This window comes from Lucilia sericata, unplaced genomic scaffold, assembly GCF_015586225.1.
Source record: "Lucilia sericata isolate MDLA Ls3-8-SP2 unplaced genomic scaffold, ASM1558622v1 Contig001549F_arrow, whole genome shotgun sequence".
In the NCBI taxonomy this organism is placed as follows: domain Eukaryota; kingdom Metazoa; phylum Arthropoda; class Insecta; order Diptera; family Calliphoridae; genus Lucilia; species Lucilia sericata.
The window spans coordinates 1-110,736 of NW_023995473.1; the positions used below are offsets into that span (position 1 = coordinate 1).

General features: G+C 29.7%; 2 protein-coding genes and 15 non-coding genes across 19 annotated transcripts; 2 read left to right on the plus strand and 15 right to left on the minus strand.

Moving 5' to 3' along the window:
- The first annotated feature begins 27,713 nt into the window (after positions 1 to 27,713).
- Positions 27,714 to 48,667, plus strand: LOC119611854 (double-stranded RNA-specific editase Adar). Of its 3 annotated transcripts, none has more exons than XM_037967574.1 (8): positions 27,714 to 27,882; positions 32,777 to 32,959; positions 35,559 to 35,839; positions 38,860 to 39,010; positions 41,707 to 41,875; positions 42,987 to 43,086; positions 45,665 to 46,144; positions 46,290 to 48,667. In XM_037967574.1, the coding sequence occupies exons 2-8, from the start codon at positions 32,839 to 32,841 to the stop codon at positions 46,386 to 46,388; spliced, it is 1,401 nt and encodes a 466-aa protein (XP_037823502.1). In that variant the 5' UTR covers positions 27,714 to 27,882; positions 32,777 to 32,838; the 3' UTR covers positions 46,389 to 48,667. The 3 variants fall into 3 exon arrangements, with proteins under 3 accessions (XP_037823502.1, XP_037823501.1, XP_037823499.1); XM_037967573.1 differs by having other exon boundaries at positions 27,882 to 28,128; XM_037967571.1 differs by lacking the exon at positions 27,714 to 27,882 and adding an exon at positions 31,558 to 31,922.
- On the minus strand, positions 29,247 to 29,318 carry Trnae-uuc. The gene has a single exon. It is a non-coding gene; the product is annotated as a tRNA-Glu (tRNA).
- Positions 29,596 to 29,667, minus strand: Trnae-uuc. Its single transcript has one exon. It is a non-coding gene; the product is annotated as a tRNA-Glu (tRNA).
- Positions 30,225 to 30,296, minus strand: Trnae-uuc. The gene has a single exon. It is a non-coding gene; the product is annotated as a tRNA-Glu (tRNA).
- On the minus strand, positions 30,534 to 30,605 carry Trnae-uuc. The gene has a single exon. It is a non-coding gene; the product is annotated as a tRNA-Glu (tRNA).
- Trnae-uuc lies at positions 31,029 to 31,100 on the minus strand. Its single transcript has one exon. It is a non-coding gene; the product is annotated as a tRNA-Glu (tRNA).
- Positions 39,787 to 39,858, minus strand: Trnae-uuc. The gene has a single exon. It is a non-coding gene; the product is annotated as a tRNA-Glu (tRNA).
- Trnae-uuc lies at positions 40,067 to 40,138 on the minus strand. The gene has a single exon. It is a non-coding gene; the product is annotated as a tRNA-Glu (tRNA).
- Trnae-uuc lies at positions 40,442 to 40,513 on the minus strand. The gene has a single exon. It is a non-coding gene; the product is annotated as a tRNA-Glu (tRNA).
- Positions 40,778 to 40,849, minus strand: Trnae-uuc. The gene has a single exon. It is a non-coding gene; the product is annotated as a tRNA-Glu (tRNA).
- On the minus strand, positions 41,176 to 41,247 carry Trnae-uuc. Its single transcript has one exon. It is a non-coding gene; the product is annotated as a tRNA-Glu (tRNA).
- Positions 42,182 to 42,253, minus strand: Trnae-uuc. Its single transcript has one exon. It is a non-coding gene; the product is annotated as a tRNA-Glu (tRNA).
- On the minus strand, positions 43,886 to 43,957 carry Trnae-uuc. The gene has a single exon. It is a non-coding gene; the product is annotated as a tRNA-Glu (tRNA).
- Positions 44,342 to 44,413, minus strand: Trnae-uuc. The gene has a single exon. It is a non-coding gene; the product is annotated as a tRNA-Glu (tRNA).
- Trnae-uuc lies at positions 44,801 to 44,872 on the minus strand. Its single transcript has one exon. It is a non-coding gene; the product is annotated as a tRNA-Glu (tRNA).
- Positions 45,098 to 45,169, minus strand: Trnae-uuc. The gene has a single exon. It is a non-coding gene; the product is annotated as a tRNA-Glu (tRNA).
- Positions 48,668 to 55,532: 6,865 nt separating the features above from the next.
- On the plus strand, positions 55,533 to 56,284 carry LOC119611853 (mediator of RNA polymerase II transcription subunit 20). The gene is given in 3 exon segments (XM_037967570.1): positions 55,533 to 55,557; positions 55,662 to 56,079; positions 56,191 to 56,284. Coding segments are annotated over 3 exon segments (537 nt in total).
- The last annotated feature ends 54,452 nt before the right edge of the window (positions 56,285 to 110,736 follow it).

Below are 110,736 nucleotides of genomic sequence, written 5' to 3' on the forward strand. Positions count from 1 at the left end.
TTGGATTTTTGATTATGATGTTTTCCATATCGATGATAGATAATGATGGTAATAATAAAATATCATAAATAATAAATTGATTGTTTGCTGTTTATTTGTTATGTTACTCTTGACTAAGTTACGAATAATAATCATGGAAAATCAACAATCAATCTGTAGAAAAATATTAGAAACTATTTGGATGTAATAAAGAAACGCTATTAAACAAAGTGCATTAGTTAAAGGTACAGTCAAAAAAGTTATTTAACCCAAAAACCAAATTATGCTTTTTTAAGTATAATTGATCTGCGTTTAATCCGATTCAGAATTTCTGTTGCACCTTAGTTTTTGTTATGACATGTACAAATCCAATCTGGCGAATTTTAAATGAAGTTACACCTTCTGTTATATCTTCTACCTTCTGCGAGATATCCTAACCTATACTTTGGAACAGATATGTAACTGTTTAGAACTTCTGGAAGAGGAAGGAAGAATATACATATAACACTGGTTAAATCTGCATTTGAAAGTTGACCGATTGAACTTCACAAGAGAAACAAAGCGGCGGCGGGAGGGGAGAAAGGGCAACGAGGAGGGAAGGGGCGCAGCGGGAGGGACACGACAGCGCGAAAACGGAAAAGGGAAGAAAAGGGGACAAGGAAGCGGAAAAGGAGCGAGCGAGCTAGCGAGCGAGCGAGCGAGCGAGCGAGCGAGCGAGCGAGCGAGCGAGCGAGCGAGCGAGCGAGCGAGCGAGCGAGCGAGCGAGCGAGCGAGCGAGCGAGCGAGAGAGCGAGCGAGCGAGCGAGCGAGCGAGCGAGCGAGCGAGCGAGCGAGCGAGCGAGCGAGCGAGGGAGAGCGAGCGAGCGAGCGAGCGAGCGAGCATCGAGAGCGAGCGAGCGCGAGCGAGGCTAGCGAGATCTATCGAGCGATCTATCGAGCGATCGAGAGCGAGCGACCGATCTACTATCATCTATCTAGCTATCTATCTATCTATCTATCTATCTCTATCTATCTATCTATCTATCTATCTATCTATCTATTATCTATCTGTCTGTCTATAAACTGCTAAACTTTTGGAATATTTCGTATAAAGAACTGTTTAGGACCAGTAAGGCGTTCTGTTCTCAGCTAGTTTATTGCAGAAGGAATAGGTTAATATGATGTCTGTAATACCCTTCTTCATCCTTCATTATTTCAATAAGACTTACAATTATTTACTTGACTGTATGTGGAAAAGTTTTTGTTTGAAAAAATTTACTAATAAACAAACAATAAACGTATCCTTACCTCACCACCCCATTGCTATTTATTTTTCTAACAAATAAAAAACCACAAACAAAAATTTGTTGTTAGATACAAAAATATTTTACTAGTACATAGTTAGTAAAATTATTATAAAGTTATTCAAATGGCAAAGAAAAAAAAAAATAAACAAATGAACAATTTAGTAACGTCAAAAGAAAAACATAAAAAATTGGTTCAAATATCTATAAAACAAGTTGGTAAGTCTAACTAACCCTTAACAGTAAAAAACAAACTTTAACCTCCTTATTCCCTTTATTTAAAATAATAAAAAAAACTTAGTTATGAAATTGTGACAGGTATTATTAGAATAAAATTTACTTTAGTCTGACAATGAAATGAGCATGAAAATCGTTTGCTTTTTTTGCTCTTCTAGTTTTGGGGGGAGCAAAATATAAAAAAATTAAAATAAAAAATAATAATCAAGGATATTAACTTGCCATTGTCACGCTATACATATTATATAAATAAATTTAGTATGAAAACAAAATGATACAAAGTAAATGTTTATTTTTTTGAAATTTAGGGGGAAATCTTTTTCCAATTTCTGGCAAATACTGGGAAATTATATTTTACATTTGATCATAAATCTCTTAATTTAAGTCACGTAATTGGAAATAAAAGTCTTAAGAGCTTTACTTGAAATGTTAGAACTTTTGTTATAATATCATAAAAATAGCTTAGTTTTTCGAATAATACTGTACTTAGTTTTTATAAAATTATTTTACATACTAACATTCTATTAAGCAAATAATTTATTTAAAAAAGTACTGCAGTATCATGGACACACTTGAATCCCACTAAAGTTTTTTTTTGGTCATTTAACTCTTAAAAAACTCAAAAAAAAAAAACTACCAACAAAATAATAAAGAAAGGAAATAAAAGAAAACTGAAATAAATATAAAATAACTATGTACTAGAAATAAAAAATCACAACAGGAAACGGAAACTGTTTATAACAATTCAAAGCTCTATTGGCAAAAGAAACAAGTGAATATAAAAATTAATAGAACAGACGAAACAAAGCAGCAGGGGAGAAAGTTTAAAACGAAACTTATTTGACGTCGTTAAATCGAGAGGTGTTATTAGTTTAGTTCTGTTAAGTTTCCTTATACATTATTTGTTTCTGGTTACTTTTTTCCCCCTTTTTGGGTTAGATATTTTTGCTCTATTATTAGTAATACCACCATCATCGTCATCATCATCTTCAGCCACAGCGGGAATTTAATTTTTTTCTGCTGTCACTGTTTGGTACCGGCAAAAAAAAAATACCAGAAAAACTTGTCAATTTTCTTTAGAAAGGAGATTATGTTGGAATAATGAATTTATCAGGGAAAATATAACAAATCAATAACCATAATGTTATTTGAAATAGGAAACTAAATAAAATATTAATTGAATATGAAAGTATTTTCGAGAAAAAATGTATTTTCTTAAAATAAAAAAATATTTTCCTTAATTAATGGTTTCTTTTCTTCTTGTTTTGCAGGTATGTTTGAAAATTTTGTTAAAGAAACATTTTATTTGTTTTAAATGTAATGGTAAGTTTTCCCAACTTTAGAACTGATTTCATTCTCTGCTAGATCCATAACAAGCCCGAGAACTTGGACAAAGAAGTTTATCTCAAATTACTCATGAACATTTTACGATAACTATTGAAATACTGCAATATGTTGGAATAAGTATTCTTAATTTATTTTATGATAAAAAATGTAAAATCATTAAAAATTTACAAATTACTATAAAAAGTAATTTACAATACAATTATGTTCTAAATTGTCTCCTTCAGGACTGATTCAGGAAAAGCGTTATGAACACCACACTATAGACTAGACTATAGACTAAACTATAGATTAGACTATAGACTAGACTATAGACTAGACTATAGACTAGACTATAGACTAGACTATAGACTAGACTATAGACTAGACTATAGACTAGACTATAGACTACACTATAGACTAGACTATAGACTAAACTATAGACTAGACTATAGACTAGACTATAGACTAGACTATAGACTAGACTATAGACTAGACTATAGACTAGACTATAGACTAGACTATAGACTAGACTATAGACTAGACTATAGACTAGACTATAGACTAGACTATAGACTAGACTATAGACTAGACTATAGACTAGACTATAGACTAGACTAGACTATAGACTAGACTAGACTATAGACTAGACTAGACTAGACTATAGACTAGACTATAGACTAGACTATAGACTAGACTATAGACTAGACTATAGACTAGACTATAGACTAGACTATAGACTAGACTATAGACTAGACTATAGACTAGACTATAGACTAGACTATAGACTAGACTATAGACTAGACTATAGACTAGACTATAGACTAGACTATAGACTAGACTATAGACTAGACTATAGACTAGACTATAGACTAGACTATAGACTAGACTATAGACTAGACTATAGACTAGACTATAGACTAGACTATAGACTAGACTATAGACTAGACTATAGTCTAGTCTAGTCTATAGTCTAGACTAGACTATAGACTAGACTATAGACTAGACTATAGACTAGACTATAGACTAGACTATAGACTAGACTATAGACTAGACTATAGACTAGACTATAGACTAGACTATAGACTAGACTATAGACTAGACTATAGACTAGACTATAGACTAGACTATAGACTAGACTATAGACTAGACTATAGACTAGACTATAGACTAGACTATAGACTAGACTATAGACTAGACTATAGACTAGACTATAGACTAGACTATAGACTAGACTATAGACTAGACTATAGACTAGACTATAGACTAGACTATAGACTAGACTATAGACTAGACTATAGACTAGACTATAGACTAGACTATAGACTAGACTATAGACTAGACTATAGACTAGACTATAGACTAGACTATAGACTAGACTATAGACTAGACTATAGACTAGACTATAGACTAGACTATAGACTAGACTGTAGACTAGACTATAGACTAGACTATAGACTAGACTAGACTATAGACTAGACTATAGACTAGACTATAGACTAGACTATAGACTAGACTATAGACTAGACTATAGACTAGACTATAGACTAGACTATAGACTAGACTATAGACTAGACTATAGACTAGACTATAGACTAGACTATAGACTAGACTATAGACTAGACTATAGACTAGACTATAGACTAGACTATAGACTAGACTATAGACTAGACTATAGACTAGACTATAGACTAGACTTTAGACTAGACTATAGACTAGACTATAGACTAGACTAAAGACTAGACTATAGACTAGACTATAGACTAGACTATAGACTAGACTATAGACTAGACTATAGACTAGACTATAGACTAGACTATAGACTAGACTATAGACTAGACTATAGACTAGACTATAGACTAGACTATAGACTAGACTTTAGACTAGACTATAGACTAGACTATAGACTAGACTAAAGACTAGACTATAGACTAGACTATAGACTAGACTATAGACTAGACTAGACTACAGACTAGACTAGACTATAGACTAGACTATAGACTAGACTATAGACTAGACTATAGACTAGACTATAGACTAGACTAGACTATAGACTAGACTAGACTAGACTAGACTAGACTAGACTAGACTAGACTAGACTATAGACTATAGACTAGACTATAGACTAGACTAGACTATAGACTAGACTAGACTATAGACTAGACTAGACTATAGACTAGACTAGACTATAGACTAGACTATAGACTAGACTATAGACTAGACTATAGACTAGACTATAGACTAGACTATAGACTAGACTATAGACTAGACTATAGACTAGACTAGACTATAGACTAGACTATAGACTAGACTATAGACTAGACTATAGACTAGACTATAGACTAGACTATAGACTAGACTATAGACTAGACTATAGACTAGACTATAGACTAGACTATAGACTAGACTATAGACTAGACTATAGACTAGACTATAGACTAGACTATAGACTAGACTATAGACTAGACTATAGACTAGACTATAGACTAGACTATAGACTAGACTATAGACTAGACTATAGACTAGACTATAGACTAGACTATAGACTAGACTATAGACCATTGACTGGACTATAGAATAGACTATATGCTAGATTATAGACAATACTATCGATAAGAGTATATACTGGACTATAGACTATAATATAACCAGACTACAGACTATACTATATAGTAGATTGTGAAAATTTTATTAAATATATCTTTATTTGAAATACAAAATAATGTTTACGACTCTCAACAACACACATCCTATTAGCATTTTTAAACACTTTAAACTGTCAATAAAAATGTTGAAAATTTTTAACAAAAAAACCCTTATTTATAAGGAAGTTTAAAACAAAATCGTAAATTTTGAACATTAGCCTTAGACTTTAAAGAGAGTAAAAGAAACCAAAGCCATAAAGAATATTAAATTGCCACAATAAGGCTTCCTGCCATTTTTATGCTAAAACATACATTAACCACCATTAAAAAATACAAATGGCTAATTTTACATTCTTGCTCAGTAAAGCTACAAAAAAATAATTTATATGCAGGTCTCATAGACTCTTCAAAAAAAATCTTTAAATATAAAATAAGAAACACGATGGTGGTGACAAGCTAAAAAGTAAGAAAGTGAAAAATATATATTGCCTTGGGGTACAAAATCAACACACACACATGTTTTTCCACTTCAAATGTAAAACATTTGTGGGTTTTTGTCAAGATGTTAAAAAAACATTATATAAAATAATAATTTTATTTTATGACAATGATTGTTAACAATTTATCAAGAGAGATTCGATGGCGCAAAAAGAAAAACAATGACATAAATATACATTTATAATAAAGGAGTGAAAAACAATTGAAAATGTTATTTTAATGGTTTTTTTTTTTTTTTGTAATAAAATCATACTAAAAAAATATTGGCTTGAAAATTGCATTTCAATGTCCTGTCTTTATTTTTTTTTATTATATGAACAACCAGTTATACATATAATACATAATGGCTGCGTGCTTGTACTAGAGCGGTATGATTTATATTAATTTGCCAATAGGATACTGAAGCGTATGATTTATGTTAAATATCACAAAAAAAAAATTATATACATAACTCATACGTTTTATGTGTCAGTCATTATTTATTTAATTTCACCATGTAATACAATTAATTTTGTAGATAAAACATTGTCAAGTATTGTAAATAATTTCAATTTAAATTTTGTTCAAATATGAAGAAAAATTTTATCATATTTGAATTATTTATTCTTCGTGAGAAGGGTATACAGATTTAATTTTGTAATACTATACTATGGTCTAGACTATATTTAGATTAAACTATAGACTAGGCTAAGAACTACACTATAGACTATATTAGATTAAAGGCTATACTAGACTATAGACTAGACTATTGACTAGACTATAGACTAGACTATAGACTAGACTATAGACTAGATTATAGACTAGATTATAGACTAGACTGTAGACTAGACTATAGGCTAGACTATAGGCTAGACTATAGACTAGACTATAGGCTAGACTATAGACTAGACTATAGACTAGACTATAGACTAGACTATAGACTAGACTATAGACTAGACTATAGACTAGACTATAGACTAGACTATAGACTAGACTATAGACTAGACTAGACTATAGACTAGACTATAGACTAGACTATAGACTAGACTATAGACTAGACTATAGACTAGACTATAGACTAGACTATAGACTAGACTATAGACTAGACTATAGACTAGACTATAGACTAGACTATAGACTAGACTAGACTATAGACTAGACTAGACTATAGACTATACTATAGACTAGACTATAGACTAGACTATAGACTAGACTATAGACTAGACTATAGACTAGACTATAGACTAGACTATAGACTAGACTATAGACTAGACTATAGACTAGACTATAGACTAGACTATAGACTAGACTATAGACTAGACTATAGACTAGACTATAGACTAGACTAGACTATAGACTAGACTATAGACTAGACTATAGACTAGACTATAGACTAGACTATAGACTAGACTATAGACTAGACTATAGACTAGACTATAGACTAGACTATAGACTAGACTATAGACTAGACTATAGACTAGACTATAGACTAGACTATAGACTAGACTATAGACTAGACTATAGACTAGACTATAGACTAGACTATAGACTAGACTTATAGACTAGACTAGAGACTAGACTATAGGACTAGACTATAGACTAGACTATAGACTAGACTATAGACTAGACTATAGACTAGACTATAGACTAGACTATAGACTACTAGACTATAGACTAGACTATGACTAGACTATAGACTAGACTTACTAGACTAGACTATAGACTAGACTATAGACTAGACTATAGACTAGACTATAGACTAGACTGTAGACTAGACTATGACTAGACTAGACTAGCCTATAGACTAGACTGTACTACACTATAGACTAGACTATAGACTAGACTAGTAGACTAGACTGTTAGACTAGACTATAGCTAGACTATAGACTAGACTGTAGAACTTAGACTGTAGACTAGACTGTAGACTAGACTGTAGACTAGACTGATAGACTAGACTATAGACTAGACTATAGACTAGACTATAGACTAGACTATAGACTAGACTATAGACTAGACTATAGACTAGACTAGACTATAGACTAGACTATAGGCTAGACTATAGACTAGACTATAGACTAGACTATAGACTAGACTATAGTATAAAGCTATTTTCTTTTGTTAAAGTAATATTAATATCCTGCCACCAAAACATCTTTTCGTGAAATTGTAAGATAGAAACTTTCGAATATAATCTCTCGATATACTCAGTGAATTTCATTTGTTTTTAATAAAAAGTATAAATTTACCTTAGCTTCATAATACAAGTTAAATTATATATATATATATATTTTTTTTTTTTTTTAACAAGCCCACCAAATCCCAGATTATAATCTTGACTTTAACATCTAATTTTAAGTTATACCCAGAACAACCTTTCCTACTGTCAGTCAATTCGTATATAAAGTTGTATTTTTTACTCTCAACTACAAACAAAGTTAGCTAAAAACCTTAGAGAAAATTAGATGTGTGTCTAACAGAGTGATGTTAGTATCCGTAGCTGCTACTGCTGTCCATTTTGTGGCTTATAAACATAATCCCCTCATGCTAAATGGAACACACAATAATAATACTAAAGAGGCAAAACACATGTATACACATTACAGTGGCTGTTTGTGAATTGTAATGAAAATACATACTAGAGTGAATATGTATGATTATGTACCTGATATAGACCACAACACATTACTTGGTATTATAAAAAAAAATACCAAAAAATAGGAAAAATAAGAGAAAGGCAATGAACATCTAAAATCTAAAGTTTGGTCAGTTTTACAAAAAAGGTTGTAGTGGAAAAAAGGGCAAGGGTATAGAATGAGAGTAAATGTAATAATAGTTGTTTGCTGCTAAAGACCTCAAAACCATAGTGCAGATAAAGGTAGCTGTAAAGGAAAATAAAAATCACAAACGGAAATAGCATCCTTTGTATACATTCTAAGGTAATAGCCTGGTTTCAGCCTGTAAATCCCGGTTTGAGTAATACTATGCTATTTTTCAAACATTTTACCATGAAATGAAAATTTTCTACAAGTTTGCTAGTCTCACTATAATTTCAAATATTGTGGACTTAGGTTTTTTAGTGTCCTTTTCGAGGCTTGTTGTAACAGCCCCTCCAATCGGCACTTTCCCAATTTTGAATATGACTGCTTTAGAGGCGAAGTAAGCTCTACCTTTATTCTTGGCAAGACTAGCCATATATTTCTGGTCGATACCTATTACAAATAAAGTTCCCTCAGGTTCTTCTTTCCTGTAAAAGACGTCTCATTTTTCCACGGCCAGCTCAGCATTTTGACCACCAAGAATTTCCAGTATACGTTCATTAGGCAGTTTACTGCCCCATCCTTTTATGTAAACAGTGGACTTTAATAGCACCGGAAGATAGCTCTTCTTTGCCAGTCCCAGCTTAGCGCCGTCCCAGGGAGGAGGGATACTTTCTACTAAGTTCTTTAGGGTGCTAACACATTGGTGTGATGCCAACATCACCAACATCTCGCGCATGCTGAACTCTCAGCTCACGCTCTCTATTGGTTGCTTGCCCTTTGAAGTGATTGCGTGGTCCACTACCTTATTGTTGACCAGTTCTTCTATTATACTCTATTGGTCTATTGGAATTTTGCCTGTCGGATTACCGGAATCGTAAACTGCATAGCAGAGATCGTCCCAGTGTCTTCATCTGGCAATTTTGGCGTAAGATGACGGCTTTTTTTCCTTTGCCACTGTCTAGCCACTCTTTCCTCGCTTCGAGGTTTATTTCGCTGACGTGATCGTCTTCGGAATATCTATCTTGGCGTTGTCACCCTTACTAGCGGGATTCTGACTTGAGGTTTCTTTGAGTGAAGTATGGCTTGGCTTCGACTGTGTATTAGAAGACGGGGAGCTCTTTTTCTTCTTAGGTTTATTCTCAGTTGTCAACTCTTCGAGAGACCTGATCCTCTTTGCCTCAGATCTCGTGATTTGCCATAATGGTGTTTTTATTATCATCTGAGGATTCAGAGTCAGAGTCCTCATCTATATTTAAAGGCTGAGGTAGCTTAGAGCTCTCTCCGAGTACATCTCTCACTTTCACCCCTATGTTTTGCCAATGGCATGCTGTATACTTAACGCATTGTCTCCCCCGAGGGAGTTTTCCAGTTCATTCACGAAAAATTCACAATAATCTATAAATTCCCAAAAAAAACTCACGATAAATCTAAATTCTTCATATGAGTTTGATTAGTTCTTATCTCGTATGTTTTGAAAATGTTTGGTTATAAATTGCAAAATTTAAATATTTACAAATTTTTATAAATTCACGATAAACAAAATATTCTCGAATAATTATAAATTCACGATAAATAGAATTTTCTCGGAATTTTCGTGAATACTTTTTTTTATATTGTTGAAATTTTTACAAAAATATGCTATTGCGATTAACGATCTTTATATTCCCGAAAAAATGACGATAAGTCGAAAATTCTTTAATTATTTTTGATTCTGGAATAATTTTCTTATAAATTCCTATAAATTCTTAATTCTTGTAAAATGAACTTTCACGATAAATTTTATATATAAATTTTACAAACAAATTAAAGATTTTATATAAAAAAAAAAAATATTTTAAATTTGGTTTTGTTTAGGAGTTAGAGTTTTGCTCTAACTTTGCTGGAAAATCACAAAAATTCACTATTTACATTCCAGTAAATTTACTTTTATAAGCAAAATCTCGAAAAATTTACAAAAAATATTTTGTTTGACATTATTTCCAGGAAAAACTCATTTATTCATTTTTAACTAAGTATTTATTTAACAAAAAAAGATACTAAATAAAAGTAATGTTTTAAAATAAATTCTCTGAATTTTAATTTGAGCAAAACCTTACAACCTTTTAATCATTTTAAAAATATAAATTATATTTATCAAAAAAATATTTATTTTATTTTTATCATATGGAAAAACTCTCGTTTTATATAACACATTTCCCAAAAAGGATATGTTTACAATGTCTTTTTTTAAAACAAACCCATTCTTTTTGATTTCCTGCTAAAAAGATTTAGAAAGAAATTAAAACTCAACCAAATATGTCAATGTTTCCCTTGAAACTGTAAAAATCACAATTTATATGCAAAATTAATTTTAGAAATTTATTTTCCATTTCTTTGCTGTTGTTTATAATCTCGTTTTTTTTCGTATAATTAGAATTATGCAGCGCATTTTTTAATTATATTTTATAACCTTAATTACTGATGAGAAAAGAAAAATATATAAAAAGTATAAGCCCAACAGCAAGTTGCCAACAATACAACAAAAAAAATGAAAGGGGTGTATAAGTGGAAAGAGGTGAAGGATACTTAAGGATGATAATGAAACATGTGTTTGTTTACCAATACTAACAAACAATAAACTCAGACAAAAAGCAGAGTTATAAAAGAATCTTAAAATTAAAAACTTTTTGTTATAAGATATATTACTTTAGCTAATAAGAAAATTTATTAAAATTTTGTTTTATAATCTCATACTTTTAAACTACTGTCACCACTACCTTAACAAAGAATATGTATGAAATACATGCATACATATGAAATAACTGAACCAAAAAATATATAATATTAAAAAAAATGAGTACAATTTTGTGTTCGTACCTTAAAAACCTCATAATCATCAACATTATTATAATGATTATCATCAACATGTGGGAATATGAAAGGGAAAGAGAGATTGGTACATATAAGGATTTATTGATGTCAACATTTCCAAGTTGTATAAGAATAACAAGCAACAGCAGCAAATTGTAAACTAAGCGCCAGATTTAAACATCCATTTGTATTAGTGTATATAAAACTCAACACATGTGTTCATAAAAAAGGTGTTTTAATTCCGAAATATTTTAACAATTTGTTGGCAAAAACAAGGGTAAATATGACCCTATCCTTATATATTTAATAGAAGGGATTTACGTATACATTAAAGTAATTAATGCACAATTTCAATGTGATATTAGAGTTTATAAGAGAATTTTGACCTTCAAGTCATTTACTGAAGGGGCTCTGTATGGTGGCTAGGCTCAAATGAGGCCCGATCATTACGAAAATCAGCAGTATCATCTAGATTTCCATACAACTAAGTTTTGCCGATTTTTGTACAGATACTAGAACATTAACATAATTATGAGCTCAAATCCCCTTTTCGGGAGTAGGATTGATATCTCGTAGAAGAAAGTAGATAGAACAGAGATAATACCTTTTCTTAAAGTCGCTGACTGGATTTTCTAATAAATAAAAGTGTCTGTACTGTTATAATGTCTAAAATCTATGAATAGGGGCCTATATTTGATACTAAACATTTCCTTATAAGGAATATTTGTAGAAAATTTCAGCCACCTAGTTTGGACCCTATCGTACTCTCAAAATACAGAGAGACTGACTGACTGATATGTCTAGATTGTCTTAAAGTCTAATATGGACCCGGGAAATATATACTTTTGTAGGTCCAATATTTTAATGATTGAAAAAATCAACATTCCCCGCATTTTTTTCGATAATTGGTATAAAAAGAAGGAAATAAGGTATAGATTTGACGGATAGGATAGTAACTATATCAAATCCGAAGAAACACACCTAATCAACTATCGGGCAGAGATTCAAGCCGTCTCGGCTCAAATCGGCGGCAGCTGGTCGCCGCCCAAGTTTTGGCAAGCCGCGCCGTCGCCGACTAAAAACTTATGTTTTTTTGAAAAAATTGAACTGAGTTGTCACTTTTTTCAGACAAATTGAAAAGAGTTGCCACATAATTTATATATTATCGGGCCTGTTATGCGCTACTTTTCGTGGAAAAATGTTTGTTGGTTACAACAAAAACTTTCTATAGTATTCACTGAATGTATTATCGCCACATGTACAGAAACCCAGTTTCCTAGACCTAATTCCTAAGAATTTTCCATTCAGGGTTCATGAGGGATGTTATATCCGAAATAATAACACTCCCAAGATATTTGGATTCCACCGATTTTTCTCTCCACAAGTGTACATAAATAAATGATTTGATAATGTATACGTACGTGTTTTACATGTGTTCATTCTTACATTTATGTAATACTATATCGTTACCTGAAAACTCGAAGTCACTAAAAATTTTAAATTTCAAAATATAAAATTGCACCAACTTTGAGGAAGTCTAATTGTTGGGCTAACGGTAAACGGTTTCGAACGTCGAGAAGAATACTCTATACTGAGTTGTATCTTAGAATTTTATGAGTGTTTCATTATTGTAAAATTATATAAAATGTTAGAAACCTTTTTCGTTTAAGATAACGATATGTACTCTAGTAAATAAGAACATGACTTGAAGAAGCTTTTAGTGATGGTTGCAAAGTGTTAGTTTGTTAAATTAGTTTTAAAAGTGAAGCAACAAAAAAATGATATTCGGTAACCTGGTGCAGCAGTAATATACTTTTCATTGAGTACTACATACCATTTGCATTACATGGCAATATTTTTGTGATCACTTGAATCCGAATCCAATATAGACACACTTACTTCTTTATTACGCTATTAATCAACATTTATGCAAATAAATAATTCTCATTTAGTTAGGAATGTTTTCCTAAGTTAAAACTTTACCCTACTCAACAGATTTCTACAATTTCCATATCCAGATATTATAACACACCCAGATTAAGGTACTCCTAAAGTTAATTTCGATGCCAAATTTTACAAACAAACATACATACCTTTACCAGTCATGGTGAATGTTATATAAATTAAAATATTTTACAAGAAGCTCTACATTTCTATAAATATATACACTACTAATTAGAGACAAAAATAATTAGAATTAAAATCATCCCAGTCAGTTATATAAGTAGTAAATGTATCCCTATTTTTAGAAAAACAAATGTTTCTTCGAATTCTTTAGAAAATAAGTTCAACGATACGAAAAAATGGAACCCATTGATTACTTTATATATCCCAGGTAATGTAGCCTTAGTACTAAAGTAAATAAATTACCGAATAATCTTTGCAAACCACTTCTACTTTGGTTATAGTTTTCCTAAGCATTTCAAAGTTGTAGGTTTATTTTCCCGAACTGTTGGGTTATTTGAACACTTACACTCATTCTGAGAGAAAGTGAAAACCTTATTTGTATTTGCTTGAAAAGAAAAACTAAAATGTTTTTTATAAAAAAAAAGATGCACGTATGTATAATTTATAATTACATTTTGTCAAGAGTAAAAAGAAATAAAATTTACATTAAATTATGCATGAAAATTTTGTTAAAGTATACTTTGTGTCGATTATATAACAAGAGCAGATAAATTATTACATAATAGGTTTTTTAGATTTAAAATAAAATAAAAATATTATTTTTACATTTTATTAAATCATTAGTTACAACACGAATCGTAATGATAATTATTAAGGATTTACTAAGGCTTATTGCTAAAGAGTGTAAATGTTTTTATAATTTACTATAATATTCGATAATCTACTTTCCGTACGAAATTTTTCGAAAATTTACATTTTAGGAAATTTTTTGGAAAATTTACTCTTTGGGTATTTTACTTTAGGAAAAACTTGAAAAAATTACTCTCTTTACAAAATTTTTTCGAAAATTTACTCTCTTTAGGAAATTTTTACAAAAATTTACTGTCTTTAGGAAATTTTTACAAAAATTTACTCTCTTTAGGAAATTTTTCGAAAAATTTACTCTGTTTAGGAAATTTTTCAAAAAATTTACTCTATTTAGGAAATTTTTAAAAAAATTTACTCTTTTTAGTAAATTTTTTTCAAAAATTTACTCTCTTTAGGAAATTTTTTTCAAAAATTTACTCTCTTTAGGATATTTTTTTCAAAAAATTACTTTCTTTAGGAAATTTTTTTCAAAAATTTACTCTCTTTAGGAAATTTTTTTCAAAAATTTACTCTCTTTAGGAAATTTTTTTCAAAAATTTACTCTCTTTAGGAAATTTTTTTCAAAAATTTACTCTCTTTAGGAAATTTTTTCAAAAATTTACTCTCTTTAGGAAATTTTTCAAAAAATTTACTCTCTTTAGGAAATTTTTCAAAAAATTTACTCTCTTTAGGAAATTTTTCAAAAAATTTACTCTCTTTAGGAAATTTTTCAAAAAATTTACTCTCTTTAGGAAATTTTTCAAAAAATTTACTCTCTTTAGGAAATTTTTCAAAAAATTTACTCTCTTTAGGAAATTTTTCAAAAAATTTACTCTCTTTAGGAAATTTTTCAAAAAATTTACTCTCTTTAGGAAATTATTCAAAAATTTACTCTCTTTAAAGAATTTTTTACAAATAACTAGGAATTTTTCGAAAACTTACTTTAGGAAATTTTTTCAAAATTTACTCTTTTTAGAAAATTTTTCCAAAATTTACTTTGTTAGGAAATTTTCCTAGAAAATTTATTCTAAAAAATTGCAAATTTTCAAAAAATTTCTATCTTTTCATCATTCTCAGTTCTTTAAAGCAAATTATATAATTTGAACTAGTTTTTGTTTACTTTCTCAAATCCCCAAGAAAAATTGTTACTTTCCTACAACAACAATTGTTCAAAAAAAGCAATAAAACTTTGAAATCTACTTCATTTAAGTAAGTACAGCAAAAAAAATAAACCAAAAACAATGAAACTACTTTTATGGCAATAAATTACAAATCTTATATTTTATTTATTTATGGCATTATTGAAAGAAAATCTCTCTTTTATAAAAGAAAATACTTTCAACAAGAAAACAACTATTTTATTCAATTTTTCTTACTTATTTTTCCAAAAGCTGAAAAAGAAACAAATGTTACAACTACGACAGACTAAATAAAATAAAATATTTTATTTTATTATTTGCAGAAAAATAATAGAAAAAAATAAGAAAAAAAGTTTGCATCCTTATATAAAAGTGTCTTTACACACATTGCAAGGAAGTTTTCACACATGCAACACACTTGCATGTGTATGTGTAGAAGGAAATAAGTATGTAAAATACAACAAAATAACAGCATGAGATGTGTGACTTGCAGGAATTTAAGTTTGATATGTACTAGTGTGTGTGTATATGAGAATTTCTTCTACAATCCCCCAACTGTAGACAGTTTTACTGGTTATTTTACTACTATTACTCCTTCCTTATGGGAGTATTAAATCAAAGGGGAGAAATAGAGTGCAAGTGTGTATGAGAGCATTAACTCAATTCAAGTCTTGGCAATCACTTTTATAAACAACAATAACAACTATAAATTGAAATAATAAATACAATTATATTAAAAAAAAGAAATAACAACAAAACAAAGACTTGGCATTAATACTTTTTGCAAATGTTTATGAGTGTGAAAAACTTTATTTTTCTCTTAATTTATTTTATTTCATTAAACTTTTTTGCCACAATTTAATATTGTCAAATAAAAAAAATATCCATAGAAATAAATTTCGGCAGAAGTTTTTTTACAGATCATTAAATATTTAAAAATATTATAAAATACATTTTTAACAGAAGATTAAATTTGTTTGAAATCAGTTAAAAATAAATTGGAATTTACGGAAATCAAAATTGAAAAAATTCTGAAAATTATTAATTTCTTTCGAAAAATTTACTCTCTTAAGTAAATTTTTACAAAAAATTTACTCTCTTTAGTAAATTTTTACAAAAAATTTACTCTCTTTAGTAAATTTTTACAAAAAATTTACTCTCTTTAGTAAATTTTTACAAAAAATTTACTCTCTTTAGTAAATTTTTACAAAAAATTTACTCTCTTTAGTAAATTTTTACAAAAAAATTACTCTCTTTAGTCAATTTTTACAAAAATTTACTCTCTTTAGTAAATTTTTACAAAAAATTTACTCTCTTTAGTAAATTTCTACAAAAAATTTACTCTCTTTAGTAAATTTTTACAAAAAATTTACTCTCTTTAGTAAATTTTTACAAAAAATTTACTCTCTTTAGTAAATTTTTACAAAAAATTTACTCTCTTTAGTAAATTTTTACAAAAAATTTACTCTCTTTAGTAAATTTTTACAAAAAATTTACTCTCTTTAGTAAATTTTTACAAAAAATTTACTCTCTTTAGTAAATTTTTACAAAAAATTTACTCTCTTTAGTCAATTTTTACAAAAAATTTACTCTCTTTAGTCAATTTTTACAAAAAATTTACTCTCTTTAGTCAATTTTTACAAAAATTTACTCTCTTTAGTAAATTTTTACAAAAAATTTACTCTCTTTAGTAAATTTTTACAAAAAATTTACTCTCTTTAGTAAATTTTTACAAAAATTTACTCCCTTTAGTAAATTTTTACAAAAAATTTACTCTCTTTAGTAAATTTTTACAAAAAATTTACTCTCTTTAGTAAATTTTTACAAAAAATTTACTCTCTTTAGTAAATTTTTACAAAAAATTTACTCTCTTTAGTAAATTTTTACAAAAAATTTACTCTCTTTAGTAAATTTTTACAAAAAATTTACTCTCTTTAGTAAATTTTTACAAAAAATTTACTCTCTTTAGTAAATTTTTACAAAAAATTTACTCTCTTTAGTAAATTTTTTCAAAAAAATTTACTCTCTTTAGTAAATTTTTTCAAAAAAATTTACTCTCTTTAGTAAATTTTTTCAAAAAAATTTACTCTCTTTAGTAAATTTTTTCAAAAAAATTTACTCTCTTTAGTACATTTTTTTTTATGATGTTTTTTATTTCAAAATTTACTCTTATTAAAAAATTTTTGGAAAATTTTCTCTCTTTAGAAAATTTTTCGAAAAACTTTCACTTTTTAGTAAATTGTTCGAGAAATTCATTTTCTTTAGTAAATTTTTCGAGAAATTTACTACTTTTAGGAAAATTTGGAAGTTTTTCTGAAATTTTACTTTCTTTAGTAAGCCTGTCAAATTTTTCCGAAAATTCTCCCTTTGGGAATTTTTTTTTAATAATTGTACAAATTTTAACTCTTTATGAATTTTTCGAAAATTCAGTGTCTTTAGTAAATTTTTGGAAATTTCACTCTCTTTTTTTGAAAAAATATTATTTGTTTTTTTTTAAATCATTTTTTATCTGTCTTTTTTTAAATCACTCTTTTTTAATTTAAAAATTTAATAAAATTAAAAGATAAAACTGTTTTTTTCCATTTTTAAATAAACATAAAATTAGTGTCATGTGTTTTTTTATCAATAAAAAAAAACACAGCCACTCGAGTATTAAACACCAATACACATTGACGCTCTTTTACACAAAGATAGACACACACACAAAGGCAAACACAATCGCAGACCAACATACGAAAACAATCGAACACTTGTATGTTTACTGACAAATAGTAAACACTCATAGAGTGAGTACGAGAAGTGCCAAAAAGTATGCTACAATTTTAACTGAATATAGTCACTAAACCAACATCAACCACCATCAGCCAGTAGTAGCAAATAGTATTGATGGCCTAAAAATAAAACAACTGCCTGCCATCAGGCAAAATATGGCCACAAAGTATGCTGCAGAAAAATGTAAAAAGAAAAAACAAATGACTGTTGGTAGAAAATTTTGGTGGAATTGAATGTTTGTTTTTAAAACTATTTATTTGTAGAACTCAAGGAGGTCATAAAGGCATAGCCAACCAACAACAAGAAATCTATTGAATTTTATGTTTTTTATCTTCTAGCTTCCTGCTTTCTTTGGCAAGAAAAATACCTTTTTACCAGCAAAAGTATGTTCTCTTTAAAGTCTTTGGGGTTTTTATTTTCTTTTCTAGTAGCAATTCTTAAAACGAGTTTCTTGTAAAAATACTTGAAACAAGTTCTTTTTATGTAGCATACTCTAGGGCTCAACATTAACTAGTAGTTTAATATGATGTTTCCTTTGTAAGTTCTTAAGGTTTTCTTTTTCAACTATCGATAGAATTTTATGATAGGAAAGTAATTTGTTTAAATAGAAATAACTAGTGTAAACATTTTAATACAAACATGACTTTTTATTGAAAACTTCTTATTAAATTTCAATTTTATTATTACTTTAATGTAATAGAATTCATTTTATAAGCTTCATTAATTAAGTCACATAAAATGTTTTCAATATTCTGCAAAATATATCTAGAATAATACTTTTCCGCCATAAAGTACATATCATACGTTAATTTAGTGTTGCATATTTTAAGGATTTTAATATCGTTTATCCACTTTATAGTACTAATGATAAATACAATCTGCATTAAAAAACTACTTGAATATGTAATATATTTATTTTCACTGCATTATGTAATTTATTTATTTTTATATATTATTTTTTTAAGAATTAATTTAAAAAGCATATCTTTAGGGATATTAAAAATATGTATATGAATACAAAAAATGTTGCATACTTTTAGTAGGCTGTATGAACATACGAAAGACTTTAATTCCTTTACATTGTTTTACATAATTACACAATGTATTACAAAAACTAAAAGAGAAACTTGCGACAAAAACAAAAATTTAAAAAAAAAAAAACAGATTTAATAAAAGCACTAGATAAAGTTGGTTTTTATTTTTAATAAATAAAGTTTAAATGTATGCCAACATTTTAAAAATGTAAAATGTTAAACTTATGTATTTGATTAAATATTTAATTATAAAATTTAATTTAAAATATTTAAAAATGTTCTAGCTTATTTAACTTTTTTATGTAATTTTTCCTTATATGAATACTTTTCATATGCCATTAAATCCATTTGATATTTTTCTTTTAAGTGCTACCTTAGTAACCCTAGTTTTGAAAAGAAAAATGTAAACGTTTTATGCAGATTAGTCTTTTTTATAACCCTGGAAATAGAAACTGCAAACATTGTATAATGGTTTTTGTATGGTAAATACAATACACACCAAATATACAAAATACATTTCCGGTTTCGATTCCATTTTGTTGTTCCACTACATGAACATAAATTACTGTTTTAATAACCCAGCAAACATATTCATTCAATGTTTTAAAAATCAAGTTGTTTAACAAATAACAATTGTTATTATAACTCTCGTTTTATTTTTAAGCAAAATACATTAATTCAACTGTTTTCAATCTGTACCAGATTTTTGAGAAACACTTTGTTTTCCAATCATTTTGAAACTTGTATGTTTACTGGGATTTGTAACGAATGTAAATGTGTAATAACTAGAACATTATTGTTATATATTGGTAGCATACGTGCACAAAGAACAAACGTATATTTTATGTGATTTTTTTAAAATAAATTTTAACTATTTTTAGAAAATTAAATAGAAATTACTAAAATTTTTAGATATTAAGATCTATCTATCTATCTATCTATCTATCTATCTATCTATCTATCTATCTATCTATCTATCTATCTATCTATCTATCTATTTATCTATCTATCTATCTATCTATCTATCTATCTATCTATCTATCTATCTATCTATCTATCTATCTATCATCTATCTATCTATCTTCTATCTATCTATCTATCTATCTATCTATCTATCTATCTATTATCTATATATCTATCTATCTATCTATCTATCTATCTATCTATCTATCTATCTATCTATCTATCTACTATCTATCTATCTATCTATCTATCTATCTCTATATATCTATCTATCTATCTATCTATCTATCTATCTATCTATCTATCTATATATCTATCTATCTATCTATCTATCTATCTATCATCTATTATATATATATATATATATATATATATATATATATATATATATATATATATATATATATATATATATATATATATATATATATATATTAGAGTGGGTCGGTCTCTATGGACAAAAAAAAAGTTGTGTCAGTCACCCCCTAGGATTAAAGATATGTTAATAACATTTCCAAAAATATAAAAAATATTTTTTTGCCACGCCTAGAAATACCGCCCTTTTTGTTTTTTATATATAACGTCACCATTTTAAGTCCGATCGTAACATATGATACATCAATATTTATGGCTTGACTGTAGCTATATTTCACTCTTAAAAAATTTTTTAATTCGACGTCATATTCTATGCGTGACTTCTGATATCTCGGATCCTTCCCCAAAATCGAAAATTGTGGCTATACTGGAATAAAGTACATTGAATTATATGAACTATTAGCTTTTAAAATGCTCACTTTTATGCATAAACACCTATTTTATAGATATTTAAAAATGTTCAAGTATTTATCAAGCGTTCCCATAACAAACAATTAATTTGCCAGGAAAAACAGTCGAAATTTTTTTAATTATGTATGTACTATATATCAATACAGCAATATAGTGGTTTTGCTATGTCCGTCCGGCTGTCCATCCATTTAAATCTTGTAATCAAACTACAATCCCTCTTAAACATTTCCATTATGATGAAATTCTGCATATCTAACTCCTATATGAACATAAATCCATCCACCAAATTTTGATATGATCGGTCTATAATTGATCCTAGCTCCCATATATAGGCTCTTTCAGAAAATTTGTTTTTCATCAATAAATTGCTTAAAAAGTAATGGACAAATTTCAATATAAATGCTTTATTAAAAAATAAATAAATTTTTTAGATATACTCATAACTGGTATCATATGGTCGGCCATTCCCGACTAATATTTTTTTATTAGTTTTTATTTCAAGAACTTCTTTAAAAATATAAAACTATTTAAGAAAAGTTAATCTATCATTAAATTTATTACATTTTATAAAAATTAGTATAAACATTTTTGAAAATTGTTTAAAAAAGAAGCAAGAGACATGCAAGTAATTGTATGGTAAAAACAAGAAATATTTTTATAAAATAAAATGTTTAGTTTTTATGTACCTACGTGATTTTGTTATTAATTAATAAAATTAAATGCCAAATAAAATTATATTCCTTGTGTTAAGATAAGGGCAGAATGAAATTTGTGTATTGTAAATTAATTTGAAAAAGTAGTTTTCGACCATATCCCTAGCAAATTAATTGTTTGTAGTTAGAACTATACAGGTATTTTTAAATACCTGTAAAATAGGTGTTTATGCATAAAAGTGAGCATTTTAAAAGCTAATAGTTCAAATAATTCAATGTACTTTATTCCAGTATAGCCACAATTTTCGATTTTGGAGAAGGATCCGAGATATCGCAAGTCGCGCATAGAATTTGACGTCGAATTAAAAAATTTTCTAAGAGTGAAATATAGCTACAGTCAAGCCATAAATATTGATATATCATATGTTACGATCGGACTTAAAATGGCGACGTTATATATAAAAAACAAAAAGGGCGGTATTTCTAGGCGTGGCAAAAAAATATTTTTTATATTTTTGGAAATGTTATTCACATATCTTTAATCGTAGGGGGTGACTGACTCAACTTTTTTTTTCGACCCACACATATATACATATATATATATATATATATATACATATATATATATATATATATATATATACATATATATATATATATATATATATATATATATATATATATATATATATATATATATATATATATATATATATATATATATATATATATATATATATATACATTTATTTTTCTATCCACAAATGTAACAAACATTCCCATTTAACGTTTACGTTAAGTCAAACTATTACAACAACAACAACATACATACTACAAACACTAGATTCATTTGCAAACACATTTACACATAAATATTCACTCTCACCTACAAACACCCACAACAATTCCTTATGCTCTCGTATCCTACATATGAGAATGAAATACTATTCGTAACAGGAGTGAAAAGTACCGCGGCTTCTCCACCATATATTTAGTACTTTTTTCTAATTTATAAAATGTGATACATAATCCACATATGTAGTAGTCTAGTCTATAGTCTAGTCTATACTCTAGTCTATAGTCCAGTCTATAGTCTAGTCTATAGTCTAGTCTATAGTCTAGTCTATAGTCTAGTCTATAGTCTAGTCTATAGTCTAGTCTATAGTCTAGTCTATAGTCTAGTCTATAGTCTAGTCTATAGTCTAGTCTATAGTCTAGTCTATAGTCTAGTCTATAGTCTAGTCTATAGTCTAGTCTATAGTCTAGTCTATAGTCTAGTCTATAGTCTAGTCTATAGTCTAGTCTATAGTCTAGTCTATAGTCTAGTCTATAGTCTAGTCTATAGTCTAGTCTATAGTCTAGTCTATAGTCTAGTCTATAGTCTAGTCTATAGTCTAGTCTATAGTCTAGTCTAGTCTAGTCTATAGTCTAGTCTATAGTCTAGTCTATAGTCTAGTCTTTAGTCTAGTCTATAGTCTAGTCTTTAGTCTAGTCTATAGTCAAGTCTATAGTCAAGTCTATAGTCTAGTCTATAGTCTAGTCTATAGTCTAGTTTATAGTCTAGTCTATAGTCTAGTCTATTTATTCAATAGTCTAGTCTAGCGGAAAATTAATTTACTATTTTAAAACTTAAAAGGTACTCTTTTTCTTATAAGTAAGTTAGTACTATTCAAAAATTTGAATTTTCTGTGCCCGATTTCGGCAGTAAATTTTCGTCTATTATACGAAGTATATATTACTTTTTTGTTATTATTTCCATTTATAAAAATCTGTGCATAGAAATGCTTACACGAGTATGAGTGAGTGTTCCTGTAAATGTTTTATGATCTTGTGTATGAATATTGTAACAGTTTTGTTTGTTTCTAAAGAAGTCCTTTTCCAAATGTTTTCTCTTTTACTGCTGCTGTATTGCATTTAAAGTACATTTTGTGTGATTTTTTTATTACATTTTTTAAATCGCTTAATGCATCATCATCAAACATACAAATAACATTTTTATTTATTTGTAGATATTTTTTCTTCATGTTGCTGTTTGTTTTATTTTCATTTAAGCTGTTTGAGCTCTTATGTATTTCAAGTGTTTTGTAAGTGTGTTGAATATTTTATTGAATTTTTACTTGTAAATGTTTTTATTCAATATTTTTTCTAAATTTTTAAGGGGTTTTGTTGTGTATTATAAATATGTACATATTTTCTGTTTTTTTTGAGATAAAACTCTAGTTATGGCTATTTTCAAAGACGAAAATCTTCAATTTATGATGAATTTTTCTCCTTGAAGTTATTTTTAAATTTAAAACTATATATTTTTTTGGACTTGTGTGCATACTGGCATATCATACTGCTCTCTAAATGACCGCATTTACTTGTAGCTCTAGTATAAACTTAACATACTGTATGTGTTTGTTAACTTGTTAACTTTAAAAAAAATATATATACATATATGTATCTATCACTCACTGTCACTACCATCTACTGACAGTGTGAATTTTTTTTGGGTTTTTATACCCTACACCACTTTAGTGGGGAGGGTATATTGGGTTTGTGCTGATGTTTGTAACGCACAATAATATTGGTCCTATACCAATCGGCTTAGAATCATTTTCTGAGTCGATTATACTATCTATGTCCGTCCGTCTGTCATTGTAATCAAACTACATGTCGCAGTTTTGTTGATAATTCAATGAAATTTAATCTTCTATGGTACCGGAGACAAAGCCTATTGAAAATGGTTAACATCGGTCCATTATTTCACCTAGCCCCCATACAACTGAACCCGACGAATAGGGCTTTTAAATTCATAATTATATTAAATATACTCGTATCTGACTCTCATGATGATGACTCTAATGAATTTTATAATTATAGGGTCTCATTTGACTCATACAAAGCCCCCTTCAAAATTTGACTTAAATGTCCACAATTTTATTCAAGAATAAATGGCTTAAGAATATCTGAGGCAAGGTACAATTCAACTTCAATGCTTTATTATGAAAACTAAATCACATTCTATTTTTGTGACAGGTGTAGGGTATTATACGGTCGGCCTCGCCCGACTATAATTTCTTACTTGTTTTTTTATGGAAAAAAGCAAGCGTATACATTTCAAAGGGTTTAATTGCTACAAAGTGTATTTGTTAAATAAAAAGTTAATTGCAAAAATCCCTTGATCAATAGTAGCAGAATTTGCAAAAAAAAAAAAAAATCGAATTTTCTGCAGAATTTTTATTTTTTATCGTTTTTTATTATTAAAAATAAAATTATACGTTCTATATAACACTAGGTATTGTCTAAAATTATTTTCTTAATATTTTGGGTTAAAAAATCACCTCAATTTGTATTAAAATATTTAGGTGTTTGAAAATCATATTCCCAGTTAAATACTATATTACCTATTGGCCTCATAAATGCTGTTTTTAGATTTCATGTGATTGCAACAAAACATTGTTGACACTTAATGCTCCATTAACCTTGTTTAAAGGGTTTTTGAAACCAAAGCTTTAAACTCATTCACATTAATCAATTTTGATTTTAAAAGCATTTTGCTGCTATATCCACTTATGGACAATGTTCACTTTTCCTTCTTTCCCCAAAAACAGGACTACAAATTTATTTTCATTACAAGAATTTTAAGCAGGAAAAATAAAACAAATTTGTGAGCACTTTCGAAAAAGAAAACAAACAATAATTGTTGGTTTGTGTGGTCAGTCACACGAAATCTTTTTCAAAATTGTGTTTGTTTGTCATAAATTTAAAGCTTTGTGTTCTCTGTTTGTAGGATTAAAGTACCAAAATTGCGATAAAGAAAGCCAATGTTATCGTTATGACATCGAAATGTTGTATAAATTAACGAGGGATGTGTTTTAAGGTTTCAAGATACTATTAAGGATTTATACTGATTTCAATTTTTATTTAGGTCCCAGATAATCCACAGTTAGACTGTCGAAGCAGGAAAGTATAATGACCGCAATTATCCCCCCCTGCAGCCTGTTCTCGTTTACTTAATGATAATTATTGTTCTCTTATACACTTAGCACTAATGCTAAACATTTATGTAGGTATCGTAATTATTATTCGTAAATGCTTTAATCAGGCAACCGGCAATTTGCAATTTAATAGTTTTGCTGAAATCCGACGTAAAAGGTCTTAATCGAGTAATGTGTTTGTAATATAGAAACAAACACTTACATATTCTTTGGCACACATGTACGTATGTATATTGTGGCAAAAATGTATTTATGAGAATTGCTAATTTCTAAAACTACTAATTGCTTGTACGTACTAGTAAATCGGTATCAGTGCTAAAGTGGTTAATAGTATTTACAAATGAATTTATTATGTGTTGCAGACATAAATTTATGTAAAGATGTAGAGTTTTGTCGATAGTTTGGAAATATCAGAAGGAAATCAAGCAAAATATGTATGTATATGATCATTACAATATTTTAAGGTTTGAATGGTTCCGAAAATACTTCTTCAGATTTCGATAATAGACAAATATATATATAGATAGATAGATAGATAGATAGATAGATAGATAGATAGATAGATAGATAGATAGATAGATAGATAGATAGATAGATAGATAGATAGATAGATAGATAGATAGATAGATAGATAGATAGATAGATAGATAGATAGATAGATAGATAGATAGATAGATAGATAGATAGATAGATAGATAGATAGATAGATAATAGATAGATAGATAGATAGATAGATAGATAGATAGATAGATAGATAGATAGATAGATAGATAGATAGATAGATAGATAGATAGATAGATAGATAGATAGATAGATAGATAGATAGATAGATAGATAGATAGATAGATAGATAGATAGATAGATAGATAGATAGATAGATAGATAGATAGATAGATAGATAGATAGATAGATAGATAGATAGATAGATAGATAGATAGATAGATAGATAGATAGATAGATAGATAGATAGATAGATAGATAGATAGATAGATAGATAGATAGATAGATAGATAGATAGATAGATAGATAGATAGATAGATAGATAGATAGATAGATGATAGATAGATAGATAGATAGATAGATAGATAGATAGATAGATAGATAGATAGATAGATAGATAGATCGATAGAAAGATAGATAGATAGATAGATAGATAGATAGATAGATAGATAGATAGATAGATAGATAGATAGATAGATAGATAGATAGATAGATAGATAGATAGATAGATAGATAGATAGATAGATAGATAGATAGATAGATAGATAGATAGATAGATAGATAGATAGATAGATAGACAGATAGATAGATATATAGATAGATATATAGATAGATAGATAGATAGATAGATAGATAGATAGATAGATAGATAGATAGATAGATAGATAGATAGATAGATAGATAGATAGATAGATAGATAGATAGATAGATAGATAGATAGATAGATAGATAGATAGATAGATAGATAAATAAATAGATAGATAGATAGATAGATAGATAGATAGATAGATAGATAGATAGATAGATAGATAGATTTCTTAAAAGTAATGTAATAAAATAATTTTCCACTTCTCAATCAGCGTTGTTAACATACGACATACAACAATACAACACACTTCACCGGTTGTGAAAATATACATACATATATGTACATTATGGTGCTGAGGGTAAGTATATAAGAATTCGGCACAGACGAATACTTATTATATTTAATGTGTTTTGTACATTTACACTTGAATTATTTTATTACTTCTTTGTCTAGGCTTGATTTACCAATAATTAATGACATTTTGTGGTAAATAAATGGATTGGAATTGTTTTGATAATTTTATACAAATAAACAAATAAATATAAATATTATAAATTTTAATCTTAAGATTTTGTTCTGTGGTAGGTCTAAAAATCTTATGCTATTATATACAAAATAACAAAAATCTTAAGCATAATGATATAAACAAAGTTTTGAAATTTCACTACATCTTAGAACTTGAAATCAATTATTATTTTTAATCCCTCAGTTTACATATTATTCTAAACAATATTAATGCATTTCTTTGTATTTCTTAACACTTACAGGTTGATGGTCAGAAATACTTGGGACAGGGACGTAGTAAAAAAATTGCCCGCATAGAGGCTGCTGCTACTGCTCTACGCAGTTTTATACAATTCAAAGATGGTGCTGTTTTGACTCCGCTGAAACCGGCCTGTAATCTGGACTTTACCAGTGATGAACATTTGGATAATGGTACTTTAACAACAGTAACTTCTACTACCGAAACACAATCCAATACCACTACTCCTAGTTGCAATAATAATAATAAAAATATAAACCCTAACGTCACATCTACCCTAGATGTTGAGGCATTAACACAGAGTGAATTGGTTGAGCTTGTTGACAATTGGTTGAAGCATGTTAAACATGCCGCTAAACATAAAATCACCCAAAGCGAAGATTTAATGTTTCAGAAATTTGTATTGAGCATGAAGTCAAGCAAGTATTTGTTTTGTTCATTTTTTTTTTGTTTGTGTTTCTTTTTTATTACAGTAGTTTTCCGATTTAACGAACCCATATGTTGTCAGGCCTGTTCGTAAAATTGAAAAGTTCGTTATATGCAGTACTAACTAAAACGTGGGTTTTTGGTAGGAAAATAATTAAAAATAGGTACATAAAATATTTTTTAAATGTATTTTATAAAAATTAATTCTTTTTTTTTATAAAAATAGCACAAAACACAAAATTCCGAATCTTATATACCCACCTTCAAACCATATTTGTGTCGAATTTAATCGCTGTATTTTTAATTCAGTTATTTCTCGTTATTTCTCGAAGTTCATCGCTATACTCGTATTTTTAAGCGAGTAATGAGCGTTGAAGTAATTTTCTTAAGGGGCCTGATATGGAGGGTAAGGTCAATTATGGACCGATTCCCATAAAATTTGTTAGAGATTTCGGTTAGTATAGAACATGTTTGTATCGAATTTCATCGGCGTACTCGTATTGTTAAGCGAGTATTGAGCGTTAAAGTCATTATCTGAAGGAAGGACATAGCTACATCGAACTAAAATTTTAATAAGAACCCAGAATGTGTTACAGTTTTGGGTATAAAAGCACCGCTTAAAACAACGGTATAGTTTTTTGCTACAACTTAGGTTATTTGTTATTTTTGATAAATGTCATTTCATCTTCATTTAAATAATAATATTTTTATTAGTTCGTTAAACAGAGTACAAAAAACAAGTTTTGTTCGTTATTTAAGGTAGTCAATAGGAAAAATTAGCTTGTTCGTTAAATGCGATGTTCGTAGAATTGAATGGTCGTTAAATCGGAAAACTACTGTATTATTTTTTTTTAATTTATTTTTTTGTTTATTATATATCAATTGATAAGAGTATTTTTTTTATAAAGAAACCATTTATGGTTAACAATGAAAATATGTATGTACTAGGGAAAAGAATTAGTGATGTCACGGCATGGATTTTGGCATTCAGCAATTTTCTTTCTTAAATTTGAAAAAAATCTGCATTTGATGCCATATAATTTAGTTGAGACGATGTACACATCTAAATTTGGATTGAAAAATTCGATTGAAATTTGGAAAAAAAAAAATCTTCCCATACCGGGAATCGAACCCGGGCCTTCTGGGTGAAAGCCAGATATCCTAGCCACTAGACCATATGGGATATAGTAGCATAAGCGATCAAAACAGTAAAACTATTTCTATATAAAACAACTTTAATTGAGAATAATATACAAAGTTGCCAAATTTCGATTGCTATTTATTACTTAGAAGTCTCGAATATTATTTTTTCCAAATTTTATACAAGTTGTTCGGTTTAAAAAATTTTGAAAATTATCATATATATTTTTATATTCATAGCCAAAGTTTCTTTAAATATTTCCAAATTTTTAATTATAAATGTTTAAGAAATATATATTAAAATTAAGAAAAAAAAAAACTTCCCATACCGGGAATCGAACCCGGGCCTTCTGGGTGAAAGCCAGATATCCTAGCCACTAGACCATATGGGATATAGGAGAATCTATAGGAATAATTTCATAATTTTAAATATTTTGATTATCATTACATAACTTTTGTAAGACCAACTAATATCAAATAATATACTAACGATCTGCAGAGATCTTTTCCATACCATGTGAACACTACTATAGAATTTTAACAAATTTCCATCACAATTTTTATTTAAGTGATATTTTCCCATTTATTTCAATGAAATTCCGAAAATATAAAAAAAACTTCCTATACCGGGAATCGAACCCGGGCCTTCTGGGTGAAAGCCAGATATCCTAGCCACTAGACCATATGGGATATAGAAAATCTTTTAGTTAAAGTAGATCTTTTAAGTAAAAGTCCTTAGAATAAAAAGTTTACACTGTTGCCAAATTTCATATACTTCATCGCTTTTTTACGATATCCTTTTAAAATATCTCAATGATCAAAACTTTCTCAAGAAATTTTTTATTAAATGTTAATGAAGTTTGATTCTGATAACACTTTTGATGCTGATCCATAATTAATGTATATCATCTAGGGATTTATAATATTCAGTTAATAATTAAAAAAAATCTTCCCATACCGGGAATCGAACCCGGGCCTTCTGGGTGAAAGCCAGATATCCTAGCCACTAGACCATATGGGATATGAGTATGTGTCCTCATAATTTTGTTTAATTATAAAATACAACATTTAAGCAGAAATCTTAACATATGAAATCATACATTGTTGACAAATTTCACTTGTATTTTGCTGTCACGTTTAAAGAACATTAATATTTAATATTCTTCTCCTATTTTAGAAAACATAATGTATAATACAAATCTAACTTTATAGATTTAATTTTAATATTGAATACAATTGATTGAAGTTTAAAAAAATCTTCCCATACCGGGAATCGAACCCGGGCCTTCTGGGTGAAAGCCAGATATCCTAGCCACTAGACCATATGGGATATGGAAAACTATGAAAATCAAAATATTTGGATAATAATTTTGTGAAATTGTGGACCTGTTCGGAAATGCATTAATGCGCTGCATTTGATGCCCCCAGATATTAAGAAATAACATGAATGTATGATTCTGTCTATTCATAAAATGGACATCAGGTTATTTACAGCAGCACCCCAAACGAATCATCAGATATTCGTTTGGGATTTCTGAACCATATAACTTGTAACAGCAATCAAAGTTTAATTATACAGTTATGATTTACTTCAAAATTTCTCAACATAAAGGTTTCTAAGTTTAAAATATTTCTATTTGAAAGAGAACAGTACAAACGAATTGTATAAACTTACAATTTCATAACGATCACCATGTAACGGAAATTATTGAAATTTAAACTTTCTGCTATTCGGTAATTTAAAAAAAAATACTTCCCATACCGGGAATCGAACCCGGGCCTTCTGGGTGAAAGCCAGATATCCTAGCCACTAGACCATATGGGATATATGCTTACATAACAATATGATAAATCATTAAGAAAAACCTTTGACCTAAGAAGATCACTAAATGCATTAAGATGTTGGTTCATAAATTAAATTGTTATTAATAAAACATTTTGGAACATAATCTAATAAAAAATGCATAAAAACAAAAAAAATCTATCTGTGTGACCTTAAAATCAAAAATAAATCATATATTTATAACACTAGAAGTAATGCACACAAAGCTTTTTAAACTGATACTGGGGAATTATGTACTACATGTCGACAAAGTATTTTTTTGCTTTGTTTAAAATTATATAAAAAAGTTGCTCTACAACAAAGACCTGTTTACTACGATAATTCAATTTAGGGGCTTTCCCTTATAACCGTAGTAATACAATAACAAACTGAGAGATAATAAACTGATCTTTTATTTTTTACAAATGCACTTTCAGTCCGCTTTACACCATCGTCAAATAACGTTGTCATTTACCATGAAACCTTCTCTTAAAGGTGTCTGTGCCAAGTGTTTGTTTAACATTCGCAGATCATTTGTTACCTGTAACAATTGTCACCTGAAATTTCATACTATTTGTTGTGGCATTGAAGATGCTGGTGTTATCGATATTCTAGAACAAAAGAAAAATATTGTTTATAATTGTGAAAATTGTTTGGATCCCAAGCGAGATTTGTCTTATCAAGTTGAAATTTTAAAGCATGATATTCAAGAGTTAAAACTAATGATTCAGAAAGTTTTATGGGTTACAAGTTTGAAACAAGTTAAGGTTTTAAGTAAAAAGAATTTTAAACGGATAACGGCTAATTTGGCGGATATGTGTAATGGTAAGAGAAATCAACTGCAATAAACATTATATAGTGGAACTTGCATAATATTCGATCGGGCCGCATTATTTTTGGAATTTTAAGACATTCATACCATAGTAATCGGTTAAAATCTCTATATAAGAAGATTTAATCTATAAGCTTGTCTTATAATCAAACTACTACTCGTGATTTTTAGAATAATTTAGAATTTTGATAGACATACCGTTTCAAGCCCAACAGAGAATCCAAACGAGAGTGATAGAAATCGGTTCAGGGTCTCAACCGCCCCCTGCAAGAAAAAAAACAGAAAAATTTTGAAATTAGTTTAAATAAAAAATGTTTAAAAAGCTTTGAGACATTTTTTTTGTATGAATTTTTAATTTGTTATATTCTTAAAATCTAGTTTTTATTAAAAAAGGATTTCGACAGGTATTTATATTATAAAAACAACGTTTTTTAAAATGTGTTAAACTTTTTTATGCTTTTGAATTATTAATAACTTTTTTATTTTATTTTTTTTATTATTTTTAATATTTATTTAATTTCGAGTTTTATATATAAATTTTCTTATTTTACTTGTTTTAAATTTAATAATTTATTATTTTTAATATTATTTCCTTTTATTTTTTTATTCCCACAACCAATATGTACTCATGCTCAAAATTAAACAAATTTTTCCTTGTAAACTAATCCTCAATTCCTTGATTTTGGCATTGTTTTTCCTCAATTAACAGCAACCCTGGCAACAATCCAATCCAAATTCATTCATTCCCGCAAATAGCAAAGAAATATTCATATTGTTCTTGTTAATTTAAGTTTAATTAAGAACTTCACTAATTAGTTTTTTTTGTGTGTATGTGTGTTTCCCTTAGATTCCAATAAAAGTTCATTAAGTGTTGATGGTCAAAAGAAAGTACCGGACAAGGGACCTGTCATGTTGTTGTATGAACTATTCACTGATGTACATTTCGAATGCTCAACCATAGATGGAGCTCAGAATAATTGTCGTTTTAAGATGACAGTAACGGTCAATAATAGTAAATTTGATGGAACTGGTGAGTATTTTATCATCATTTTGTTAGAAATATTTTTTTTCCACGGAAGTCAAGTTTTCAGTCTCAAAAATGAAGAGAAAATCTTTTAAAACTCTTAAAATAATAGTCCAATTCACAGTCGGCGTCGTAGCATAACAGTTTTCTAAACAAAACAACTGTTCATAATCGGTGTTGTATGGTTGTATCGTAGTATTTCGTAATTATACCCTACACCACTATAGTAGGGATGTTTGTAACGCATAAAAATATTGGTCCTACATCCATCTTAAAGTATACCGATCGACTCAGAATCGCTTTCTGAGTCGAATGAGACATGTCCGTCCATCCGTCCGGCTGGCTGGTTGTCCATGTAAACCTTATGCTCAAGCTACAGGTCACATTTTCCAAGATATTTGGATAAAATTTGGAACATATGAGTTTTTCGGCACAGGGACAATGCCTATTGAAAATGGTTGAAATCGGTACATTATTTCACCTAGCCCCCATACAACCTGACTTTCCGATTTTGGGTTTTTAACACATAACTATGTCCAATATACTACTTTCACACCAAAAATTGGCACAACTAAGTTTTATATAACCATGCCAATTTTTATAAAGATCGGCCTTCGTTTCACCCTAGTCCCCATACAAACCCCCCTTAAAAAATATCTTAAACGTCCAAAAATTTACTTATAACCATTAGTATCGCGATGAAATTTAGCATAACTAACCTTTATATAAAATTACATACCTCTTTCCAATTTTTTGAGGATCGGCCCATATTTGACCCTAGCTCCCATATAAAGCTTCATTTAGAAATTTAGTTTTTCATCAATAAATTGCTTAAATACATCGAGATTAAGGTAAAATTTAACAAATTTTTTATGAAATATAAATAACTTTAAAAATTTGCCCATGGTGTAGGGTATCATATAGTCGGCCATGTCCGACTATACTTATTGATTTGTTTTTGTTGTAAAAATTTGTATTTCAAAATATTTTATGACTTACAATGATACGAAATCCATTGTGAATTGAACAAATATTAAAAATTACGACATACAACAATAGCATGCTACCACACCGATTGTGAGCTGGACAAATGTTTAGTTTATTATTACAAAAATTGATGAAAGTTGCAATTTTTCTTCAAATATACTAGACCACTATATATGTTTGTGTTGATGTTTAGATTTAATATCAAACTCTTTATAAAACCCTTAGAATATTGTAGTTTTTAAAAACTTTATGCAATACTTTTGAATTCCAATGTTTATTTTTGTGATCCAGCAATTTGTTTATTTTAATAAAAATTATTTGCTTTACTCTACTTCCACAATAAAGAAGTTTCAAATTACAATCATAGAAAATACTCACAAAATATACAATAAATAATAATTTAACCATTCAGTATTTAAATAAAACTCTAAACAATCGCACGTAATTTGTTGAAACGAACATGTCTGAAGATCAAAATATCGCTTCTGTTATACGTCTCTTTCTTAACTCCACGGAATTATTTGATCCTTACACCAATGATTTCCAACAGTATATACAACGTTTAAATCATTTATTCAATATTAATAATATAACTGAAGATGCCAAGAAAATCTCTTTTCTGATCAGTATGGCCAATACGAAATTCTATCAAATCTTAATGGATCTTTTAAAACCCCAAACGGAACTGGATTTTACATATGCCTCATTGGTGGAAAAATTGCAAAATCATTTCAAAGCTCACAACTATCGTCTTTATAAAGATATGGAATTTTTTCAATACAAACAAAAATCCTGTAAAAATTTGCAGTCATTTGGAGTATCTTTGAAATCTTTGGCTTTACAGTGTCAGTTTGATGATCGCATTTTATTAATACAATTTCTTAATGGTTTGCAAAATGCTGATATGCGAAAATATTTAATAGAAAATCATAATCTCCAAAGTTTTGATCAAGCATTTCAATTGGCTTTGCAAAAGGAAAAAAATGTTTTTCGTTGTTATTTCTGTGGCAAAGCCAATCATATGAAAAGAAATTGTAAGAAAAGACAATTTATTTGAATTTAAAAAAATAATGTAAAGAATTGCTCTTTTTTAAATAAAACGTTTTACTCAAATTTGAGTTGAAAAAAAAATGTTTTGATCTTGTTTTGCTTTTTCCAAAAGTTTTGTGCTAAAAGTTTTTAAAAATAAAAATTTAAGTTTTTAACTTCGTTTTAATGTTTTTTTATATAGAAACTTCGCAAATAGCAGCTTTAATATATAAATATAACAAAAGCTTACAACAGTTTAATTTCCAAAACATTTTAAGCTTAATTTGTTTGCTTATAACATTGTTTAATTAGAAGTTCTGGCTGTCAGCAAATCTTAAGCTTTGACGTTACAACTTTTTAAAACATTTAAACCCCCTTTAAAATGTAATGAATGCATTTTGAGTAATTAAAGATTTTAGAAAGCTTTCAAAGCTTTTGTTACAGAAATCGTAAAAGCTTTGTAAAATTAATGATCTGCAATATTTCTTTGTTTCAATGAGTATAAAACTTTGACTTTTTTAATGCAAAAATTTGTGTGTTTTAAAATATTTCTTCCAAAAATCTAAAATCTATTTCTCTTTCTTTCCAGGTCCCTCAAAAAAATTAGCCAAAAATGCTGCCGCTAAAGCAGCTCTTGCTTCGCTGTGCAATATCTCCTACAGCCCTATGATGCATCCACAGAAGAGTTTACCCTTGCCCATGGATGATAAGTCAGCTTCTATGGAACTACCACAAATACATGCCGATACCATAGGACGTTTGGTATTGGAGAAATTTATGGAAGTGATTAAGGGTCAGGAATCGTATTCGCGTCGTAAAGTTTTGGCCGGCATAGTAATGACAGAAAATATGAATTTCAATGAGGCTCAAGTAAGTTAAAGAGAATGAAAGAAAAAGTAATTAAAAACCAAAAAAAAAAAAAAAAAAAAATATCAGAATCCGTCGATAGTGGAACTAAGGAAATGCATTTGAACGGAAATATTTAGATATAAAAAGTATCGTGGCTTTAGTAGCGAATAACGCTTTGACTGTGAGGCTAAAAAAGCTTAGACTATATGTACATATATATTTGTTTATAGACTATTTTTTAACCATTGAAAGGCAAATGGGCTTTATTAAGTTTCTGATAACTCTTATGCCTGTTGAGACTAGACTATAGACTAGACCAATGTTGCCCAAAATCGCGATTCCCTATCACGCGAGATAGGGCAAGATATTTCTGCTGACGTTGCGTTGACTCACCTACACTATAAGCTTACTTGTGTATTTTCTTATTTGAGCATGTGTTAGTTGATTATCTCTCAACTTGCAAAACAAAATCAACTCAGTTGCTGATCAGCATTTGTCGAAGTAAGATCTGTATGCAACTTTTTTAAAATCCACACAGAAATACAACAACAAAATTTTGAGAAAGCCGAATTTATGTAGATGAATGAGAGAGCACAGCTGATAGTTTTTTATATATGAACTTTAATATACGCTGTCCGTCAAAATCCATAATATCAATTTGACAGTTAGAATATACTTTTTAGTTTGCAGTCATTTTATTAGTACAGTTTTATTTTAGGTTACATTTTGTTCTCTGCTGCTTTACCAATACAAATTAATGTGTAACAGTGTGTGTATGGGCAGCACTGGACTAGACTATAGACTAGACTATAGACTAGACTATAGACTAGACTATAGACTAGACTATAGACTAGACTAGACTATAGACTAGACTATAGACTAGACTATAGACTAGACTATAGACTAGACTATAGACTAGACTATAGACTAGACTATAGACTAGACTATAGACTAGACTATAGACTAGACTATAGACTAGACTATAGACTAGACTATAGACTAGACTATAGACTAGACTATAGACTAGACTATAGACTAGACTATAGACTAGACTATAGACTAGACTATAGACTAGACTATAGACTAGACTATAGACTAGACTATAGACTAGACTATAGACTAGACTATAGACTAGACTATAGACTAGACTATAGACTAGACTATAGACTAGACTATAGACTAGACTAGACTAGACTATAGACTAGACTATAGACTAGACTATAGACTAGACTATAGACTAGACTATAGACTAGACTATAGACTAGACTATAGACTAGACTATAGACTAGACTATAGACTAGACTATAGACTAGACTATAGACTAGACTATAGATTATACTATAGACTGGACTATAGACTAGACTAGACTATAGACTAGACTAGACTATAGACTAGACTATAGACTAGACTATAGACTAGACTAGGCTATAGACTAGACTAGACTATAGACTAGACTAGGCTATAGACTAGACTAGACTATAGACTAGACTATAGACTAGACTATAGACTGGACTATAGACTAGACTATAGAGTAGACTATAGACTAGACTATAGACTATACTATAGACTATACTATAGACTATACTATAGACTGGACTATAGACTGGACTATAGACTGGACTATAGACTGGACTATAGACTAGACTATAGACTAGACTATAGACTAGACTATAGACTAGACTATAGACTAGACTATAGACTAGACTATAGACTAGACTATAGACTAGACTATAGACTAGACTATAGACTAGACTATAGACTAGACTATAGACTAGACTATAGATTATACTATAGACTGGACTATAGACTAGACTGGACTATAGACTAGACTATAGACTAGACTATAGACTAGACTATAGACTAGACTATAGACTGGACTATAGACTAGACTATAGACTGGACTATAGACTAGACTATAGACTATACTATAGACTAGACTATACCATAGACTGGACTATAGACTAAACTATAGACTATACTCTAGACTAGACTATAGACTGGACTATAGACTAGACTATAGACTATACTATAGACTATACTATAGACTATACTATAGACTAGACTATAGACTGGACTATAGACTAGACTATAGACTAGACTATAGACTATACTATAGACTAGACTGTAGACTAGACTATAGACTAGACTGTAGACAATAGACTAGACTATAGACTAGACTGTAGACTAGACTATAGACTAGACTGTAGACTATAGACTAGACTATAGACTAGACTATAGACTAGACTATAGACTAGACTATAGACTAGACTATAGACTAGACTATAGACTAGACTATAGACTAGACTAGACTATAGACTAGACTATAGACTAGACTATAGACTAGACTATAGACTAGACTATAGACTAGACTATAGACTAGACTACACTATAGACTAGACTATAGACTAGACTATAGACCAGACTATAGACGAGACAATAGAATAGACTGTAGACTAGAATATAGACTAGACTATAGACTAAACTGTAGACTAGATTATAGACTATACTATAGTCTAGACTGAAGACTAGACTATAGAATAGGCCGTATCTCTTGTTCGATATAGATCTGCCATTGGATTCAATGAAACCTAAAATGATCTCAATGGATTAAATAGCATGTCCCTCCATCGACCGAGAAATTGGCATTAGCGCCAAGTTAGTTTGTTAACAAATCATTTTTTTTTTTTTTTTTTGGACCAATACTTGGGGAATGACCCCTACATATGTTGTGTATTGTGTTGTCACTTAGAAAATATCTTTTAAAAAATAACAAATAGATGTTTTAAAATATCTTTTAAAACATCTATTTGTTATTCAGGCAAAAGAATTTACATATTTTCTTTACATGATTTTTGCATTTTAATTAAACTCAACTTCAATATTCAAACTTTGAATATTCAGTATTTATAAATATATTATATATGGCCAGAAATCGGAGATACTGATAGTTTCTTCATATTATTTTAATTTGATTTAAAAATTTTTAGAAAATTTTCAATTTGTTACCCAAACATTTATTTAACTTTTATATACTTTTCTAGGTCATTTCCGTATCTACTGGTACTAAATGTGTCAGTGGTGAGCACATGAGCATTAATGGCACTGTCCTTAATGATTCACATGCTGAAATTGTATCACGTCGTTGTTTCATGAAATATTTGTATGCACAATTGGAACTACACTTTAATCAGGGTAAGTTAATCTTAATCTATGCAATAAAATTTATAGATAAAAATAAATTTAATAATTAATTAGCATATTGCAAGTGAAACAAAAAAAATCAACTTTAATAGTATTTTTAATTAATATAAATTTTCAAGAATTTGTTTTATGCTGCATGTTTTCCTATTTTTCCACAATTTAGTGTAAAATTTTTCTAACCCGAAAATCATTTTAGATTCATTTTCAAAAAAATCCCCAAACATTGTGTATGTAACTGAATATTTTGTTTTCAAATTGCTTGTGTGTATTTTATGATGTTAATGATTATTATTTTTTTAATTATTTATTGAAATTAGTTCATAATTGGTTAATGCTTTTGGTTTTTTATTATTTTTGAATTTTTATCTAAATGTTGTGATCATATTTTTCATCATTATCATTATAATTATTATTTCTTTATGTGTTTAACTATTCTTGTAAATAATTTTCTTTGGTGTGTCTGGTATATTATTTTGGCTTGAAAACTGGCTCTTATTTCTTCAAATCTTTCAGCTAATTTAAAATCACTATCGATTATTTCTTTATCTAACGAACTGCAAAGAAATTTGATTTAAGTATTGAACTTTTGTAAAAACTTTCAGTGGAATTACTCTCAAAACTGAACGATCTGCTTCATATGTAAAATCTTAACAGTTAGCCTTGGTCTGATCCCGTCCCCTATGGTGGGATGACATTTTTGTAAATTTCTTTTTGCTTGGAGAAGATTTTTATCTGAATTTGGTATAAACAAGTTTTAGAAAAAAATCTTCCCATACCGGGAATCGAACCCGGGCCTTCTGGGTGAAAGCCAGATATCCTAGCCACTAGACCATATGGGATATAGAAATCTATATGATCAATGACATTTAATAAAAGTAAAGCTACACTGTTGCCAAGTTTCACCTACATATATCCTTTTAAAAATTTAACTCAAATTCATTTTTATAAATATTTTGATCCAGGATATTCCATCAACTGATCTAAATAGCTTCTAATAAAAATAATATCTAAAATTCGATTCTTAAAGCAATGCCAACTAAAAAAACCTTCCCATACCGGGAATCGAACCCGGGCCTTCTGGGTGAAAGCCAGATATCCTAGCCACTAGACCATATGGGATATACAAATTCCTCGACTTCACAAACTTCAAAATAATAATTACGACTACGGAGTTGTAAGTAGTTGCCAAATTTCACTTCTATTTTTCATAAAATTCGAACAAGTTCTATTCAGACCAATATCCGAAACTAATTCAAACTTTTTTAATGTACATGACGATTTTTCGGTACTTGTTCAAAGTTCTCTAGAATACTATCTAATATCTGATTCTGACAACAAAGTCAAACAAATTCATGATATTTTATACAAATAGTGAGAATAATAAACAATTTGTATTCTTGAAATATGCATTTAAAAAAAAACTTCCCATACCGGGAATCGAACCCGGGCCTTCTGGGTGAAAGCCAGATATCCTAGCCACTAGACCATATGGGATATAAAATACTTGGAAGTATTTTTTCTATTGATTATTGAATATATATAGTATAAGATCAGATCCAAGGAGGGAAGATTCTCTTTTAAATCAAAAACTAGTTTTATTATCAATCGTTATAAAATGTTTTCGAATGCATGTTTTTATGTATTCATGTTTAAGCAGTATTCGTTATACCCAGCTTCGACTGTAGTTTTGATTTTACTTGTTTTTAATCCTAAGATTCTCAATTCTAACCAATTAACCTATTTAATTAATAAAAAACTTTCCCATACCGGGAATCGAACCCGGGCCTTCTGGGTGAAAGCCAGATATCCTAGCCACTAGACCATATGGGATATAGAAAATATTAAAGACACCTTTTCTTTTTGATTTTATTATATTTTATGTTTTTTATAAAAAAACCAAAGAAAAATGCATGATTGTTAGATGTGTGTTTCAAAAAAAAAAAAAAAAAAATATGTGAAAATAAAAAATTTATTTCAAAGTGATTATCAACATAAATTATTTCAGAATTTATTACACATTTTATAACAAAATTATATTTAATTATTGATGTGATTATTAAACTCAAAACATAATTTAAACAAAGTGAATTATAACAACAATACATGTGTTTTTAAAAGTGTTAAATGAAGGTAAACGCACAATAATAAAAAATAACTTCCCATACCGGGAATCGAACCCGGGCCTTCTGGGTGAAAGCCAGATATCCTAGCCACTAGACCATATGGGATATAAGCAAAACTGAGTGTATGATCAAAATTGCAGCATCTTTTTAAAAACCATCTTATATATTCTTTTAATATTTTGTTAACCAGCATCTTTTCATTTGTTCTTACTAAAATCCACTAGCTAAAAAAATATTGTTGCCCCAAAACTGTTTTTGAGTTTTTATAAAAATTAAAATTTTCATCTCAAGTACTTTCTTTTTTTCATTTTATTTAGTAGATTCTTCTTTTTTTATATAATGAAATTATATATTTATCAAAATTAACACGTACATATTATTAATTAATCAAATTACTTTAAAAAAAGTGAAAAACAATTATAATTAACACCCTCCTACAGATTTTTTTCGTTTGTTTTTGAAACATTCTCTTTACAAACTATTTTTTTAAAAAAAGAAATGTAACCGCCAGCAGAAAACCATGACATTAATAAAAACAAAAATTTATTTTATTTATTTTTATAGCAACAGCAAATCAGTCAATTTTCGTGAGGAACCAAGAAAATGCGCAATACCCGTACAAATTGAAAACCGGTGTACATTTTCATCTGTACATTAACACAGCGCCTTGTGGGGATGCTCGCATTTTTAGTCCCCACGAAAATGACTCGAGTGTTGATAAACACCCAAATAGGTAAAAAATTAATATCTTTGATATATTCTTTTTTTTATATAATAATTTTCCTTGTTTTTTTTATTAAATATATAAAAAAATCAATTTTTACATACATAAAAAAAGTAAATTTTGTCTTAAAAAAAATTTAAAAAGATAATTTACCAATAATTTCTTTTGTAGAACAAGTAGAGTAAAAAACAATAACAAAAAAAGAACAATTTTTGGAACTGAAATTTTCAAAAACCAAAGTATTTAAAAATGAATGAAAACATATGAGAAAAAGAAAATGTATAAGAAAGAAAACCAAAAAAAAAAAAAAGAAACTTCCCATACCGGGAATCGAACCCGGGCCTTCTGGGTGAAAGCCAGATATCCTAGCCACTAGACCATATGGGATATTGACAGTTTAATGGCTGAATTCAACCCGCTGTCTGCATACACACAAATAAAATTTATTTTTAAATACTTGAATTTTTGAAAATTCTCAAAAATTAATTTTAGTTTAATTAATTATTCCAATTAATTATTTTTGTTTGATAATAATTTCCAAAAGACAACAAACCCAATGTTTTTAAAGACAAAAACAAAATTTTAATTAAAAATTAACTTAAAAAACGTGTTTTCTCTTTTCTATCTCTCTCTCTTTTTATAATTTTGTTCTCTTTTTCTAATTTGTTTGTTGTTTTCTTAATAACAAACAACAACTATTTATATATTTTTTTCTTTTACGCGCTCTTTCTTCCAATATTTTTCTGCTACTTTGTCTATGTTTGAAAACATTGTGGTTGTAAATTCAATTTAATTCTTTCATTTATTTTATTTATTTTTATTGTTGTTGTCTTTATTTCGTTTTTATTGTAAAATCATTACAATTCCTTACTCTCTTTTACTCTACTACTACAACTACAAATTCATATTTTACTTATTGTTGCTGTAAAAATGTTTTTTCGTTTTTTTTTTTTTTTTGTTTTTTCTAACACAAAAAATTTTTTTTAACCCAATAATTTTTATATGTATTGACAAAAAAATCCAATTTGAACAAAAAAAAATTAAACAAATTCAAACTCTAAAACAAACACCACTACTACTTCACTCCTGCTACTCCAACTACCGTTATCGAAATATATAGAAAAGCCCGTGGTCAATTGCGTACAAAGATTGAGTCTGGTGAGGGCACTATACCCGTTAAGAGTAGTGATGGTATACAAACCTGGGATGGTGTTTTGGAGGTAAGTTTTTTTTAAACTTTTTCTATTTTATTTATTTAATAGTTTTAAGTATATTGTTTAACAATTTTCGGAAGTTCTGATAAATTTTGTTCTAATTTTTATTAAAAAAATTACTTCCCATACCGGGAATCGAACCCGGGCCTTCTGGGTGAAAGCCAGATTTCCTAGCCACTAGACTATATGGGATACCAATTTATATCTAGCCAGATTCTGACGACAAGAACATTAACCTTTTTACACCATTGTCTAATAAAATTGGAATAAATTTGATGACTAATGTTGTTCTTTACACAAACCAGTTCTAACATTTTCAACCACTGGGTGAATACCATGCGTCGACCTCTTGCCCAATCTGCCACAAAGCCGTGGCAGGAAGGGCAAAAGATACAAATTCGAAGACATGCTTCAGGATCGGAGATTATCTAAACTCCTAAATGCCTTTCTATGGGTCAGGCATCCGGTTGCAATGTAACTCCACACCGAGCTTACCACAGCCACCACGTTACTGCCCGAAGGTCCTCACCAACTACCAAGGCTGAAAACGATGATCCAGGGGCTCCTGGATGCCGTGGTACGAGATTATAGACTCCGGTTGGTCTTCGTACACAGACCGACTCCAGTTAGATCCAAGAAGACCCGGGACTGGTAACCCCCCATACGACACATTCACACAACAACATACACACACTTCGTCAGTCAACGTCGAATCTCCCCACCGGAAATTAGGTAGTCTAACTATCCCCAATAATATTGATATATTCGAAATTATCCAATCCAAATTTTTAATAATAAAAAAATCTTCCCATACCGGGAATCGAACCCGGGCCTTCTGGGTGAAAGCCAGATATCCTAGCCACTAGACCATATGGGATATAAAAAATTATTGACTTCTCAAACTTCAAAATAGTAATTTCGACTATGGAGTTGTAAGTAGTTGCCAAATTTCACTTCACATTTTCTTAAAATTCGACCAAGTTCTATTCAGACCAATATCCGAAACTAATTCAAACTTTTTGACGATTTTTCAATTGACAAATAAAGGATAAAACATTCTTACCAAAAAAAGCTTACACTGTTGGCAAATTGCACTTCCTAGTAAGTAATTGCATATTTAACGATATCATTTTCTTACAATCCTTTGTATATTGTAATTCGAATTAGAATTTCTGATATTCAATCCAAATACATGATTTTTAATCCCAAACTTTAACATAATAACTTTCTGTAGTTTAAAAACGACACTACCTAAAAAACCTTCCCATACCGGGAATCGAACCCGGGCCTTCTGGGTGAAAGCCAGATATCCTAGCCACTAGACCATATGGGATATATAAAAGGTTTGCGCTTAAAGATAATTTTATATAAACGGACATTGAATTCGAGAACTACATAATATATTAAAGAAAGTTTGCGATGTTGCCAAATTTCACTTTCTTCTATTTAACTGCTATTTTAACGATATCTTTTAATGATTTTGCAAAGTATGGCGCACATAAGTTTATAATTGGTCCTAACACCCATATAAGGTCCCCTCTAGAAAATAATATTAACGCTCTTTACGGCCTTAATAATATCAGTATAGCGATGAAATTCGACATAAACAAGTTTTGTAGAAACAATAATCTACCTATCTAATTTTATAAAGATATGAGACCCTTTTTCTAAAAATTTAAAAATTCCTAAAATTTAAATAGAAAACTTTATAAAAAAAAACTTCCCATACCGGGAATCGAACCCGGGCCTTCTGGGTGAAAGCCAGATATCCTAGCCACTAGACCATATGGGATATTGAAAACTCTCCAATTAAGAGTAGTTTTTTCGGGAAGCTGTATATAATATCACAACAGCAATGTTGCCAAATTTCACTTTTTTATCATAAAAGTAATTTAAATGTCATGAGGTAGCATTACTTGTCATCACCAAATAATTTAGAATGTTTTTAAGTAGAGATTATTTTTCAAATTTGAATAAATATAATTTGTATTTTTTAAAAGTAGTTGAAAAAAATATCTTCCCATACCGGGAATCGAACCCGGGCCTTCTGGGTGAAAGCCAGATATCCTAGCCACTAGACCATATGGGATACTTATGTAACTTGACTACAAATGTGTGTTAGAATCTCTCTAATCGAATTCTAAATTTAAAATCTTCAATTCTAGATATCAATTAATAATTTGTGTAAAATAATTTTGTGAATAATAAATCTGTTTTGAATAGATTGATAACTATGTATTTAAGAAGACGCATTAGCATTTTATCAACGTGTATAATTCCATTAATTTTAGATTTCTTGGAAGTCATTCAAAAGTTTACTTTTTAATAATTAAATGCAAGATAATAATGTCGAAAAGATTTCTTAGAATCAAAACCTCTTACAGTTTTTTTTTTTTTAGCTTAATAGCTTGTAACTAAAATTTATCAGAATTTAAACAGAAACTTGTTAAACAAATTAACAAATAACTAGCAAATTAAAAATATTAAAAATCTATCAAATCTATTTTACAAAAAAAATCCAAACGATTTATTTTATTAATAAAATTTCCTTTTTTTATACAAAAAAAAAAACCTAATTTATCAGGGTCATCGTCTACTCACCATGTCTTGTTCGGATAAAATAGCACGCTGGAATATAGTCGGCATCCAAGGATCTCTACTGTCCTCTATTATAGAACCAATCTATTTGCATTCCATAGTATTGGGCAGTCTTTTACATCCCGAGCATATGTATCGTGCTGTTTGCGGACGCATTGAAAAATCCATACAAGGTCTTCCACCACCCTATCATCTGAATAAGCCGCGCTTGGCCCAGCTCACCTCGTCGGAGCCGCGCAATCAGGCTAAGGCACCGAATTTCGGTATTAATTGGACAACCGGTGATACTGAGGTGGAAGTGGTGAATTCGTTGACCGGCAAAACGGTCAACAATCAAATATCGCGCATAACGAAACAAATGTTTTTCCGTAAATATGGAAGTCTGGTGAAGAATTTACCCGGCTTGCCGGAAAAGAAGATACAAACCGATTACGGGCAGACAAAGGCTAAAGTTAAAGATTATCAGGTGGAGATGAATTGGTTTTATTTATATATGATTTTCTTTTCTTTTTTTTCTTCTTATTTTTCAAAGCAAAAATAAATTGAAATATTTTTGTATTGAAGGTTTTTTTAATATTCTAGTTATTTATATACAATTTCTTAACTTTTAGATTGCCAAACGTGAACTATTTGCCGCTTTTAGACGTGAGGATTTGGGCAATTGGTTAAAGAAACCTCAAGAACAAGATGAATTTGCGCTTCCGGAATGACTGCTTAAATTTGAAGATTTAAACCAACAACAAGCAGCATTAAAATTAAATTTTGTTTTCCAATATCCAATACAATTGAAACTACAACATGAACAAGAGCAACAACAACAACAAGAAGATATACTAAAGCATACAATCAGGAACAGTAGCCCAGATGTTTTAATGTTAAAGATGATTTATTTCTTACAAATATTTCTTCTAATCATTAAAGTTATCTTATCAAAACAACAACAGCAACAACAAAAATATTTATTATTATTATTAAAAATTCAATTAGTATTTTGGATAATAACTTTATTATTATTACAATTACATTTAAACTTAAACTTAAAAAAAGTAAAACAAAATCAACAAAATTTAGTAGTAATTTTAACTATAAATTATTTATTACAATTACTACAACTGGCTTTTGTAGTTCAATATATAAATGCTAATAATTATTATAATACTAAAGAACAACCTCGTCCTTATCCTAAACCTAAACCAGGTCCAGGTCCTTTTCTTCAAACTCTAACAAATATTAAGGCAGTTGAATTTCTAATAAATGATGCTGTTAACAACAGATTCAACATCATTTTTCCACAAAAGACATTTTGCCTTGAACATTATATAATTATAAAGCATTTCATTATTTTGATTTTTTCAAAATTCTCTTTTACTCAACAACAGCAACAAAATATTATTATTATATTAATTAATATAAGAGAAATTTTTCTTGGCATTCAACAGAAAATTATAAAAAATTTCATAAAAACATTTTTAAAAGGTTCAAAAGGACCTTTGAAAAAATCTGCTGCTGCTGCCGCAAATTTAATGGCATTAAATAAATTGAGCTCTAGAATATTTCTAGAATAGAATGTAGCTAAGATGCTGGAACTAAGTAAAGCAAGTATTATGGCGTTTTAGTCCAAAAAAATAATAAAAAAAATCATAAAAAATACAAAAAAAACATAAATCAAACAATTCTAAAAAATAAATATAATAACAAATATTTAAAACATTATAAAAATACTACTTACACCTTTACATTAAACACATACACACACACACACTTACACTGTCAAATCTTAACATAATCATCTTTATATATAAACCATACATACAGAAAGTTTACTCTATATACATTTAAATAAATTAATAGACAGACATACATTACATACATACGTCTAGTTATACATAGAATAATTAAAAGTTTCAATTACAACTACATTACATATACATATAATAATTTATGTAATTTTTTTTATGTTTTTCTTTTTGTAATAATTTTATTTGTGTATTAATTTTTTTAAAATAAAACAAATCTCTACAACAATTTCAAATGTTTGATTAAAAAAATTAATCGAAAGATTAAAAAAAATTAATCGAATCGAATTTTTAAATTTTAAACATTTTTATTTATTAATTTTAAGTGATTTCCAAATGTATTTTCGAACAAAATAAAGGGAAAGGAAAATATCTTCGAATATAGCATACATTTTAGACTGATAATGATACGGGCTGATGCGGACAACATTATTTTAAGCTCGAAAAAGGATGTCCCATTTTCGAAAGTTTTAGTAAATCTATTTGTATTGTGAATATTGAACAAATATTTGATCTATGCACAAGTTTATTGAATTTCCTATGGGATAGTCTCTCGACTCTCTATGCGCTAGTCTCTTGACTAGTCTATGCGCTAGTAAATTGATTAATCTATGAGCTAGTCAATTGACTAATATAGGTACTCTCCTATGGACAAGTCTTTGGCCTAGTGTATTGACTTGTCTATAGACTAGTCTATCCGTGGACTAGTTTATGGGCTATCGACTAGTCTATTGACTAATCCATGGACTAGTCTACGCACTCGTCTATGGACTAGCATATTGTCTCGTCTACGGACTAGTCTATTAATTAATCTATGGTCTCGTTTATGGACTCATCTATGGACTAGTCTATTGAATCGTCTACGGATTAGTCTATTGACTCGTCTCAGACTAGTCTATTGACTCGTTTACGGACTAATCTTTGACTCGTCTATGGACTAGTTTAACGACTAAACTATGGACTAGTATATTGATAAGTCCATCGACTAGTTTATTGATCAATGCAGCAGACAAATCCATCGACTAGTCTATGGACTAGTCAGTAACTATTTTATGGACTAGTCATTGATTTGTATATAGTCTAGTCTATTGAGTAGCCTTTTGACTAGTCATATCCATGGACTAGTCTATGAACTAGTCTATTCACTCTATGAACTAGTTTAAAAACTAGTCTGCCGGACTAGGATAAGTCCATCGACTAGTCTATTGACTGATCAATTTAACAGACAAATCCATCGACTAGTCCATGGTCATTGAATAGTCTATTGACTAGACAAATCTATGGACTAGTCTATGAACTAGTCAATTGACTAATCTATGGACTCGTCTATGGTCTAGTCTATTTACTCTATGGACTAGTTTAAAAACTAGTCTAGCGGACTAAGATAAGTCCATCGACTAGTCTGTTGACTGATCAATTTAACAGACAAATCCATCTACTAGTCCATAGTCACTGAATAGTCTGTTGACTAGTCTATGGACTAGTCTATTGACTAGTCTATTGTCTAGGTTATTGACTAGTCTATTGTCTAGTCTATTGACTAGTCTATTGTCTAAACTATTGTCTAGGCTATTGACTAATCTATATTGACTTGTCTATTGTTTAGTCTATTGCCTTGCCTGTTGACTAGTATAGTGTCTCGTCTATTAACTATAATGTCTTTTAACTACTCTAAGGACTAGTCCATGGACAGGCCTTTTGGGCAAGTCTTTTGACTATACTATGGAGCAGACAAATCTACTGATTTATCTAGTCTATTGACTCATCTGTTCACTAGTCTATGAGACATTCTATGGACTAGTGTATTAACAAGTTCATGAGTTGGACTATTGACTTGTCGATTGACTATTCTATGCACTAGTCCATTGAAAAGCATTTGATTACTCATTGGACTATAATATATTGACTAGTCTACTGAATAGTGAACTCTAGGGAAAATTCCATTTAAATATTTTGCTAAATATTCCAATAAAATACAAAAAGATTTGATTCAAAAAAGTTTTAGATTTCCAAGTCCTTAATTTTTGAACTAAAATAAGAAAGTTTTTTTTCCCAATTTTACTTTTATCTCATGAAATTGTTGTAGAAGATTTTTCATTTATTTTTATGAAGAAACATTTTCATATTGAAAATAAACGTTTAGTCATATATATTTATAATTTATTTTTATTTTTTATATCTTTTTACTTTCTTTAATTTTTAGTAACCTTTAAATGTAAAATGTAATAATGTTCTAAAAACTGTGAAAAAAAAACTGAAATTTTAAATCTTTTCAGAACAGCTGTGTTTTTTTATGTTAAATTATTCTTTATTTTATTTTTTAATGTATTTTTGTCTTTAGTCATAAACAAAATTTTTTTGTTGTGTATTTAATTTGTAAGTTTTATATTTTATTTTGTTATTTAATAAAAAACATTAGTATGTGAATGAATAAAAAATCCTTTTGTTTTTGTATAATTTATAATGTGTTTTTGTTTTGATCGCCTTTAAATGTTTTAAATATTGGTTAAAAGTAAGAACATTTCACGCTGTGTTTCAACATTTTTTTCATAATAAATTTTGTTAGAAACTTTTGTAAGTCGTATATAGAACAATTTGAGTTTGCTAATCGGGGTTTGATTTTTTAATATGAAACTATAACATGCGAAGAATAAATCATGAAAAACTGTGGGATTATTGAGCAATTTTTTGAAAATTAGTTTAGTAAATTAGTGGAAAACTCAATCTGTAGGTGTATCATAAATCTAGAATCTCGGCTCTATTTCTGTTAGAAAGACAGTTAAAGCCTAGTCCAATCTCTGAATATCCAAATCATTCCGAAATCGGACTATGGACTAGTCTATTAACTAATCTATGATGAGGTTATTGATAAGTGTTTGTGCAAGTCCCTTTGCTGGCTAGAGTATTGAGTAGTCCATGCACTAATCTATTGGCTATTCTATGGACGATTAACTATTCTCTAAAGTAATCTATGTTCTAATTTATGTAGTAGTCTTCGTACTAGTTTCTGGAAAAATCTATACATTAATCTGTTGACTTATGTTTGGATTACTTATGAAAGTTTGAAATATGAAAAAGTAATTAATATGTATGTAGTGACCGTACTGCAATAGAATTCGATGTCAAAAACTACTGAAAAAAGTACAATAGTACCTAATTTTCCTTTCCTGATCTAGTAAACTCTCCATTCTTGATCTAGACTTGATCTATCATCTACTCTAATGTTATAAGATTCTACTAATTATATAATTTTACGGAACAATGTCCGGAAACCGAAGTTTTTGAATATCGTACTTTCATATTGCTCTGTATAAGGGTTTTTCCACCACACAAAAGGTCTAGGTGTATTTTAACATCAGCTGAAACTTTCCTATTAGTTTTCCTAATACATCGTCGGATATATCCCGAAATGGAAAAAGCGAATTCGAATCGAAATTAAATAATTACAATTAATTCAAAATTTTTTTTCGAAACTTGATTATTTTCTTGTGTTTTTATTATTTGGTTTTTGTTAGTGTTTTTTCTTATGTTTTAACAATCAAAATATAAACAAAACACTTAAATATTTATCACACAAAAAAGGCTTTAAAATGAAACATTTATTAACGAAATAATAGTAGACTTTATTTAAAACAATAAAAACAAACAAAAAAATAACTAAAAAATTAAAAGTATTAATTAGTAGCTTTTTAACAAAAATGTCTTCTCAAAATCAATAATTAATAGAAAAACCAGACCAAACTCACTCATACATGCATATGTACTTAAGAACACAAAAAAAAAAAGAAAATTACACAAAAACACACACCCACTCACAGCTCCCATAGAAAATTCAAAGAAAAACACTTTTTCCACACATTAACACAGGGACAGTTAGCTTAAGCTGCAGGTCTTAGATCGTTTAACAATAAAAATCGAAATAAAAAATTTTGCAAATTTTAAGACGTTCGTTTAAATTCAATTTATTTTAGATCTAAGACTTGGGCCTTTGGACAAAACCTTAACATCAATTATAATAAAAAAAGTTTATAACAAATTAACAAGAAAAAAATATATAAAAAAATTAAAAAAAAATAAATAAATTATAAATTTGATCTTATATAAAATACTGTGATACTAAATTTTACTAGTACTTCCAGCATAGCTGCATTTTATCCATTCTAAAATATTCTGAAAATGCTAAAAGAAAAATGAACAACAACAACAATACAAACAAATTAATTAATTAAAAATAAAGAAAACATAATTTAAAAAGAAACGTTATAATCAAGTTTAAACAACAAATACAATAGAATAGTTTAGTTATTAGAAATTTTTTGAAAAAAAAAAAAAAATATTTAAAAACAAAATACAACAATATTTAACAATACTTAATAATAAAACATATTATAATTTTGAAAACAAATAACAAAAACAAAATAATAATTAAAGGATTAATACAATACCACAAATAAAGTTTGGTTTCTTTTAGAATGAAAATAATTAAACAAAAGCAAGCAATATATAACTCTTTTTTTTGGAAAAAATATTAATTAAACATATTTATAAGTTAAAGAAATTAGAAATGAAAATTTAAAAAAATATATATAAAAAATATAAATTAAAAACAGAAGGGAATAGCTAAAAAGTTTCCAAGAAAAAAAAACACAAAATAATAATAAAAAACACAGTAACATTTCAATGAAAATAAAAAGAAATTAAAGCTTTGCAAATAAATTATAAATTCTAATAATATTTAAAACAAAAAGTACACTTACAAAAACAAAGCAGAAAAAAAAAACAAACACAGTCAATGAAATTACAACGTAAACTTAATAATCTATCAATAAAATATGTATGAACATTTTAAAGGAATCACCCAACTACAAGAAAATACACTCGCTCCCTTAATTACTTATAAAATCATAAAATCCTAGAAATTTTAATTCTTGTCTAGTTATTTCTGTCATTAGAATCTTATTAATTACACAGGCCGACAAAATTTGAAAAAAGTCGAAACTCTGAGATCAAGTTAAGCATTTGTAAAGGATTGAGCCGCGCTGAATTCGAACCAGGAGTTTTCTCAAATCCCAAATATGATGGAGAAAATCTAAGGTCAGATTCGTATTCATACTTTAGAAAGGCTATATTCGTATTCAATTGGGCTTAGTCTTTTAGTAAGGTATACTTTGGACTCTGGGTTAAACATTTGACGGCCTGTGTTATCTTTCGAATGGGAAAGGTTTTGAATTTGATTTTGTGCAAATTTCCACTACTTCTACAAATAACGTCTGTAGAAGTAATTTTAAACAAAAGAAATCAAATGATTTTAAAATAAAGTTTTTTTTTAGCAGATTCTTTATCTGTTGACCTTGGAATGATGGAGAATATTGAAATGAAGCCTCTATTTCATTTTAACTCCTAATAAGTTTATAGTTTTAAAAGGACTTTCAAATCATTCCTAATTAATATCTTTAAAACATTAACATCTGAAAAGTAAAATTTGAGACGAATATAAGGAGTGAGTCGGAAAAAAACTTATAGCGGCACTTCTTTCATTACACTCTTATACCACTACCTCCCTATTAGCCAGACAATGCAAGAGTGTTCTGTCTAGGTTGGGTTACTTGACCGACATTACTGTAGTATGTCTTCCAAGAGACCACTATGACAATGAACAATCAGACGAGCTAGCCAGGAATTGATCTGCTCTGGAGCAGTCCAATGCCGTCTTAGAAGAACTCCGTTGGGTTCTATCAAATGTTGTATCTTGGGGTTCTTTCTTCAAAAGGCCGAAAATAGGTGAATTAATCGGGACACATGGGTCAAGTTAATGAGGCCTTTTTTCAATGAGTAACGCACTAGGCAGCTTACATATATGCAGGATATATCAAGGCAGCGGGCAATAATAACTGGGTACTAGGCAGGTGTACAGGTTGCCTTGTTCTCCCCTTCAATGAATACTGTCGCAGTTCCAAGGACAGGGAAAAAGAATAAACGGTCTTCTATCTTTTCTGCGAATGCCCTGTTCTGGCCGCCTAGAGAAATATGTAATAGAATATCCAACCAGGATGAGACATCTGCGTCAAAACTTAATGACCACCTGAGATTTACCACTGATACAGACTCCCGATGCTGATGTATGTTCTATTACTATATAATTCTACATCCGATAAGTGGAATGGTCCTTTCTACTCTACATGACTGTTTACGAGCAGAAATTAATCAAACTTACCAGAACTTTGGCCTATGTAAAAAAGGTATTGGACTTTTGTAAAAAATAATTAAAGAAACAAAAAAAGTCTTCTCAAGACATGTCCAACATTAAGCTTCAGTGGACTACCTCGTCCAAAAATGCAATACAACTATAAAATCTTAAATGGGAGGATTTCACTATTTTAATGTTTAATTAAACTTTTATATATTTTTGACAATTTTACTATTAAACGGTTTAGGTATTATTTAACTCATTACGAATATAAGTTTAATTTCTGACACAGACATTATTCATTTAGATCTAAATTAGTCTAATGTATTTTAAAAACTTAAAAGTTTTCTCTGATTGAAAGTTTTGAAAAATGCATAAAAAAGTAAAAATGGTCCTTCGAGCCATACTTTAGCTTCCAACTAAACAGTTAAAAAAATACAACTTGCTTTTCAAATAAACTTTTCATAAAAAATATCAAATCTACTCAAATTTTAAGAAACAAATTAATAAAACAAATCAAACGCAAAAAATAAAAAGCAAAACCTTACTAAATACTTAATTTTCAGAACCCTCCCTCTCTAAAATTCTCTCTCTCTACAAACTCATCATTAATTAATTAATAAAACACTAATTATTATTAAACAAAAAGTTACAAAAACATAAAAAACAACAACAAAACAAATAATTAAAAGAAAAAAAAACTCTTGTAATACTCTAGAACTGTTGCTTATTTTAGATTTTTAATAAATTTCAAATATAATAAAAAAAGAAAGAAAAACAAAAATAAATAAAATTTAATTAATAAAATACAAATTATCTTAACGAATATTTATACTTAACAACCAAACCCCAGAAACAAATAAAGCAAATAAAAACAACAATATTAAACAATAACAATTTAAATCAATAATGAAAAATTTAATTTTTAATTAGACATTTTTGAAAATGATCAATAATAAAGTTTTGTTAAACTATAAACAATAAAAAAAGAAAAAGAAAAACAATTACAGCTCTAAATAATTAAATTAAATTCTATTCTGTATTGAAAAAAAAGAAAGCAAAAATGAAATTATATTTAAAAAAACAACTTTCTGAAATTTCTATTAACAATAACAATTTATAATCAACCAAAAACAAAACTTAAAACAAAAAGTTATTTATTATTATTCTCTCCTTCTCTCCCCCTTAATATAATGAATTATTTAAAAATTAAAAAAAAAAACAAACATTAAAAACAACAAATAATAATAAAGAAAAATCCAAGTAAATTTAGAATTTTAATTAAATGAAAAGAAACCGTTTAATAAAAATCATAATAAAACTCAAATCACTATAATTTTATTTAAACATTCTATAGTTTCCCAATTATACGATTTTTTGCATTTTTTTCATATGGGAGATGACTCGACAGCCATTTAAAGTTCAACAATTTATGTCCAAACGGTAATTTGAACTTTGATGTAACCTAGGGTTCTAAATTGTAGCTCTAATTGTTTCCCAGATATAAGAATTTTTATATTTAAATCATGTAGGAGGTAGAAGTGTTTCTAAGCCCCCATTTTTCCATAAATGGTCACATGGATGTTATCGTTTTTATCGTGCAAAATTGAAAATTTCTAGCTTTATTAGCCTCCCAGATAAACAAATTTTTGTATTCGCAACGCCACGCCCACTATTACTACTCTGCCAAATTATTACCCCTGGAAGATAAAGTTATTCTTGCAAAATTTGAAGATTCCATTTCAAATAGTTTCTCAGATATACCAATTTTAGCATTTAATTCATATGGGAGTTGCCACGCCCTCTATAGAAAGTCATGCCATTTGTTTGTCCTAAATATTCATCTTCAAACTAAAGTGGCTCTAGCCGTGATGGTATATCAGCGCTTTATTGAAGGTAAGTTTAATAATTATTTTACTTTATTTTTTCTTTAGTTCAATAAAAACAATAAATTTTTCTTCTCAATAATTTCAAATATAATGTAAATTATTGCTTTTAAGACAAAAATAGAACACACTATATCAAAAATGGAAAACAACTCCCTTTGGTGCTCGATAAACTTTAGGATTTGCTAATGTTTTAAATGCCTGCGCTGTATACGTCCACGAAACAAACGAAAATTGAAGCCCTTTTTGAATATGAGGATTTTTTTATAAAGTTGGGTTCAGTTACAATGATGGAAAATTTCAAGGGAATATTAATTGAAATAGAATATCGTCCTTGTCTGGTTTCGTTCTATTCTTGGGAAATGATACGTGAGGTGTTGCGAAGTTTTCTAGGAGTAACAGTACTCAAAGAATATCCCGCGTACTTTACAACTCAGCCTGTAGTCAATGCCATGGGTCAACAACATATTCACCCTAAACATAATGATATTTATGAGACCATCGATACCACAAATCAATAACCAAAACATTTGACCAACTATCGCGTTCCCACGACAATCAGTTCTTCACACCGGAACGACTCGGAGATCAACGAACAACGACCAAGGATTGTTAATCCAGCCACACCGGCTGCTACAACAACAACCAACTATCGCAAACTGAATGTTATGCCGCAATCACAGGTGGCTAATCAACAGGCAAATATGCCGCTTGATACCGGCATGAGAGTGGGTTAATTAGTATTTACTCAAAGTTTATACTTAGTGCTAATAAATTAAGTTAATTTAATAATAAAAATTTGAAATACCTATTTGGAAAAATGTTTTTTTTTTAATATTTATTAAACTTACCATTTATGCTGAAAACAGCCGGCAGCCTGTAGAAAAATAAGACGTAACTGGTATTAAAACACTCTGGAAACGTTTACATTCTTTCATCTAAAGTCTTTTCTTATTGTTTTAATGTTCCTGATTAACCGAAAAATTTACGAAACACAAACCGCACTTGTGTTTTAATTTTAAGACGCTTTTAAATTTGATCATGAAACTTTTAATTTATTGGTATTGGTTTATTCTATCATTATTTGCAAATTTATTATTTTACAGAGTAAACTATTTTACCATACCAATTTCACAATATGGCGGCATTACTTCTTAAAAGAGGAGACAGCAGGCAAATACATAGTTTCTTATAAAGTTATTGCAAGAAATTTTTCATATTTTTCTTTTATTTAAGAAATCATTTATTATTTGATCTTTTTTACTTATTGTATCAATTAATTGTTAATTTATTTAACTTATACTTGTCACTACATGTAATTAAAACTTGACAGAGATTTTTTGCCCTAATAGATACATAAAAAACTTATATGTTGCAACAGTTTTATTTAATTGATGTTTATTTACACATTTTCTGAAGTTTATAACTAATTTATTAACTTTTTATTTGTTTAAAAACACTTTATTCACTTTTGCTCTCCACCGCTTGCATATGTAAAAAGTTAATGAAGATGAACCGTTATAAGGCGCCATTATTTGCCAGATGCTTGTCAAATGTGATAGAATGCTACCAGATTAAATAAGCTGCGAAGTGATTGAAGGAAACTGCAATGTGGTAACATTAAGAAATACGATTTATATATAAAATTGGGGAAACTAGTTATTATTTTTTAACTTTTAACTTTTTATTTATATATTCAATATCATCACTATTCAGGAACCGATCGGGACAACATATATATCGTTTAAAAAGCTTTGAAATATCTTTACCACCCCATTTATTAACCCATTGAGAACCAATCCTACAAAAAGTATTTTTTATATACATACATAGTTTTTTAATAAAATTGTCGTTATTTCACAAATCCATCGATATAATAAATATTGAAAATATTATAGAAAAGATTTCAAGCTTTCATTTGATGTATGCATATAATATCTTAATAAATTGAGTTTTTATTTATATATAGTCTGGTATAAACTTTGTTCCCCTAAAAGAAAAACAACAACAATTAACTAATATCGAATAGAAAACATTAATTTTATATACTTTATCTTTATAAACTACAATATCATACCCATTTATTAAGATAAAAGTTTCTATATACACATCAAATGAAAGCTTGAAATCTTTTCTACAATTTTTTAATATTTATCGGTACTGTTACTTCGACGGATTTCTGAAATAACGGCACTATTATCGAAAAACTCTACTTAAAAAACTCTCCTTTGAAAAGGTATTCCAAAGCTCTTTCAAATGGTATATACATATATTGTCCGGATCGGATCATGAATAGAGAAGATATTGATAATAAATATAAAAACTTGAAATGTCTATAACACCAATCACAAATCATTAAATTAAAAGGTCTATAAGTGGTATTTTTTTTTCAAAATTGGAGAATTATATATATGAAGTGTATATATAAGCGGAAAACTATTGGCTGATAACTGATTTTTTTGAAAATTTTACAGTGTCTCCTATTTGTCTGGAAGGAACTAAATGTCGCGAGGTGCCATGCCCTCATACAAAATTATTATTAAGCTACAAATTTCTTCGTACAATTAAACAATTTTGTATACAAAACGTCTTTCTTAATGTTACCACACTGTAGTTTCCTTCAATCATTTCGCAGCTCGTTTAATCTGGTAGCATTCTACCACATTTGACAAGCATCTGGCAATTAATGGCGCGATATAACGGTTCATCTTCATTGAGTTTTTATATTTGCAAGCGATGGAGAGCAAAAGTGAAAAAAGTGTTTTTAAACAAATAATAAGTTAATAAATTAGTTATATACTTAAGAAAATATTTAAATAAACATTAATTAAATAAAAGCTATTGCAAAATATAAGTTTTGTATGTATTATAGCAAAAAATCACTCTGCCAGGTTTAATTACATATAGTGGAAAGTACATGTTAAATAAATCAACAATTAATTGCAATTTTAGTCAATAATAAGTGAAGAAGTTAAAATAATAAATTATTTCTTAAATAAAAGAAAAAAATAATAAAAATTTCTTTTAATAATTAAAAAAAAAATATTTGCCTGCCGTCTGCTCTTTTGCAAAGTAATGCCGCCATATTGTTAAAACTGTAAATAATGATAGAACAAACCGTCGTTAATAAAATAAAAAATTCGTGGTCAAATTTAAAGCGTCTTAAATAAAATTAAAACACAAGTGCGGTTTGTGTTTCGTAAATTTTTCGGGTAATCAGGAACATTAAAAAAATAAGAAAAAACTTTAGATTAAAGAATTTAAACGTCTCGCGAGTGTTTCAATCCCAGATATAACTTTTCAATAGCAGTTACGGGTTATTTTTCTACAGGCAGCCGGTCGTTTTATACATAAATGGTAAGTTTAATAAATATGTATTAAAAAACATTTTTCCAAATTGGTACTTTACATTTTTTTATTATTACAATGACTTAATTTATTAGCACTAAGTATAAACCGTTAGTAAAAACTAATTAACCCACCTGTTGATATGCTACCTGTGATTAAGTTATAACATTCTGCTTGCGATAGTTGGTAAAATGTTCTAGATATTGATTTAGGGTATCGATGGGCTCATATATGTATATCATTATGTTTACTATGAATTTGCTGTTGAACCCATGGCATTTGATCTGTATGAAACATGCACCGCCTTAAAGGCACCATGTTATGGGGTCGATATGTAGGTTTCACAATCCACTAGAAATTGACCAGTGTATACAGCCCCCAATGCGAGCAGTCTTTTGGTGAGATTATCTATGGCTTGGACACCAATTTTTCCTTTTGGTATTTGATAGGAATATAAAACAGTAACTTTCTATTTTCTTTTTTAAATAAAAGGTTTTAGAAATAACAAAAAGTTGGAGATATGACTTGTAAACAAATGCATAAAACAGCTGTGTTTTTAGTCTCCACATAGAGTTGTATTTGACAATAATTAAGAGAGTTACCAGATTTTTAGCTTTAGAAACAATAAGTTTTAAAAATTGTTAACGAATCGTATATAATATTCACGTTTCCACTGGGAAGTTTGAACAAATCTAGTTGATTTGGGCAACAACACTCACTACAGCCCCCTTGTGCTTCTTACACGCTGGTTGAAATTTTTAACATGGATCTACCGATCCATATGCAAACACTTTGCTTAAGCTAATCTATCTATCTGTAATTTCATTTTGGCAACTGACAACTCAACAGAGTTTCGATTGCTATCGATAATAGACCCATAAAGTTTATAGTAACAAAATATTATAATTATAATACTTTAAAGGTATAAAGTTATAGCAACTGTTAGTATACAGTCCACAATTGGAATGTGTTTTAGCGTATCCACACACCAGCTATAGCAAAAACTTAAACCATTCAGTATTATAGTAAAATAGAGTGTTACCATATGTTAATATTTTCTAAAAGTTTGCAGTTACAATACTCAAAAATGTTTCTTTTAAATTCGATTATAGCATCATCATTCGCATAGTATCATCTATAGCATAGTAGTCTGACACAAAATTCCAAATTCCTTTTAAGCCATTGCCATGTTAGAAGTTAATTGATAGAAATAAAATCGGAGTTTTAAACTTGAGTTAAAAATTTTGAAAATATACGAAACTAAGGTAAGAGATCTTATGTGGAATAAAAAATCCTATGTCTAGGAGCATACATTTTCTAAACTATCTAAAATTTTACATGTGAATTATGAAACTCGCTTTATAAAGCGCTAGTGGATACGATGTGTTCACAAAACAAACATTTTACCAAATTAAGAAGTTTAAGATGCACTGCTCTTAATATTGTAACTTATTCCCATTATTCTAAGTTATAAACCATCGAAGTAAATGACTTATGTCTTTGCTATTAACAGGACGTGTATACAAGTTTAATATGTTTTTTGTTCTTAATTTTTCGAACATTGAATCAAAATATAACAGTTATAACCAATGACTCTCAAACTTAAAAATATAACAAGTTACATGAGCGGTTATTTGAATCCTTTCAATAAAATAACATTGTGAAAATGAAAGTAGAGACTTATAGACTAAAATTTAGTTTTCAGTTTTTCCATATCGAATCAGGTTTCTTTATAAATGAACTTTTAAGTTTTCAAGGATATTGAAAAGTTAATATTGAAATTATATGATCATAATATGGGTATCAAATAAAATGTTAGAATCTTTGGCATAAATGCATATGTATTCAAAGTATTAGAAATTGGAAAATCAAAAATATTAGCAATTTCTAAAATCTCTCTTTACTGGAAATATTTTCCCAATAATACATCTATTCTTGATTATAAATGTCGATTTAAAGATAAAATTTTACACAAATGCATAGTGTTAGTTTAAACAGAAATCATAGGCATGGATATTTCTGCTAATTGGATCTCTCATAAGGGCAATTTTCGAACGTAACGTATAGATTTCCTTCGTACCTACACCACAATAGTGTGAAGGGTATTATGCGTTTGTGCTGATGTTGATAACTCCCAAAAATATTGGTCCGAAAAGTGTACCAGTCGGCTCAGAATCACTTTCTTAGTCGATTCAGTGTCCATCTATCCATCCGTCCGTTCGTCTGTTTGTGTGTCCATGTAAAGTTTGGGCGCACAATTTTAAAGATAATTTGGAAATGAAACGTACTCTTCATTTGGCCCAGGAACGAAGCTTAAATCCATCTAACAAAATTTATCCTTACTTGTTTAATAAGTAATTACAAAAATTGCATTTTATTTTTTAAAACTCTAAATAAACTCAAATGATGTAAAGAACAACAATGTAAATCTTTGCTTACTCATTACTATGGCTAGACAATTTGTTTAATCTTTTAAATATTTTAAATTGTCATTTTGTATCTTAATCAAGGCTAAAGCTTCAATTTCATGTTTGACTTAATATTTGCATTCGATGCTAAAAACCCCCAACAAAAATTTGCATTAAATTATCGAGACTACAAAAAAAAAAAAAAAAACAAAAGAAGAGAACAGAACAGAACAGACCCAAATCAGACTACCAATCATGCATAAACAGAGAAACGCTATTTGGTGTTAAACACCAACAATAATAACACTATCAGCAACAACACTAACAACAACATCAGCAGGACCAGCAACATTATCTTGATGACAAGTGTGAACATTCTCATAATCACTGACCAAATAATAAATAAACAGAGAAACAAAAGCCGGGAAGTTTTAAAATTCAAACACACATTAAAATTACAACAACACATACATACACTTACAACTACAAACACTGTAGACACACTCACGTACATATGAAAATGAATATATTTTAACGGAAAGCATAATTTACCATAATTTTCAAGAGAATTTAAATGAAAAAAAAAAAAAAAAAAAATGAAAATCCAAATAAATATTTGCAAAAAAACATACACTCTCACACAATGAAAGGTTGTTAAACTACTATGTAGTATATGTGTGTGTAAGTATGTAATGTTGCAAGGACCCCCTAAAGGACTGACACCCACCCACACAATATTGACTAAATTATATATAATGGCTCTCACGTACATTTTCGATTTAAAAAAATAAAACAACAACAACAAAATTAACAATGGTTATGTAGTGGTTCTCTGCATATTAAATACTCGTATATTTTTGTAAATTAAATCAATAAAATTAAAAACATTTTTTTTTAATTCGAAATTTAATATTTAAAAGGATTTACAAGTGATTACAAAACCAAGTGCTCAACAAAATGAGTTAATAAGTATGGCTTTAAATTTTTAAATAGTATTAATTTATGCTCAATTTTTGTTTTAAATAAATTAAATAACATTTAAAATGGAGATCTCGAAATAAAAAAGAATCAATCTCAATTTAGCTGATTAAAAATGTTTGAGATTTAAATTTTTAAATCTGTACAGAAACGTTCAACAATTCTCAATTATACCATTGAAATATAAGTGATCACAGATTTCGCTTGTTTTGGCCCTATCTCTTATAGTTTCCAAGAAAAATGTACTTTTATGTTTTCACTAAAAAAATCGATTTTTGGTGTGAAATATAAGTGATCACAGATTTCGCTTGTTTTGGCCCTATCTCTTATAGTTTCCAAGAAAAATGGACTTTTATGTTTTCACTAAAAAAATCGATTTTTGGTATGAAATATAAGTGATTACAGATTTCGCTTGTTTTAGTCCTGTCTCTTATAGTTTCCAAGAAAAATGGACTTTTATGTTTTCACTAAAAAAAATCGATTTTTGGTATGAAATATAAGTGATCACAGATTTCGCTTGTTTTGGCCCTATCTCTTATAGTTTCCAAGAAAAATAGACTTTTAGTTTTCACTAAAAAAATCGATTTTTGGTATCATATATAAGTGATCACAGATTTCGCATGTTTTGGCCCTATCTCTTATAGTTTCCAAGAAAAATGGACTTTTATGTTTTCACTAAAAAAAATCGATTTTTGGTATGAAATATAAGTGATCACAGATTTCGCTTGTTTTGGCCCTATCTCTTATAGTTTCCAAGAAAAATGGACTTTTATGTTTTCACTAAAAAAATCGAATTTTGGTATGAAATATAAGTGATCACAGATTTCGCTTGTTTTGGCCCTATCTCTTATAGTTTTCAAGAAAAATGGACTTTTATGTTTTCACTAAAAAAATCGATTTTTGGTTGAAATATAAGTGATCACAGATTTCGCTTGTTTTGGCCCTATCTCTTATAGTTTCCAAGAAAACTGGACCTCTATGTTTTCACTAAAAAAAATCGAATTTTGGTATGAAATATAAGTGATCACAGATTTCGCTTGTTTTGGCCCTATCTCTTATAGTTTTCAAGAAAAATGGCCTTTTATGTTTTCACTAAGAAAATCGAATTTTGGTATGAAATATAAGTGATCACAGATTTCGCTTGTTTTGGCCCTATCTCTTATAGTTTCCAAGAAAAATGGACTTTTATGTTTTCACTAAAAAAATCGAATTTTGGTATGAAATATAAGTGATCACAGATTTCGCTTGTTTTGGCCCTATCTCTTATAGTTTCCAAGAAAAATGGACTTTTATGTTTTCACTAAAAAAAATAGATTTTTGGTATGAAATATAAGTGATCACAGATTTCGCTTGTTTTGGCCCTATCTCTTATAGTTTCCAAGAAAAATGGACTTTTAAGTTTTTACACAAAAAATCAAATTTGGTAAGAAATATAAGTGATCACAGATTTCGCTTGTTTTGGCCCTATCTCTTATAGTTTCCAAGAAAAATGGACTTTTATGTTTTCACTAAAAAAATCGAATTTTTGTATGAAATATAAGTGATCACAGATTTCACTTGTTTTGACCCTATCTCTTATAGTTTTCAAGAAAAATGGACTTTTATGTTTTCACTAAAAAAATCGAATTTTGGTATGAATTATAAGTGATCACAGATTTCGCTTGTTTTGGCCCTATCTCTTATAGTTTCCAAGAAAAATGGACTTTTATGTTTTCACTAAAAAAATCGAATTTTGGTATGAAATATAAGTGATCACAGATTTCGCTTGTTTTGGCCCTATCTCTTATAGTTTTCAAGAAAAATGGCCTTTTATGTTTTCACTAAAAAAATCGAATTTTGGTATGAAATATAAGTGATCACAGATTTCGCTTGTTTTGGCCCTATCTGTTATAGTTTCCAAGAAAAATGGACTTTTATGTTTTCACTAAAAAAAATCGATTTTTGGTATGAAATATAAGTGATCACAGATTTCGTTTGTTTTGGCCCTATCTCTTATAGTTTCCAAGAAAAATGGACTTTTAAGTTTTTACACAAAAAACCAAATTTGGTAAGAAATATAAGTGATCATAGATTTCGCTTGTTTTGGCCCTATCTCTTATAGTTTCCAAGAAAAATGGCCTTTTATGTTTTCACTAAAAAAATCGAATTTTTGTATGAAATATAAGTGATCACAGATTTCGCTTGTTTTGGCCCTATCTCTTATAGTTTTCAAGAAAAATGGACTTTTATGTTTTCACTAAAAAAATCGAATTTTGGTATGAATTATAAGTGATCACAGATTTCGCTTGTTTTGGCCCTATCTCTTATAGTTTCCAAGAAAAATGGACTTTTATGTTTTCACTAAAAAAATCGAATTTTGGTATGAAATATAAGTGATCACAGATTTCGCTTGTTTTGGCCCTATCTCTTATAGTTTTCAAGAAAAATGGCCTTTTATGTTTTCACTAAAAAAATCGAATTTTGGTATGAAATATAAGTGATCACAGATTTCGCTCGTTTTGGCCCTATCTCTTATAGTTTCCAAGAAAAATGGACTTTTATGTTTTCACTAAAAAAAATCGATTTTTGGTATGAGTGATCACAGATTTCGCTTGTTTTGGCCCTATCTCTTATAGTTTCCAAGAAAAATGGACTTTTATGTTTTCACTCAAAAAATCAAATTTTGGTATGAAAATCAAGTGATCACAGATTTCGTTTGTTTTGGCCCTATCTCTTATAGTTTCCAAGAAAAATGGACTTTTATGTTTTCACAAAAAAAAATCGATTTTTGGTATGAAATATAAGTGATCACAGATTTCGCTTGTTTTGGCCCTATCTCTTATAGTTTCCAAGAAAAATGGACTTTTAAGTTTTTACACAAAAAATCAAATTTGGTAAGAAATATAAGTGATCACAGATTTCGCTTGTTTTGGCCCTATCTCTTATAGTTTCCAAGAAAAATGGACTTTTATGTTTTCACTAAAAAAAATCGATTTTTGGTATGAAATATAAGTGATCACAGATTTCGCTTGTTTTGGCCCTATCTCTTATAGTTTCCAAGAAAAATGGACTTTTATGTTTTCACTAAAAAAATCGAATTTTTGTATGAAATATAAGTGATCACAGATTTCGCTTATTTTGGCCCTATCTCTTATAGTTTCCAAGAAAAATGGACTTTTATGTTTTCACAAAAAAAAATCGATTTTTGGTATGAAATATAAGTGATCACAGATTTCGCTTGTTTTGGCCCTATCTCTTATAGTTTCCAAGAAAAATGGACTTTTATGTTTTCACTAAAAAAAATCGATTTTTGGTATGAAATATAAGTGATCACAGATTTCGCTTGTTTTGGCCCTATCTCTTATAGTTTCCAAGAAAAATGGACTTTTATGTTTTCACTAAAAAAATCGAATTTTTGTATGAAATATAAGTGATCACAGATTTCGCTTATTTTGGCCCTATCTCTTATAGTTTCCAAGAAAAATGGACTTTTATGTTTTCACTAAAAAAAATCGATTTTTGGTATGAAATATAAGTGATCACAGATTTCGCTTGTTTTGGCCCTATCTCTTATAGTTTCCAAGAAAAATGAACTTTTAAGTTTTTACACAAAAAATCAAATTTGGTAAGAAATATAAGTGATCACAGATTTCGCTTGTTTTGGCCCTATCTCTTATAGTTTCCAAGAAAAATAGACTTTTATGTTTTCACTAAAAAAATCGAATTTTGGTATGAAATATAAGTGATCACAGATTTCGCTTGTTTTGGCCCTATCTCTTATAGTTTCCAAGAAAAAAGACTTTTATGTTTTCACTAAAAAAATCGAATTTTTGTATGAAATATAAGTGATCACAGATTTCGCTTGTTTTGGCCCTATCTCTTATAGTTTCCAAGAAAAATGGACTTTTAAGTTTTCACTAAAAAAATCGAATTTTGGTATGAAATATAAGTGATCACAGATTTCGCTTGTTTTGGCCCTATCTCTTATAATTTTCAAGAAAAATGGACTTTTATGTTTTCACTAAAAAAATCGAATTTTGGTATGAAATATAAGTGATCACAGATTTTGCTTGTTTTGGCCCTATCTCTTATAGTTTCCAAGAAAAATGGACTTTTATGTTTTCACTAAAAAAATCGAATTTTGGTATGAAATATAAGTGATCACAGATTTCGCTTGTTTTGGCCCTATCTCTTATAATTTTCAAGAAAAATGGCCTTTTATGTTTTCACTAAAAAAATCGAATTTTGGTATGAAATATAAGTGATCACAGATTTCGCTTGTTTTGGCCCTATCTCTTATAATTTTCAAGAAAAATGGCCTTTTATGTTTTCACTAAAAAAATCGAATTTTGGTATGAAATATAAGTGATCACAGATTTCGCTTGTTTTGGCCCTATCTCTTATAGTTTCCAAGAAAAATGGACTTTTATGTTTTCACTAAAAAAATCGAATTTTGGTATGAAATATAAGTGATCACATATTTCGCTTGTTTTGGCCCTATCTCTTATAGTTTCCAAGAAAAATGGACTTTTATGTTTTCACTAAAAAAATCGAATTTTGGTATGAAATATAAGTGATCCCAGATTTTGCTTGTTTTGGCCCTATCTCTTATAGTTTCCAAGAAAAATGGACTTTTATGTTTTCACTAAAAAAAATCGATTTTTGGTATGAAATATAAGTGATCACAGATTTCGCTTGTTTTGGCCCTATCTCTTATAGTTTCCAAGAAAAATGGACTTTTATGTTTTCACAAAAAAAATCGATTTTTGGTATGAAATATAAGTGATCACAGATTTCGCTTGTTTTGGCCCTATCTCTTATAGTTTTCAAGAAAAATGGCCTTTTATGTTTTCACTCAAAAAATCGATTTTTGGTATGAAATATAAGTGATCACAGATTTCGCTTGTTTTGGCCCTATCTCTTATAGTTTCCAAGAAAAATGGACTTTTATGTTTTCACTAAAAAAAGTCGATTTTTGGTATGAAGTATAAGTGATCACAGATTTCGCTTGTTTTGGCCCTATCTCTTATAGTTTCCAAGAAAAATGGACTTTTATGTTTTCACTAAAAAAATAGATTTTTGGTATGAAATATAAGTGATCACAGATTTCGCTTGTTTTGGCCATATCTCTTATAGTTTCCAAGAAAAATGGACTTTTATGTTTTCAATTAAAAAAATCGATTTTTGGTATGAAATATAAGTGATCACAGATTTCGCTTGTTTTGGCCCTATCTCTTATAGTTTCCAAGAAAAATGGACTTTTATGTTTTTAATTAAAAAAATCGATTTTTGGTATGAAATATAAGTGATCACAGATTTCGCTTGTTTTGGCCCTATCTCTTATAGTTTCCAAGAAAAATGGACTTTTATGTTTTCACTAAAAAAAATCGATTTTTGGTATGAAATATAAGTGATCACAGATTTCGCTTGTTTTGGCCCTATCTCTTATAGTTTCCAAGAAAAATGGACTTTTATGTTTTCACAAAAAAATCGATTTTTGGTATGAAATATATGTAAGTGATCACAGATTTCGCTTGTTTTGGCCCTATCTCTTATAGTTTTCAAGAAAAATGGCCTTTTATGTTTTCACTCAAAAAATCGCTTGTTTTGGCCCTATCTCTTATAGTTTCCAAGAAAAATGGACTTTTATGTTTTCACTCAAAAAATCAAATTTGGTATGAAATATAAGTGATCACAGATTTCGCCTGTTTTGCCCATATCTCTTATAGTTTCCATGAAAAATGGACTTTTATGTTTTCACTAAAAAAAATCGAATTTTGGTATGAAATATAAGTGATCACAGATTTCGCTTGTTTTGCCCATATCTCTTATAGTTTCCAAGAAAAATGGACTTTTATGTTTTCACTCAAAAAATCAAATTTTGTATGAAAATCAAGTGATCACAGATTTCGCTTGTTTTGGCCCTATCTCTTATAGTTTCCAAGAAAAATGTACTTTTATGTTTTCACTCAAAAAATCGATTTTTGGTATGAAATATAAGTGATCACAGATTTCGCTTGTTTTGCCCATATCTCTTATAGTTTCCAAGAAAAATGGACTTTTATGTTTTCACTCAAAAAATCAAATTTTGTATGAAAATCAAGTGATCACAGATTTCGCTTGTTTTGGCCCTATCTCTTATAGTTTCCAAGAAAAATGGACTTTTATGTTTTCACAAAAAAAATAGATTTTTGGTATGAAATATAAGTGATCACAGATTTCGCTTGTTTTAGCATTATCTCTTATAGTTTCCAAGAAAAATGGACTTTTATGTTTTCACTCAAAAAATCAAATTTTGGTATGAAATATAAGTGATCACAGATTTCGCTTGTTTTGGCCCTATCTTTTATAGTTTTCAAGAAAATTGGACTTTTATGTTTTCACTAAAAAAATTGGTTTTTGGTATGAAATATAAGTGATCACAGATTTCGCTTGTTTTGGCCCTATCTCTTATAGTTTTCAAGAAAAATTTACTTTTATGTTTTCACTCAAAAAATCAAATTTTGTATGAAAATCAAGTGATCACAGATTTCGCTTGTTTTGGCCCTATCTCTTATAGTTTCCAAGAAAAATGGACTTTTATGTTTTCACAAAAAAAATAGATTTTTGGTATGAAATATAAGTGATCACAGATTTCGCTTGTTTTAGCATTATCTCTTATAGTTTCCAAGAAAAATGGACTTTTATGTTTTCACTAAAAAAATCGATTTTTGGTATGAAATGTAAGTGATCACAGATTTCGCTTGTTTTGGCCATATCTCTTATAGTTTCCAAGAAAATTGGACTTTTATGTTTTCACTAAAAAAATTGGTTTTTGGTATGAAATATAAGTGATCACAGATTTCGCTTGTTATGGCCCTATCTCTTATAGTTTTCAAGAAAAATTTACTTTTATGTTTTCACTAAAAAAATAGATTTTTGGTATGAAATATAAGTGATCACAGATTTTGCTTGTGTTGGCCCTATCTCTTATAATTTCTAAGAAAAATGGACTTTTATGTTTTCACTCAAAAAATCAAATTTTAGTATGAAAATCAAGTGATCACAGATTTCGCTTGTTTTGGCCCTATCTCTTATAGTTTCCAAGAAAAATGGACTTTTATGTTTTCACTCAAAAAATCAAATTTTGGTATGAAAATCAAGTGATCACAGATTTCGCTTGTTTTGGCCCTATCTCTTATAGTTTCCAAGAAAAATGGACTTTTATGTTTTCACTCAAAAAATCGATTTTTGGTATGGCCATATCTCTTATAGTCTTTTATATTTTCTTATAGTCTTTTATATTTTCACTCAAAAAATCGATTTTTAGTATGAAATATAAGTGATCACAGATTTCGCTTGTTTTGGCCATATCTCTTATAGTTTCCAAGAAAAATTGACTTTTATGTTTTCACTCAAAAAAAATCGATTTTTGGTATGAAATATAAGTGATCACAGATTTCGCTTTGGCCATATCTCTTATAGTTTCCAAGAAAAATGGACTTTTATGTTTTCACTAAAAAAATCGATTTTTGGTATGAAATGTAAGTGATCACAGATTTCGCTTGTTTTGGCCATATCTCTTATAGTTTCCAAGAAAAATGGGCTTTTATGTTTTCACTCAAAAAATCAAATTTTGGTATGAACTATAAGTGATCACAGATTTCGCTTGTTTTGGCCCAATCTCTTATAGTTTCCAAGAAAAATTGACTTATATGTTTTCACTCGAAAAATCGATTTTTAGTATGAAATATAGGTGATCACAGATTTCGCTTGTTTTGGCCCTATCTCTTATAGTTTCCAAGAAAAATGTGCTTTTACGTTTACACTAAAAAAATCGATTTTTGGTATGAAATATAAGTGATCACAGATTTCGCTTGTTTTAGCCATATCTCTTATAGTTTCCAAGAAAAATGGACTTTTATGTTTTCACTGGAAAAATCGATTTTTGCATGAAATATAAGTGATCACAGATTTCGCTTGTTTTGGCCATATCTCTTATAGTTTCCTAGCAAAATGGACTTTTATGTTTTCACTCAAAAAATCGGTTTTTGGTATGAAATATAAGTGATCACAGATATCGCTTGTTTTGGCCCTATCTTTTATAGCTTCCAAGAAAAATGGACTTTTATGTTTTCACAAAAAAATCGATTTTTGGTATGTAATATAAGTGATCACAGATTTCGCTTGTTTTGGCCCTATCTCTTATAGTTTCCAAGAAAACTGGACTTTTATCTTTTCACTCAAAAAATCGATTTTTAGTATGAAATATAAGTGATCACAAATTTCGTTTGTTTTGGCCATATCTCTTATAGTTTCCAAGAAAAATGGACTTTTAAGTTTTCGCTTTTAAGTTCTCACTCAAAAAGCGATTTTTGGTATGAAAATAAAGTGTTCACAGATTTCGTTTGTTTTAGAAACGGTATCATGTACATATGTATATGCAAATAAAATTTGTTATTGTTACTTCATAAAATTTAATTAATTTCCACTTACTTACCTATAAATACATTTAAATTTAGCAGCTGTCTATTTACATTACACATATAAAAATTAATTTCATCCATTAAATTTCATGAACTTTTTAAAATAAATATTCAAAAGTGTTCTTATTTCTTTAATTTATTTACGCTCTTAGCGCCTAGTTAATTTTAGAATTCATTTTCATTTTTTTTACCTAATTTCTATTTAGGTGTTGGTCCTTGCTGTTTTCAATTTTACACTTTATGTGTGCTGTCCATAGGACAGCCATCACTCACAGCGTCATCGTCATCATCATCATCCAACACCAGCGAACCATCATAAATAGACTAATGATTTTAAACAAAAGTAGCAGCAGGACAGCAATTTAATTTTTTATTTAATAAACTTAATTTGTTACGCATTCATGGATGTCCGGCCTCGTTTGTTGGCACCTTTTTTGTTTGGTACTCTTGTTATTGTTAATGTCGATGTTGCTGATGATGTTGTTGTATTATTTTGTGCTGTTAATACTGCTAAAATATTGCTGTTGCTCTTTTATGAGTGATGTTTGCTGTTGTAGGGCTTCTACTGTTGCTATTTCTTGTACCTTGTAATGCTTCAACGATTTCTGTTTTCAGATCCTTTTATTATAAACAATAACAAATAACCAAACCGGAAAATGTGTAACCCGGGAGTTTTAAAAGTTGTTAATGTATCGCTTTTTTTAAATTATTAGGTTAATAAAAATTTATTTTAAGCGACAGATAGGTACTTTTACTATTACAAAGAGATGTTGATTAGTTACTTTGTCTTTAAATTAATCTAGAATGTAATGTTTTTTATTAAAATCATCATCATCATATTAATAATTTAAAATGGTAACGTAAAGTTAGGACGTCCAGTTCAAACTGCTGGGTATATAAGCAATCACAAGTTACATACAATACAACCAGAAACATTTCATTAATCTTATTAATCTTGTTATTTAATATAAATAGCAAAAAATTACATGAAAATGACAACAATAGCACTTACAGCAGTAACAACAATACCAGAAGGGGAAAATTTTAACAATAATTTATTGAAAAAAAAAAAAACAAAACATACAATATTTTTTATTGATTGTTGTAATTGTCTTGATAAGGACACGAATTGTATTTTTTAAAAATAGGGTTTAACCACAAAACAAATATAAATTTACCAGGATTCTGAGAGTTTTTTGGAACTAGTATCCAAACGGAACAACGTTTGCAGTCCAAACTTTGGACCATAAGACAGGTAAGGCATTTATAGTCAAAGTATTATGACCTCTTTTGGAACGAATCAGTTGTATTCGCTACACAGAAAAATTAAATGGTAGTTTGAGGATATTTATAATTCTCATATAGTCTATAGTCTAGTCTATGGTTTGTCTCGTCTATAGTCTGTCTAGTTTATAGTCTGTCTAGTCTATAGTCTGTCTAGTCTATATTCTGTCTAGTCTATATTCTGTCTAGTCTATATTCTGTCTAGTCTATATTCTGTCTAGTCTATAGACTGTCTAGTCTATAGTCTAGTCTATAGTCTAGTCTATAGTCTAGTCTATAGTCTAGTATAGTCTAGTCTATAGTCTAGTCTATAGTCTAGTCTATAGTCTAGTCTATAGTCTAGTCTATAGTCTAGTCTATAGTCTAGTCTATAGTCTAGTCTATAGTCTAGTCTATAGTCTAGTCTATCAGTCTATAGTCTAGTCTATAGTCTAGTCTATAGTCTAGTCTATAGTCTAGTCTATAGTCTAGTCTATAGTCTAGTCTATAGTCTAGTCTATAGTCTAGTCTATAGTCTAGTCTATAGTCTAGTCTATAGTCTAGTCTATAGTCTAGTCTATAGTCTAGTCTATAGTCTAGTCTATAGTCTAGTCTATAGTCTAGTCTATAGTCTAGTCTATAGTATAGTCTATAGTCTAGTCTATAGTCTAGTCTATAGTCTAGTCTATAGTCTAGTCTATAGTCTAGTCTATAGTCTAGTCTAAGTCTAGTCTATAGTCTAGTCTATAGTCTAGTCTATAGTCTAGTCTATAGTCTAGTCTATAGTCTAGTCTATAGTCTAGTCTATAGTCTAGTCTATAGTCTAGTCTATAGTCGAGTCTATGTCTAGTCTATAGTCTAGTCCTTAGTCTAGTCTATAGTCTAGTCTATAGTCTAGTCTATAGTCTAGTCTATAGTCTAGTCTATAGTCTAGTCTAAGTCTAGTCTATATTCTAGTCCTTATATTCCTAGTCTATAGTCCTAGTCTATAGTCTAGTCTATATCTAGTCTATAGAGTCAGAGTCTATAGTCTAGTCTATAGTCTAAGTTCTAATTCTAGTCTATAGTCTAGTCCTATAGTCTAGTCTATAGTCTAGTCTATAGTCTAGCTATAGTCTAGCTATAGTCTAGTCTATAGTCTAGTCTATAGTCTAGTCTATAGTCTAGTCTATAGTCTAGTCTATAGTCTAGTCTAAGTCTAGTCTATAGTCTAGTCTATAGTCTAGTCTATAGTCTAGTCTATAGTCTAGTCTATAGTCTAGTCTATAGTCTAGTCTATAGTCTAGTCTATAGTCTAAGTCTAGAGTCTAGTCTATAGTCTAGTCTATAGTCTAGTCTATAGTCTAGTCTATAGTCTAGTCTAATGTCTAGTCTATAGTTCAGTCTATAGTCCTAAAGTCTATAAGTCTAGTCTATAGTCTAGTCTATAGTCTAGTCTATAGTCTAGTCTATAGTCTAGTCTATAGTCTAGTCTATAGTCTAGTCTATAGTCTAGTCTATAGTCTAGTCTATAGTCTAGTCTATAGTCTAGTCTATAGTCTAGTCTATAGTCTAGTCTATAGTCTAGTCTATAGTCTAGTCTATAGTCTAGTCTATAGTCTAGTCTATAGTCTAGTCTATAGTCTAGTCTATAGTCTAGTCTATAGTCTAGTCTATAGTCTAGTCTATAGTCTAGTCTATAGTCTAGTCTATAGTCTAGTCTATAGTCTAGTCTATAGTCTAGTCTAGTCTATAGTCTAGTCTATAGTCTAGTCTATAGTCTAGTCTATAGTCTAGTCTATAGTCTAGTCTATAGTCTAGTCTATAGTCTAGTCTATAGTCTAGTCTATAGTCTAGTCTATAGTCTAGTCTAGTCTAGTCTAGTCTATAGTCTAGTCTATAGTCTAGTCTATAGTCTAGTCTATAGTCTAGTCTATAGTCTAGTCTATAGTCTAGTCTATAGTCTAGTCTATAGTCTCTAGTCTACTAGTCTAGTCTATGTCTAGTTATAGTCTAGTCTCTAGTCTAGTCTATAGTCTAGTCTATAGTCTAGTCTATAGTCTCGTCTTATAGTCTAGTCTATAGTCTAGTCTATAGTCTAGTCTATAGTCTAGTCTATAGTCTAGTCTATAGTCTAGTCTATAGTCTAGTCTATAGTCTAGTCTATAGTTAGTCTATAGTCTAGTCTATATTTAGTCTAGTCTATAGTCTAGTATAGTCTAGTCTATAGTCTAGTCTATAGTCTAGTTCTATAGTCTAGTCTATAGTCTAGTCTATAGTTATAGTCTATAGTCTAGTCTATAGTCTAGTCTATGTCTAGTCTATAGTCTAGTCTATAGTCTAGTCTATAGTCTAGTCTATAGTCTAGTCTATAGTCTAGTCTATAGTCTAGTCTATAGTCTAGTCTATAGTCTAGTCTATAGTTAGTCTATAGTCTAGTCTATAGTCTAGTCTATAGTCTAGTCTATAGTCTAGTCTATAGTCTAGTCTATAGTCTAGCTCTATAGTCTAGTCTATAGTCTAGTCTATAGTCTAGTCTATAGTCTAGTCTATAGTCTAGTCTATAGTCTAGTCTATAGTCTAGTCTATAGTAGTCTAGTCTATAGTCTAGTCTAGTCTAGTCTATAGTCTAGTCTATAGTCTAGTCTATAGTCTAGTCTATAGTCTAGTCTATAGTCTAGGATATAGTCTAGTCTATAGTCTAGTCTATAGTCTAGTCTATAGTCTAGTCTATAGTCTAGTCTATAGTCTAGTCTATAGTCTAGTCTATAGTCTAGTCTATAGTCTAGTCTATAGTCTAGTCTATAGTCTAGTCTATAGTCTAGTCTATAGTCTAGTCTATAGTCTAGTCTATAGTTTAGTCTATAGTCTAGTCTATAGTCTAGTCTATAGTCTAGTCTATAGTCTAGTCTATAGTCTAGTCTATAGTCTAGTCTATAGTCTAGTCTATAGTCTAGTCTATAGTTTAGTCTATAGTCTAGTCTATAGTCTAGTCTATAGTCTAGTCTATAGTCTAGATAGTCTAGTCTATAGTCTAGTCTATAGTCTAGTCTATAGTCTAGTCTATAGTCTAGTCTATAGTCTAGTCTATAGTCTAGTCTATAGTCTAGTCTATAGTCTAGTCTATAGTCTAGTCTATAGTCTAGTTATAGTAGTCTAGTATAGTCTATAGTCTAGTCTATAGTCTAGTCTATAGTCTAGTCTATAGTCTAGTCTATAGTCTAGTCTATAGTCTAGTCTATAGTCTAGTCTATAGTCTAGTCTATAGTCTAGTCTATAGTCTAGTCTATAGTCTAGTCTATAGTCTAGTCTATAGTCTAGTCTATAGTCTAGTCTATAGTCTAGTCTATAGTCTAGTCTATAGTCTAGTCTATAGTCTAGTCTATAGTCTAGTCTATAGTCTAGTCTATAGTCTAGTCTATAGTCTAGTCTATAGTCTAGTCTATAGTCTAGTCTATAGTCTAGTCTATAGTCTAGTCTATAGTCTAGTCTATAGTCTAGTCTATAGTCTAGTCTATAGTCTAGTCTATAGTCTAGTCTATAGTCTAGTCTAGCAAAAATTAAGTTTAGTACTTAAAGCCAAAAAAAATTACTATTTTTAAAAAATTATCTTAACCAATTACAAATTTTACTAAAATTGTAAACTTAGGTTTTAAGCAATGAGTAGTTAATTTTAAATAAACTGCCAATATAAATCTTTCTGTGTATTCAAAAATGTTTAGCTCCATTTTGAATTTTCCAATAACCATTGCCACATTATTTTATTGTAAATGAATCCACATTGAATATCATTTGACATAATTTAAGCATAACTTTTTTAACTTTTCCGGTCCCAAATTGTTGGCAATTTTTTATGTTTTTTATATATATTTAATTTCGCAGTATTATTTAATTAAATCTTTAGCATTTATTTCACTTTATTTGTGCTGATTAAATGTATCCTCCATAAATTCAGCCAGTAGTCCATTAATTCAATCATTCAGGTGTGTGTGCGTGCTTTTGGGACTTTTATACATTTTGCCAGTTTCATTAATTTAAATTAATTTGAAAATATTTTTTTCTTTCCTTCATATTCATTAAAATGTTAATTTACCAGCGTATTGTTGTCATTTATGTCACCGTGTCATCGCATCTCATCGCATCACATTTCCGTACAGTTTGTGTTAATAAGTAATAATAGCAAAATGGCAACTAGTAAGTGAAAAGTGACATTAACGCCACGCATTCACACACACACACATAGTCCAATAGGACTCACACTCATACATATAAATGTAAATAAAATATTATTATTGGCCATTATTTATATTATGTATTCCTTTTGCAGTTGAGATTTTTTTAACTCTGTTACGGTTTAAGTGGCCAAATAAGTGTCACGTAGCCTGTGAATTAAAATCAAGTCAGCCAAGTCAACATGCCCCAAACCTAACCAAACCAAAGTCGTAGTATAGCAAACCAAACCAAGTCAAACCAGTCATGTTGAAATGATTTATTTGATGACACACAAATGACGTATCGCTTGTTTTACTTAAGTTCATTTCATCTTTTAGCAAGCAGCTGAGAAACAACAACATAAAATGTCAAAAAGATTTTTATTTTCCCACCCGTGCTATCCACTTTCTCCTCTCATCCCATGCCACCCAGCCAACGATTAAGAGGTTAATAAAATGCTATTTGTATTGGACAAATACCGCATGTCAAGCAATTGAAAGTGTGAGCCAAAGAAAAAGTGAGAACGAGTATGAGATTTCGTTGAAATAACATTAAGACATTGTTAAATTGATATTTATTTCAATTGAATTGATTTAAATTTATTGACTGTTTTTTCATTTGCTTTTCCTTGGCAGTCAAATCATTTTGTTCGTGACTATAATGCTACCAAAGAAAATTTAAGTATTTACTTATTATTCGCATTTTTTTCTAATGGAGCCTAAGACAATAAGTTTAAAAATTAAATTAATGAAATCATTTAAATTAAAAGCTCTATTAATGAAAACAATAAGAGATTTTCAAGAAGAAAATTTCAAATGAAATAAAAATTAATTGGAGGGTTCATTAGACTGTTGTAAGTGATTTAAGTGATGTTTATTTATAATGACTAAAACGTAATTGAAACGAAAGTTAAAAGAAATATTACCATTTAATCTGCAAAAAAAAAAAAAAAAAAAAACAGAAAAAAATCATAAGATTGAAAACTATTGTGCTTAATTTAAAACATTAGATCGAACGAATCCACGATCGGCTTCAGACTCTAAGTGTTTAACAATGTCCGTCTGCCGAATAAAACCTTTGTCTTAATTATCTCGTTTCTAAAAACCCAAGTTCACAAATTTGATGAAACTTTTAATTGATTCAATTAATTTTTTAATTGACTAGACTATAGACTAGACTATAGACTAGACTATAGACTAGACTATAGACTAGACTATAGACTAGACTATAGACTAGACTATAGACTAGACTATAGACTAGACTATAGACTAGACTATAGACTAGACTATAGACTAGACTATAGACTAGACTATAGACTAGACTATAGACTAGACTATAGACTAGACTATAGACTAGACTATAGACTAGACTATAGACTAGACTATAGACTAGACTAGACTAGACTAGACTAGACTATAGACTAGACTATAGACTAGACTATAGACTAGACTATAGACTAGACTATAGACTAGACTATAGACTAGACTATAGACTAGACTATAGACTAGACTATAGACTAGACTATAGACTAGACTATAGACTAGACTATAGACTAGACTATAGACTAGACTATAGACTAGACTATAGACTAGACTATGACTAGACTATAGACTAGACTATAGACTAGACTATAGACTAGACTATAGACTAGACTATAGACTAGACTATAGACTAGACTATAGACTAGACTATAGACTAGACTATAGACTAGACTATAGACTAGACTATAGACTAGACTATAGACTAGACTATAGACTAGACTATAGACTAGACTATAGACTAGACTATAGACTAGACTATATAGACTAGACTATAGACTAGACTATAGACTAGACTATAGACTAGACTATAGACTAGACTATAGACTAGACTATAGACTACTATAGACTAGACTATAGACTAGACTATAGACTATATACGAGACTATAGACTAGACTATAGACTAGACTATAGACTAGACTATAGACTAGACTATAGACTAGACATAGACTAGACATAGACTAGACTATAGACTAGACTATAGACTAGACTATAGACTAGACTATAGACTAGACTATAGACTAGACTTAGACTAGACTATAACTAGACTATAGACTAGACTATAGACTAGACTATAGACTAGACTATAGACTAGACTAATAGACTAGACTATAGACTAGACTATAGACTAGAACTATAGACTAGACTATAGACTAGACTATAGACTAGACTATAACTAGACTATAGACTAGACTATAGACTAGACTAATAGACTAACTATAGACTAGACTAAGCTACGAATTATAGACTAGACTATAGAACTAGACTATAGACTAGACTATAGACTAGACTATAGACTAGACTATAGACTAGACTGTAATTCAATAGAGGGATATGGATTTAACTTATTTGATCGTGATAATAACGTATTATATAACGTATAACAACGGTTGGAGTTGCTCACTTTAATCTATTTGATCAAATATTAGTATTTTCCTCTTACTTATTAATTATTATGTTCAAACGTTCTTCATTTACATATAACAGTAAATAACTAAGTTCATGTAAATTACAAAAATTAAAATGTCTTTGATGTCCATTTCTTTCATTGCCATCCACTCAAGAGAACTTCCTCCGCATCATTATTTAACACACTTTCTCAAAGTGTCGAATATTTAATGGATTGTTATATACAGTCTTTCGTGTCTTTTTTCCTACAAATATTTTTTAATTCTCCAGACTTTATGTATTTCTTCTATAAATTTTGGTTTTTCCATCTTTTTGGCATCCGAAACCACATGAATTTCCGCCCAAATACAAATACACCAAGCCAGACAAGTACTTTAAAAATACACAGCATTGAATTAACCCTGCAGTTCGAAGTGTGTGTCTTGAATTTCTGTTGAATAAAGGTGAAGTAAAGAAATATATTTGAAGTGATTGATGATTATCTCTAGATTACTTAGGAACACAAACTTGACTATTGACTACATGCTTCATTACTTCGCGACAATAAAGTGATTATAGATTACATGTCCTTGTAACAATGATTACAAATGAATATTACATTGACTCCCCGTAAAACTGTGGGAAAAGTACAAGTCTGAGCGGTAAATTGGAATGCATTCTCAGCATTTGTGTTGTTTTTGTTATTTCTTTTTAATCGAATAATACAAAAAAAAAAGACGAAAATTGGGAGAAATGGAAGATATAAAAACTCTTGCATTGGCACTATTGTTAAAACGACATGCAAAAGTGTCAATGGCGCAAACGATTAGTTTGTCTTGATTTTCTTCTTCTTTACATTCACTTGGAATAAAAAAAGGTAAAAAAATGTTCAATCGTTTCAACCTAATAAAAGAGGATTTGAAGAAGAAAGAAAAAATGCAAAAGATTAATGAATATTTGTGTAAAACTAAGAAATAGTAATAAATATTTGTAATGCAGTAAATGATTTAAGAAAGTCACTACCAAAAAAGAAATAATTTCCAAAGCTGACTACCGATAGTTATCTTAGTATTAAAGGAGATTTAGCTTTAATAAGAGTAAAAGATGAGCTAAAAACAAAATTGTAAATAAATTTGTTTTGTAACTCTAAGTGTATATAAATTTATGAACCTTTTATCAATTCTCTTAAACTGTAAAACCTAGTTTATATAAATTTAACTAATTGCTATTTTTTATACATAATTCCAATAGATTGGAATAAAATTTATTCATAAATTTACACTATTTGTTTAAATTTCGATTTTTAAACAAGAAAAGTTTTTTTTGTTTAATTTTTTTAAATTGAAACTGTTTTATATGTATAAACATTTTTTTGGCTTATGTAAAAATTATGTCTGAACACAATGCATTAATTTGGGTTTTTACAATTTCTATATATTTTTTTCTACTTTGAAATTTCTGTCACCAAAAGCTCAACAGTTTTGTTAGAGTTATCATATATTGCATTAAACAATATGACAACGCACAGTGGGTTGATTGCATAGAAATTATGATGATTATGTCTATAATGTCTCATCTATAGTCTTCTTAATACATAGTCTTGTCCCTAGTCTGGTCTCGGCTATAGTCTGGACAACATTCTAGTTTTCAGACTGGATATAATTTGGGCTATAATCTGGATGATAGCTTGGACTATAGTCTTGTCTATATATAGTCTGGACTATAGTTGCCTCTATTGTCTGGACTATAGTTTGGTTTATAGACACGCCTATAGTATGAATTATAGTTTCATCTATAGATTCGTCTATAGTCTGGACTATAGTATCGTCTACAGCTTGGACTATAGTATCGTTTACATATATGTATATCTTGTCTATATTCTCGTCATTGGTCTGAACTTCAATCTCTTTTATTGTCTGGCCTATAGTCTCATACATTGTCTGGTCTACAGTCTAGACTGAAGGCTCTCCAGTTGTTTGGATTATAGTATCGTATATAACTATAGTCTGGACTAAAGTCTGTTCTATAGTCTCGTCTATAGTCTGGACTATCTTATTGTCTACAGTCTGGACTATAATATTGTCTATAGTCTCGATATACATATGTATATCTTGTCAATATTCTCGTCTATCGTCTGATCTATGGTCTCGCCTATTACCTGGTCTGTAGTCTGAGCTATAGTCTAGATTAAATTCCCTTCAGTATTCTGGATTATAGTCTCGACTATTGTCTAGACTGAAGTATCAGCTATAATTTGGATTATATACTCTGAACTATTGTCTCGCCTAAAGCTTAGTATATTGTCTGAAATATAGTCTTGTCTTTAGACTGGCTGGACTCTATTCTCCTCTTGTCTATTGTTGTTTCTATAATCTGGAGTACTGTTATGTCTATTGCCTGGATTATAATCATTTTTATTGTCAGGTCTTGAAGTCGGAATAATAGTACGTTCTAGACTATAGTCTGGTCTATAGCGAGGAATAAGGTCTGATGTATAACCTGGACTATAGTATGTACTATAGTTAGCTTGAACTATAGCCTGGACTATAGACTCGTCTGTAGTGTAGTCTCGCCTAGTTAGTTAGTTAGTTTGAAAGGAAGATATATATACATCAAATCCGAAGAAATACACCTAGGCCTCTATCGGGCCTGCGCTCCTTAACCAGTGCCTCAGGTGGGAATCGAACCCACCACCTCCGGTCTACCAGACTAGAACACTAACCACTAACCTACCGGACGCCTAAGTCTACACTATAGCTTTCTCAATAGTCTGGACTATAACTTAGTCTAAAGTCTATACTATAGCTTAGTCTACAGTTTCTTCTATAACTACAACTATACTCATCGAACACAACATCATCAGCATTTTTTTGCCATTTTATATTTATTGTTAAAAACAAACATACATCTATCTATTCCTTATAACTGATATTAAAAAATGTTACTGATTGTGAGGTCAAGGCATCGATTTATAGCATTGTTGTTGTGTATATAAATGACCACTGTGCGACTATAAAAACACAAAGAGACGACATACTAAAAGCAGCCTATAACTTTTTTACATTCATTTATATATTTTATTTTTTCACGTTGACTTTTTTTTATGGAGCCCATGGTGGAAATTTTTTCTGCGAACAACAAACAAAAACTCATGCAACTGTCAATTTAGGTAGTTACTTTGAAATATCCCTGCAGTTCGGTGACTCTAGCAGAGTCACAAAGAGACATTAAGGTGTCAATTAACTACCCTCAAGATTACTTGTGGACTTTACATATGTGAATAACATATAAAGTTGAATCTTTAAAAATGCTATCTGAAAAGGAATACCTGGTCTATTTTAAAAATTGCCGAGTTGTATGTGTTTTTTTTTTATCAAATTTGCTGTTATTTTAGTATTTTAACAAAAGGTTTATAGACATGTTTTTTACTGCATCACAATATAACGAAACAAATGCCTTTAATGTCGAGTTGCATGCAGCAATACGGTTGTGTTGCCAAAAAACAGGGACATTTTTTATGGTCTTCCAATACAAACAACAACAACAACAACAACAACAACAACAACAACAAATAACTAACTAATATCAACCTTAATTTTAGTGGTAAAATTTAAGAATTTTTTTTAACGACACCTCTACAACACATGGCCTGGTTGTTATTTGGAAATGCGAGAGCAGACAGACAATGAAAGTATCGGATTGAACAAAAAAATGTTTTTTTTTATTACAGAGGCCATTTATTTCCTTTTTTCTCCTGTGCGTACTTACCTCTACTATTTCTAACATTTTTCTTTGATACAACCTTTTATCATTTTTCTATTTTTTACTTGTTAACAACCTATCAACCTCATTTTTATTTTGAAATTACATTCCAATGTCTCTTATTCCCCAATTACATACACCCACAAATACAAGCAAACAATCTGCTGCCTTCAGTTGTTTTTAAAATTACAAATGTACATTCTTTCTAGTGGGTCAACTTTAATACGGTATGGACTGAGTTTAGAAGAAGAATTATTGTTCATGTTAGTTGTGTTTATTTCAAGGAAAAGAATTTAATGAAGTTTTACTTCATACTAAACTTAGTATGAAATATAGTCGAAGTATTTTTGTTTCATGAGAAAGTTTTTTATGTATGATTCTTTAATAACGACTTCATAAACAGTTATTGAAACTGTTTGAAAACTTAAATCATGATTTTGAAATGGAAACTTTTAAGCATGTTAGTGATTTGCTGAGACTTAACTTAAATTTTTTTATATGATTATAGGGAAGAGTAGTTTGTTTTATTTTTCAAGCTGTAAGGTTAGTTTAAGAGAAGAGTATTAGACAGTTTACAGAGTTAGCTTGCGAAACCAAAATTGTTGGTCATAAGGATTCTTTACAAGGTAGTCACCTCTAGAATGTTTTCATACTTTCATAATCAAATATAATTGATCATGCTACAGCAATCATTTGAGCATGATTAAATTAACTATAATAATACTATGGTTACTGTAATCATAAAATCATCATACCGGTTATTGAAGCCATTCTACAGTTTGGACTTTAGTCTTGTCTATAGTTCGGACTACAGTATAGTCCACAGTTTGGTTTATATTCTAGTCTAAAGTCTGTACTATAGTCTATAATCTGAACTGCAGTCTAGTCCAGACTATAGACGAGACTATAATCCAGACTATATATTATACTATAGTCCAGACTATAGACTAGACTACAAACCAGACGATAGTCCAGACTACAGTTAAGACTATAGTCCGAATATAGCTTGTACTATAGTCTAACATATAGTCTATAGTCTTGTGTATATTCAGGCCCACAGTCCTTATATGCGAGACTCAGTCCAGACTATAGTCATATCTGGACTGATATAATCTAGTCTATAGTCTTAACGATAGTCTTGACTATCTTCTATATTCTGGATTAAAGTCTAGATAATATTCTAGATCGTATTCCACTCTGTACTCGGATCTATAATCTGGCCTATATAGTTTTGCGTATAATCTGGACTATTAGCAAGATTAGTTTTCAGATTATAGGCGGTGATACAGCCCAGATTAGAGACTATAAATTACATTATAGTCCAGACTGTAGACTAGACTACTGCCCAAACTATAGTCCAGACTACAGTTGAGACAGTTGACTGTACACGATACTATAGTCCAGATTACAGACAACTATTAAGACTAAAGACCTGACTATAGTTCAGACTATAGAAGATACTATAGTGCAGATTATAGTTCAGACTACGGTTGACACCATAGTAATGACTATAGACGATAATATGTCTATACTATACATTATATAGTTCAGACTATAGAAGATACTATAGTGTATATTATAGTCCAGACAATAGACGAGATTACATTCCAGACTGCAGATGAGACGGCTATAGTCCAGAACATATAAGAAGACTCTATTTTCTGGATTATGGTACAGTCGGGAATAGTCTTATCTATAGTTGCACTTTAGTACCGTCTTTAGTATGGACTGTAATTCCATCTACAGTCTCATTTATATTCTAAATTATATTCTTGTCTAAACTGTAATCTGTATTATAGTCTTATCTATAGACAGTAGGTAGTCAGTCTGGATTATAATATATAGTTTTGACTATATACTTTACTGTAATCGCGCTTTCTCTGTGGCTTTGTTTTTCACAATTTAAGATCCTTTGTAAAGTTTAATATCTGCTACAAAAATCTTTAGATAAAATTCTAAAGAATTTCCTCATATTGTCAAACCTGTCATGCTGATAAGGGTTGGTAAAAGATAAATTTAATAAACTAAAGGTACTATACCATTTTAAATTCAAAATATTTTTTAAACATAAAAAAGTACCGTACCATTGGTCAAAAAATACACTTAATGTTAATTTTGTTGTTAAAGCTCCCGTTCTGTTTGTTTATGTACCACTGAAAAACGTGCTGAAATAAACAAAAGAAACATTTTAATATAAAAATCACTAAAAATGCCATTTTACTCCTGTAAATAGAAGGTTATACAAAATGTAACATAAAAAAGTTGTACTAAACTTTGTTGCATATAAAATGTTTTTTTTTATTTCAAATTAAACACACATTTAGACGTTTTAAAACAATTAAAGCTAAAAAGTATAAATAAACAGCAAAACAAATAAAAAAAGTTAAATCCCATAAAAATTAGCTTTATAATACTTTTATTTCAATTTGGCTAACAATTGTTGTAATTTCCATTTAAGAATAACTTTTATATTTTATTTTAAATTGTTTAAATTCTCTGTTTGTTTGGTGTGTGGAACATTTTAATTAATTTTTAAGCCAAGAAAACAAGTATGATTCTGCCATGAACTTAAGGAAAATGGTCATAAAAAATGAAAGTGAATGTAGACGGTTTTGTAGTTTTTTATTTGTTTGTGCACAAAAAAATAAAAAATAAGAACAGGAAACAAGCAATTTTTACTACATTTTTACACTTGGCAAACAATTAACTAAAGGTTTTTGTCTTGTTAGAATATGCTCTTTTCACTTTGTTTTGTTTTGTTGTCTCGTGTTATCTTTTTTTACCTTTAGGAACAACATGTTGTGTTGTTTAGAGACTTTAATATTTAAGCAATAAGAAAGTATAGTCGATTAAGTTCGACTTTATAATACTCCATACTGCTATTTTTTGAAAAAGTGTCGAGTATTTTTTTAAATTGGAGTGATGATTCTAACTACGTTCAACTTCAGTTTTAGTTCAGTTCTAGTTTTATTTCAGTTCAGTTCTAGTTCAGTTCTAGTTCAGTTCTAGTTCAGTTCTAGTTCAGTTCTAGTTCAGTTCTAGTTAAGTTCTAGTTCAGTTCTAGTTCAGTTCTAGTTCAGTTCTAGTTCAGTTCTAGTTCAGTTCTAGTTCAGTTCTAGTTCAGTTCTAGTTCAGTTCTAGTTCAGTTCTAGTTCAGTCTAGTTCAGTTCTAGTTCAGTTCTAGTTCAGTTCTAGTTCAGTTCTAGTTCAGTTCTAGTTCAGTTCTAGTTCAGTTCTAGTTCAGTTCTAGTTCAGTTCTAGTTCAGTTCTAGTTCAGTTCTAGTTCAGTTCTAGTTCAGTTCTAGTTCAGTTCTAGTTCAGTTCTAGTTCAGTTCTAGTTCAGTTCTAGTTCAGTTCTAGTTCAGTTCTAGTTCAGTTCTAGTTCAGTTCTAGTTCAGTTCTAGTTCAGTTCTAGTTCAGTTCTAGTTCAGTTCTAGTTCAGTTCTAGTTCAGTTCTAGTTCAGTTCTAGTTCAGTTCTAGTTCAGTTCTAGTTCAGTTCTAGTTCAGTTCTAGTTCAGTTCTAGTTCAGTTCTAGTTCAGTTCTAGTTCAGTTCTAGTTCAGTTCTAGTTCAGTTCTAGTTCAGTTCTAGTTCAGTTCTAGTTCAGTTCTAGTTCAGTTCTAGTTCAGTTCTAGTTCAGTTCTAGTTCAGTTCTAGTTCAGTTCTAGTTCAGTTCTAGTTCAGTTCTAGTTCTAGTTCAGTTCTAGTTCAGTTCTAGTTCAGTTCTAGTTCAGTTCTAGTTCAGTTCTAGTTCAGTTCTAGTTCAGTTCTAGTTCAGTTCTAGTTCAGTTCTAGTTCAGTTCTAGTTCAGTTCTAGTTCAGTTCTAGTTCAGTTCTAGTTCAGTTCTAGTTCAGTTCTAGTTCAGTTCTAGTTCAGTTCTAGTTCAGTTCTAGTTCAGTTCTAGTTCAGTTCTAGTTCAGTTCTAGTTCAGTTCTAGTTCAGTTCTAGTTCAGTTCTAGTTCAGTTCTAGTTCAGTTCTAGTTCAGTTCTAGTTCAGTTCTAGTTCAGTTCTAGTTCAGTTCTAGTTCAGTTCTAGTTCAGTTCTAGTTCAGTTCTAGTTCAGTTCTAGTTCAGTTCTAGTTCAGTTCTAGTTCAGTTCTAGTTCAGTTCTAGTTCAGTTCTAGTTCAGTTCTAGTTCAGTTCTAGTTCAGTTCTAGTTCTAGTTCAGTTCTAGTTCAGTTCTAGTTCAGTTCTAGTTCTAGTTCAGTTCTAGTTCAGTTCTAGTTCAGTTCTAGTTCAGATCTAGTTCACCACTACTAGAGTACTAAATATATAGTACACACACTTTGGTTCAAAACTGCCAAGTTTCAGGTGAACAAAGACTAGAAAATTAATTTTAGAAACCAAAAAAAAAAAAATGGGAAAAAATAAAAATTAAAACAAAAAAAACCAACGAGTATAAACAAAACTCTGAGTGCAAGTAGAGATAAGCAGCATATTAAATAATGTTAAGTTTTTGTTTAGTCTTTAACCCGGATGTAAAATAAATAACATTTCTTTTTTAAAAAGAAACGGAAATAAGGAAAAAAGAAAATATGGCACTGTTTGTTTACTTCCTCGTGTGTTGGTACGAGGGTAATCTGAAAAATTAGTTAGATCAGTAGTAGATCAGTGAGTTTATTTTTTAAGCAATCACTATAAAATTGCTTCTAAGAATAACTACTAAGGAATGCAGAAAATCAGTTCAAACTTCTTCAAAACCATATCTATATCCTTAGTCAATTTCCTGCCTGCCTTAGTATAAACATTATTGCTTTTATTTTCTGTTTGTTACACACAGTCTTAAGAACTGGTATTGTTAGTACAATTGTGAAGACAGGCTGATAATAACCCCTTTACAAGTACAAATAAATAAACAAATAATTCCTTTGAGTTGCTATTTCTTGTAATTCCTTTATTTTTTTGTTTTTGTCGTTTTCTTCACGTTTGCAGCCTTGTTTACTAATTGTTAAACTTGTTAAACAGACAATATTTTTTATTAAGTAAAATAAAAATGTTAAAAACGCTGTGTTTAAATAAAAAGATAGGAACTCGTATTTAAATACTCAGCCAAAAAAGAGAAATTTATTCAAGACAATTATTTGTGCCAAATAATACATTGTCAATTACACTGCTATATGCATAATATGAGGGAGGGTGTGTGTGTATGTATGTATCTGAATGTTTATATGTGTGTTTGTAGGTTTCCAAGTGTTAATGCTTAAATTGTTTGCGTTTTGATTCTTTTTTATTTATTTAGGGGTAGAAATTAGGGTGGTGTTTTTCTTCTATGAACTTTTTTCTTTTGGAAATTTTAAGATAATGTTATATCAAGTGTTTTTTAATAAATGGTGGAAGTATAGAAATTTGCCGAATCTTGTAGTTTTTGAAGTTTCAAAGTGCTTTTATGAAGTTTTTATTTACGGAAGTTGAAATCCTTATTTGAAGGTAATAATTATTGCACATTTCGACAACTTAAATTGCATGAAGTCGTAAGTGATGACTACATGTTCAATTATAAATTAAAGTAATTGAAGCTTTGCCAATTACATGTAATGTGCGATTGAACAATATTTAATTACAATTACTTGTTTTGCCAATAACAATTACTTGTAATTATATTCTATAAATCGACTTTCGAATAATTAAACAATCGACTTTTTGTCGAAAAAAGTCGAAGTCGACTATTTTGTTCCAAAAAAGTCGATAACTCGACTATCGTCTGTGAAAAAGTCGAAAAGTCGACTTTGTTAATAAAAGTCGAAAAGTCGAAAAGTCGTAAAAAGTCGAAATGTCGGAAAAAGCCGAAAAGTCGGAAAAAGTCGAAAAAGGTAGGAAAAAGTCGAAAACTCCAAAATTGCAGAAAAAAGTCAAAAATAGTCGAAAATTTTAAAAAAGTGGAAAAAAAGTCAAAAACTCTAAAATAGTCGAAAAAAGTCAAAAAATAGTCGAAGAAAAGTCAAAAATAGTCAAAAAGTAAAAAAAAATCGAAAAGTCGGAAAATGTTGATAAGTCGAAAAAAGTCGGAAAAAGTCGAAAAGTCGACTATTTATAAAATACTTATAGTCGAAAAGTCTAAAAGTCGACTTTTAATTAAATAAAAAAAGTCGAAAAACCGACTTTTCATAAAATGCAAAAAGTCGAAAAGTCGACTTTTCGTTTAAACTATAGAACCCTACTTGTAATTGAAAAATTTCAAATTATGTGAATGTTTTGCCTTATAATTACATATAAGAGTAATTGGAAATTCATAAATTACAAGTAATTGTAATTGATAAACTGCAATTACAATTAATTGTAATTGGTAAGCTCCAATGACAGTTGCAAGTACTTGTAATTGATAAACCTCAATTACAAATAATTGTAATTGGCTATTGCTCCATTACACATTAAAAGTAATTGTAATAAAATATGTAATGAATTCCTTGTTGTAATCATTGCACCCAAGACTGTTTCCAAACTTCAGAATCGTTAGACCCAATGTTCTATTTTTCGATTCTATTTCAATTCAATTTTACCACCTTAATGTACTTATGCATATGTATATGTGTAGCATAGCATGGTTTATTTATTTATAGTTGTGGGTGTGAGTCTGTGTTTCTTTGAATGTTTGCTGTTTCTATACGTGTTTGTTTTTATTAAAGATTCATAGAACGTTTATTTGTATATGTGATACTTACATATATATTTTATTTTATATTACAATTCATTTCATTTCCTACATTCAACTACTAAAATAATGTTAGAATACGTTGGACAGTGGGTTAAGAATAGTAAGAAATTTAACACTGTTTTAATTTTGATCTATTTTGTCAGCAAATCCAACAATAATATAATGTAATGTAATCATATTTGTAGTTCTCGCAATTGGTTAAGCATAATATGATTGCAGTAAAAAACTTTCGCTTTTCTTTTTCTATTCAACCACTGTCCACTGTTGCAAATCAGAGTTTTCACTGATGTAATCTTAGCTAAACGTTTATCACGTAGACCACGAGTATAAATACTTATGCAGCCAAACATCTTTATGTTACAATTCAAATAATATTTGTATCCTTCCCAAAAAAAAAAACTCTACACACAAGTCAATAAGAATGTTAAACAAAAGTATCATTGCCGAAATGACAAAAATGTAAGGAATAAAAACGTTAAAGAGAAAAAAAGCTATAGTCTATGAATATCAAACAAATCGAAGAAACAAAAACAAAATGAAATGCATGAGAATGTTTAGATACAAATTGCTGACACTGCCAAAGCAACAATGCGTTTGTATGTGTGCATGTGTAAGTATCTGTATCTATATGTGTTTGTTTTCAACATGATGTCTTCAACAAATATGTCCTCCTCTCTATAGGTTTAAGAGACAACAGTTACCAGACTGACTGTTTGCTTATGTGTCAGTCTGTTTGTCTGTTTACGTTTTTGTTTACATATTAAAGTAATAGAATTATTTTCTCTCATTTTCAATGTTTGAATCTAAAAAAAAGGCATTTTTATCTAGGTTTTCTTGTTGTTTTTAGCGTTTTATTACTCTTTTGGTATTTTGGGAGCCGCAAGTTGTAAATGGCTGATGGAAGGGGTGAAGGAGCGGGTTTCTTGGAATTCTTGTATTTATGCACAAGTGTGATTGACTAAGTATGTGAGATTGTAATTGACAGTGGATATGTTTGTGTTTGTGTGCTTTTAGAAATTCTTATTGTTTGTATTTATTTTAATGAAGTTGTGAACATATGCAGGAAAGTTAGACTACTGCAGGAAAATTGAATTAATGATTTTGTTAAGAAATGCTTTGTTAGGATTTTTAAATATTTTCAGAAAGTTTTCAAACAAGGTTTTATTTTTGAGGTTAGAAATTTGAAATATAAAAAGTCTTATACTAGAAAATTTTCCAAAATTGTAAAATTTTGTAGATATTTGCGCATTAGTCTAATATTCACGTATATAGGGCAAAATGTTAGTATGTAAGGTTTTCATTTGTTTATGCTGCTGTCATCGATGTATGTGGTGTTAAGGACTATAATCTATTAAACTAGAGCTTAACATTGCAGTTACAAGTTACTTGTACGTAACAAGACACATAAAGTAAATAATATATTTTGAAAACCTATATTTCACTTTCATTAGTCCTTCTTTTTTGGGGGTAACATAGAATTAATATAAGCATGTGTGTTTGTAAATCATTTAAGCTTATCTATTTCTAACCAAATGTCTGTATAGATATTTGGTGATATAAGTTTAGATGTCTCTGGCAATCTACGTTCAGATGTTTGTGTTTTCAGAGCAGTTTGTTTAAGGTAATTCATATGTCTTAACGTAAAGTAGATTGTAAACATGTTTCATATAATTCCGCACAATTAAGTTCAAACCAACTTAATAATTAAGCCCACATACTACATACATACAATATGCACGCAAATACGTTCATTACAGTTTACTTTCATTCTTATTTTACCAAGAAAAGATAATTTGTCTTTGACTTTATTTTTAGACTTTAATTTTGTGTGATATTCTTTCTGTTTTCTTAACTCCTGTTTTGTTGTATATAAATTAAAGACTTAATTTGGTATTACATTAAAAATGAAATGCTGCTGTATTTTAAGCTGAAATTATTTCGCTTAAATCCTTAAATGTTATTAAAGGTTTAAGAATAGAAAATTAAATAATTTAATTATTTTTATTAAGCAGCAAAATTTCCATTAAGAATTAAATATAAATATATACGTAAAAATGTTAAAAAAGTTACATATTCAATGCATAGTATGGCCGCCATGTTGTATGATTGATATATGGCAATAACTTATTAATCATACGTCAAGGTAGATAGAAGGTTTTTATTTCAAAATTTTCTGTTTTAATACATATTAAAAAAATAAATACTCAAACTTCTTTTTAGTACTAAAACTTCTTTTTGAGTACTAAACCTTATTTTTGAGTACTAAAAATACTTTTTAGTACTAAAACACAGAAGGTTCAACTGATAGGTGTTTTATAGCTTCATGTTTCTGTCTGATTTGTATTACCTATGTCCTTTACAGTCTGGAGTGTTATTTGCCATATAGTTCCTGTATGACATATTGATTGGTTCTGTGAGTTCATTTTTGGGATTGTTTATGATTTCTACATATACTTTTCTTTATTTTAACCTGTTTTGCTTCTTTGAATTACATTTGTTTGATTGCAAATTATGTAGGAATTTATTTATGATCAATGCGGTACATTTTAATTGTCCTATCGTTATTTTATATAGTACTAGCTATACCCAGTGTGCTTCGCTACCCTCATCGTAATGAAATAAAATAAATATTATTGAAAATGTATATATATCTGCAATATCAAAAAGTCCCCTATTTAAATTTATGTTTATATATTCAATATTTTAGAAAACTCAAAAAGTACCAATGAAGTACGAAAAAGTAACAAAAGACCTCTTTTATTTAATTCATGTTCCTAAGTTCAATATTATAGAAAATTAAAAAGTACCAGTTGAAGAACGAAAAATTACCAAAGGGTCCCCTTTTATAGATTCTCATTAACTCCGGGTTCCACATGGTTAATTTCATGTTATAAAAAACACAAAAAGTACCTTTTGAAGAACGAAAAATTACCAAAAAGTCCTTTTTTATATGTTCTCACTTACTCCGGGCTCTACGTACTTAATTTCATGTTTCTAGGTTCAATATTATAGAAAATTCAAAAAGTACCTTTTGAAGAACGAAAAAGTGCCGAAAAGTCCCCTTTTATAGGTTATCACTTAATCTTGGCTGTACTTGCTTAATTTCATGTTTCTAGGTTCAATATTATAGAAAATTCAAAAAGTACCTTTTGAAGAACGAAAAAGTACCAAAAAGTCCCCTCTTATATATTCTCATTTACTCCAGGCTCTATATGCTTAATTTCATGCTTCTAGGTTCAATATTATAGAAAATTCAAAAAGTACCTTTTGAAGAACGAAAAAGTACCAAAAAGTCCCCTTTTATAGATTCTCATTTACTCCAGGCTCTACATGCTTAATTTCATGCTTCTAGGATCAATATTATAGAAAATTCAAAAAGTACCTTTTGAAGAACGAAAAAGTACCAAAAAGTCCACTTTTATAGGTCCTCACTTAATTCGGGCTCTACATGTTTAATTTCATGTTTCTAGGTTCAATATTATAGAAAATTCAAAAAGTACCTTTTGAAGAACAAAAAAGTACCAAAAAGTCCCCTTTTATAGTTTCTCACTTAATCCAGGCTCTACATGCATACTTTCATGTTTCTATTTTCAATATTATAGAAAATTCATAAAGTACCTTTTGAAGAACGAAAAAGTACCAAAAAGTCCCCTTTTATAGATTCTCATTTACTACGGGCTCTAAATGCTTATTTTCATGTTTCTAGGTTCAATTTAATAGAAAACTCAAAAAGTACCAGTCGAAGGACGAAAAGTACCAAAAAGTCCCCTTTTATAGATTCTCATTTACTTCAGGCTCTACATGCTTAATTTCATGCTTCTAGGATCAATATTATAGAAAATTCAAAAAGTACCAGTCGAAAGACGAAAAAGTACCAAAAAGTCCTCTTTTATAGATTCTCATTTACTAAGGGCTCTACATGCTTAATTTCATGTTTCTAGGTTAAATTTTATAGAAAACTCAAAAAGTACCAGTCGAAAGACGAAAAAGTACCAAATAGTCCCCTTTTATAGATTCTCATTTAATAAGGGATCTACATGCTTAATTTTATGTTTTTAGGTTAAATTTTATAGAAAACTCAAAAAGTACCAGTCGAAGGATGAAAAAGTACCAAAAAGTCCCCTTTATAGATTCTCATTTACTAAGGGCTCTACATGCTTAATTTCATGTTTCTAGGTTAAATTTTATAGAAAACTCAAAAAGTACCAGTCGAAGGACGAAAAAGTACCAAAAAGTCCCCTTTTATAGATTCTCATTTACCAAGGGCTCTACATGCTTAATTTCATGTTTCTAGGTTAAATTTTATAGAAAACTCAAAAAGTACCAGTCGAAGGACGAAAAAGTACCAAAAAGTCCCCTATTATAGATTCTCATTTACTCTGGGCTCTACATGCTTAATTTCATGTTTCTAGGTTAAATTTTATAGAAAACTCAAAAAGTACCATTCGAAGGACGAAAAAGTCCCCTATTATAGATTCTCATTTACTCTGGGCTCTACATGCTTAAATTCATGTTTCTAGGTTAAATTTTATAGAAAACTCAAAAAGTACCAGTCGAAAGACGAAAAAGTTCCAAAAAGTTCCAAAAAGTCCCCTTTTATAGATTCTCATTTACTCCGGGCTCTACATGCTTAATTTCATGTTTCTAGGTTAAATTTTATAGAAAACTCAAAAAGTATCAGTCGAAAGACGAAAAAGTACCAAAAAGTCCCCTTTTATAGATTCTCATTTACTAAGGGCTCTACATGCTTAATTTCATGTTTCTAGGTTAAATTTTATAGAAAACTCAAAAAGTACCAGTCGAAGGACGAAAAAGTACCAAAAGTCCCCTTTTATTGATTCTCATTTACTCCGGTCTCTACATATTTAATTTCATGTTTCTAGGTTCAATATTATAGAAAATTCAAAAAGTACCTTTTGAAGAACGAAAAAGTACCAAAAAGTCCCATTTTATAGATTCTCATTTACTCCGAGCTCTACATGCTTAATTTCATGTTTCTAGGTTTAATTTTAAAGAAAACTCAAAAAAGTACCTGTGTGGAACGAAAAAGTAGCGAAAAGTCCCTTTATTATTAATTTCATGTTTCTATTTCAATATCATAGAAAACTCAAAAAGGACCAGTTGGAGAATGAAAAGTACCAAAAAATATCACTTGATACCGGGGTTCCAAATAACACCCCATTAGGATATTTAGTGTTTCTAAATTTAAAAATTTTATCTAAATTGGATCATTGTGGTTAAATAAAATCAAATTTCCCGTTTTTACCCCTTTTGGTACTTTTTTCCTCCCCATTAACGAAATAAAATTCTATTCCAAAAAGTTGCAACATCGTAGTGGGAGCCCGTTATTATGTATTCATATGTATAAGTTAATAAACCAAAAACAATGTTTTATGAAAAAAGTACCAAAAATAGGTATAATTTTAACCCCTTAAACGTCCGAATATCCAAAAAGTACTAAATTCATATTTTTATTTTTTCGTTAAGTTATGAAGGAGTCAAAAATATTTTTTGAATGTGCACTGGTTTAAAAGATACATGGGGTGCGAAAAAAGTACCAAAATACAGTTTTTACCCGTTTATTCCCTAAAGGGGTCGAATTTTAAAAAAGTACCAGACACCTGTCCGTTTATTTTTTAAATGAACGGCGATAAGCTTTAAACTGTTTTTGTATCTTTTCTAGTTTAGGAGATATAAGGTTACCGAATTTACCCGTTTTTACCCTTTTTTACCCCCTAAACATTCGAATTTCCAAAAATCCCGTCTTAGTGGATCTATTTGGCGGGAGACCAACCTCCTGTCCAAATTTCAGCTCTTTAGCTTCAACCGTTTAGGCTGTGCGATGATGAATCAGTCAGTCAGTCAGTCAGTCAGTCAGTCAGTCAGTAACGTTAGAATTTTATATATATAGATAATTATGTATTTTGTATTGGAGGAATTATTTTGAAGTAGAATATTGTTAAATAAAATAAAAAAAAAAAAATAAAACCAAATTTCAATAATATTCAGTTCAAAAACTAATATTCAGTTCAAAAACTAATATTAAGTGGGTAAACCCATTTTTAGTACTAAAACTGAGTTTCAGTAAAAAGCAAAACTAAATGAAACTTTTAATACTAAAATTAATTTTAATACTAAAACTATAATAAATTTTAATATTAAAGCAAAATTTTAGTACCAAAACCAAGTCTTCAAAATTTTAATTTATTTACTATTTATTTAACTTTTCCATTCTTTATATAACTCTTCAAATTCCACTCGTTTTTCACGAGTAAAAAAAAAACAACAAAGCAAAGTTATAAACAGGTAGCTACGTTTAACAATAAACCCATTAAAACTCATCATGAATAAATAACTAAAAAGGAGGCTTGCTTATACAATCTCAGCAAACAATATTTTTTTTTTTTTTTCATAATTCTTCTTTTTGCAAAAACAGTAGAAAATTCCATAATAACAATGTAATGAACTGAAACTGTTGAAATATTTATTGTGTAATGCTCAACTCAGTTGTTACCACTTACTTCCACGGTCAAATATTATACTATACAGCCTTTGTTGCTGTTTTTGTTCTTGTTATAATTACCCTTAAGACCATTTACTTTGAGTTAAACACACTGTTTTATTGAACTGTTTCAACTGGCTCAAGGTTACACCCAAGAAATAAACTCTTTCTATTTAAATTAACACAATGTAAAGGAGAAAAATTTATGGCAAATCAAGAGCTGAATAATAAAGGTATGAAATAAGTAACAAAAAAAAATAAATAAAATGAAAAAAAAGAAACATCAAAGGTCGTTTGACAATTATGGGTAACCAAGTAAACTACCAACTGATATTCATTTAGTCAAGCATGAATGGAGTGTCTTTAAAAAATGAATATTTGGTTTAAAATATACTCTTTATTTACAGTTTGGTGAAAATAAAGCAAAGAAATGACTGATGTTTAGTCATCAGAAAAATTTAATTAATAAATAAACACAGTGGTGTCTGTCATTAAAACAAATCTACAGACATAAAATAAATACTTAGAAAGTGTTATTAACATTTCCAAGAATATTCAACGCTACTTTTGAAAATTATAAAATTTGGAAATTCCGGAAAACTGTATTGAATATTAGAAAATCAAAATTTGTTACGTAAAGTTAAACTAGAACTGAATTAGAACTGAACTAGAACTGAACTAGAACTGAACTAGAACTGAACTAGAACTGAACTAGAACTGAACTAGAACTGAACTAGAACTGAACTAGAACTGAACTAGAACTGAACTAGAACTGAACTAGAACTGAACTAGAACTGAACTAGAACTGAACTAGAACTGAACTAGAACTGAACTAGAACTGAACTAGAACTGAACTAGAACTGAACTAGAACTGAACTAGAACTGAACTAGAACTGAACTAGAACTGAACTAGAACTGAACTAGAACTGAACTAGAACTGAACTAGAACTGAACTAGAACTGAACTAGAACTGAACTAGAACTGAACTAGAACTGAACTAGAACTGAACTAGAACTGAACTAGAACTGAACTAGAACTGAACTAGAACTGAACTAGAACTGAACTAGAACTGAACTAGAACTGAACTAGAACTGAACTAGAACTGAACTAGAACTGAACAAGAACTGAACTAGAACTGAACTAGAACTGAACTAGAACTGAACTAGAACTGAACTAGAACTGAACTAGAACTGAACTGAACTAGAACTGAACTAGAACTGAACTAGAACTGAACTAGAACTGAACTAGAACTGAACTAGAACTGAACTAGAACTGAACTAGAACTGAACTAGAACTGAACTAGAACTGAACTAGAACTGAACTAGAACTGAACTAGAACTGAACTAGAACTGAACTAGAACTGAACTAGAACTGAACTAGAACTGAACTAGAACTGAACTAGAACTGAACTAGAACTGAACTAGAACTGAACTAGAACTGAACTAGAACTGAACTAGAACTGAACTAGAACTGAACTAGAACTGAACTAGAACTGAACTAGAACTGAACTAGAACTGAACTAGAACTGAACTAGAACTGAACTAGAACTGAACTAGAACTGAACTAAGAACTCTAGAACTGAACTAGAACTGAACTAGAACTGAACTAGAACTGAACTAGAACTGAACTAGAACTGAACTAGAACTGAACTAGAACTGAACTAGAACTGAACTAGAACTGAACTAGAACTGAACTAGAACTGAACTAGAACTGAACTAGAACTGAACTAGAACTGAACTAGAACTGAACTAGAACTGAACTAGAACTGAACTAGAACTGAACTAGAACTGAACTAGAACTGAACTAGAACTGAACTAGAACTGAACTAGAACTGAACTAGAACTGAACTAGAACTGAACTAGAACTGAACTAGAACTGAACTAGAACTGAACTAGAACTGAACTAGAACTGAACTAAACTGAACTAGAACTGAACTAGAACTGAACTAGAACTGAACTAGAACTGAACTAGAACTGAACTAGAACTGAACTAGAACTGAACTAGAACTGAACTAGAACTGAACTAGAACTGAACTAGAACTGAACTAGAACTGAACTAGAACTGAACTAGAACTGAACTAGAACTGAACTAGAACTGAACTAGAACTGAACTAGAACTGAACTAGAACTGAACTAGAACTGAACTAGAACTGAACTAGAACTGAACTAGAACTGAACTAGAACTGAACTAGAACTGAACTAGAACTGAACTAGAACTGAACTAGAACTGAACTAGAACTGAACTAGAACTGAACTAGAACTGAACTAGAACTGAACTAGAACTGAACTAGAACTGAACTAGAACTGAACTAGAACTGAACTAGAACTGAACTAGAACTGAACTAGAACTGAACTAGAACTGAACTAGAACTGAACTAGAACTGAACTAGAACTGAACTAGAACTGAACTAGAACTGAACTAGAACTGAACTAGAACTGAACTAGAACTGAACTAGAACTGAACTAGAACTGAACTAGAACTGAACTAGAACTGAACTAGAACTGAACTAGAACTGAACTAGAACTGAACTAGAACTGAACTAGAACTGAACTAGAACTGAACTAGAACTGAACTAGAACTGAACTAGAACTGAACTAGAACTGAACTAGAACTGAACTAGAACTGAACTAGAACTGAACTAGAACTGAACTAGAACTGAACTAGAACTGAACTAGAACTGAACTAGAACTGAACTAGAACTGAACTAGAACTGAACTACGTACATTTTTTATACATAAAACCAAAGATCCTAATACCGATGGTACTAATTTTTAGCATGTACGTATACATTCAATTATTACTCTTTTATTGTACCCACTAATATCAATACATTTTGACTCAACAGTTTGGAGGCTAAACTACAACCCCATCAAATAGGCAATACAAAGCTATATTATTTATTATTCATTTAGAAAACGAGTTTTAAACGGAGCCTTGTGCTGCTACTGTCTTTAATATTTCATTTCCCATTCTTGGTGAAATGTCATCGTTAAAATATTTTAGCATGTATTTAATGAAGGAAAAATCTCAGTTATAATTAATTTACAACAGTAATAATGTAACACAATATAAATGGATATTGTTACAGAAACTACAATAACAACAAAAGCAGAACAACTACTAACAACACTAAACACAACAGCAACAAAACAGTAGTAATAATTATAATAACAGTTACAACTCATAGTATTACAGTTTTATCATGACATAGATACAGATACAAATACATCTAGAAATACATTGTATTCCATGCTAACAAAAGCAATATTACCAACAGACTTATTTACACTCTAACTACGGTTTAATAACGTAAAAATAATAATAAATGTTAATAGAATACAATCAGACCGAAGGACCACCGACATCCAACCGTGTGTTGTTAGCAAACAATGCAACATTTATGTTTCATATAAAGGAAATAATTGGTTTTATTCATTGTTATTTGTTTGTTTGTTTTTAGTAATTTAGGCTAAAGAGTAACATTAACAGATAATTAAAATTAATTCCATTAATCACAATATCTTGGGCAAGGCCTTGCATTAGGAGAAAATGAAATTTTGAGATAAAACACAAATTGTATTTGCAACAACTAAGAAGGGTATTAGGAATGCGATATATAGTTAATTTAAAGAAAAATTGCTATAAATAACATGTAATCATTTTTAAGATGCGTTTTTGTTTATTAATTTTTTTGTAATTTTTAAACGGGATTTTATATTACTCATACTGTAAAAATATGTTTTATACAAAAAGAAAAGAAAACAATATATCCATTAGATAACAATAGATGTTGAAGTAACCTTAAAATTACATACATATTAACATAATAATTTATTTATAGACATAAGAACTTGAGAAATTTCATTTAACAAACAGCCAGACAGACGTTTGCTTTGACAATCTATTAGAAGTTGATGGATGTTTAACAACCATAATTTGAGTTTATTGTTCCTAAATAATAATGTCGACAAATTAAATGTTCAGTCTACTTAAAATACATATGTATATTTAGTCACATACATATTCAAACTCCCACAACCGCAGTTAGCCCTGGAGCAAAATAAATACGCCAAAAAAAAAAAAACAACATATTCAATTTAAAACCTTTAAATCACGCACAAGTACTAGTTAATATGTACATTAGAGTGGCGGCGTATGTTTGCAACAAAGAATTGTGTTCTAAGTAAGGGCATCGGGATTTACTTTTTCACATTATTTCACTGCCTTCAGCATAAAATCCCATTCAAGGGCCATGTTATCATTATGTTATCAGCACTTCTAGGAAAAAGAGATGCTAATAGTACCTCTAGTATTACGGGAATAAGGTAGCAGCGTATGTTTGGAACAATTATGTTCTAAGTAGGGACATCGGGCTTTACTCTTTATATGACTTCACTGCCTTCAGCATTAAATACTGAGTCATGTTGTCCTAATAAACCACCTTCGCCTTGGTGTTATTGTAATTGAAGGGGGAAATAGGTGCTACCAGTAACGCTTGTCTGCCACTCCTTGGAGTCTTTAACTAGGGGTCTGATCAGTAATATGGCAGCCTTTGAGAACGCAGATTTCGACTTGTAACCGGTCATTAGCTGAAACCCGTTCTGGGCCCTTAATGGCTGTGTTTGAAACTAAATCGCAAGAAGAGAATATTGCTGAAAGACTGATGTACAGTAAAGTCAATATATTCAGAGTCCTCCTTATAGTCTGTCAGTTCTTCTGTATGTTTGTTGGAATCAATTTTCTGAAAACCTCAGGAACTTCGGAGCCCAAATCTTGAACATTTCTGTCATACATGCTTTCGAGAAGTTTTCTATTTAAAATTAGCAAAATCCGTCCAGTTAGTTAGTTAGTTAGTAGTTAGTTAGTTAGTTAGTTAGTTAGTTAGTTAGTTGTTAGTTAGTTAGTTTAGTTAGTTAGTTAGTTAGTTAGTTAGTTAGTGTTAGTTAGTTAGTTAGTTAGTTAGTTAGTTAGGTAGTTAGTAGTTAGTGAGTTAGTTAGTTAGTAGTAGTTAGTTTAGTTAGTAGTTAGTTAGTTAGTTAGTTATTTAGTTAGTAGTTAGTTTAGTTAGTAGTATGTTAGTTAGTTTTAGTAGTTGAGTAGTTAGTTAGTTCGTTCGTTTCGTTCGTTCGTTCGTTCGTTCGTTCGTTTCGTTCGTTCGTTCGTTCGTTCGTTCGTTGTCGTTAGTCGTTCGTTCGTTCGTTCGTTCGTTGTTCTTCGTTCGTTTCGTTCGTTCGTTTCGTTCTTCGTTCGTTCGTTCTTCTTCGTTCGTTCGTTCGTTCGTTCGTTCGTTCGTTTTTCGTTCGTTCGTTCGTTCGTTCATTCGTTTCGTTCGTTCGTTCGTTCGTTCGTTCGTTCGTTCGTTCGTTCGTTTCGTTCGTTCGTTCGTTCGTTCGTTCGTTCTTTCGTTCGTTCGTTCGTTCGTTCGTTCTTTCGTTCGTTCGTTGTTCGTTCGTTCGTTCGTTGTTCGTTCTTTCGTTTTCGTTTCGTTCGTTCGTTCTGTTGTTCGTTCTTCGTTCGTTCGTTCGTTCGTTCGTTCGTTCGTTCGTTCGTTCGTTCGTTCGTTCGTTCTTTCGTTCGTTCGTTCGTTCGTTCGTTCGTTCGTTCGTTCGTTCGTTCTTTTCGTTCGTTCGTTCGTTCGTTCGTTCGTTGTTCGTTCGTTCGTTCGTTCGTTCGTTCGTTCGTTCGTTCGTTCGTTCGTTCTTCGTTCGTCGTTCGTTCGTTAGTCGTTCGTTCGTTCGTTCGTTCGTTCGTTCGTTCTTCGTTCGTTCGTTCGTTAGTTCGTTCGTTCGTTCGTTCGTTCGTTCGTTCGTTCGTTCGTTGTCGTTCGTCGTTCGTTCGTTCGTTCGTTCGTGTCGTTCGTTCGTTCGTCGTTCGTTCGTTCGTTCGTTCTTCGTTCGTTCGTTCGTTCGTTCGTTCGTTTCGTTCTTCGTTCGTTCGTTCGTTCGTATCGTTCGTTCGTTCGTTCGTTCGTTCTTCGTTCGTTCGTTCGTTCGTTCGTTCGTTCGTTCGTTCGTTCGTTCGTTCTATTCGTTCGTTCGTTCGTTCGTTCGTTCGTTCGTTCGTTCGTTCGTTCGTTCGTTCGTTCGTTCGTTCGGTCCGTTCTTCGTTCGTTCGTTCGTTCGTTAGTTCGTTCGTTCGTTCGTTCGTTCGTTCGTTCTTCGTTCGTTCGTTCGTTCGTTCGTTCGTTCGTTCGTTCGTTTCTTTCGTTCGTTCGTTTCGTTCGTTCGTTCGTTAGTTCGTTTCGTTCGTTCGTTCGTTCGTTCGTTCGTTCGTTCGTTCGTTCGTGTTCGTTCGTTCGTTCGTTCGTTCGTTCGTTCGTTCGTTCGTTCGTTCGTTCGTTCGTTCGTTCGTTCGTTGTCGTTCGTTTTCGTTCGTTCGTTCGTTCGTTCGTTCGTTCGTTCGTTCGTTCGTTCGTTCGTTCGTTCGTTCGTTCGTTTCGTTCGTTCGTTCGTTCGTTCGTTCGTTCTTCGTTCGTTCGTTCGTTCGTTCGTTTCGTTCGTTCGTTTCGTTCGCGTTCGTTCGTTCGTTCGTTTCGTTCGTTCGTTCGTTCGTTCGTTCTTTCGTTCGTTCGTTCGTTCGTTCTGTTCGTTCGTTCGTTCGTTCGTTTTCGTTCGTTCGTTCGTTCTTCGTTTCGTTCGTTCGTTCGTTCGTTCTTTCGTTCGTTCGTTCGTTCGTTCGTTCTTCGTTCGTTCGTTCGTTCGTTCGTTCGTTCTTCGTTCGTTCGTTCGTTAGTTCGTTCGTTCGTTCGTTCGTTCGTTCGTTCGTTCGTTCGTTCGTTCGTTCGTTCGTTTCGTTCTTCGTTCGTTCGTTGTTTTCTTTTTCGTTCGTTCGTTCGTTCGTTCGTTCGTTCGTTCTTCGTTCGTTCGTTCGTTCGTTCGTTCGTTTTCGTTCGTTCGTTTCGTTCGTTCGTTCGTTCGTTCGTTCGTTCTTTCGTTCGTTCGTTCGTTCGTTTTCGTTCGTTTCGTTCGTTCGTTCGTTCGTTCGTTCGTTCGTTCGTTCGTTCGTTCGTTCGTTCGTTCGTTCGTTCGTTCGTTCGTTCGTTCGTTCGTTCGTTCGTTCGTTCGTTCGTTCTTCGTTCGTTCGTTTCGTTCGTTCGTTCGTTCGTTCGTTCGTTCGTTCGTTCGTTCGTTCGTGTTTCGTTCGTTCGTTCGTTCGTTCTTCGTTCGTTTTCGTTCGTTCGTTTCTTCGTTCGTTCTTCGTTCGTTTTTCGTGTCTTCGTTCGTTCGTTCGTTCGTTCGTTCGTTCGTTCTTCGTTCGTTCGTTCGTTCGTTCGTTCGTTTCGTTCGTTGTTCGTTTCGTTCGTTCTTTCGTTTCGTTCGTTCGTTCGTTCGTTCGTTTCGTTCGTTCGTTCGTTCGTTCGTTCGTTCGTTCGTTCGTTCGTTCGTTCTTCGTTGTTCGTTCGTTCGTTCGTTCGTTCGTTCGTTCGTTCGTTCGTTTCGTTCGTTCGTTCGTTCGTTCGTTCGTTCGTTCGTTGTTTCGTTCGTTCTTCGTTCGTTACGTTCGTTTTTCGTTCTTAGCGTTCGTTCGTTCGTTCGTTCGTTCGTTCGTTCGTTCGTTTGCCGGCGGCCGCCGGCCTCTCTCTTGGCCTCTCTCGGCTGTTGTGCGCTCCTTCCCGTACCTCAGGTGGGAATCGAACCCACCACCTCCGGTCTACCTGACTGGAACACTAACCACTAACCTAGCGGAGGCCATTATTGAACCTAGAAAAATATAATCAGACATGTATCGTGATGGAATAATAATCTATAAGATTGATTTTTGTTGGTACTATTTTGTTCTTCAAACGGTACTTTTCATCCCTTGCTCCAGCTCAGGACAATATTGGAAATGGTATCTTAAAATGGACTTCCATTTTGGGCGCCATTCTACTATACACACTTTACTTTTCTACTTTAATAACTCAAAATATAATATTTTCTTAACGCACGTGTTTGCACGAGCCGTAGTCTATCTATTTGCCTGTCTGTCCGCCCAACATCAGTTTGTCTTTGTTCTTTATCTAATTCAAAAGATTTATTTGTGATATCAATGACTTACATACACATGTATATACAGAAACCATGAGTGTTTATTTAGCTCATAAATGACATCTTATGAACTCAAGTATTTGAAATATTTTCTGATTGGATTGATAATCATAAAAGGAAAGAAATATTCAAATAAGTAAATAAATATAACATGAAGAAGAATAGATAGAATACATACGTAATTTATATTGTCAAATTCTGACGTCACTGTCTTAAGAATTTATAACATATCTTAGATTTCATTTTAAAATTGTTATATACATTCTTTTGTTTTTCTTTAGCTTCATTTAATTTAATTTGTGCAAAAATTTATTTCTTAGTATAAAAGTTAATAAAACATAAATTATTTATCTTTTTTGTTGTTTTTCATTGACAGACATTTCGACACAGATTTCTTTTACACTTAAAGTTATTTTCTTTTTATATATGTACTTCAATTGCCAACATGTTGTTTTTATATATTTTTTTTCAAGTAAGTTGATTTTTATTGGCCAATTTACTACAACTTTGGTTCTATGTTTGTTCAAATTTATGTTCTTTCTAGTTCATGGAACTTGTTTAGAGTGCAATTTTTCTTGTGCAATTTAATTTTATTGACATTTTTACAGAAATATTTTATAAAGTAAAATGTGTAGAAAGTAAATCTCGTATATTATGTTTTTGAATTATGAAAATAAATCTAAATAATTAAGATTTATCATTTTAAATCTTAAAGCAATAATTTTAGAAATTCGTTAAAAAAAGTTATAATTAAAATGAAAGAAATGATTAGACAAAATCATTCTAAATAATAAATTAGCAAATTTTTAATTAAAGAAAAATGTCTTCTTTGATTTCTTACAAAAAAAATTAAAATTTCCCTTAAAGTCAAGCAAAAATATTTAAATGCTTAATCTAAGTCTTATTAATAATATTTTCCTTTGAAATTTACCCACATAACTAACTTATTGCGTAATTTACAATAGAAAATTTTAATCATCTTTGTTAAAGTATTCTCCATTCTGAATTGAATTGCTATTAATCCCTTCAATTGTTTATGGTTTCAATTCCTGTAGCCTTTCTGTTTATACAATTGGTCATGCGTTTCTATTGTTTAAATAGAATCTAATATTAGCAATTTGAAATTTAATATTACTTTGTTAATTACAAAATGTATAAATTAGTTTACCAAAAAAGAAACTAGGAAATTCTAATAAAATATATCTAACAAATGCATACACTTGTCTAAACTCTCATATAAATAAAATTGTAAACATTTAAACAAACACCAACATACGTGTATACACATGTATGTGTGTATTTATTATTGTAAGTACCTGCAGTTCGCCTCATTGTCCCGATTTATAGAAATATATATTGCCAGATTTCCATCACATCACACATCGTTTACCAATGGAGACATGACTCATGGATTACTTATAATCTGTTCAATAAGTACTTTCTAAAGTTCAAAGTGAATCCACTTTAGTTAACTTGATGATTTGATAGGACTTTTTCGGTTTATTTAAAGTGTGTTTATTAATCAATGATCCAAAAATATTTATACTTAAGTCGGAGTATTTTAGAATATAATTTCTAATTTCATGTAAAACTGCAGGGTCAATACCAAATATTTATCTATATGAAATAATTTTCTAGACATACTAAATGTAATTGAGAGAAACCATGACCAATTTGCAAATAAGTTTGTACTTACTTACGTACATAATTGCAAATACACTAGGGGACAGAAAAATAGATATGTACCTCCTATTAAGCAAATACGAAAGTGAGTTTTTTGAATGTTCGTATCATTTTCTAAAGGGGTCTTTGTATGAGGACTAGTGTCAAATAGAGCTCGATACACTATGCTGTGACTTATATCTTATTTATTTAGTTCGAAAGGATGATGTATGTTCCATCAGATCCAAAGACATACTCCTATCCCTCAATCAGGTTGTACGCTCCTTTAAGTAAGCTTTTTGGATATTCAATTCATTTTTTGAAGCGGTCTTTGTATGGGGCTAGTATCAAATGAGGGCCGATTTCAACCAGAATCAGTATTGCTCGTTCTTGGATTAAATGTGTGACATGTCTATCCATGTTTTCATCTAATTATCTTTAAAATTGTAAATTGACGGAGGAACGATAGACAGATAGACGGGCAGACGCTTAAATAACTAAAAAGAGGTTTGAGCCGTTTGGGTCCAATAATTGTATGCCTTACAAATATAAGCAGACGATTTTATCATGTCCCTCAGTCTGTCTAACTGTCTATCTGTTTGGCTGTCTGTCCATTGAGAGCACTTTAGACCTTAAATGGGAGGAGTTAGAGGATAAAGATATGTTGATTTGAAATATCGGATTATATTTGATCTTAGTCCTCATAATAGGTCCTCTCTGTATTCGACCAATTGTTACTAATTTCATTTAGAACTACATACTTATCATGGAAAGGCTATGTAACCTTGTGTATATCAGGCATTACACAAAGTAATTAATTACAAGGTCAATTACAATTACTTGTAATGTGTAATTGAACAGTAACCAATTACAATTACTTGTAATTGTAATTGAAGTTTTTCCAATTACAGTTACTCGTAATGTGTAATTAATAATAATTAATTACAATTATTTGTAATAGTAATTGAAGTTTTGTAATTGAAATTTTCAATTAAAATTACTTGTAATTGTAATTTATGTATGACTAATTACAAATGACATGTAATAATAAGGAACAAAATTCACAATTACAAGTAATTGTAATTGGAAATTCAAAACTTCAATTACAAGTAATTGTAATTGGCAAAACTTCGACAATTACAAGTAATTTTAATTGGCAAAACTTCAATTACAATTACATGTAATTGTAATTGGTAATGCTTCTATTACAATTACTTCTAATGTAATTGTAATTGAAATGTAGTCATTACCCCCCAAGCCTGATGTTCATCTATTATAACGGGTTATATTTGATCTTAGTCAACATAATAAGTCCTCTCTAATATTATATAAAAGTTCATAACTTGCTTCAAAATATCACTTAGCGATGAAACTTAACGTAAATAACTTTTAATAGTAGTAAAATCATTCTACTATATTTCATGAGGAACAGCTCACAGTTGACCCTTTCGCCATATTAACGCTCTTAAAGAATAAAAAGTTAATTGCTAACAAATCGTTTAAAAATCATGGTATTAAGATAAAATTCGACAAAAATTACAGTTTCAAGTTCTCTATAGTTCGTTCCGTTGTTGACAAAGGTATCCATCCAAAGTCCCACTTTCAAAAAGACGCAATCTTTCGAGTAGTTTTTCGAACTTTCACACCTATTTTATGGCCACATATGTATGCATGTGTGTACATTTGTATAAGAACATATTTATACTCGTACTTGTTTAAGTGTAATTTGCCTGTGTGTGTCTAAGTATCTATGTGTTTATGAACAACATCATGAAATATTCAAATTTAATAGGTCTACTGCGGTATCACTGGCCCAGACTAATACAAAACCAAAATGTTCTCGATGTATTAACAACCACAGTAACAAACACCTTCCGACAGGCAACTAAAAGATATTCTCACATTAATAACGATAAATTTATACAATGGGGTATTATTAAGAGATGCATTATTATTATTTCGTATGAAAGTGTAGGTGTAAATGTGTTTAACAAAATGTATATTCTATTATGTTGCATAGGTATAGGTAACCAACCAACTATACAAATTTGTAACAATTAATAGAAATTTTCTAAAGATTTTAATATAAATTATAATAGACCACATCATCATCATAATTATGATTATCATCATTATATTATAAATATTTGCATATAATTATTATTAATATTGTTATTGTTTTTGTTGTAGTAATCTAGACCATTCACATCAACCTAATCATTACCTATTTCAGGGTGACATTATGTCAGACCAGAATTAATTATATAAATGTTTGAATAATCTCAATCACATTTTGTCGTTTCCACCTTCTTCTCTAATTTTAATAGTTAACATTTGCTTAGGATTGTTAGTCCAATTTGGATGGTGGGCCAGTAGATTGGTTGTATTTTCAGGTTGTGTTTTGTTGAGCCTTCATTATGTGTATGACCTCTAAACTTGTGACTTTAATTTAATCTGGCAAGTGTCATTATTATGGGTGAGTGTTAGTTTAACTCAAGCTAAAGTCATTTTTGTAAAAAAAGTAAAAAAATGATGTCAATGTGAATGTAGGGGAAAAAATTATGTAGGTTGTTAGAACCTAAGTACACTGTGAAAATAATGTAAGCTTTCCATTTGGTAAAGGTGATAAAAAGTACAATAGTACTGAATTTTCCAACCTTGGTAAGACATCTTCCTTTAAATCAAATGCTCACTTGACAATTTTCAATTTTAAATAGCCCTTGGCAATATTGACAATAGCTTCATATTAACTACATTTCAAGTCAAGTAGCTATTTTACTAATACTGAACTGATGTTCATTTAAAGTATGTCTTACTACTAAACTAAACATCCATCTAAATATTGTGTAAATTTTTCAAGTGTTTTTGAGTTACTTGGAGTTGAAGTTGTTTGCAACTAGTAAAGATTTTCTCTAAGTGTATATTACGGTAAAGAAAATATTTGCATTTCTTTGTTTGTCTGTCTGTCGTTTTTTTACAGGGATTTTTTGTATCTACTATTTTAACACACTTAATGAGTAGAAATTTGTTCCAATTAGTTGTTGTAAAATAGAGAAAAACGAGTGCGATTATAAGTGGATTGTGTTTGTGAAAAAGGATCCCTTAATGTAAATTTAGACAAATGTTACAACACTTACAGAAATATACATAGATACAAGCACTAACAACAATATAGAGGAATGTGTATGTGAAATTTTTAAAAGCCAAATAGGCTAACTCCATGGACAGATGGACGGACAACTTGATTCTGCTTAAATTATTTTTTCCATTAGAGCCTTTCCTCAAGTACCTATAGTGTGGGCGGACAGCCACAAAAGACATAACTTTTATGAGTTTAAGTTTGTCAACCAATCTAAAAGTGATGTTAGTCAATATTGTAAATAAGGCATCCTATACACAATTGCACAGTTAGTAAGTTCGAAATCGCCACTTCAAACATAAAATCAGCTGAATGATTACATAAAACTGTGTATTAACTTTAGTTTTTTAGTAATTTGTTTTGGTACATGTATTTTTTATTTTTATATGTTTCTATTTTCCTTTGAGTCTTTTAACTTACAGACAACATACAAACACTGTGTAAAAGTTTTGCTTTTATTTCTCCTTTTCCTTTATTTTAAGTTTAACAGTGTACCAGATAATTTCCATTTGCCTTTTTTACATTATCTCCATTACATTCGCCCAAGTTCAAATATTTTGTAGACAATATTTTCAATCTCAAAGTAGCAAGTCTAAAGTACATAATGAAATTACATAAAATAAAGAAAACAAAAATAATTTAACAACATTTCCGTTTAGGAAATATGGGTATTTAAAAAAAACATACGCAATTGTTTTCTCTTTCTTAATAGAAGCCTAATTAAAATTCTTATTTAAAGGAAGCTTTAAAGGGATTTCCATATTTAAGTTTTCTGTTTTTTTAGCTGTTGGCAAGCATATTGTCAAAGGAATTCTAAATAAATTGTATTCGTATATTAAGTTATTTAATGTTAAGCAAGAAATATGAAATTGTTATTAGCGTTTTCCAAAAGGCTTTATTTATAAAGTAAATTATTGTTCTGTAATTAGGGTTGTCTAATTCAATGTTTTAAGTATCAAGAGAATAATTAGTGCTTTTGTCTAATGTTATTCTAATCTATTAAATATATGAATTATATATTCAATTAAATAACTGTTCTTTTATTTGAAAAAAGGGTTGTTATTTATATTTTATTCTTTCTTTTTAATTAAAATTTAATTTTTTTTAATATATTACAAAGAAAAAATTTCCTTAATATATGTACATACAGACATAATCATATAAAATACCATAAGTTCACGATTCATTTTATTTTCTGTGTCAATTTTTTCGAAATACAAAAAATTTATTGCAGATTTTCTGTTTTTCAAAATTTGAAATAAATTTAATTTTAAGTTCTAGTTCAGTTCTAATTCAGTTCTAGTTCAGTTCTGTTCTAGTTCTGTTCTAGTTCAGTTCTAGTTCAGTTCTAGTTCAGTTCTGTTCTAGTTCTGTTCTAGTTCAGTTCTAGTTCAGTTCTAGTTCAGTTCTAGTTCTAGTTCAGTTCTAGTTCAGTTCTAGTTCAGTTCTAGTTCAGTTCTAGTTCAGTTCTAGTTCAGTTCTAGTTCAGTTCTAGTTCAGTTCTAGTTCAGTTCTTAGTTCAGTTCTAGTTCAGTTCTAGTTCAGTTCTAGTTCAGTTTAGTTCAGTTCTAGTTCAGTTCTAGTTCAGTTCTAGTTCAGTTCTAGTTCAGTTCTAGTTCAGTTCTAGTTCAGTTCTAGTTCAGTTCTAGTTCAGTTCTAGTTCAGTTCTAGTTCAGTTCTAGTTCAGTTCTAGTTCAGTTCTCTAGTTCAGTTCTAGTTCAGTTCTAGTTCAGTTCTAGTTCAGTTCTAGTTCAGTTCTAGTTCAGTTCTAGTTCAGTTCTAGTTCAGTTCTAGTTCAGTTCTAGTTCAGTTCTAGTTCAGTTCTAGTTCAGTTCTAGTTCAGTTCTAGTTCAGTTCTAGTTCAGTTCTAGTTCAGTTTAGTTCAGTTCTAGTTCAGTTCTAGTTCAGTTCTAGTTCAGTTCTAGTTCAGTTCTAGTTCAGTTCTAGTTCAGTTCTAGTTCAGTTCTAGTTCAGTTCTAGTTCAGTTCTAGTTCAGTTCTAGTTCAGTTCTAGTTCAGTTCTAGTTCAGTTCTAGTTCAGTTCTAGTTCAGTTCTAGTTCAGTTCTAGTTCAGTTCTAGTTCAGTTCTAGTTCAGTTCTAGTTCAGTTCTAGTTCACTTCTAGTTCACTTCTAGTTCAGTTCTAGTTCAGTTCTAGTTCAGTTCTAGTTCAGTTCTAGTTCAGTTCTAGTTCAGTTCTAGTTCAGTTCTAGTTCACTTCTAGTTCACTTCTAGTTCACTTCTAGTTCAGTTCTAGTTCAGTTCTAGTTCAGTTCTAGTTCAGTTCAGTCCAGTTCTAGTTCAGTTCTAGTTCAGTTCTAGTTCAGTTCTAGTTCAGTTCTAGTTCAGTTCTAGTTCAGTTCTAGTTCAGTTCTAGTTCAGTTCAG

Bases quoted from the DNA above. Each gene is read 5' to 3' on its own strand.
- LOC119611854 (XM_037967571.1), top strand. From the start codon at position 31,574: ATGAAACCTTCTCTTAAAGGTGTCTGTGCCAAGTGTTTGTTTAACATT. The intron at 39,011-41,706 runs GTAAGTTAATCT...TTATTTTTATAG, and splicing joins GGAACTACACTTTAATCAGG to CAACAGCAAATCAGTCAATT. The intron at 43,087-45,664 runs GTAAGTTTTTTT...CTAATTTATCAG, and splicing joins CCTGGGATGGTGTTTTGGAG to GGTCATCGTCTACTCACCAT.